This window comes from Triplophysa dalaica, chromosome 4, assembly GCF_015846415.1.
Source record: "Triplophysa dalaica isolate WHDGS20190420 chromosome 4, ASM1584641v1, whole genome shotgun sequence".
NCBI lineage: Eukaryota > Metazoa > Chordata > Actinopteri > Cypriniformes > Nemacheilidae > Triplophysa > Triplophysa dalaica.
Genome location: NC_079545.1, coordinates 22,232,068 through 22,353,963, shown reverse-complemented (window position 1 = coordinate 22,353,963; position 121,896 = coordinate 22,232,068). Strand labels below are relative to the sequence as shown.

Below are 121,896 nucleotides of genomic sequence, written 5' to 3'. Positions count from 1 at the left end.
CAAAAGGGAGCCACAATCAGAGGATATGCTTTCTTTTCATTTAGCTTGTTTAATCAAGTCCAGTTAGGAGAGAGACTGAAACCGAGAAATGAAAACAGCAATGTTATGACTTTCATCTACCTCACAAACACACACAGGGTGACGGGTTAGATACATTTGGTAGCATTCCTACAGAAGAGTCTGGTTGTCTCTCCTCTTATCTTTTGGATAACAAACTCTTTTATTATTTTATCAAACTATGCCTTATCAATCTAAGTATGTATCAACTATGTATCTACTTAGACCTCTGTCATAGGAACATAACTTAGAAAATTAGCCAGGGTTTTATTTTTGTCAGCAAAAAGTAACATTTGTAGCGTATTTAGCATTTTTATTATGGTATCATGGTTTAACTACGGTAGTGAAAGTTATTGTGGTAAGTATGGTAGGCCTACTATAGTTAAACCATGGTTTTATTCAGTCGGGATTTTGAAAAAGTATGAAATATGATGCGTGATTCCAAAGAATTATCAAATGTAAAGAGTAAAGAAAGACTACACCTACACAAGCTCCTTGAGCACTTCGGCCAAACATCCAGATGCTTGGACCCGGTTGTCATTGGGATACCCACACTGGTGACATTCCTGCTCGTTTTGCTCATATATTTAGATGTTTGACTGAGCAGCACTATGTGGCAAAGTTCATAAGCTCTAAACAGACCAGGATCAAATGATATAACGCTGTCACCTAGTGGCCATCCAAAAAATAACACCACTAGTATTATATGGATAATTCTGAAAGGACATACTTTTACTTTTGACTTAACTCTTAAACGTGTTCTTGAAAAGCAAGAGATTATGGTTTGTATTAAATTAGCAAAGAAATGTAATTTTACCTATCATGAATATTAATTACGTCATCCAACTTTCGTTTAAGTGCCTTTCAATGATTTGCTGAAAGGTAGACTGCAAAGGTGAGAGGGTCGGGCAGGTGATTAAATAACCAATCACTCCATGAGGAGGGATCGGTTCATTAACATAAAAAAAAGGTTGGACGGTAAAAAACCTCCAGCCATCATCAAGAATTAAATTATTATTATAGAATATTGTTTTGAAATTATTGATTCGAAAGCAGCTTTATAATAATAATGATGTTTGAATAACACAATTGGAGCAGGAACAAAAATATGTGATGATAAAATTGCTTGTAAGTTAGAAATCAAGAATGTACAATGTGGAGGGATATATTTGGGGAATGTACATAGTTATTCATGCCCATGAATAATAATCATGGCAGACTTGTAAACTTGCAATATATTTTTAATAATTTTTATTTTTGATGATGGCCATCTGGCTATGAATTCAGAATGCTGATTAGGTGATTTGCAGTGGTGGAAAGAGTACTGTAAATTTGTGTTTAAGTACAAGTACTGTTACATTGCTGAAATTGTACACATTTACAAGTAAAATATCTGTTAAAAAAGTAATTGAGTAAAAGTAAAAATAAAATTACTCTTCTCAAAAACAATTTAGAGAACTAGTTATTCGTTACTTTTTAGGCAGTGTTTTTAAATGAATTAGGAATAATTATTAATAATCAAATTTGAAGATTTGATGCCCGATGACTCCTGAGATAGGCGCAGGCTCGCCGTGACCCGAGGTAGTTCGGATAAGCGGTAGAAAATGGAATGGAATGGAAAATTTGAAGATTTATATAGAAAAAAGCTACTTTTAACAAAATACATCTTTACTTTACTGATAAAGCATAAAAAACTGGATACAACTCAGACAAAATAACCATTCAATGGGTTGTTCTGTCTTTCTATCTATCATGAGCTCAGTTTTCCAGCTAAAACCATTAATGCAGTTCCAACACTGTTGAATAATCTGTACTAGGCCTCACAATGCAGAAATAAATAAATAAGAGCACCAAATACTGCGTGCAAAAAAATACAAAACATTTGTAACATTAATTGCATTGCATTATTATTAACAGTCATATCTGCAAGAGGAGCAGGCTGATCAATTACTCAACCTCAAGCCATCCAATATGTGTGTAACATAATTTCTTAGGCAGAACAATAGTGATTTTTACCTGGAGTTGTGGACTATAGTTTTTCATGGTTCATGTCTTTAAAAGTTCTAACAATACAAATAGAGGCAACATAAAAGTAATCCCTGCGGCTTCTTCCGATGAATTAACAACGTCTTTTTTAAAGCGGCCCTGCAATGGAGTCATGCATTCTGACTTCTTTACAATGTTAAACGTGCTGTCTTCTCATGCTTAACATGGTCAACTTTTCAAAGAACTGAGTTGGGCGTATTTCGTAGTATTTCTGTGCTCTATGCTTTCCCTCTGCGATCGTACAGGTTTCGGAAAGTTTTTATCGAACAAAAAGAACTGTTTTGTAGCAAATTGTTCTTAGTCCCTTATTGGACAATTCTCCCAGGAAAAGCACGTGGCAGCATGGAGAGCAGCAGAAGGAGCATGCACAGACGTCACTTTCACATTGCAAGAGACAGAGAGAGACCATATGTTCTCGAAGTTCAGGTGTTGGTTTGTTTACTGCACTTGGGTGATGAATGTTATATAAACTCTGGATATAACACTGGATTTTGAGATCATTTGAAACTGATATATGGAGCCGTCCCGGTGCTAAGAGATGCCGGAAATGAACCGCATGCGGTGAGTGAAACTGATGTCTGTGTTTTGTTGACAATGTGCTTTAGTTCAGCAATTAAACCTCCTCTACCGAGTCCAAACAATCACTTCTTATAAATTTTCGCTGTGCTGAGAGAGACTTTTAAAAGGCAACTCGCCGAGAATGTGTTAATCCCATTTCTTTTATCTTGATCGAGACGATCGGGTCCTGCGCTGTAACATTTTAAACAATGAGTGCAGAGTGCTGTGTATAAATTGCTAGACACTTACAACGTTCCAATTATCGTTGTGAATGTACTCTGCCTAGTGGCCATTTTCCAGTATTGAAGTTTGCGCAGTGTTGAGATTTAGATCACATTCATCGTACAGTAGTAGCCTAGTTTCGGTTCACAACATGAACAATCTTTGCGTGTTTATTTATTATCTGTAAGCTTTTATATTATGTGTTAACATAATATTGATTATTGGAAGTTAAACTGTTATCGATATAATGATAATGAAAGAAAGTCCTATCCCATCACATGTACCCATATGCAGATCGCAGTGCACGCGTTTATATGTAGGCTATGCCAAACGAATTAATGTGCAGTTAGTCATTTCATTTCTTTTTTATTGTATGCGAGTTTTACAAAAAAAAAGAGAAAGCTTCACAGAAATAAACATTCTGGAAAGGATAAACTGCTTCGTGTGTTTGTTTGCTAGCAATCTAACTTCTTGAGGGTAGCGCAGTTGCGAGGACTGTACAGTCCGAGTTATTTTAGTGGCGGAGTACTACAAACAGTCAGTGAAGCGGTTCAACAGTCAGTTCCCGTTACGATCCTGGTGAAATATCTCACGGCTATCAGCCAATCAGATTCGAGAACCAGAGAGAACTGATGTGTAATGTAAAATACATGTATTCCAATATCTTCAATTGTTGCGTATACTGAGCTGCAGCAGACACATTTGCAAACAACTTTACTTCCAATTGTGCGAGCTGCCTCTTTAATATCGCGTGGCTATGAACATTTTGCTGCTGATTGGGCTGACATGTTTGACACCAAACAAGAGGAAACACATCTCAAACCCCGTTGCAATGCGCACCGTTTCAAACCGTTTCCAGGAAACATGTCGTTGAACATGCCCCTGGTAATGCACAGTTTGCGAAACCGCTTCGCATGCGTTCCAATCGCATATGTTCCCTACTCGCTTACTGTATTAGGGCAGAGCACTTGATGTTGAGACTTTGGAGAGAGAGGGACAATTTCATCTCATGATATAGCCGTTTGGATGAAACTTGGCGAATGGAGTGGTACAGGAACACAATATTTCTCCATATCTCGGACGAGCCTTCATATTGTGTCCCTTTCTCGGAGTGACCAATGTTTCATACGCGCCCTGACTGCTGCACACATTCGTCCTCTTCCATGATTAGGCTAAATTTTCGGCAGATGTCTTGAAATCTGTGTGACCCAAGTTTTCCATGCACGATTTGAGTGGACGGGACTGATTATTCTCCTTAGCCAATCACATGAAAATTAAACGTATAAATACGACAATGTAAAAGTACACTGTTTTAAAACTACTTAAAAAGTACAATTCCAGAAAAAAGTACTCAATTACAGTAATTTTGAGTATTTGTAATTCGTTACTTTCCACCACTGGTATTTGTCAAAATCTTCTTAAAGAGGCACTACATAGGATTGGCCTCTTTGTCGCCATCTCAGTTTGTAATTGCTAATGCGGGGGTATTTTCTTTACATAAGTTGTGATTCTGCACTGCTCAACTACACGGATAAATGTTGTTTTGAGTCTTGGCCTGTGACAGTGCACCGGTGAGAATCTTCACTGTACCACAGTAGCGCATAATAAACATGAAGTGAATTAATATTTTTTCGAGTGTTGGGTAACTTCCATAGCTGCCGTTTAGGCCGGGAGTCTCCAGTTTTGTAATCTTTCATGGAAAAACGGGCAATGCGAACCGGACAGAAGATCCCCGAACACGGGTCTTAAATGCTGACAAGTACGATCATAAATCATTGTACATTATACAATTATCTATACTATATGTAAAGCCTTGCCATCATACCCGCGATGTAAGTCCATAACTTTGAGAAAAATCATAGGCTTCACTTATCCGTGCTAATTCGCGCCACATGAAATACAGATGTGGGGAGGTAATTTCTAAATCACACGAGGTCCCCAGATCATTCTAATCCCGTGCGAATGATGCTTAAATTTCATCTATCATAATGAATATAAAGAGTGAAAGAACAACCGTTGAAACAGTTACGAAACTAACGTTAAGTTTTTTGTGTTATATATTGAAATATTGAAATGTCTTGTCATGCCTGCATCCGTTTTAAATCCTTTCAGATCACAGAGAATTCAAGCCACCTTTGAAATGCCTTAACAACATTAATTCTTTTTTTGCTCCAATCACATTCACTTTTTCTTGGTAAACTGTCATCAGTTAGTACATTCATGTTTTTCACAGCTGATGAATCCCCACAGGTCAACGCTGCTTGCCGTTTAAAAAAGTAGAAGTAATAAACAATGCATAATAATACTAAAACTTATATAAAATCCTACCCAACAGTTATAATTATGCTACAAATCGCCTGTCACTCGCAGACATGACGAACGTGACGAAATGATATGGTGGTTTTTCTATTATAGTATTGAGTTTTCTTACATAAAATTATACATTTAGTTAGTTATAGGTTTCATGTATTCTTATGAAACAATATTGGGCCTCATGTAAAGTTTGAGCTCTTGAACAACAAACAGCTTATCTTAACTGCACACACACCACAAATAAGTTTTAATAAGGAAGTTTGGTTTGTCGCATAGAGTCAAGGACGCTGGTATCTCTAAACAGTGAGCTCATTTTAACAAAGCTAATGTTATGAGTCTGAACACTTGAACATCTGCACACACACCAAATATCTTTTAACACCAAGACGAACTCCCCACACACTTTTGTAGAGAAGTTTAATTAAATTGCATACAACCAAGGACACTGGGTAGCTCATTATCGCTAAACAATGAGCTCATTTTTCATAAAAACAAGTGTAAATCATGTATCGTCCGATACCCCCGGAAAAGTGTCAAAATAAAGGAGCACTTGTTTTTGAGAGGCTCACGCTACGATTAAATCCTTATATGGTAGGCTGGAACTATGAGCGCAGAGGGATGGGCTAATGAAAAAGTGATGTCATATGAAACCTGATTGGAAGAAGACGATGTCATGCACACATGATTGGTTTAAACTGTGATAAAAACTTGAAAACAATGTATAAATGATGGAGTCAGATATGTATTCGTTGGATCCCTTCAGATGAACTCTGAATATCCCACTTTGCTTGCCCGGGCAAATAAAGTTTAAACTCTTCGCACCTCCCTTGTCTCTGAGATTTCTTTCTGCGGTTGAAGGCCGACTCGCCACAACAATGACCCTTAGATGAAAGACACCAAATAAGGATCTCCGGGTTAGACGACCCAACAGGGCAAATTACAAACCGTTATTGCAAGCTTTCCGTAGTGAATCCTGCAAGGGTAGTGACTCAGTTTTAAACACCGTTCTTTCATGTACTTGCTCAATAATTGGTTTTAGGTCATTTTTACTCAAAATAACTGACTGAGTGCCACTTTAAGTTTGCAGGTTTGTTAACATACACGCAATGATTAAAGATCAAATAGATCAATGAGTAATTAATAAACAGATAAATAAATAAGTTAAATACTTTTTTACTTTTATGCATTTTGTTGACTTTACACCCGCTGAGCATGAACACATCCTCATTAAGAAGAATAGTAAGAACATTCCCACAACCTTGCCTGAAATAAACATTAATTTATTTCCCAAGCAGAGTAGAGACCTACAAGGGTTTTTTGTTTTTTAATATGTAACAGACTTGTTTCAACATCTAAAGAATTTTTGCACTGCGATGAAGCGTGACTAGATGGCATGAAAGTCTTCTGCTGTGTGCACCTGGCTTGTTCAGGTTTTAACAAAAAACTTTAGGTGCCAAGAAGATAATGTTTACCATGCAGGGCTCGACATAAAGGACTGCCCGTGGCCCGGGGCCAGTTGAGAGAACCGTCACTTGTCCGATCGGGCCAGTGCTGTTTAGTCATGGGAAATTATAATTTGTTTATAATAAAGTATAATAAAGTTTATAAGACTTAAATATTTCCAGGAAGACGCAAAAGAGTACTGACAATGCACAAAATACTGAACTGAGTTCTCTTTCATGTCTTCTTGCTCTTAATCAGACATATCGACACAAAATTCTGCCAAAATGCCAATATTATGCCTTGTGTCCTCCAGAGGTCTCATCCTCTAAGGATGCGGTACACTGAGTATCTTGCCTTTTCCAACGTAAGTAAGCATCCCTATGCCCTACTCCCTTCGGAGGGCTGAGCCCTTGAAGTGAACTGTTGGAGGGAGGTCTATATGGCAGTTCTGTCTCTCATGTATGCGTTTGAAACTCCCTTCACAAAGGGAATGACTTGCCAAATGTTACCTTTACAACACTGCACGTGCTTTCTGAATCCAGCGCTCGTTTGTTGAAAATAAACAACATATAAGATCCGTGCATCTCTTAAAGGGGCAGCAGTATAATAAATATCTCAGTAGTATTCATCAAACAACAAAGAACGAAGACAAAAAACACTCACTGCTCTTCACTGATTCACTGATTAAATTTGAACTTTAGTGAGGTTTAATCAATATTATATTTAATACAATGAAGACTATAAAGTATTTATATTATTAAATATTTGTAGCCTACCTGATAACTACTCTTATTAGACCAACCTAAAACACCTTAAAGGCACTGATTACTTGTATGTTTGCTTTATTACATTTATCTGTGCTATTGCACATACTTTGATCTTATTTTATTACTTACTGATTAGTTGTCTACAACAATATTTGAAATGTTGAGGTATAGGCTAATAGTTGTATGGTGTCATACCCTTATTTATTAAGATTACATAGGTAGAAAACAAATAACTAGATATTACTGAGTACCGTGTGGCCAGTGAAAGAAAAGATTGGCAGGGGCAGTAGAAAAAAATCCATATTGACCCCTGCCATGTACAATTCAACATACATGCTTTGCAATTTATTAGTTTACCACTAATGTTTTTTCAATGTGCTTACAATCATGCCTACAAGAAAGAGAAATAGAAATATGTAAAACTTGAAAACTCTGAAACATTTAATGAAGCCAGAGACACCTATCTAATAGTCTTTTTGGGAAGGCCATTAAGAGGTCTTTTGGAGTAGTCACTACCTGTTTTTGCTGCCTGTGCTATTTTTCTGAATATGAAATGTCTGCAGGAGTCCTCACGAGTGTAGTTAAACTGGCAAAATACCTTGTTGGGACACAACAGCTTCATAAAGAGACTGCTAAGTCCCAGTTTACAACTCAACACCCGTCCAAGTTGATCAGCACAAATGGTGGGTGAGACAGATTGCCTATTAGTCAAATTAACCTGTTTATAGTGAAAACTTGTATTTCATCAAGGGGATTATCTCTGATCTCTAGATCTGCTACTACTAATGTCAAGCATCTAAATATTTGTCTTGTGAATGTGATGTACAGTCTGATCCAAAAATCTGACACCACGACCAAAAAAACTTCTATTATGATTTTTTTCAGTACAAATTAAAGTATTGTAATAATTTGAGTAAAACATAAAAAATCTAATAGAACAAAATTCACTTGTACATTTTATGTCCTTTTTTAAGTGTGACTTTTTACATTACCACTTAATTTTCTTATTTTATTAGTGACCTAGAAATATTGTGGAATCTTGAACATCTCATATTTTTATGCAAATCTTTTTTTTTCTATTTCTGGTGACTATAATGTTTGTGCTTTTCCAAAAATAGTTTGTGAATAAACGGTTGTGGTGTAAACTGCGGTGATAATGTTTTAAAGTAGTTAAGTAAGTGCTCATATTCCTGACACACATAATACATTATGCTTTATATCAGGCACATTAAATGATTTCTTACTACCTTTTTAATTTGGCCCAGATCACAATTGGATCATTAACCTTTATCACTACCTAAATTAAGTGCTGTTCATTGAATCTCCCAAAACATATGTTAATACCAGGTGCTTTTTAAACAATGCTCTCTCAGACTTTTGAACATATAAGACACAGACATACACATTCTTCAAAAAGCTGCTCTCATTAAAACTGCACTAGTTAGAAATGATTTAACAATTATAACATTTTTATTATAACAAATTATAACAAGTTAACTACCCATAGTCTACCCAAAACAATTTACTGTCGCTATACTGTACCCTGTAAAACTTTGCTGTAGTTTTGCAACCGGTTTGCCAGTAATTTACTGTAGATTTAATTTTCAATTTAGTTTTAAACATAAACTTACCTATTTCTTATATTTTCTTTCATGAAACAAGACTTGATATCTTAGGTCACTTTTCTTGTTGTGCTAATACAAGTCTCTTCTTCCTCATTTTGGATCTCAAAAGTCAAAGAGTTTTAATTTTGGTCAAACCAAAGTTTAACTCAAATTGAAAATAGTAGTAATAGGAAAGTAACTAAATCTACAGAGAGTCGCTGGCAAACCTGCTGCGAAACTTCAGGAACGTTTTACAGTGTAGGTTATTTTAACATTAAACACAGTTAAAAGTCGCGACAGAGTGAAAGCCAGTAGACATTTTAGCTCTTTGAATAAAACAAATGTATATGATCAGAAAGAGTCACTTACAGGTCAGCTCAGTAATAAGCTGTGTTCCTGTAACTCTGTTGATGCTACTTCACCATTAATAACGTAAAGTTTGAGGGTTTGATTTCAGGGAACACACAAACTGATAAAGACGTGACTGAATGCACTACAGTTGCTTTGGATAAAAGCGTCTAATGTACACTACAGATTCCCTGTACAAGAGTGAAATTATTGTGCATTTCATTGTGATGCACACTAGAGGGCGCACACATCATTTGAGAAATAAACCAGAGGAGGAAATGCCAACGTGCAAACTGGATAAAAGGAAATTGAATGAATTGGACACAGTTTTTGTTGTTTTTAATAAATGTAAATTAACTTCCAAGAATACAACTGCAGATCCTGAAAGTTATGCTACAATTCACTTCTTTTGTATGGACACAAACCAATGCAAATGAAGGAGGACCAGTTACCAACATTCTTCAAAATATCTTCTTTTTTGTTCTGTGGAAGAAATAAGTCAAACAGGTCAGAATTGAGAAGAGGGCGAGTAAATGATGACAGAATTTTTTGGGGGGGGTTACGATTCCCTGTATTAAGTTATTAACTTACATAGTTTTTCCTCTTTCAAAAAATGATGCTTCACAATCAGTCACTAAATAAACAAGAAGCAACGCTGTGAACACTGCTTTTTTAATCTGGGATGAAACTCAGACTGGATACAAGATCTAGGTACAATTTCGGTTAATAAAGACAGGATATGGGTTGGGATTGATGACAGCATACATGTTTTGATTATAAGGGTGAAAAAATCACTACATTTTCATGCTTGGATTTTTTATTTAAATTCGATTATCATTTAGCCCAGCATTTCATGTAACATTTGAAGAATTACAAACAACTTTCATTGTTTTTAAAAAGAGTTTGAAGTTCATAAGAATTTCTTAATAATCAGTGACTAAACTTTGAGAGAAAAGCTTCGTCTAGCTATCTAGGCTATGTGTCTCTCATACAAATCTGACTGTTCTCACTCTCTTTCCTTGAGAGGATTTTACCATGAGAATCTGATCTCTACCCGACCACAGTAAAGTAAGCCCCTGCCCACCAAAAGACTCCATCACACACACAAGAGCATGGATTACTGCAGTCAGAAGCTTGCTGTCTGAGGGAACATTCACATTGGCATGAGGATAAAGCAAATAGAAGATAAGGCATAACAGTCAGGTGAAAGCAGTAAATGAATTAAGCACCAAAATGTATAAAATGCATTAAAGAGATTATTTTATATTGCACTCATAGGCCCCAGATCTGTGACTGAGAACTGTGATATGCACATAAACATCTCTCCAAAGCCAGCAAACCCTGAGGAATCTTTTCTCACTTTGTCAACACTCAATCAGTCCCACACCATGCTTACACCTGCTACAACACCCCCGTCACCAACACACACATCACTGCCAATGAGAACCTCAAGGACTTCCTGTAAACTTTTAAAGACCCTTGACATTCAGGAAATTCGGCCTTTCCACTCCCATAACACTGGCGCCCTCACGCATATTGTTGACTCATATCACACATTGTGAAAACTCCACATCTGCATTGAATAGACTCTGTGGAACTCTAAGAACCTTTTTTTATAGTAACTGATTTTTTATAAAAAATTAAGACAGTCAGAAACGCTTGGACTGGAGGAGCTGTGGAAGATCGGCTATGAGTGTGTATTGATTCACACAAAAATGAAAATTCGGACATAATTTGCACAAAAGATAATTGCGCAATTCCAGCGTTATTCAATTCAATTCAAGTTTATTTATATTGCGCTTTTCACAATGTGCATTGTTCTAAAGCAGCTTTACAGGGGCAAACAGAAAAACAGAAAAGGTAAAACACAGCACAGTACATGGTGTTTATAGAACAAGCAAGATCATTCTAAAAAATAATATTTAATTAATAAATAAATAAATGCAGTCTCCCGGTGAGCAACCCAACACTGCCCTGCTGTGGCGGTGAACCCAAACTCCAATGATTGATTAATGGAGTAATAAAACCTCGGGAGAAACCAGTCTCAGGCGGGAGGGCCAGATCCCCTCTGACGTGTCATAGCTGCACTCAGTGACCCCGACCAAAAGCCACCTAGCAAATATCCACGAGGAAGAGGGAGAGCCCACCATCTGCAACTCAGGAAGTCCCACTCACCGAAAACCGTGCAGGTTGAACCAGGTCCCACTCCACGATCGACACCAGAAAACAGAGGAACAACGTGGGAAAATAGTAATGGCATGTTGTAGCTTTATTCTTCTGTTGTCCGACATTGACCACAAAACAAGGCCAACGGGACCCACACAGCCCCAGCAGATGAATCCCCACAACCAACGAGCCCCCTCACTCCCCACAAACACCCACCCAACAACCTGCAATCAGGGCCACTGAATGCAGCTATAACATCAAACTGCTGACATGTGATGTAAGTTTAGCATTAAATACCAAGTTTAACTTCAGCATTAATGTGACAAGTAGTCTGTCTTTGCTCTTGGTTGGGGATGTAGTGGTCTGAGCTGGGATGGTCCGATGCTCGTATTTCTCTTGGGTGGTGGTGGAATTGCCTTAGATGGAGCTGGGATGGTCAGTCAGTCTGCAGGTGTAGCTGGCGTAATCTTTAGGTGGGGATATATCGATCATCTGGACCTGGTGGAATTTCTGGGCATCCCGAGGCGAAGGAAGAAGGAGAATAATTAGTGTAGCTGCTGTTCATTAACTATGCATTAAGTGAAAGCTTGGCTGAAAAGATGTGTCTTTAATCTAGATTTAAATTGGGAGAGTGTGTCTGACCCTTGAATAGTATCAGGAAGGCTATTCCAGAGTTTAGGTGCTGCGTATGAGAAAGCTCAACCCCCTTTAGTGGATTTAGCTATCCTAGGTGTCATCAAAAGTCCTGAGTTTTGAGATCGTAGAGAGCATGATGGGTTGTAATGTGATAAAAGCTCAGTTAAGTAAGTAGGGGCTAAACCATTTAAAGCTTTGTAAGTAATAAAATAATTTTAAAATCAATACGATACTTAATGGGTAGCCAGTGAAGCGATGATAAAACTGGGGTAATGGGATCGTATTTTCTTGACCTGGTAAGAACTCTGGCAGCTGCATTCTGAACTAACTGTAGTTTGTTTATTGATGATACAGGACAACCACTAAGTAGAGCATTACAATAGTCAAGCCGTGAGGTCACAAATGCATGAATAAGCTTGTCTGTGTCAGCAACACATCAAATATTTTCGTAATTTGGCAACATTTCTAAGGTGGAAGAAGGCTGTTTTTGTGATATTTGAGATGAGATTTAAATCCACTTATAAGGGAATATGTAGCATTATGGATGTGACAACCCTGAAAATAGCACTTACCTGACTATGAAAAATCATGCAGTAAAAATAAAACTAATGCTTTACAAATTTGAAGAGAGATCTCACATTAGTATTTGAACCACCAAATGTTAAAATCTGTGCTGTTGCCATAGTAAAAACTGCTGGTAAAAACTTTCTTTTTTCAAGGTAAGGTTGACATTTTCACCGGAATTGCCAAATTGGTAACTGAACAATGGCAGTACCCATTCACTTCTATTGTATGGCAACAAAACCAATGTAAGTCAATGGGTACCAAGATTGTTCATGTACCAACATTCTTTAAAATATTTTCTTTTGTGTCCTACAGTAGAAAGAAAGTCATACATATTTGAAATGACAAGAGGGTGAGTAAATGCTGAAAGAATTTTATTTTTTTGTGAACTATTACTTTAAGTGGATGAGAATCTTTCACCACCAACATTCAGGAGAGTGAAATACTGAGAAAGTAAATCAAATCATACAGACTATTTCCTACTGTTACCAGTAATTTAGGAACATTTGAGAAACATCTCTGAGGATAACCTGGAGTCTTACAGTGATTTTCCTCACAGTTACTCCAAATGAACAATTTATCATCCTTTGTGGGATGCATGGCAAGTCTGGATCCACCTGGGATTCATCTGTGTGCACCTCTGATTTGAAAAGTATGCTTGATAATGAGCGTAGTAAAAATACATTTGCATGTATGAGCATAGACATTTAAGCTAATATATCTACGGTAATGTATTATTATGATAAACGGAAAGACAGCACACAATAAAGAGTTGAAAACCCAGAACTTTCTCATCCAGTCAAAAGGCTGCAGCTGAGTCCTCCATTGGTCAATTATCAATGGTCTGGTATGATGCCTGGCCAGCATGAGAAGCGATTAACTGCACCTGTGCAAGAACAATACCACACTCGGGTCTGTGCAGGTGTGAAATAATGCTCACAGACATTTATCACAGACCTCTCAATATGACAGAGAAACACTGGCCCAAACGTGCAAACACAGATCCGTCTTCATGACATCATTCTCCAGAGGTTCCATTATATCTGTCTCCCTCCACATGGCAACAGGTGGGTGACAAACTAAATATCAGGAATGCAAAATAGTCATCCACGCACACACAAACACACACTAAAAGAAATAATTGGTAAGGCTGCAACAGAGCAAATTTTGAGAATATGTTAAGTAAAATAAAAATACAAGTCTCTCTCGCTCTCTCTCTGATACACACATAAACACACACGCCTGTAAATACACACACACAGGAACCTAGATGTTACACCATGCCATCACACAGTTTTACTTTTTTACAACCAGATGGCAAAATCTCCTTTTCAAAGATTCTATTTTAACAGCCTGGTATCTCTTTTAACTTAAAACACTGCATTAATTAAAAAAATATATATATTTAAAAAATATTTGACAAAATTGAAATAAATTGTATTGTTTACAATGGGGAGAAAAATGGATAATAATTATAAGCTAAATTTTAATTATCTCAAAATAAGAAATAAGAAATACTTTGAACAAAAAAAATCCATAAAGTTTCCTGCAAAAAGTAACAGGAGGCAATTGTGACCACAAAGGAGCCAAGTATGACCCCTAAATGAAGAGGCCCAGTAAACTGAATGAAATAATAATTACAAAATATTTGTATTAAGTGTTTTGATTATTCACTATCCATTCCTTATTTTGTTAGATATCTTATTAGGTAACAAAAAGGCTTTCCATGTGTTCCCTTAATAACAACATTTTAATATTTGATTGTAAATCATAATGCAAAACTTGGTACTTATCAAACCAAAAATATCTAAAAGTTGAAAAAATGTACGAAAAGTTGAAAACAAATTTGTCTGAGATGTACATTAAAATCCACAAATCCTAAATCAACAACTAGGGAATTTCACAAACTATACTATAGGGCTATACTGGAACCCAGTGGTTACTCCATTAAACATGCCACTACACGTTTTTGCTTTTTTATTCAACCAGAATCTCTTTAAAAAAAGGGATTTTAATAGTCTGGTCTCTGTTATAACCTAAAATAATGCTTCAATTGAATTTCTTTTTAAATAATATATCAAATTTTTTTATTGGTTTCAGTTGGTAAAAATAGGTATTCGTTATTGCATAAATATTAATAAGTACCATTAAATTCTCCAAAAATGCTAAATAGAAAGAAACATTTTTAAAAAAAATGAATTGCATACATTATAATTTTAATATAATGAAAATATTTTTTTAAGGTTTCAGTCACATTTGACTGCAAAGGAGCCAAGTGTGACCCCTAAATGAAGGTTAATACGATTAATTCATTTAAAATAAATAAAAATTAAACTACAAAATAAATCCAACTGTTATATTATAACCAATCACAGACCCGAAGTTACTTTGGGCCAGGGGCAAGCGTCCGATGAAACAGTCTACAGACATCTTTGCACGTATGACATCACACAAAAGTAATTCTGGAAGCAGAGTGTTTATTCAATTGTTTTTACTTAAGATTCAAACATTTTAACAAGAAAAGTAATAAAAAATACACAAAATAACCCATGGCCCCTTCACGCACCCTATTGCACAAATACTGCCACATACATACATCAAAACTCATTTGCTCTCTCATACACACAGATTTATTTGAATTGGTTGTCAATGAGGGTTCCCTTCATCTTGGCCTTCTTAGCTTCAAGTTCAGCCTGTGGAGAGAGACCAAGAACATTTTGAAAAACAAACACCCACTTAACAATTTTCACATTCATACTGATCTTACGTTATCCCATCATCAAACTATCACCATAGCTTTGGAAACAACAATATTGACATTTTCTATATTTTAAAGACAATGTACACACTGCACTGTAATCCACGGTTGTTCATAATTCACTTTTTTTACTGATAAACAAAACACATTAACAGTCTTTCTGTTTTGCAGTGCACCCAAGTCTTGAATGAGCTTAGGAGTTTTTTTAAGTGTATATAAAGACTAAATAAGCCAAACTTTACACAAACTCAGCATGTCCTCCTGCAGTCTTAAACGTGCCTACATATCCATAATTTTCTCCATTCTGCTCAGCTGCAGTAACGGTAGCTTGTCTAGAAGTTCCGACAGCCCAATAGTTATTAAGGTTTTCTTAGTTGTAGTGTTCTGTAAACTGTATAGATGTCTGACCTTTGGCACCATTTGAACCAGAAATTAGCATCCGGGTGATCTGATCAAAAATGGTCAATCCTTCATACATAGCCTGATCTGAGACACATTGGGCCTTTTTCAATCTACATTGTGGTCGTGGACACAAGGTTGTCAAAGGTCATGCATGTCTGCATCATCAAATACTGTACACTTCAAAATTCACATTACTGGTAAGTATTAAACACAATCAGTTACAGTATGTCTTAGGTGATACAGACATGTAGATCATGTGTAATGTGAAGATATTGGGGTCTGCATAACAGACCTGCTACGGTCTATTGTGTCAATAATGTTAATAAATTAGCATTGACAAAAAAAGTTAGAAGACACCAACTCTGAATTTAGAACAAATATGTCCAAACATAGGTGACTCAATAATTCGAGGTATGGAGACAGCAGTATGGCTTGGGTAGCCACTGGATATCAGCTCACCTAACACAGATGTTGGTAACGGCTCAGATTGACCTGGCTTGTTCCCATATATATGCGTGGAACGATACAATGTTTGTTCAGTAGGTGTATGTACTCTGGTGTTTACTTATCTCCACAGTTCTCTATACTTTGATAGTAAATGTATATATCAACTGTTAATAAGATTTTAAAAGTGTGTGTGTGTGTGTGTGTGAAGGATCTCTGTCATCTTTAATTCCGAGTGTACTCGTGGTTACATTCTTAAAGTTTCAATCTGCAAAGCATGAATACACACATGGCATACTCTCATCTCACTGTGTGTGTATGCGTTCATACCAGTTCTTGTAGTCTTCTCTTGCTCATTCCCTTCCTCTCCAGCTGCTTTTCAATCACTTTGGCATTCTGGGCATAAGAGTCCGCCACCTCCCGCTGTAGGACAAACCAATCACAATCAATGACAGCTCTTTAACAAAGAGACATGATGCAAGTGATGAGCAGAAACTTACGGCTTCAATCTCCTCCTCTTCTTCATCGATGGTCGAGACAGTAACAGAGCTGAACTTGCCCATGTCTTTGGTGCGCTTCGTCATCATAACCTACAACACACATTTTATTTATACTTCAAACGTCTCATTACTTTATTAGGTGCATTCAACTTATCTTTTTAGCCTTATGAATGAGCACTCCTTAACATGCACAAGCTCCTGTCATTTCCAGATTCCCCAAACATCTTACCCTGACTTTCTTGGGCGCCTCTTGTTTCTGACTGTATACATTTGTGTTGCCAAAGCTCTGGCCAAACTTCACCAGTGCTCCATCCACAATGAACGTTACTGGATTACTTTTCATAAGATGCTGATAAAACAACAGCAAACCACACCTACATAAAACACACAAAAAAATTGTTAAAAATTCTCTATAACAGGAACTTCCTTCAGTGCTGATAAAGGAGAACATTGAGATCAGCTGACTCAAGACAGGAATCAAACTGACTAAGGATACTGAGATCACACGTACAGTGAGGGAAATAATCATTTGATCCCTGCTGATTTTGTAAGTTTGCCTAGTTACAAAGAAATGAAGGGTCTATCATTTTTATGGTAGGTTTATTTAGACTGATGGCGGCAAAAATAAAAATAAATGAGGGGAAAAAATGTATATAAAGGTTATAAATAGATATGCATTTTAGTCAGTGAAATATGTATTTGATTCCCTAGCAAAACATAACTTTGTATTCGGTGGAGAAACCCTTGTTGGCAAGCACAGAAGTAAAACATTTCTGATAGCTGGTCACCAGGTTTGCACATGTGTCAGGATACATTTTAGTTCACTCCTCTGTAAATCTTTAAGGTCACTTGGCTGTCGCTCACCACATTGGAGTTTAGCCTCCTTCACAGATGTTCTATAGGACTAGGGTCTAGAGACCTTGGCTAAATGTTTTGGGTCTTCGTCATGTTTTAGGAACATCAACCCATATTCAGCGATCTAGTTAAGGGGAGGAGGCTCTTGCCCAATATTTTACAGAACACTGGCCCGTCCCTTTACCCCTCAATGCGGTGAAGTCATCCTATACCCGTAGTAGAGAAAAAGCCCTAAAGCATAATGTTTCCAACACTGTGCTTCTCTGCAGGGATGGTTTGTCTTGGGGTCATAGTCAACATTTCTCTCCCTCCAAAAACACGAGTCAAGTTTGGTCTCACTTTCCCCAAACCTTTTTTGAATCATCTTGATGTTAATTGTCAAACTTCAGACGAGCCATGCGGGCCTTCTTGGGCAGGAGGACCTTCCGGGTGCTTCAGGATTTCAATCTATTGTGGCATTGCGTCTTACCAATGGTTTGCTTGCTAAGTGTGGTCCCAACTGTGTTGAAATCATTAACAAGCTTCTTCCGTGTAGTTCTGGGATGATCTTTAACCTTTCTCATGATCATCTTAGTACTCCATTTGGGAAATCTAGCAGGGAGCTCCAGACCAGGGCAATTGATAGTTATTTAGGATTTCTTCTATTTCCGAAAAAATCACAACAACAGTTGTCTCCTTCTCACCAAGCTTCTGTCTGTAGCCTATTCAAGGTTTGTGCAGGTCTACAATCTTGTCCATGATGTCATTTGAAACCTATTTGATCTCGACCATGCTGGTGGAGAGGTTGAAATGGAAGATACAGATTCTGTAGGCAGGCATCTTTTATATACATAAAAAGCTGATTTAGGATTACTTTCTTAAAGTGACAGGACTAATCTCTGGTCCATATAGGTATATAACCAATCTGTGGAGCCAGAATTCTTGCTAGATGGTAGGGGATCAAATACTTATTTCACTGACTGAAATGCAAATCAATTTATGACCTTTATATAATTTTTCCCTGATTTTTTTGGTTGATATTCGGTTTCTATCAGTTAAAATAAACCTACCATAGAAATGATAAACCCTTCATTTCTTTGTTAGCAAAGAAAAATCAGTAGGGGATCAAATAATTATTTCCCTCTCTGTTAACAGCTTCTGCAAGCAGGACACCTCCTTCACCACAATCTTTCACTAAGCTTCGACATCAACCACCTGGCCACAGCAATACCTACTTGTCATTGTGACAAGGGGAAGCTCAGCCCTGCAGCCCAACAGGATGAAGGACTGGCTGTTCTTGTTACATGCTTACAAGTGCATGCTCATCTATCAAGAGATATTAGGCCAAACGGCCATTGATTACTTATGCCAACAACAAGCGGTGCACATTGTGCGTATCTCACTTACTTTCCACATTTTTTGCGAATCTGCCTTTCAATGCCCTCCGACCTGCAGGCAGAAACATTAAGTGGTTGGTGAATTTGAAACAATCGTGTAATGTAAAACTTAAACCTATATTTAGACGCACCTTTTTAAGTACACAGTCTCATCTTCGTCCACCTTGCAGAACTTGTGGGCATGTTTAGCTGCATCAATCACTCTGGCTTTGTCCCGTGGTCTCATGGGTAATTTCTCAAGTTGACAGTCTATAAAGGGACACAGGGTTTTAATGATCTCTCTTTTATTCTAACAAGTACAGAAGTCATGCTGAGTAGTACTGTCAATCGATTAAAAAATATATTAAATTAATTAATCGTGATTAATCGCACATAACATCAATGTTTTAAATATACTTTTACATCCTAATATTTCACTTTATTAAAATTTTTCCTTTATTTTACCTTTTTTTTTGGCCTATAAACATTGAAATACAGTTTAACTGCGAGCTAGGAAATATATAGAACATGTACAGAAGTTGAATTAAGTTCTCAAATACTTAAGTCTTTAATGCTAAATGAAATACAGAATTAAAGCAAAAAACACATTGATTTCCTCTTTTCTTTTGTTCTTCAATTACCATTAATGATAGGAGTCTATCTATACTGAGCGCGCCAAAGCAACTGTTTCAAATCGCCCTTAATTAGTTTAAAGGCCTCTACATGAATAAGAGCGTAATACAAAATAAACGGATGCTGCGTTAATTGCGTTAAATATTTTAACGTGTTTATCTGAAAAAAATGTATCGCATGCGTTAACGTTGACAGCCGTACTTAAAAGGGAATATGAACTTGTTTTCAGTATTTGAGGTCTGATAATATACGGAGCATCTTTTCTGCCATTTTCACCTGTTTCTCTCGGCAAATAAATGCAAATAGAATCAAAATTTAGAAATAAATTTAGTTAAAAAGTAGTTAAAAATGTTCATGTTACCTAAACACATACCTATTATTTGCAAATTCAGAAAAACTGAAATGGTGCTTTGAAAAGGTCAAAACAAAATTCTGCAGCTGTATATATTGATCAGTAATTGATAAATATAGTTGACCAAAACATTGGTCGTTATTGAGGAATAAACCTCCCACGGACCCAATACAAGAGGGTAAAATTTGGAATTTATTACTTTATGTTGAGATGTAAATTTGGCCTAAACTTAAACTTTGAAATGATTAATCTATATGACACTTACTTTCAATTATGATTGATAAAAATAGCATACAGAGCACTTCTAATCAAACTCATTTAGTTCTCACAGTGGGAAACCACATGCATAACACCATAAGAATAAAAGGCAGAACAGCAGCTGTTAATTACATGTTCTGATTATATTTCAAGTCAATTATTTTTCACAATCTTGCTGAAGCGAATAAATGAGTGAGAATTTCAAGAAGCTTACAACTGTGCTGGAACAAAAAGAGTCTCAAGGCAACCCAAGCCACTAATTAATGACACGTCATGATTCTACACCAATCTAACCGTAATTGGGATTTCAGGAAATCATACTGTGAGATTTTTAAACGAGCAAATCACATTTTGTTTTCAGGAGTACATGATGATATAACACTGCTAATTTGAACTCTGTGGACCGAGATCTTTTAAGAACTAGGTGTAAATTAGTAGGGTTGTTCACGTGCAGTAATGTCAAGGACTCAAGTGGTCCAGAACTTTGAGCACTAGGCAACACCACGTCAAATTATGTATATTACACCAGTCTTGCCCTTCACTTACTGCATCATGTTATTATGTCAAGAACAGACATTTTCTGAAATCCTTCTCGACTGTTGTCTATCCATGTGACATTTAGACGGATCCCTGAACACTTTCAAAAGACTATGGAGAACTCACAGACATGGCACATGTAGGCTTATATCACGTCTCCAGAGGACAACACATTTTCGAGCATCAGGGGTCTAAACTGACACCGGATAAGTGATGCTGATCGGGTCACAATGTGGTGTGAAAGATCGGTCCCACTCCTCTAAAAGGGTTTCCCTGTTCACACGCTCCGTTACGTAAAAAGTGAGAACGCGGTGAGGTCAGAGGACTAATGCAATGATTTACAAACTTAGCATGAATAATAACTTACAAACAATAGTTTATAGCGTCGTTAGCAGTTTATAATATATGGTCAATTCTTTGTTTTCCTAAAAGCGTTTGGACTATGAAACAGAGCGGAAAATGCAACAACGGGGTTCGTTTTGGACGTCGTTCGAGACTTGTGATGTCACTACTTACCTAAAACCAGAACCATCTGTCCACACAGACAGTAGTACACGTGCAGGGGTTTCTCCCCGTCATCATACTCCTCCCGGTCACGGGTGTCCGAGCACACCACACTCCGAGACACGACTTTCGGCATATTTGATATCCGTTTACTTTTCTAAAAAGGCGGAATGTGATATCTCTGTCGACGCTTGTTTACGCTTTTTACTGTCCTGCTGCTGTCGCTTTGTGATGACGTAGTTCGACGTGACTTAACGGCAGTCTTCGCATATTTTGTCCCCTAGATGGCGTGTGGATGTTAAACGTACTCGAACCGTATGAGGAACATCGGAGAATCGCCTTTCAAAGTGTGGAAAGTCTCCACATATGAGTCATGGTATGAAAACTAATATTTTAAAGTGAGATATCACACTTTTTTAACTCGTTTAGACTCCACTTAATGAACACCATGGTTTTTACAGAAGCCTTACAGAAATAACATGTGATTATTTTGTTCTACTGAGTTAAGACACTTTTTATAATCATTTACAAGTAGGCTTTTTGGTTTGTTTAGCAAACCTATAATTTTATATAAAGCACCCCTAACGTGAGCCAATTTTCCTTGAATACACAAACACACAACTCTTACACAAACACAGCAAAATGGTATTGAGAAGACTCTGTCTCACTGTGTACAATTGAAGATAACAACAGGACGCCTTTAATAATAGACAGAGCACATGGGTTTCCTTACGCAAGCACACATGTGTGTTAGAAATCCTGCTGTGTTGATTTAGCAGTTAGTATGCTGTGATGTCTAAATTTGTGTGATTGATATAGATCTCTCTCTCTCTCTCTCTCTCTCTCTCTCTCTCTCTCTCTCTCTCTCTCTCTCTCTCTTTGCTCGGATCAGGGACAAGCAGCCTTAGAGATACATACTTGCCTCTCAGAACACCTCGCATCATGCTTTCCCCTTTCTCTTCTCTCTCTCCTCTCTCTCTCTCTCTCTCTCTCTCTCTCCTCTCTCTCTCTCTCTCTCTCTCTTCTCTCTCTCTCTCTCTCTCTCTCTCTCTCTCTCCTCTCTCTTTCTCTCTCTCTTTCTCTCTCTCTCTCTCTCTCTCTCTCTTTTGCTCGGATCAGGGACAAGCAGCCTTAGAGATACATACTTGCCTCTCAGAACACCACGCATCATGCTTTCTCCCTCCTTTCTCCTTCTCTCTCTCTCTCTCTCTCTCTCTCTCCTCTCTCTCTCTCTCTCTCTCTCTTTTGCTCGGATCAGGGACAAGCAGCCTTAGAGATACATACTTGCCTCTCAGAACACCTCGCATCATGCTTTCCCCTTTCTCTTCTCTCTCTCTCTCTCTCTCTCTCTCTCTCTCTCTCTCTCTCTCTCTCCTCTCTCTCTCTCCCTCCTCTCTCTCTCTCTCCTCTCTCTCTCTCTTCTCTCTCTCTCTCTCTCTCTCTCTCTTTTGCTCGGATCAGGGACAAGCAGCCTTAGAGATACATACTTGCCTCTCAGAACACCACGCATCATGCTTTCTCCTTTCTCCTTTCTCTCTCTCTCTCTCTCTCTCTCTCTCTCTCTCTCTCTTTCTCTCTTTCTCTCTTTCTCTCTCTCTCTCTCTCTTTTGCTCGGATCAGGGACAAGCAGCCTTAGAGATACATACTTGCCTCTCAGAACACCTCGCATCATGCTTTCTCCTCTCTCTCTCTCTCTCTCTCTCTCTCTCTCTCTCTCTCTCTCTCTCTCTCTCTCTTTCTCTCTTCTCTCTCTCTCTCTCTCTCTCTCTTTTGCTCGGATCAGGGACAAGCAGCCTTAGAGATACATACTTGCCTCTCAGAACACCACGCATCATGCTTTCTCCTCTCCTCCTCTCTTCTCTCTCCTTTTCCCTTGCTTTTCTTTCAGGTAAGGCACTTTTTACCCCCACTTTATCTTTTCTTTGCTTCTCAGAAGATAGTAGTTATTTTCCTTTTCCACTCTCAGGTGTTCATTTACTCGGCTTGCCAACTGTAGTTCTCTTTCATTCTGTCTCTTGTGTGCGTATGTGGTGCAGCTTTACGAACGTGTTAATGAATACCTGTGTAGATGAATGGAAGAATGAATGCATCTATTCAGTGACTACACGGGTATAGTCACTGTTTTTATTGGTTGCACTTTTGACTGAAGCTTTATCAGTTTTGTGAATCATTTGTGCGTGTAATTGAATGAATAAATTTCGTAAACTGGCTGTATACAGCTGCATGTGCATGTTTGAAACAGTTTCAATAATGTTTCAAACGGCATTACGCTGCAGTTATAGAGGCGAGATGTCAGAAGATTGCGGTTTATCTGGCACTTTTTTTTTCAGAAGTGAGTAGGGGATAGTCTGCAGTTATTGGCCACACAGTTTTTGCTACTGTGAAAGTGTGTTTTGTGTGCATTTTTTTCTACGAAGCTTTAATGCTGTTAATGCTGTTATGAGTTACCTGTGATGCTTAGTAGGGGAATCCTCTTTTTAGATCTGTACAGTTAGTGGATCTAAAAGTATCTCCTGAGACTTGGTGCAAAATGTGTGTGTGTAAGAGAGAATGAGGAGGTGTGTGTCTTAAATTATTGAGGAGACGTCAGAAGATTGATGGACAGATATACACATGCTGATACTCGCTCACATACACACGGTACACAATTCCCCAAGGTTTAGAAATACAACATGTTCACCCGTTCAAAGATTCACCTAAAGCAATTTTTTTATTTAAGGCTTTATTAAATGCTCCGAATGTACACTTGTATTGTCAAAGAATTTACAGGAGAAATGAAAACTAAACAATAACAGTAATAGTGCAAATGTATAAAAAAGCCAAAGGAGCCTGTACAATGTATACTTGACAGGTAAAGTGCAAAGAATAGTTATAATTAATGAAAACTAGGGATGCTCGGGACCGATACTAAGCTCATGTACTCGTACTCGTCAAAATGTACCGATACCGAAGATCGATACAGACAAAACTGAAAGAAATTTGTTGTGAAATTTGCTTTGAAAGTTTGTGACAAGCACATAATGATTAATTTTTTCATAATGTGTTTAAGGTAGAGTTATTGCCATTATGAAACTGTTCTATTTTAAATAGGGTCACTCATGTTGTGAAAAGGTACAGGCATCGGTATCGGCAAGTACCAGGAAAAAAAATGTTGGTACTTGTACTCGGCCTATAAAAAATGGTGTCCATTCATCCCTAATAAAAACATCATAAACAAAATAAAAAACAACACAAAGAATATAAGATATATTTTTATACTAATAAAATACAGAAGGATCCTTACCCTCTTTCTCTCACCCTCTTTCGGTCTCTATATGTAGCCGTTAACAATGTGACTTCTGGCATCTTTAATAATAAATAATTTATTATAGTTATAGTGTGTCCAGAATGTTTCATCCATCCCTGTAATGCTTGATAGTATATTGCATCCATCAAACGTGCCCTAACTATAATACTCTCGCTATACATTATTAGGATGAGATTCACCTGTATGTATTCAGCATTATGTTTTTGCAACACATAACAAGTCTGCCAAACTCTGTATTCTTAAGTATGCACGTTATGCATAGTTTTAGAACCACATAATAAGCAGTGGTGTTGTTTTTGAGAATGAGTTTTATGCAGGGGTGTGATGTTCAGTTTTCTTCACAGCAAATGTATAAATGATGGTAATGAATGCTGAAATGTCTACACAATCTACAGTTGGTAATATCTTGTCAACTCCTGTTATCATCTGGACGTCCTTTCCATTAAAGGATTAAGTTAGAAACCTTGTTTGGATAGGTCATAAGCAATTTCATAAAAATGTCTCCGAAAGAGCACAATCATAATTTATGTTTGTTTAATTAGTTAGGCTCCTCAAACTCGCGAGAACATTATTTAATAGATTGGACATCACGGAAGCATCTGACTCAAATGACTGACTTATATAATCACTGAATTATATTGATTATCCTTAAGGATTTCAGAATGCGTGGGACAGGTGTCTATCTGTCTCACTCTCTCTATCTGTCTTTAAAGTTATGATAAATATCATCTGTGCATGTGTGAGACGATATGCACAGAGACGTGTTTGTATTCGTGTGACAGAGAGATTCTTGAGCATCCTAGTGTCAAGGATGAGGTTCTGGAGAGATGAGGTAATCTGGTTGCGAGGGGTTCAGAGGAGACAGACTTGACAGAGGAGACACGTATGTGACTGACCTGCCCAATAATGACCTCCGAGTGTACCAGCAAGACATTATTCAGGTGTGCATCTTATGTGTGAATGGAGAAGATTGGTATAGTGAGAGAACTTTTATTGACCTGTAGGTTTAATAAGGAGCATGTGGAGGTGTGGTACATGATGCCGGCTCAGGGTGTTGTGTATAGACCAACTTGCTTTATTGGAGTGGTTTGTATTCATCCTGTGGGCAGAGTGAGAAGCTGATGGCTAGATGATCATGGAGATGATGAAAAGCAGAATGAAAAATGCTGAACGGAAAGTGATAAATGGCTTGTGTGAATGAGGCAGAAAATGAAGCGATAAGGCCATTGATTTTTAATCTGTGAGGTCATGACATATGATAGTAACAGTGGAATAAAGGAGTGAACAAGCACACACCATATACCCACTTGCAGTACTTTAAATCTTGGTATATAATCGTATGTGGCATATAATAAAATCAATAATAGTATTTATTTTCCCTACTATGGCAGTAAATGGGGGACGAGATCTGCTCAGTTACTGACATTCTTCAAAATATCTTCCTTTGTGTTTAGCGGAACAAATACATTTATACAGGTTTGGAACAATCTGAGGAAGAGTAAATCATCACAGAATTTTCAATTTTGGGTGAACTATCACTTTAAATGCCATCCATGAGAAGAAATAATCCCTGACAAATAAACTGTAATAGAACATCGCTTTGAAACAAAAATAACAATTTCATTGATTAAATTCTTATTAAATAGAAATAAATTAATAACAGAAATAATTACGAATATTTCTCTCATGTCCTAAAACAAAGGGAATTATGTAATTTTTCTCAAGAACTGGCACAGAATGTTAGTAAATAAAGTCTGGATGCCAAAATTTACGTAAAAGGAAAATCTATCTGTCTGAGTATACAATAGGCTTTGGATCAGCCGAATCGAGCATTTTTGCTGGGAGCTTTGCAAAAAAAAGTGTAATTTATTTTTGGCACATTCAGGCTCAAGTTACATTTTATTTTCACCCTGTCAGCCCTGGTAGAAGTGCAATAGTGTCACTGAAATAAATAATTTTGTTATAAGCACCATAGGTGATTAAACATCTGCAGTTTAAATATAAAGATGTGAACTTCACTATAGATAAACGGATAAGGTCAAACATTTGAACACCTTAACTCTAATCAAAGACATTTTGGTTTCATGATCAGGTCACACCTGCATCACAATATGATGTCATCAGTTTGCAACAAGACATGTTATGATGTCACGAGGCTGAGAGGTCACGCGAGTGGTGGCAGGGTTACTACCAACAAAAGTCTTCCATCAGTCTCGTGACCTACCGGCATCGTGAACTCTGACCTCCAGAAGTGCACCATAACAATGACGAAGCAACAGCTGCAAAGAGTATGCACATGCATCAGCTCAAAATCCAGTTTAGGCAGCTGGCATTGCACACGAAATTTATTGGAGTTTTTGCTGGTTTAGTGGCTGAAACAGAACTTCACAAATTGCATTTATTCATGATTGTGTTTGTGCCGCTCTGCATATGAATGCAGGTTGTCATCAATTAAGAAGTCTGAGCACACTTTGGCATTACCTTGCTTCTGTATATGCATGTGTATGTGTTTGTTCTATGTAGATTCTTCAGGGTCCGATAATTGTCCATTGGGTCAATTTCCATGTGGGAATCTATCGATTTGTTTGCCACAACCACAGCACTGCAACGGGCAGCAGGACTGTCCTAATGGAGCAGATGAAGAGAACTGTGGTGAGAATGTGTACTGTATAGCCATGGAAATAAAATTTTCATTTAATCAGTGTTTTTAGATTGTTTTGGCCATTCCAGTCCAGTCTCTGTTGAATTTCAACAAAATCAAACCTGTATGTAAAATGTAAACGACTTTGATAAAAATCAAGGTTATCACATAAAAAATAATATCTGAACTTTTCCTAAATAAATGTACAAATATTACTGTATTGCTTAAACATGGATATGAACTTGTTTTATTTGCAGTATTTGAGGTCTGAAAATGTTGTTTCTGTTATTTTGACCTGTTTCTCCAGTTTTCATTTTTTGAAAATAAATATTGAGAAATAGAGAGAAATATTGTTAGTTGTTCATTTTACCTAGACAATTTTGAAATGGTCTCCTAATTTTCGCCGCAGCTGTACAGAAACATGACTAGGTCAAAGTAATGCACAAATTATTTTTTAATAGAATGTTATATCCCTATGAACAAGCATGTGCATATAGACACTTTAGACACTGTAAATATGTATATTTCACGTTTGGAAATCTAGTACAATACAAATGTACAAAATTATTTCAAAAAGTGGTATGTGGGGACATTTGAGTTGTTTCACCGAATCAAGTTTTACATTACATTTTTGAACAGGTTTGTGGGAGGATTATGTTTAGGTATATATCAATAACCTGGTACAAAAAACAATACTCGAGAACCTTTCACTAATTTGTGTTTTTGTGTTCCAGTGGATAACAGTGGTTGGCCACACCTGTTTGATGCCTTCATGAAAAAAAGAGTCCAGGAGTCAAAAGAGTGCAGTGAGTATTCACATCTACAGTATCTCTCCTTTATTCCCTTCTCATTTTTCTGTCTCTCTCTTCAATTCTGTGTTTTCAATGGCAATGGCAATGGCAATGGCAATTTATTTATATAGCACTATTTACTACAACCAGAGTTGACCAATGTGCTTTACAATACAATAACTAAAAACAACAGTAACACACAAGAGTACATTTTGACATACACCAAAATAATCATAAACACGCTGTGCTTCAACCAGGATAAAACGCCTTATCGAACAGATAGGTTTTTAGTTTAGACTTAAAAATAGCCACAGATGATGCCATTCTAATAGGCAAGGGCAAATCATTCCAGAGTCGTGGCGCAGCTGTAGCAAAAGCGCGATCACCCCTGCACTTCCGCCTCGTCTTGGGAATAAACAAAAGTATCTGGTTAGAGGACCGAAGAGATCTGTTTACATTATGCTCAATCAATAAGTCAGAGATATATGGAGGAGCCATACCATTTAGTGACTTGTAGACAATAAGTAAAATTTTAAAATCTATTCTGAACCGCACAGGCAGCCAATGTAAAGACTGTAGAACCGGAGTAATATGATCCCGTTTATGACTCCTGGTCAAAAGTCTAGCTGCCGCATTTTGAACCAGTTGTAGACGGGATAGAGCTGTTTGACTAATCCCAGTATAAAGTGAGTTACAGTAATCTAGTTTAGAAGTAATAAAAGCATGAATCACTGGCTCAATGGCTCTAGGCATAGGCATTATATATATATATAGGTAGTCACCTAAGGCAGCAGCTTTCTCTGGGGCTGCGGAGACTCCAAATAGTCTCCTTTTGCTAAAATGGCCACCGCTTTATTGCGCCGGCTTTCGCCAATGAATTGCAGCCTATATTGCTTTTACCAAACAGCCCCCTGTGCTTTACTTTGTTGTTCTCTTTCACTTGACTGTTATCTGCTATCACCGCAGAAATAAGATAAGCACACTGTGTCTTTTATTAAAGTATGTTTACTTTGTGTTATTGTTTGTTGTCTAAACATGTGCACCAGCTCCCAAGATATCAAGTTTTTTGAGTGTTAAAAGGATGGATAGGTGTGGGATTTTACCAAACTGCTTTAAATCTATTGAGAGTATGAAAACAACTAGGAAAGGTTTTTGGAATTTTTCCATTTCCTTAGATATTTCTAATTATATTTCATGTTATAATGTAGAAATCTGGTCCTTCTTGAAGTGGAACTTCAAGGACTGAAAGAAACAGATGTTTATTTTCCTCTTTCATCTTGCCAGAAAGAAGGACGCGGGTGGCCAATGTGTTTAGTTTGGTGAATATATTAGACATGGTTCATTGTCTCACTTCTGAAGATCAATTTGTTTTTAAAAACAACAAACAGTTTTAAACTCTGCAACAAATCAATTTGTCAGAGTGCTGATTTTATTAATAACACATCTAAACAAATTGCAAAACTGACCAAACAACTATAACATTTGCTGGATGAAAGGATGAGAGGAAAGGAAAAAGAGAACTGAAACAAAAAATCTCACACAAATATTAGTTTATGATTTTGTTAAATTAAAAAAGCAGCTGAGGGCAAGAAATTAAATATATTTTGTACAGCCAGGCATTATGCTTTTGCAAAATGAAGTGTTATATTGGACAGCCGTTGTAGTCTTAAATGTTTTCATATTTCACATATGATTTGAAATAATGTTAAGGACAGCCCTTATTTTACATATAAATAGAAAACTGCTATAGACGTTATTAAATGAATCAGCTAGTCAGACACTGATAGCGAGTGTGTGAAGGAGACAGATCCCTGATTTTCTTTGCACTGCATTGCCATGTGCTTTCTTCATAAAGATCAGGGTCACATTAGACATCTGAGCTGTATGTTGATGAACAGAGAAATGTTCAGACCTGTGTTGTATTCATCTAAAAAAGAGGGGATTTTTATTTCCTGTGTTCTATAGAAACATGCGGCCGATTTGCACACGCAAATAAACAAGGATGAATTCACTAAACAGATGTGCCAGTGTTATTTCAGTTAAAAACAGAAACTACCCAACTGGAATCTAGTTTAACTGGCCTTTTGCCCTGATTAATGCAATTGTGATTATTTTGTAATTGGAAATTTTGAGTGCGTCTATTTGGGAGCTGTATATAACATATGCTTTTTTTCTTGTGGAAAAACTTTGAGAACCTTTTAAGGAAAATTAATTTATTGCTATTCCTTTTTGATGGAATGAGTCGGTTTAGTCAGCCGCATCCCTTACTCACAATAATAAAAAACAGCTAAAAATCTTTTCTGTGAATTCTTGACAGGAACATGAATGCTCTTACATTTTTTCCCCTCACCATGTTGTCGCCTTGGAATTATAAGGTTCTATCTGACATTTTTGTCAAAACTGTGACATATTCTGTGACCACCTATTTACATCATGTGTTTCTCTTTACCTTATAAACATTTTGGGACTGTTGATTTGGGAGTCGAAAGGAATTCAAAAAAACGTTGAATGTCAAAACCACATAATTCCAAAGTGACATTGAATTGTCCAATGTTGTTAAAATGTTGTAACATGTAATAGCACCCCTTGATTGCCTTTCTTCTTTCATCACTCTTATAATTCACTTTGGATCAAATGTCTGCTCCATTCCTAAATGTAAATGTCTGATTAAAATGGGCATGAATTAAAATCACAATTTAAACCCAAGCTTTTGTTATATAAGAGGGAATCGTATTCACGCGAATAACATGTAAGTGTTAGAACTGAAAACGCCCTTGTAACTGAAATTACATATTGTACTGAAATATTGTGCCATCCCTGGTTGTGGAAGAATACAGTCGCTGCACAACCTTCCTTCGGATTCCGATATTACGAAGGCAGGGTTAAAGTTTATTTTTAAAGACGTTCCAGCTTATGTGCTTTGTTAGAGAACACTTGATGTGCCGTGAGCACTATTCGCACTAGGTTAGTATTACCTGGGGACCTCTAGTCATTTGTATGTATTGCAGAGGTTGTCTGTGATCTTAAGCCAGAGCGAATCGGGATCTCTGTGAATGGCGGGCTCATATATGTTTTGAATTGTTTTGAAATGTTTTGGTATTATTTCCGGTGCTGGGTGATATCCATAAGTTACCAGGAGTCTCCCGTTTATATTTATCATGGAAACTAACATTTGAGACCCGTGATCGCGGTGATCTTTTGTCCGGTTCCGGATCACTGGTCTCAAATGCAGACAGGTACGGTCATATATCATTAAACGCAATACATGTGTAGGCTTTTCAAACTATATGCAAAGCCTTGTCACATCCGGGAAATAAGTCAGTAATTTGAATAAAATCATCCCGTGCGAATGCGTCACATGAAATATTAATGTGGGGAGGTAATTAATAAATTACAGGAGGTCTCCAGATAATATTAATGCCGTGTGAAAACTGTGAATGGTGCAAATGTCTAACCAAACATTACGTCTCTAACAAATTTCACAGAAGGCTCCTACTACGCAAACTGCTGTCCAATCAAAGCAGTGGGCCCATTGAAACAGAGCATTTGCAGAGCTAGTCTCAAAACCTGGGTAGAAAATAGCCTTTGAAATATTTATTTTATTGATCTTATCGAACGTCATAAGTAGACCTCATACAACAGTATAAAACAATAAACAAGTCCAGTTCATCACACCTTTAATATTTCTATGTATTTCCTGATTCATTCATTCATTAATTCATTCACATGCCTTTTAGGCTCATTATATTTAAAAAATTTGTTCTGCACAGATTTGCTATGAATGTTAATGCAGTATCTGATTTTTCATCATTTTTTTGAGAATTAGGCAAAAAATATATATATAAAAAGGAGAATTTAGTGAATTCACCCCTGTCTGTCTACTTCTCATGCAAGAGGTGTAAACTGCACAGCAGGATATGGAAAAGGACCAGCCATAAGGATAAAAAATGTTGTTTTGGTACAGGCAAGGGGATTTGAAAACAATGTGCAAGTTTTGCTTGAGGGCTGCTGTCTTTGAATCTGATTAATCTGTTTTTGAATCTCGTGATCCCACGAGCTCCCTCTTTAGGGTTTGGCGAACAGCCTAAATGAAGTCGCGAGAAAGAGCATGCATACTGATCTGACTATTGTTTTTACTATTTCTCTTCCTAAACCTCAATCTTGTTTTCACTTGACTAACTTAACAGTTCTCATACTACATCTTTAGGCTGTTTCTCGCAAGCACTGAACCCTGTCTGGGCCTGACTTGTCATAAGCAAGAAATTCTGCTGGCAAGAGAGTTTGTGCAATGTTAAAAGTGAAAGTTCATCCTAAAATTTAAATGCTGTCATCATTTACTCATGTAATTTCATACTAGGGCTGGGTGATATATTTCGCGATTCATACTAATTATACATGTCTAAATCAATTCTGAAATTAATTTAATGTATTATGCACAGGTCTTCCGTGAACTACGGCTGTTTGATCAGTAGGAAGTACTGCTCGATCTAAAATCACTACGAGATTATATCGTATATAACGTGTATTTGAAAAAGCAATATTCCCATATTCGGACTTTCTTTCGGATTTGGCCGCAATTTAACCCTAAATCATTGAGAACTGAGAGCATATGAATCGTACAATATATCGCCCAGCCCTATTTTTTATACCATGATAAATTAATTGTTGCGATGAACATAACGAAAAATCTGGGAAGACTGTCAGTAATTTTCAGTTCTGAGAAATCATTTACTACCATAGTGGGAAGAATTAAATGTTAGTCAAAGGTGCCCGAGAACTCTTTGTTTTCCTAAATTCTTCAAAATATCTCATTATATGTTCAACAGAACAAAAAAAAAAAATATTTATTTTCCTACAATGGTAGTGGATGATTTCCCAGACCTGAAAATTGCTAACATTCTTCCAAATGTCGTTCTCTGTGTTCATTGGAACAATGATATTTATACAGGTTTGAAACAACCTGAGGGTGAGTAAATGATGACAGATTTTTCATTTTTGGATGAATTATCCCTTTAATAGACTGACCTAAATAACAGGATCTGCGATTGAGAGAATCGGAATGGGAGGTGTTGACATTAGCAGGGTAGATATTGGGTTTGAGTACTTCATGCATGTGTGTTTGATTCGCAAGAAAAATAGGAAATAGTTTTGAGGGTAAATAAAAGCTATGACGTCTTTCGAGACAAATGCACTTATTATGAAAGCTTGTTTTCTCTCCTCGAGCTTAACCTTGGAATCAAGAATAAAGCAGTACTTGTGACGAAAGCACAAGCACATCATTTCATTTACTAGTACCTGCACTGGAATAAACACATTTAAAAAAACTCATTTTTGAGTCATCTGGCAGAAGTCTAACTACAACTACAGGGTTTCCCCTTTGTTAAACATGTTTTCCCAGAGCCTTTAATGGATAGTGATAGCTTCTACTGCTTTCTAGGGGAGGTCCTGCGTGAGCTGAGAAGGAGCGCCTAGGGATATGATACTGCTCACAACACAGTTGTAAAACTAGTCTGGACTTTAAAGAATTTTCTATGTGGATTAAATACCATATCAGGGGTCCAGTTCTCTGGAGTTGTCTGATTTGTCGCAAATTTTTGCAGTCACCATTCCATGCCGATCCAGGTCAGCTGGTAAAGATAAGGTTTCATTTTCCACTGAGGGCTGATAATGGAGCTCTTTGAATGGAATGCAATCGTGGAATGGAATGAGATGTAAATATGGAGGTCGATCAGATATTTCTTGTGGTGAGGTATCGAATTGCAACCAACGGCTCACTCCACCCCTCTCTCCTCCCCTCACTACAGAGCCTGACACAGGACAAATACACTCGGTAGAGCAGTTTGTCCGTTTAGAGCTACTGTAGAAACAGTATGGCGAATTCCATGTAGCTAGACCCACAGTGAATGTAGATAGAAATAGCTAATAATAACATAACGCTTCATTATGTTAATATAGGCATCAGATCTGCTAATCATTCTGCTAAAAACGGTAGAAAACATCAGAGAAATTCTAATTTTCACACTACAAGAGGGAAGGACTTGATGCATACCAGCAATTAACAGTTCACAGTATTTAATATTCACAGGTGAGATCAAACAGGTAACATCCACAGGTGAGTATAAATAGGTAACATTCACAGGTAGATTTCCACATAGTGAGAACAAACAGGTAACATCCACGGGTAATCATAAATGGGTAACATCCACGGGTAAGTATAAACAGGTAACATCTATGGGTAAGCTTTAACAGGTAACATCCACAGGTCACTATTAAGAGGTCAGTATTAACAGGTAACATCCACAGGTCAGTATGAAGAGGTCAGTATTAACACGTAACATCAACAGGTCAGTATTAGGAGGTCAGTATTAACAGGTAACATCCACAGGTCATTATTAAGAGGTCAGTATTAACACGTAACATCCACAGGTCATTATTAAGAGGTCAGTATTAACACGTAACATCCACAGGTCAGTATTAAGAGGTAAGTATTAACACGTAACATCCACAGGTCAGTATTAAGAGGTAAGTATTAACACGTAACATCCACAGGTCAGTATTAAGAGGTAAGTATTAACAGGTCAGTATTAACCAGTAACATCCATGGAATATAATCCAACAATGTTCTGAAATAGCGAACTGTTCTAGAAAACTAGAACTGACAATGAACATCAAACAGTGGGAGGTATAAATAGAGTCCTGGGGCGATGAACAGCAGGTGAGAGAGTTATCACGAAGGTGTCCGGTGTGAGGGATCATGGGGAGTGTAGTCCGTGGGTTTAAAAGTCAAGGGAATGAGAACGGGATTATCTGGGGAAGAGTGCTGATGAGGGGGGCGTGGCCTGAAGCGGCGCAGCGTTCGTAACACTAATAGTTTCCATTAAAATACCATTGTGAACCAGACGCAAAAAAATCCTTGTTCATGGGCATTATTCCAAAAGGATTTAACGGTGTTCTATTGGTTCCCATCTGCCAGATAACATCCCACCAATACAACACAACAAGTAGACACAATTTTTCCATTAAAACCGATACAGTTCCCCTTGTAACCATTAAATCCAAACAATTTTATTTTGCGCTTTGGGCCGAGTTCTTTGTTATTCAGCAGGTTAGTCCTGGCTGGTCGAGGTGTTTGTAACCTAAGGGTATTTTTTTCATTTTAAGTTCAAGATTTTTCTAGGTTGATTTACATTGTTGTTGGAGAATCAGAGGGAGTTTGTACATGTTGCCACGTGTCTCAGTGGTAAATCGATATCAGCCACAGCAACTAAACTCCATGCTGAGTAAATGGGCCTGCTGTCTCTCTGACCCCATCTAGCAGATAATGATGTCTGGCTGTCACTGGGGCAGACACTCGTGGCCTTCTAGTGTCCAGTGAGCAACTTGTAACACTGAATAACTACGAAGCCTTCAACTGCTTAGATCTGATTTTCACCGATTGATCATTCATTGTGATTCTGATGACGCCTAAATTACTTATAAAATAGAATATGGAGGAAGAACAGTCTATGTGTTTATTAGATGCAAATATTTTTCTTACTCGTGGTTAAACACACAAACATAAACTCTCTGCATTAAGCCCCATAGAAAAATTGCACATTTGCAAAATCATGAACTACAACCTTGTTGAAAAACAGCATATGCTGGATAGGTATGTTTTTGAAGTATGGTTTCTAATATGAGCTGGTTTAAACTGGTCATGTGCTGGTCCTTAGCTGGTTTAAGGTGGTCCTGAGCTAGGTGCCAGCTGCTCGGGACCAATTTAGGACCAGCACATGACCAGCATAAACCAGCTCAAACCAGCTACCTTGATTCAAAACATACCTAACCAGCATATGCTGTTTATTCAACATATTATTGTTGTGTGTTTTGTGCTCCTACTTTTATTCATGGTATCTGAGAGGAATGTTTTAGGCTTTTCATCTGTTACCCCATAACAAGAGAGCATTTTTTCAGGAAAAAGCTGGTGTGACACCCCAGAATTGGCAACTGAAAGTGCACACTATGTTCTTCCTGCTCGAAAATCCAGATTAAAAAATGAAATACTTGCTCTATGTGAATGAAATTTCAGAGTGATGTCTCAGTGGGAATTAAGCTTTATATATAGTCTCAAATTTAAAACCTTTTAACATCAGCCTGGATTGAAAGACAAGGGGGAACTGCCATCAGCCTGTCAAAGAAGCCATCAGGAACCATAAAAAGAGTTCTAGGTCCACCTTGAATTCAGTCCTAAACATATTTCACAAATTTTGCTTTGTTCTGCTAATAACCACATTGTAATGATTGACATCACGGTTTGTGTCCTATGTTGAGGTATTCAAATAGACTAAGTGATTTCCATTTTTGCCTTACTTAAATAAACTACCAAAAAATCACTCAAGATTGTTCCTCCCTGCTGATTTTTATAAGGCATGAAATCAAAATATTTTCTTCTAAAGAAAACTTGCTTTTAACCAGAACAAAACATTAAAGTGGTCATGACTATTATGGGATGAAGAGGGCAACATGAACTTGAGCAACTTGACTTTTTAAACATTAATGTGAATGTGAAAAGATTTGAGGCGATAAAAGGACACGGCAAATCGATGCGTAAAATGGACAACGTATTCTTTAGGGTTATATCAATGTCTCTTTTTCTCTCTCTTTTGTTGTACGCTCACGGCTTTCTTTCTCTGTTGTGTTCTCTAGCTAGCTTCAAATCAACAAAATGGGAATTTATTCAACTAGCAAACAAAAACTTTCAAATGGCCAGTTGCGACGCCCTGTGCTTTTAAAGCAGATTAAACAAAGCATGATGTGCAACATAGATACAACTGGGTAAAAATTAAAATGGATTGACTACCAAAGGATTTTTTATGTCATGTTAGTAGAGCCTATTTTGGGGGACATAAGATAATTTGTTATAATCACATAATTTCCCAAATTTACTTATTTAAAACACACACTGTCAAACTTACACACAAGTATAAGGCTATATTGCCATTCTTATCTAAGCCTATATGATATCGCCTAGCCGCCCACTTTCATTAAAAAAAACGCATAGTACACGCACCTTTTTTTTTAAAGAAGCAATTTCCTGCAGAAATGTTAATGACCTGTTTGTGTGCATGTTTTCAGTGTTAGACGTCTATCCAGAGGTGTGTCATTGTGAGGGTCGGAAGGTGAACTGCAATGGCAAAAATCTCCTTCACGTTCCTGCTGTGTCCTCTAATGTTACAGCACTGTAAGTGTAAAACCACAGAGAACCGTAAAACAACCAGAACAAGAAGTTCATCATTGTATTTGTTGTACAAATGGTATACTAACCATTTATTTTCCACAGTGAGCTCAACAGTAACAGGATCGAATCTCTTTCTCGTGACCTGTTCCTCCGTTACAAGCACTTGGAAAGACTGTGAGTAATTCTTATTCTGTCCTGTATGATAATAAGTATGGGCACAGCTATGCAATTAATTTGTACTTTTCTCTAAAATACCTAGCTGTGTGTGTGTGTGCATGCATGGACATAATTTAACCTTTTCTTCTGACCCCACAATTTCTTCCAGCATTTCTATCTGCTAACAAAAAATCATAATGTGCCTCCCCGTCATCCTCTAACTGTTCTTTATTTACTGTTAAGTGCAGTGGTGGTTTTAAAGACCGGCTTTCAGGATGACATTTTACCTGTCTTTCAGAGTTTAACAATAACTAGACAAGTGTCTCAATACTTCATGTCTATCAATTAAAATTACAGACACTGCTTTGAAAACGTCTTATCAGTTTCATCAGATGGTAATTTAACACTTTCATGCATGAATTATGAAATTGAATTGGGTAAATTAAATAAATAATAAAAGAATGTATGTCAAGCTTTAAATGTTTCTGTTCCCAGAGCAACTCTGAAGAACAGTTTTGTTCTTTTGACCATTCTTTCCTGTTCTTCAATTGTAAATGAAAGCCCGAGAGACTTTAAATTTGACGTCTTGTGATATTTTAAAGATGTTTATGTACTTTAAATACAATATAGCCTACTTATGTGATGTATATTTATGTGATGAGCTTCTAAAAATAACAGCGACATGGACTCATACATCTAGATTACTGTTTTTATACATTGTGTACTTAGAATTTATGTAATGGACATTGTACCGTCAAATGTTTCGTTTGCAACATTAACTGAGTGATTTTCATATTCTATTAGTTATTACATACACCGGTCAATTTAACTGTAATTTATAATATTTGACTGCAGAATGCTGCATTTGATCAATCAAAATATATAATATAATGTAACATACTGTACTCATCCAGAACTACACATTGACTCAAACTCTCTCTTTCTCTCTGCAGACATTTGGAGAGTAATAGTATAGAAATGATCTCCAAGAGGGCGTTTTCCGGATTGTTCTCTTTGCGTAAACTGTGAGTCAAACTATAATGTGTGAGTTCATTAACTGTGTATATTATGTGCAGATTCATATAAATCATTCATTGTTTACAACTTGCTACTAATCTTTTCTGAGCTGTGCTTCAAATGAGCATGTGGGACTGTCCCTGTGTGAAATTATGAGCATCCCATGTGATTCATCACATCAGTCATCATCTTCATTTATCCATAGAATTATGATGGCACAACGGGGCTGGGATCACGATTCATTCTTATGATGATTGAAGAATGAATTTGAATGCTTGTGTCATGTTTGCATGTATGCTCCGTCGGGAACCTGTTAGTGTGTATGGAACATGACACAGTTACATAGTTACATGACACAGTGACACTGTTAGTGTGTGTGTTTAATATGTCTGCTTCAGTACATACACAACTGTTGAACTTGAGCTGATCTACATTGTGCTTAAACTTATGAGAGCGAGCAAGTAAGATATGCAATCATACAACTTTAAACCATATCTTCATTGATGTGACCTTCTCATTTTCTCTATTCATGTATCTGTATTCTTTATCTGTCCCATTTCTGCAGTTTTTTGACTCAGAATAGGATTTTATCTCTGAAAGCAGGGATATTTAGTGATCTCTGCAGTTTGGAGTGGCTGTAAGTAGAAAACACACTTTTACACACACACGAGAACTGATAATAAATGCTATTCAATCAGGAATAATCCGCCCCCTCTCACTTCTTTCACTTTATTTCTTAAGCTACTTTCTGCCTTGCTGTTTATTTGCTTTTGTTCTCAGACATAATTGACAGACTGTGTTTGTTCTCTGTATGAGTGAAATCTAGAGTGATTGAAATGAAGCCTGTCTCTTTAAGAGCTCAGATTGTTCTTTTTACTAAAACTGAAAAATGTTTTCCTCAAATGTCCTTCAGCAACTGAACAGCCAGTTGTTTCACATGATGCTTAGATGGCTATGAAGGTCAAACGTTTGAATATTGAGTAATTTGTCTTTCTTTATTTGATGTCTGTTTGTCTCTCTTGGTGCATGTTTAGGATTTTGGATGAGAACAGAATATCATCTTTGCGGCAGAAGTCTTTTGAAGGCCTGAAGTCTTTATTTTTCTTGTAAGAACTTGTTTTTTCACCTTGACATTGCTAACAGATCAACAGTTTATTAAATTAATATTAAAGGAAAAGCTCACCAATTTTTTTTTTAATTCAATCATCATTTACTCACCCTCAAGTTGTTGCAAATCTACATTATATATATTTCTTTGTTCTGATGAACACAGTGAAAAAAATATTTGGAAGAATGCTTGCAACCAAACAGTTCTTGGCCACCACTCACCATAGTAGGAAAATTGCTTTATAAATGAACACAAAAGAAGATATTTTGAAGAATGTAGCAAAGCGAACAGTTCTGGGGACAGTTCTTTTGACTAGCATTGTCATTTTCCTACTATGTTAGTCAATGGTGGCCAAGAACTGTTTGGTTACAGTCATTCTTCCAAATATCTTTCTCTGTGTTCATCAGAACAAAGACATTTATACAGAGTTTGGAAGGTGAGTAAATGATGACAGAATTTTTAATTTTGGGTAAACTGTCCCTTTAAGAGTATAGTATGTGTTAAAATCTTAATTTCTTTTGTACAGCTCAACACATTCATAAAATCCTATGTGTATATTTGTACTTTGCAGATCTTTATTGAATAACTCTGTTGAACAGTTTCCTAAAACGTCTATCTGTCTTGAGATGTCCCGCCTCAATTGGTTGTGAGTTATAAACAGAATTACATCACATAGACATTTTTCAAAAGGAAAGTTTGTAAAGTATATATTTTTTAAACATTATACTGTTCAATAGTATATGCTGTGCAAGGTAGCCTATACTGTAAATAAATAAGGCTTGCCACTTGGTTCATTTCACATCAAACTTATTTTATTCAAACATAAGAATAATTTTGTACTTTCTGTTTCATACATTTTTAAAAGGGATTTTTCCAGTCTTCATGTCATCTTAATTGACTCATCTTGTGTTAATTGGTGCTATACAGCACACAGCTTGAAAATAAAGATCTGTCATTCCAGTTCTGAAAATGATTTTTCATAGAACAACTCTTCATCATAAAAGAGAAATTGGATTCCTCGACAAGTGTCCAGATATTTTTTTTTTCTTTAAACTAGAAATGAAAACACAATTTCATGTTTATGACTGAGAATAATGAATCTAATTTTTTTATAAATATGAATTCATTTACATCCCCCACTCCATCACTGAGAGCAGTTTCAAGTGAATGAGTGTGTTGGTTTCTGCAGGGAAATGGAGGGAAATAGAATATCATCTCTCTGGGCTTCCAGTTTCAAAAACTGTTCTTCACTTACTGTTTTGTGAGTATCAACAAAGCAAGCACACCCACACTCACGAATACAACGTTATATGCAGTTATTGTTATAGTTTATATAGTAGACAGTTATATAGATTTTTATTGAGTGATGAGGAGAGAGAGGTGGGGCAAGTTTCCCTAAATCTCAGCTGGAAACACTTACAAATATATGCAGTCTTAGGTTAAACTGAATAATTTAGGACCTTGTCAGATTAAAGACATAAGGAAGGAATACATTAAAATAACTACATCATTTATTAGATGTTGATATGCATCACGGATATCTTCTGCTGCTGTGAGGAAGATCTTTGATGTGTTAGTGACATTTGAAGGACATATTGTCCTAAGGATCAAGCCTTATGGATAAGACATGTCAATGAAAGGTTAATCAATGGCTCAGTACACTCAATGTAAAAGTTTAATAATCTATTTACATGTTGTTCTAAACTGACTTTCCCTTATAAAAAAGTAAATGCTGCATGTATGACATCAAGTTAATTTCATATTCATTATACTTAAAATACAGTGCAAGAATATTAAAGTGTACTAGTAGTATACATGTAAGTGTACTATTTCAATACTGTTTTGGACTAAAATGGCCCACTTCTTTGTTTTTAAGCATAGCCTATTTTTAATCATACTTTAAGTATAACTAGTAAACTGTGAGTATACAACTAGTTTACGACTACATTTAGTTTATAGGTTTAGTTCACTAGTTCAATTGTAGCACATTAGTTAGTTCATGAGAGGACACTTTGAAGTATACTCTCAGTAAACTATTAGCATACTAATAGTTTCAGGAAACTACTACCATATTTATATATATATATTGTAGTTTTAGTGAATTTATATCTTCTTTTTGCACTAAAAAAATATATGATTTAGGTATTATTTTTTCTGAAATGTACCTTACAGTGTAGGCAAAATATACTATTCTATATCTTATTATTATATCATTTTGCTATTATATATTATATCAATTCAGAAATTAAGGGACCACTACAAAATTATTTTTATCCTTTCTGAATTTATTATTTATAGCTTTGTGTTTAAGTAAAATACAATTTTTTCTTGAATTCTGTGAAATAGTGACAAGATTAGTCTCAAATTCCCAAGTTATTCTGACAACACTTTATGCACATTATTGTATTGACATGATTCAGAAAGGTCTCTGAATCTTATTGACTGGTTTGTTTGTATTTAATGCACTTCGATATTTGAGTTAAACCACTTTAAATCTAACATTAAAATACCTGTTTCTCATATGGCCTCAAACCACATTTCTTCACTTATGTAAATATTTTATCCGTCAAATTTGTCTAGTGCTTTTCAATTCTTATACGTGACTGTAAGTGTGTGCCTGTGTACAACGGCATTATTGGAAAGGTTTGAGGTAGTTCTCTGTAGCATGAAGCAGAAAGGTGGTGGTTAAGTGTGATCCTAAGACTCTCTCAAGACCCATAGACATAGAGAAGCTGATTTACATATAGATGTATATGAGTTCATTCCGTGGCTGTGAAGACTTTGGTGATTTGGGTTATACATTTGAGATGCTCATATCTGTGTATGTGTGTGTGTGTGTGTGTGTGTGTGTGTGTGTGTGCCTGCGTGTGTGCATGGATGTGTTTAGGGCACTGAGGAGGAACCACATTAGCTCCATTGAGGAGGGAACATTTGCAGACATGCATAAATTGATAGACTTGTGAGTAGGTGTATGACACACACAGTTTCTTTCCTTCTTTCTTTCTTTCTTTCTTTCTTTCTTTCTTTCGTTCTTTCTTGGGGAGCCCTGGGGAGCATACACACTGATAAAAATGTATGTATTGAATGCTCTGTAAGTCCCATTGGATAAGAATTTGTAAACTTAAATGTTTTGACAGCCTCTGGTCATACTGCAGAACTCATTTTCTTTATCAGGAATGTCTTGATTTCCTGCCAAAATATCTGAACATTCTGAATAGATAAGTACATTTACCTACATTTGCAAAATTGTCAGTAATATTAAGACTTGTTTTGAGAGAATGTAATTGCATTTTTTTATTGTTTTTGTACCCTATTGGCAAATTTCAGCATTTAAATTTTGTTATGTTTATGCATGAGACATAGTCTCTGAAAACAAGTCTTACTCTCTTGTTTTGTGCCCTGGAAGATAGTTGCACAAGCGACAACAATCATTTGATTTATCATAATAATCATTTTAGGTGAACTATTTCTTTAAGCAAAGCTCTGCTGCAGATTGACCCCTTCGAGGTGGAGAGAGAAAGCAAAGAGAGACACCTGCTGAGTAAATACTCTCAGCATAATAAGCATAAATCTGGGAACAGAGCTGGTGAAACAGCTTTTATTTCACCTTTTTTTTCAGTTTTCACTTCCATTCATGATTAAGGTGATAAATGAGCTGCTGAATGTAATTTATTTTACAGAGATGTGTCTGTGAACCAGATTCAAGATCTGCATCCATCTCTCTTCCAGAACCTCCAGAACCTTAAGCAGCTGTAAGACGCTCTTCACTTGATTATTATTACTCTATTGTGCAAAGCTCAAAGTCTAACACAATTTTTCTACTGGTGTCAGGGATTGGACAAGGAGAGAACCCAAGCGCAGGCAGCTTGACAAGAAAACAATTATTTATTTAAATAAAACAAAACAAAAACCCACGAGGGGGTAAAACAACAAGGACAGAGGGAATAATATATAGACAAAACAGGAACGAAGACTAACTAAACTGGACTAACTAATACAACACTTGACATGAATTACACTGACTAGACTAGACAATACCTTACAAGACATGATGCAGGAACAGGACGCGAAGTACTACAGACAAAACAAACTCGCACAGGGCAGAAAACACAAGGGCATAATAAAGGGAACCAAATTAAGAGGGTAACAGGTGCAGGGCACAAAATCATTAACCATCGATAATGAGGAAACAAGAGGGCGGGGACAAAGACGAGACCCGAGAGAGCATGCGTTACGCCATAGCAAGCAATACCACGTATCTCTCACACTAAACATGTGGGTCTGTCATGATTCTGCCACAAGACTTGGAAACTATGAGTAGGAAAGGCAGAATCATGACAACTGGTCTGTCAGTGTTATTCACTTGCCTTGTGTTTATTTTTCTAGTGATTTATTGGTTACTTAAAAGCCTGATGAGATCACACTGAAGTATTCTAAACCATCAATGTTTATGTGTTTTTATTGTTTTAGAAATATCTCCAACAATCCTCTGGGACACATATACAGCAATCAGTTTGACAGTTTGGTGAATTTACAGTCTTTGTGAGTAAACAGGTGTCACATTTTTTCATTTGTACATAAGATCAGTTACACGTCTCGAGAGCACTTTAATCCACGATGTTATACTGAAATGAGAATCAAGTTCATGACTGCCAGTCTTTTAATCAGACAGTTATTGTGAGGTGAGTTTAGAGGGGGTCTTATATGACCATTCAATAGAAAGTTAATTACAGCTACAAATATATAATGTGCTGATGAGTCTTGATGGTCAAAGTGTGGTGTTTGGCTATAAAAGTGAATTACGATATTCATATTAGTCTGTTTTGTATATTTGTCTGTCCCTAATGTTTTCTATACGGTGTCTCCAATGTGGTGCAGCTCAGAGTGTTCTAACCTAACACAAATCGAAAAACTGGTGATTTTCTGTCCAGACATCAATTGAAAATGCTGAAAAAACAGTCATTAAGAAAAATCTGAGCACTTTTCTCAGAGCAGAAAAGGACAAACACACACCTCTTATTTTTATGATATCAACAATGCTTCTACAGATAAGATGCCAAAGATGGCACTTTGTTACTGGTTCACATGTCCTCTGTAGATCTTCATAGCATCATTTACACAAGTAGGACACAATGTTACTGGATCAACATCCTATATTGTTCCTGAAAAACCATTCCTGTCAGCCACTATCTAGAGAAAACCTTTATTGCATAGAGGTTCCACTGATCTGTTATCAAATATGTCTCAAATATTTCTTCTGAAATTCCTTTAGAGGAAAAGAAAGAGAATCAAATAAAACAATTGTTGACATCGAGTATCGTTGACATTCATGTAGTGAGCTGAGAAAATGTTTGGGGTACTTTGAAAAATCAGACTTTTGATTACAAACTGTAATATTTTAGGAAATGTAAGGATATAGTTTGTGAAATTGTGTTTTTTTATAGTTTGTGATATCACTTTTGAAACTTCTGAGATCTCCGCAAAAAGATTTTAGACAGCAGGAGATTAAAGAGATACCTCACCCAAAAATGAAAATCTGTCATCATTTACTCACCTTCCAAACCTGTATAAATTTCTTTGTTTTGCTGAACACACAGGAAGATATTTAGAAGAATGTCAGATCTCGACCTCCATTGACTACCACAGTATCTCTTTTCCCTACTGTGGGAGTCAATAGGGGGTGCGATCTGAAATTTGTCCAAATTTATTCTTGTTTGTTCAGCAAAACAAAGAAATGTATACAGGTTTGGAACAATTTTAGGGTGAGTATCCTAAATGATGACAGAATTTTCATTTTTGGGTGAAGTATCCCTTTAAGAAGATTAAGCCTGATGCCCTTCATAAACAACAGAGGAGATATATAAAATAAAATATTTTATGGGTTTTCCTTCCCGCTTCCGACTTGTGTGTGTGGACTTTGCATGTTCTCCCCGTGCCTCGGGGGTTTCCTCCGGGTACTCCGGTTTCCTCCCCTGGTCCAAAGACATGCATGGTAGGTTGATTGGCATCTCTGGAAAAATTGTCCGTAGGGTGTGAGTGCGTGAGTGAATGAGTGAGTGTGTGTGCCCTGCGATGGGTTGGCACTCCATCCAGGGTGTATCCTGCCTTGATGCCCGATGACTCCTGAGATAGGCGCAGGCTCCCCGTGACCCGAGGTAGTTCGGATAAGCGGTAGAAAATGGAATGGAATGGGTTTTCTTAGCCTTAAATCTAACCTTAAGCCCTAATTTAAAGGAATAGTAAATCCTCTAAAATCCTGTCATTGTTCACACGCCCCCTTGTAATTTCAAACCTGTATGACTTTATTTCTTCTTCAGAACACAAAAGAAGATGTTTTGTAAAAAATGTGTAATCGAAAACTGTTGGTCCCCATCGACTTGCGTTGGTTTTGTGTCCATACAATAGAAGTCAATGAGGACCAACGTTTTTTGGTTACCAACATTTTTCAAAATATCTTCTCTTGTGTTTTGCAAAAGAAATGTAATTAAAAGCTGGATAAACAGGCCTACAGTTGTCTTCTTATTCTGGAATAAAGTGCGCATGTTCTCTGGATTAAAAACAGCTGAAGGATAAAAACCATTCCCCATCTATTTGTTTTGTGTACAGGAGTATGGAAGAAGTGGAGATTCCTGACATCAGCATCAGGATGTTCCGGCCCCTTAATAACCTCACTCACATGTGAGCAAGCTAAAACATTCATCCCAACACTGCATGTCATTTGGGTTGGGAATCAAAGATCCATTCCAATTCTGGAATAGGAATGGAAATGTTAGGAATCATATATTTGATATAGATTCAATGGGGTTTATGCATACAAAGCGATGACGTCCTTCTGCTAAAATCACTGCCAGCTCTGATACATCCGGTACAGCGCAAAATAGGGAACAATGGCTTCAGGATGCACATAGGATTAGGATCAACAATGTGCGTCTAATTATTCAAACACTTCGACATACGTCGACAACCAAAAAGGGGAAGCACTACTGGCTATCCGTTTCTAGGTATATCTACAAATATGAAAAGAAGCAAAGTGAACTTTTGCACTTACTAGAGGCAGGATCACAGAGGCACTGAACTATGCTCACCCATAGTGATGTCAGTTTGCGGATATTTGAACCTTTTCTTACGAAACATATCATTATCACTTGGTGAAAAATCCCCTTAGTGCTATAAGAGTGGAAGTGACCTAGCTGGCAGGGATTTTAGCTGAAGCACGTCATTGTCCCGTGCGCATAACCTATTCTTCTTATCAATTCCTGTATGCACTTTGTGGATTGTGGATATCTTAAAGAAATAGTTCATCTTTAAAATGGAAATTCTGTTATCATTTACTTACCCTGTTTTCATTTCAAACCTGTATGACTTTCTGCAAAACACAAAAGAAGATATTTTTTGAAAAATGTTGGTAACCAAAAACCATTGGTGCCCATTGGCTTCTATTGTTTGGACACAAAACCAATTTCAAAGTCATTGGGGATCAAAGGTTCTCTGCTAGCAATATCTTTTGTGTTCTTTTGTGTCACTTGTGTTAACTCTAGGCTGAATGATAAACTCAATTTAAAAAGCCATACCTGGATGTAAAAAACTTGCCTTGAACGTCTAGCACCAAGATTATAAGATGTCTCTCTGCTCATGAATCATTTGATCTTTTTCCCATCATATTTAAGATCTCCAGATCAGGTGTGTCCCCTGTAGAGAAACGAATTTGCAATAAAAAAGCAATAGAGATGAAGCCTTCAGAGAATTTTTTTATGGAATTCCATCAATTCTGATTGAGGAATGAGTCCCTCTACCCTGCACACACTTTGACTTTGTGCAGACGAGTGGTGCTGTATTGAAGTCTTCATGAAGTTTAACCTCACAGTGAACTTTAAAGACATCCGTTGCATTAAACAATCTCTTTATATTTGAGACAGTCAGCTCTGGCAGCACTTCTACTCCTTTCTGAGCTGTTGATCAATCCGAAGTAAATTTGAATGTGTACACTCTACTCAAAGACTAGTTTTTTATGTATCAACACTTGAGAGTGCACAAGAAAGTGGGTTTAAGCTCATTACACATACTTAACTATGTAACTTTTTTTTTAAATAAATAATATTAGTTTTAAACACAACATATGCTGGTCTGTTCGACAGGATTATGTACGCCCCAAATAGCAAAAATAATTGTCTGACATATTGAATCAATGTTTAATTGGTTATTTACAATGTTTATTAAACATTAAATACATTTTGTAGTTTTTATCTCGTACGTCCTAAATAGCAAAAATAATTGTATTAATGTTGAATCAATGTTTAATTGGTTATTTACAATGTTTATTAAACATTAAATATTTTTTTTAGTTTTTATCTTGTACGTCCTAAATAGCAAAAATAATTGTCTTAATATTGAATCAATGTTTAATTGGTTATTTACAATGTTTATTAAACATTAAATCAATTTAGTTCGTTTTTTATCTTTGGCTGTTCTACATATAACACACGTTTGTTCTTCTGCTGTCTGTTTGTGTTATGTACGTGTTGGATACTGTCAGCTATTTCAAGCGCTTTGAATTCTGCGGATATTCTCCCAACGTGCGAAGCTGCAAGCCGAACACAGATGGAATCTCCTCCTTTGAGAATCTCCTTGCCAACATCATTCTGCGCGTATTTGTCTGGGTCGTTGCCTTCATCATTTGCTTCGGAAACATCTTTGTCATCTGTCTGCGCTCCTGTATCGCCTCTGAGAATCAACATCACACCATGGCCATCAAATCTCTTTGCTGTAAGTCTGTTATATATCAAACAGTAGTGTCACAGAACCAGTAACAGTTCAGAACCGTTCCTTTTATAAACCCAGTGGACTACATCATTCTTGTGATAGGACATCACAATTAAAAAAATGTAAAAAATTAACCCCTGCCAACCATAGACAGTATAAAACAAGGACAGAATGTCCGTGACGTCACCCAAAGGTTTTTGATGAGCATTTTAAAGCTAATGTTGGTGGAGCTGGTCGTTGTCATTTTGCCAGCGTGTCACCCCCTGATAATTGAAAATGGCCAAAGAGGCGGGATGTGGGTGGAGCTGGGGTTGCTGAAGCCACGCCCGCCTAGCTCGAAGTTAGCATTTTAGCATGTTTATGGAATTGACTCCCTTTTGGAGCCTGCCTCTTGCAACTAGACGATGAATTGCAGTTTGAGTCACATTTTGGTTTCATGAAAGAGACCAAAAGGTTGCCACTCACTGCCAACCCACCAAATGCAGTTAAAAACCAATCATGGCGGGTAACACTATCAAATCACTAGCCAATTTCCCTTGTTATGTGTTCACTTAGGTTAGTTTGTGTTGAGATTTAGCTCAAATGCTTGTGAGTCATCATGAAATATTAAATACAGCCTAATTTCGCAGCTGTGCTTATACTTGAACATACCTGTCACTACGCAACAAATAAAAGAGCGCTGGTTCATTTTCATTTTTTTTTTACATTAGTTTTAATGTCAGGTGTCCGCTGTTAATGCATTTTTTATGAAAAGGATAAGGTTGAAATAGGAAGTCATGTTTTAATAATATGAAACACACTTGTAATAAGGTTCAATAAAAGGAAGGAGGCGGGAACCGGCGAACATTTAAATAGTTTAATCAAAATAAACAAACAACAATATGGAAGTAAAATGCCACAAGAACATAAATATAAACTTAACGCACAGCTGCTTCCAACTATCACACACGCCACAGGCCCCGCCCCACGGCTCTCGTCCCGCCTTCCTCACCACAACAATTTAACAAGAAATATATAAAAGGAAGTGTACAAAATATATAAATATATGCTTTCTGAATTACGGGTAACATTTAGCATCCATTTTAGCTGGTAAGTTAACCAGTTAACCCTGGATAAAACTTAAGTTGAAAACGATTTGCACTTTAATCTATGCATATGATGTACTGTATTCACCAAAAACATAATGTTCAAGTAAATAGAATTTAGCATTCACAACTAATTTGCATGATGACATATTTCTGAGTGAAACAGGATATTCATAACAGTGACCATATGGGATCTGATCCAGAGGCAGGCAAATTATTTCACTCAGATTTATATCAATAAAAAGAAACACAAATAAATGTTCTTTAAAAAAATCTCCACTGATGAGTCCTTCATAATGATTCAATAAGACAAGAATGATTTTATATTGACATAATATATAATTATCCACTGAAGTGGATCAAAGCTCATAAATAATGACTTTTTTTGTTTTCTAAATTGTGCAAGTGTGAGTGAAAATGTATAATTTTGTCATTCATTGACATCATACAAACATGATTAAAGGGTCATAGTTTCTTCTAATTGCAGCATCTACACAAACACACACACACGTGCCATTACGCTTCTAATTATACACATCAACACACAACACTGAAGCTCAATCAATTATACATCTATGCAGTATCACAAGCTTTTATTAAACATCAAAACACACACACACTTTCCCACCCGCCGCGCAGATAAATAATTACAACCAACAGCGACACAAATAGAGCTGGTTGACTCATACGTGACCTCGCTGACGCCAACTGCAAACAGCAACACAACTAATACCTGGACAGAAGCTTTCATTGTACAGCAGACGAATTTTCAACCAAATCGGAGTGCAGAGCTATTCAGTTGGGGATCGAGGGGTAAAGGCTAATCCACATCTCAGAGACCAAAAGATAGCAGCCACAGAGCTGGAAAAAATTGATGGATGAACAGATGGCTAGATACGTGCAAGTTAATAGGACACTTTGCTCTCTTAAATTATCAATACGTACTACCCCCTCAGAAGAGGGATGTGCGGAGGGAGGAAAGACTGTGTTTCTCTATAGCGTTGGAAAATGCCATTTGTTGACATTGGCTTGAATGTTCTGCAGCAGCGTTAGTGATGGGGTTTCATTCTCTCACATGTTTGACTAGAAGATCACTGAGGCTCTTCCCGAATTTCGCAGTGCTCTGAACAACTCACCGGGGAGGTGAAGATTCTAATGAATGAAAAACATGAATGAGGGAGGGGAAGAGATATGGAAATAGCAGTAAGTGAATGAAATATTTTGCAGCTGTTAATAATAAGATGAACCGACTGGCCAGACGATTTCTGTAGCACACACACAAGGCAATCGAGAGAGAGAGAGACCTGACCTCACACACTAGTAAAGATAAATGTAGCACAAAAGAAACTTGACAGGTTGAACGATTGACTGAAAAGATGGATGGATAGATGATAATGGCGTTAATCTCCAACTGTTGCTCTCTGATAGGTGCAGACTGTCTGATGGGCGTGTACCTTCTTTTCATCGGTGCCTTCGACATTAAGTACTGCGGCGAATATAACCGCCACGCTCAGATATGGATGGAAAGCCTGTCCTGCCAGCTGATTGGCTCTCTGGCCATGCTGTCCACGGAGGTATCCGTCATGATGTTGACCTACATGACTCTGGAAAAGTATCTGTGCATCGTATTCCCGTTCCAGCACTACCGCGCTGGCCGAAAACAGACCCTCTGCTCGCTGACGTTCATCTGGCTGCTGGGATTCATCATCGCTGTTATTCCCTTCTGGGATAAACAGACATTTGGGAATTTTTATGGTCGAAATGGAGTTTGTTTCCCTCTTCACTCAGACCAGACAGAGAAACCTGGTGCCAGATGCTACTCTACAGCCATCTTCCTCGGTGAGAGCAGAGGCCACCGAAGTGTGTGTTTTGGGTTTGTCTGTGCCAGTCTCTTGAGGTTTGAATTGGCTTTTCTGAGATTATTGAACAATTTCCCCAGAGATTCAACAAAGCTGTGTTGAAACTTTCTCTCCTTGGAACATAAACGTTTTTGAAGGAGAGAAAGTAAACTCAGTCACAGAATAATGCTGCCAACTTGTGCCAAGGCTGCATGAACCACCAGTCAGTCAATTGAACACGTAAGATTGGGAACAAAATCTATTACAAGCAAGAGTAAACAAAACAGCAAACATTTATAGATGAATAGACTTCAGTTTGTGTCAATCAATGCTGGATGGTCTGCTTCATTTCTGACTTTTGATCATTGGTGTGTATAATAGAAAGAAAACTCGGTAACACTTTACATTAAGATAGCCTTTATGAAGCTTTTATAAATGTGTTGATCATTAATAAGTCATTTACAAATGCATTATAAAGCGGTTATAACTGCATGAACAAAAAGGGGGATTCTAACGAAATACCTGCCAAATAGCGAGCAGGTATAAGTAAAACAACACCCTATAGTGTCCACTCTGACAGCCTATATTGCAAACAACATCAAGATTATAATAAATCTGCTTTGAGTCAAATAAATAATGCATAAATTCATGTATTAAGCATTAATAATTTGCGAGTTATTTGGCAGGTATTTCGTTAGAATCCTTCTTTTTATTCAAGCATTTATAGCTGCTTCATAATGCATTTGTAAATGACTTATAAATCATAAATGAACACATTTGTAAATGCTTTATAATGTGTTACCGAAAACTCCCAGACTGGGTCACTCTATACCACTGAACCATTCCAAAATAAAGAGAACATTTATACAATCTAAACTAATGAAACAACCCTGTTTAAAGAAAGTTTTTATTGGTCAAGAGTTTTTTTTTTACTAAGATTTGTGAACTGTCATAACTGTTGTTTCATATCGGTATAAACTTAGTCTGATGTTTCTCATTAAATTAATAAGAAGAAATAAATAGAGAAAAAATACATGTAGAGTATGCAGGTGTAAAATGAATGTAGATTGTAAATGTAAAACAATCTGGAATTTGTTAAATTTGATGAGAAATGTTAAACATGTCTAGCTCTTTTTCTCAGTAATAATACACAGGAGACTTAAGAAAAAGTTCACATTTCCTCTCTATTTCATCCCATTAATGTTTAGGAGAAATAATGGACATTTAAAACACCTCAACTGTGATTTTGCTTTCTAAGCCCGTGAAGAGAAAATGTCCCCCTAACATTAGTTTTTGGTTCCCTTTTAGTTGTTTTTTGGGAACCAAAAACTAACATTCTGGGAACATTCTTGGTAACAAAAAACTGTTAGCTGGTTATGGGCGGATCACTCCTAGTTCTTCCCACAGTTTATGAGTTCATTTTGAGGCAAAAACCTTTCAATCTAAAGTTCAAGTTCAAATGCCCAACAAGCATTCTGTGCTGCCTTGTTATCGATGATGCTTTGTTTGTCCATCAGGTCTGAATCTTCTGGCCTTCGTGATGATCGTATTCTCCTATTCCAGTATGTTTTACTCTGTACAGAAGACGGCAAAGACAGCTAGCCAGACAGTATTTGATCGTGAGGTCTCCATCGCAAAGAGATTTTTCTTCATTGTCTTCACTGACGCCATGTGCTGGATCCCAATCTTCCTCTTGAAGATTCTCTCGCTGCTGAGAGTACAGATTGCAGGTACGAGTGTCAATATATTTCACAACCTATCAGAGAAGACATTGACGCGTTATGTTATTATGAGCGTGTATCTTAACTCGTAATTGCCATGGCTTTGAACATTAGCTAAGGATCTTAATGAGCCAGATCATTCATGTAGTTCCAAGGTGAGAAAAAGATCACCAGAGGTGATTTATCCGGGACTCCAGTCCAGTGTATGTTCTCCTGTGTGTTCTTGTGGAGCTCTTATATCATTCAGAATGCAACCCAAGGATCTATGTGTTCATTGGGTAAACCTTGATTTTTAAGATTATGGAGCTTTAAAATAAGATGCGATCTTTGCTTCAGGAGATGATTTTTGACAATTCCCAAAGCAAGATTTTATCAGTTTTGAAAACTTTTCATAATACAGTCACGTGTAACTAGAGTGTTTTTCTCAAAGTTTGATATCAACTACTGTTTGAGAGTAAACTCTACGTTACATTTTTATCAGCGTTGTTTAGTAAATGCAATTTCTAGTAATGCAACTTAATTCTGTTAATTCATCACTGTGTGCTACAGTATTTCAGTCCAGGCCGCCTGTTTTTTTAAAGCAATATCTGGCAAAACTGGTTGTGGTACATATGATTGGGCTTAAAGATTTTTTTTACAATGCTGTATTTTGTATTTTCTTAGTTTTTTCTTTATTTTGACAAGTGAAATTGGAACTGGTGTGTTCCAAAAAGCGAATAACAAATTTTATACTCTTTTATTCACTTTAGATAAAAGCATCTGCTCAATAATTGCATGTAGTCATTAGTTTGATTCTGAAAGCCTTTCCAAAGCCTTGAAAGTTTCCTTTAACCATAATGAAATCCTGTCTGGTGGTTTGGTTGAAAAAACATTTTCCGAATCAACTTTGAATCTAAATCCAGATATAATTGTGTTCTTCTTGAAAGTTGTTGACCGCTGAGCCATAAGGGACATTTTGATTGATAGACATATGAAGAGCTGAAACCATAGGGAGGATTAGATATACAACCACCGCAGCACACAAGAGCTCTTATCAATCAGATAAGTGACAACGATTCTTCTTTTGGACAATGTGGTTTAATCTGCACTTGCTCTCTTTCTCCCCTCCAGGTACAATCATTCTGTGGGTGGTGATTTTTATCCTACCTATAAACAGTGCCCTGAACCCCATTCTGTACACTATCACAACCAGCGCATTTCAGCAGAGACTTAAACAGTGTCTGAAATATCGTTGCCAGCAGACAAACTGATTCGGACTATCACACATACACAATGCATATGCACAATACATTGAGAGTAATCTTCCATGCCAAATATAAAGTCAATGACCGCAGAAGCAGAAGATAATCAGGTCTGCTGTACGCCAGCCTACATGCACAGTCATAGGAACCAGCAGACCAACAACATGCCCTTATGCAATTAATCTGTATTAATCCAAGCCTGACATGAAAACTAAGAAACTTGCCATATGCACCTGAAGCAGTGTGACTGTATGCTGTGAAAGCTTAACTCTGCGGCTGTCAGAGGAGATAATGGACAGATGAAGGTTTGGGGTGGACCCATAGGCAGAGGACTGGAACCCTTGGAAACAATGGGGAAGGACCTTATTGTTGAATACAAATACTTAACTATATAAGTTTTTGAAAAGAGTTTGTGCAGTGAATGAATTTATTGAAACTCTCTGAATCATAATTCATGAAAGAAAATTATAAGAAATACAGATCATAATGTTTATAGTAGCGTCCAGTAAAAAAAGTTCCAAACTGCTGTTAATAAAATGACATGTTATCTGTTTCTGCTGATTGTAACACTCACTGCCTTCATTGGGTTGCCGTCATTTGTGAGCTGTCTATAATATGTAAAATAAATGTAAAATCTAAAACATTTGAAATTAATAAAATAATTGTTTCATTATATTTTATTGTAGTTGTTTGATATGTTTAACAAAATTGAATGCACCCTTGACCCCTTTCTTTCTTATTTTTGCTTTCAAACATCTCTAGCTTTACATTACATTTATTCTTTTATCCAAAGCAACTTACAAGAAGGAGAGCATATAAACATTTAATAAACATGCTAAACAGTACCGTTAGTTAACAAGGCCATGCAACTAGGAGGATCAAATCTGGAGTAAGCAAGGGAGATCATGAGCAAGATTATAATTTTTTGACCCAAGACACAGTTATTGGTTAGTCAAATAATGTTGAACAGGGATGTTTTCAGCTGTCTTTTGAAAGTTTTGTAGGATGCTGAGATTTGGGAGGAGGCTTGCAGTTCATTACACCACAAAGGAACCGATGGATTAAAGGTTTTTACAAGCGTTGATTAAAGGTTTTTATGAACGAAGATGACGGGAGGGGATGTAGACCTGGAGCAGACCTGGAGCAGTGAGTTAAGGTAAAGGGGAGAATTTGCCGTTATCGTTCTCAAGGCCACTGTCAGCGATTTAAACTTGATGAGGGCGGCAACTGGCAGCCAGTGAAGAGAAATAAAGAGGGTTGTTACATGGGTTCTTTAAGGCTGATTGAAAACTACATTTACATTTATCCATTTGGCAGACGTTTTTATCCAAGCGACTTACATTGTTTTATCCTATACATTTTATATAGGTATTTGCAATCCCCTGGGATCGAACCCACAACCTTGCGTTGTCAACGCAATGCTCTTACCACTGACCAACAGGAAAACTAGACATGCATTGGTTGGAAGACCGGCCAGTTGACAATTGCAGTATTACAGTCTTCACATGACCAGAGCTTGGACAAGCAGCTGAGAGGATGCTGCATCAGACTTGATAGGTGTTATAATTGAGCATCCGAGCAGAATGGTAAGGTGGTGTTCAGGCGTTCTGTCTTAGAGAGGTTGAGTCGTAGGTGATGCTCTTTCATCCAAGCAGAGATGTCCAGAAGGCAGGCGGAGACACGGGCAGAGATGGTGAACTAAATCCTCTTCGAAGATAAAACGTATCCAAAACTACTCTCTAGGTGCTCAAGATTAATATGAGATTGGCATAAACCCTGTGTGTTAGGGCCACTTTAAAGTAAATACATGTGTGATCAAAACTTAATTTCAAACTTCAATACAATCTTCTTTGTTCTATGGCAGGACTATTTGATAGCCTGTTGGTGGGAGACAGTGTTATGAATGCCAGAGGTTTCTGCTATCCTGACCACAGAACCACTTCAACAAGGCCCTCAGTCAAACCAGAGTCAGGATTGAGATGACCTTCAGATTTTTAAATGTACACATCAACTAAGTTCACATACTAGTATTTGTTTACTAAGCCTTCTTTATTTAGAATCTGGAGGTATAAACTACAGTTTCTGGGGAAGGTTGTGAAATGTCCTACAATATCAGAGACATCAGTAACGTAAAATATGAATCCTCATATTAACACTTGTCATATTGAATAGAAGCCTACAGTACATTGATCTCTTTAACTCTGTCAGAGCGCACAGATAGTTTCTCTTCATCATGTGCTTTATCCTCATTAACGAAGCTAAACTAAATGATAACTTATATAAGGCAGGATATTTTCATCCACTATGGACACACACATACATCAAATATAACATTACTAATTCTGATTACAAATATTTACCTTACTATAGTATACTACAGTAAATGTGTGTACTATAGTCGTTTACCTTGCGCATTAACTCAATCAGCAGTGTTTCTGAAACACTTCTCTCTTGTGTAGACAGCTGAAACAATATTACTCCGTGGCTGAAATAAAAAATTTTGTTAATAATATTTGCGCATAATTATTTAATAAGAAACATACAGAACTCCCTCTTTCCATATTGAAGGGGATGCCGACATCACTCGTTCATGTTTGCAACAGTTCGCCTCACACCTTCAGGGTTGGGGGTTTGATTCCCGCTTCCGACTTGTGTGTGGAGTTTGCATGTTCTCCCCATGGGTTTCCTCCGGGTACTCCGGTTTCCTCCCCTGGTCCAAAGACATGCATGGTAGGTTGATTGGCATCTCTGGAAAAATTGTCCGTAGGGTGTGAGTGCGTGAGTGAATGAGTGAGTGTGTGTGCCCTGCGATGGGTAGGCACTCCATCCAGGGTGTATCCTGCCTTGATGCCCGATGACTCCTGATATAGGCGCAGGCTCCCCGTGACCCGAGGTAGTTCGGATAAGCGGTAGAAAATGGAATGGAATATGTATAAAAGCATTAAGTTCACCAAGCTTTGTATATGTTTGTAATGCCATGCATTGTGTGAGTTAAGAATTAATTATTTATTTATATTTAATTATTAATAGTTTCATGTCATGGCAACTTGCAGTGAGGCAAAAAAAAAAAAAAATAGCAGTAGGGGCTGGCAAACCTCCCAAGCTAAATTTTCCAGACAAAAAAATCAAAAACAAGGATACAGTTTTTATTTTATTTTCTAGAAACAGAACTTAAAAAAAACTATGGCAAATCCAGTTATTATATTATATCATCTTGAAAAGCAATCATCTCATTGTTTCTAGAAAACTGATGCAACTTAATTGATTGCATGGATATCAGATTGGAAGCATCAATTTTCAGCTGCCGCTTGTCCATTCTGAGTGCAATATTCATAAACAAACCGCCCGTAGGCATGCCTACTGAGATTACGCTTGGTTTTGATTTACAAGCATTATTTTCAACAGGTCCTCGAATCCACAGAGGCTCATTAAAAAATGAACATGAAAAACATTCTCAGACTGATCATATTGTTTTAGGATCTCTCAATGACAGATAATACTACATTTCTGTATCTGTCATTGATTCAAGAATGCTGTGCTTTAAAAAAATACAATATAAAATTTTCCGTGCCGCGCATCAGACAATCCAGTTATCTAATCGATACAACAGATGAGACACAATCAACGTCAACACGGAGCAGCGATGGAGAGAGAGTCGGAAAGTGAGAAAGAGAGTGAAAGAGGTCGAGAATATGGCAGTAAATTAACCTTACCGGTGATTACGGAATAGCTTTTATGCAACCTGCCATGTCAAGCCTTATGGGCAATTTTTCAAAGCAAACCAAATCTGTGTGTCTGTGTGTGTGTTACAATATCATGTGCAGCAGGTGATAACAGAGAACAAGAGAACTAGAAAATGAATTGCTCTTCTAAAGAATGCCGTCCTCTGTGCAACATCTGAGCCATGTTTGAAAAACCAGGAAATGACTTTCGTTTCAAGGGAAGAGTTCAAGAGGACATTATTGTGCATTATTTTTCATTCAGCAGATGCCTTATCAAAAAGCGACGTGGGCTACAGGGAATCCCCCATCTGGAGCGACCTTGATTTGAGTGGTTTGCTCAAAGGAGCCTTCTGGGCAATGAACATACATCTTAAATTACCGTTCAGGAACTTTACCCAGAATGTTGGAATACATTGCATGGGTAACAGACCGACAGGAGCAGAAAGAAACTGGGACGGGGTATAACCAGGGCTCAGCCCCAATGCTCCTGGTAAGAAAAGCTTGAAAGACATTTGAGGTCTTAGACCCAATAAAAACATTCCCTCTCATGAAAGACTAAAAGGTGGAAATTGTATTGCCTGAAAGCCATTTGCACATCAAAAATCGGCCAAATTTAGACACTTTAATAACTAATGAGGCACAGCAGAGGAGCACATTATCTCTTCAGAGAGATGACAGATCAGTCGGTCACAAGCAGTAATCGGTATCAATTGAGCACATTTGCACTGAATACTGTGGAAGAGCATCTTGTGTAAATAAGACCCTTGCTCTAAAATACATTTATACCACAACACAAACACATTTATTTTTGTTTGAAAACTGAATCGGTGGCCTTAGGTGTCATCCCACACTTGTGCCAGCAGGACAGCAGTGTGTTTTAAGCGGATTAGACTGAGCGCTCACTGCAAGAGACCTGTTAGTTGAATTAGGTAAAACTAGAAACAAACTTTTTATCTGAAAAGCCACTTTATTGTCATTGCACTGAAGGCTAGGTTGGCACAATACACATGAGAGTATGATTGAAAATGCAACAAATAAAAAAACACAATGGTAAATAAAATGAATTCGATAGTTTCGGAAGAAGCGGTCTCAAATGCCTGAGTTTAACACTGGGATTTCAATAAAATAAACATTAAGGGTAAATACACAAGAATTCTGTACATCAGATAGAGTCAAAGCACATACTGTTTAACCACACTGTGGCATTTGGAGTCACTGCACATTAAACTTTTCCTCTTTACAAAATGAGGCAGAATGCTTAAAAACAATCAGTATACTGTACATGTAGTAATACTTTTAAATAAATAAAATACTGAAATTACATAATGCCCTGGTGAGACTGCACTAATTTAATAATAATAATCATATTGTAAGACGAACACACGCATACAAGTTTACTTGCTCAAAGGCACTTAGGCAGTTAGAACTTGACCGCAAACCGTTTCGTAACAGTTTAGTAACAATATGAAGGAAAATTATATTACAAAATGTTATCCTTTGGGGTTAAGAAAATTTACAAAGTGACTGGAAGAAGCTAATTTCCATGGATTCCATGCTGATGTTAAAATACAAAAACTTCATAAATGAAGTTTGCCACAAATAAATAAGGTGATAGAAACGATAGATGATTGGAGGTTGTGACTATAGAATATCATACATTGATTTAAACTGGCCATCAGAAAATCAAATGATCATCACATTTTTCACATCAGGGGTTTGAAAATTATTCTAACCTAGTCATTTGTCAATTTAAGCCATTTGACAGTTCCTGTACCAGTCAAGAAAAAAAACTGTTAGCATTTACCCTGAGAACAAATGGGGCATAATAGATGTCTATTAAGACACACTGCTTTACCACAAATATTCCATTAAACACAAACAAACAAAAACACACACAATTGTGAGTTTGAGCTTTTTTCACATTGATCGTTAATAGCGTTTATGGGTTACTTTAATACTTGTACTCCAGTATTCTCTTCTTCCTCATTCTTTCTCAGATTCACAAATCCTACTCTCTACTCACATTCTCCACCGTTTCTCACACTTACACTTTCATCTTGTTCTCACACCTGAGCTCTCATAATTCTCTCTTTCTCGCTCAAACCCTTTTTAAAAATAAGTCAAACTGGATAAAATCCTGGTAGGTCCTGATTCAGAGTTTGGTCTCAGGCCCGCGTGCTGACAAAACAGGGAACGAACTCCTTATCCGGGCAGCCTCCATTGCACACAGGTGTCCGAATACTTTATTATACCAGTCAGGTGAGCGCCCCCTGTGGGAAAGAAATTTATAAAGGTAAAGAATCCAGATTAATGATAGAAGTCTATAAATGCAAGTGTATTTTAGAGACTTAAACTGAAAATATGCTTCAGCAATGCAACAGATCACAGAACCTGTCCGTCATACCTTAAATCAGCCCTGCAGTAGTGTGTAAGCCGGGACCGTCCCATTCCACATGGCTCAATAAGAATCCGTGAGGTCAGAAGAACAGCCCGTAACCCCGCCTCCAGCTGTACGTCATCATGTTCAACAGAGGAGGACACAAGAACACAAACCCCCTTCGGAAGATCACTACACCAACGCCTGAAACACAGTACAAACAAAGTTTGATTAAAATACATACATTTAATGAATAACACATTTCAAGAACACAAAGTGTACACACTACTACAGTGTGAAGACAAATCAAACTTTGAAGCCATTCACAAGGAGACGCGATTAGCTGTATACGTAAAGATTTTGTATCATATCTGTGTTTCGTCCACACGGATCCAGCATTTTGGGAACCTGAAACTGCTTTTTTTTTTAACCAGGTCCCAGAGTGGATAAATCTGAAAATTACATGTATACACCCTATCATACTGATTTGGCACATGTACTACAGCATTTTGAGTCAGTTTAGCTGTTACGTGTGTACGCTGATATTTCTAGAGACGACGCCGTGAAAAGGACAAAAAAGATCAGATAGGGAAAGCTCTGGGATCGTGTGGATGTGGCCTGTGTACCTGAGAACTATGAAATTCCTGCGAGGATGAGGGGCCATGCTGTCCGTGATGTAATGAAAGACCTCAGTGTTGTTTTCCAAAGTCTCAATGACTCGACTATGCAGAAGGTCTTCATCCCATAGGTGGCGCTCTCGCAGAATACGTTGCAGAACCACAGCAGGCGGAGCCTCAATCTCCACAGAAACGCGCCACAGGCGCATCGGGTGCCCATCTCCTACCTGCAAACAATCAGTTATTGCATAAGGCAAAGGTAAGACCAAAATACAAAACCAATGTTATGAGAATACACGAACTCGCAAGTACTGAAAGTTCTATAGGAACCTGATGAGTTTATCACCAAAAGCGCTCTATTAAGGGTTCATGTGTGAAGATCTCAAGAGGACCAAAGTGAAACCCATTAATGCCACTCTCAGATCAAACCTAAGAGATACAAAGCTGAGGTCAGCCATCACAGCGACCAAAGACCAGCTCAATGTGGGTGTGCTAATGGCCTATGGTCGATTGTATCAACAGTTCCCATGGTATCTGGGCTCCTGTTGTTTTCAGGTGAATCTAAAGGGAAATACAGCGGACTGCCGCATGTTTTAAAACTCATTCTGTAGAGTAGAAGTGACAAGACAAAAGTAGAGAACATCTCTCTGCTGTGGACATGCAGCTTTAACCTCACTGATTGATATGGGATTTACTAGCGCTTAGGAACGTTCGAGGAAAGTGTAAAAGTAATTCACTGTGAGGTATCAATCCATCTAGTTTGAGTCAACCTCTTAACAAATCAAATGTTTTAAAGTGAAACACAAAATGAAATGTGTAAATTATACAAATAAGAGTTTTTATTTTGAAAATGTAACAAAGTTACATTCATTTTGATAAGATTTGTCAAGATTTACAGAGCAGGATTCTGTCATTACAGCTGAAAATACTATTAAAAGCGGGGTCAGGAACAGATTCAAACCCGGATATAAACTGCAGTTTTCTGAGTAACTTAGAAAACAGTAGACACACTTATGAATTCCATATCCATGTGTTTGATATCTTTGATTAATGATCCTCATTTCTAATGCAGATTCTTCAGGCCCAGTGGAAAAACACAAAGGTGTTATCTGATATTTGAAATGATTTTTTGGAGCCAGTTTATAGTTTCTGTGTTTTAGGTAAATTATGCAAAACTCACAAACAAAACCAGAGGAACCATATTTTGGCATTACAGTTAAGTAGATTAAATTGTAGATTCTTTGGGGTAAACATGAAAGAACAAAATAATATTTAGTCTCATTTCCACGCAATAAAACAACATCTACATAGACCCATTTTAGGGCTTTTAGAAATTCTTATAAAACACAAACTTACCAGCAGTAAAATAAGATAAAAAGAGAAGTTAAAGGGATACTCCACCCAATTCTGTCTGACTTGCTCAGTAAATCCATGACTTCTTAAGGTTAATTGAAGGCATTTTAATACTCTTCAAAAACCTGCAGACACCCTGAAGAGGGATTCTTTTATTGTGCATATTCTAGCATTGTGTTTGTCTTACTGTCAATATTTATGTTTTAATTCATCTCAGAACAATGAGTATTAAAGCTATCAAATTCCCATTTTAGCTTCTCTCTCCAATAACAAATAATTCACGTTTGTGAAGTAGTGCCCGGTTATATAAAACTAGCAAATATCTACACTCCTACATCTTCTGTAACCTGCATTATTTTTTCTCAAAGTATGTGTGTACATTATCTCTAACCTTTTTATAAGCCAGTTCAGTGTTATCAGGTCCATGGGCGTGATGCCAGCCCTTACTCCGCTCAGATGCCTCTCTGAGAAGACACTGAATGTTGTCTTCCAGATACGCCCTGTAATCCACAGGCTCTCCCAGGGCGTTGACACCAAGCCCATGCAGAGGCAGCGGTTGGGCGTCAGCCGCCACATAAGAGTTCCTGGACTGCAGCATCATTTCATGAGGGATCTTCATAAAAACAATTACAGTCAAAAAGTCGAAATGTCCACAGTATAACTGGAATTGGTACACATAAAAACGACAAATAAGCAGACATCAAAAAGAAATTGCATGTTTACCTGGAAAAGCTTCTTGCATTCTGTGATCATGTGACTAAGGCACTGCGTGGCAGCCATGTTCTCACTCAGTTCCTTGTGGTCTGGCTTTGCTCCACTTTTTTTGCTTATGAGCCTGTTTCCAAAACCAAAAATGAACAACAAACTAAATAATTAGACAACATAACATGATAACCAAAGATATGCTCTGATGCTATGTGCTTTTTTTATTGGAATAGTCTGTCTTCAAAATAAAAGTTATGTCATCATTAACTCAATCTGTTGTCATTTTGCGATTTTATTTCTTCTGAAAAACACAAAGAAAGATATTTTGAAAACTGTTGGTAAAACCGTTGATCCCCGTTGACCTCTACTGTATGGACACAAAGCCAATGCAAGTCAATGGGGACCAATGGTTTTCTCTTCCCAACATTTTTCTAAATAATAATCTTCTGCAGAAGAAAGAAATTCATATACGTTTGAAATGACGAGAGGGAATGTAGTAAATGACAGAATTTTCATTGTGAAGGTGAACTATTCCTTTGAATCCAAACCCGATGTTTCTCTTGGCTATACTCTTAACCTCATATGGGGACAGAGATCATGTCAATCCTCAAAATATAACGGTTTATTTTGTTGAAAGCTTTAAACACCTACAGAGTTCACACATTTCCAAGGTGGCACAAAAAACAACAACACATTAGTGCAAGATAATCGTACACACACACACACCTTGGTGAAGTCCCATCTTTCTTCGAAGTGTTCAAATGCAGTACAGAGGGGGCAAGGCACACAGCTAGGTTGTCTGCAGTCATCTGGTTGTCCTGTGCGGATGCGATGTCACTGAGGAAATAGAGCAGCGTCTGTAGAACCTCTCTGTTCTCATCAGGCAGCAAGATCACAGCTGCCTGCACGGCCTGTAAACGCTGTTCAGCTGGAACGACTACACACACGAACACGGAGGACTGAGATGTAGAGATGACTGATGCAAGGTTTGAAGTTTTTTCAAGACTGTGTGTGTGTGTTTTACTTACACTGGTATATGTGCAGAAAGGTGTCTGTAAGTTTGGAGGTGAGCACCGGTTCAGGCAGATCCCTGAAGTACTGTTTAATCAGGTCAGCCACATCGTAGGCGGATTGGCCCTGGTAGGTCACATGATCGGGGGAATTCTCATTGAGCTGCCTGAGGGCCTGGATACGGGATTTTACTCCAGATTTCCGGAATATTCCCACCTGAGGAAGAGAGGCAGAGGTGAGACACAGAAGTGTGTGTTTGTGTTTATTTGTGTGTGTTTGTTTATATATAGACCTTCTCCAGACACTGGCTGCGTAGGTATCTCATTGCCTGCTGTATGCTCTGTGGGAGGGGCTGACCGCTTCTCTGGACATTAACGATGGGTGGAACTCCAAATACGTGTTTATCTTTGTAATCTGGAACTTTGGAACGCTTCATAAACTTGGGAACCACCCTGACCGACCAGAGAGAAAAACACAAGAAATACAAGTTTATTTTGTCCAACTGAATCAATTATATAATTACAGTTGATCAAAGAGAGCAGATTGACATGAATCAAAATAAATTTAAACTTATTGATATTAATCAAAAACATTTTCTCAGTAACTTAGTCAAAATTACTAAATGCAGCTTAAACATGTCAGAGGAGACCTGGCCCTCCCAGCTGAGTCTGGTTTCACCCAATGTTTTTTCTCCATTGATTAATCATTGGAGTTTTGATTCCTCACGACTGTGCCGTGTCGACTTGCTCACCAGGAGACTGAAGGTATTAGCTTAGCTTCTGTCAATTTCATGAACAATGACTTTCTGTCTTTTGCAGAACACAGAAGATATTTTGAAGAATGTTGGAAACCAAACTAAATTTCCCCCATTGACTTGTGGATACAAAACCACTGAGAAATTTCTCAAACTATCTTTTGTGTACCACTGAAGAAAGAGTCATATGGTTTGTATATGGACAAGTAATGCTGAATATGACAGCTCATGACATTAGACAGTTTTTTGTAGTAATATTAACAAGTAATGCCAATCGAATTTCCTTGGAAATTTGTACAACAATTTTGCTTGTCTGGGACCGGTCTAGACCGACTGTCACACGGCGACACAATGGTTGATCCTGCTTTGACTTTTATTGGGTTTGTGTCAAATAATAGTCAAAATTGTTAGCCATGCTGTGTCTAAATTGTAATTGAATTTCTTATTGACGGAATCGTAATGAATATCAGCTTAGATGTAACTACATGTGACATAACTTTATAACTGTGTCTGTATTGAGAAAACATCATCAAAACATTGGGCAATTCCAGCATTATGGACGTGACATTTTGCTTTATGGACGTTACATAAAAATGCTCAGAGAATGAATTTGTTACGATTATGTTAAACCATCTTTATATATTTTACCGAACCCTTGTTGATAAGAGTCAAAACATATATATTTAAAAAAAGGGAAATAAATGTGACAAAAAAAGGACGCATTTTTTGGGAGACGATAAACTTTGTAGGATTTCTGTAAAATCCTGAAGCAATAATTCCAAAGGAATGGAGAAGGGAAGCCTCTTTATAGAACAAAAAAAAGTTACTTTATATACATTTTCATGTGTCCATTTATGTAGCGTTATGGATGTGACAATCCTGATAATACCACTTACCTGACTATGAAAAATCATGCAGTAAAAATAAAACTAATGCTTTCCAAATTTGAAGAGAGATCTCACATTGGTATTTGAACCACCAAATGTTAAAATCTGTGCTGTTACCATAGCAAAATCCGATGCTAAAACGTATTTTTTTTTGTGGTAAGGTTGACATTTTCACAGAATTGCCTATTTTTGTGCAAATATGTACGTGGAACTCCAAAATACGACTTACAATGTCACTGAAAGACAAGCAAATGACCACAGCAATTTACCACTGACACAGGCCTTTTTACTGCAGCGCGTGTGTGTGTCAGTAAGAGAAGTGATAATGCATCCTCAGCAACCGGTTCAGGATAAAATGAATCATCCATTAGATCTGAGGGTAATTTCTAATAGATCAAAAAGCTTCTCATCTGAAGCCCTTTTCAGCTGCTGGAGTTCAAAATAGACAAATGCTAAAATTATAAAGCAATTTAGTCACCACCACAATGCCACATAAAATGACGGGAGAATAGAAAACTGTGTGTGTGTGTATTCGCCTGCATGTGTGTTCATAAATACGGCTGTAATTTTAGCCCTGTAGGCAGAGGTAGATATGAAATGTAATTTTCATAAGCAATAAAGAGACAACAGGGGAGCCGATACAAAGAATCAGAAAGATGTAGTCATTAACTGCGTCTGTTAGTATGGTTTTTCCAAACTGATCGTGCCATTAAAAAACACTTTTGGCTCAAATGAGATTTTCCACATCTGACCTTACAGAGCATTAATATCTTGACGGACCTAATGAGTCCCACAACATGCCCACTGTATTAGCCCTGGCACTCATAGCTTGCCACACACGTTTAATGCACTACATTGCATAGGAATGCAGACATTCCCTTCTAATGAACAGTCCGGGCTATTTCAGACTTCACTAACAGCTGCTTAAAATCATCCATAAAATCAGGCAATATCCTGGGGAACTAGAATGGTGTGTCCTGTGCACAGAAATGTGATTTATGGTGTGAAGTCTGGCCTGCACAAAGCCCAGACCTGAAGCCCATTAAACACCTTCAGGATGAATTGGAACTGTGAGTCAGGCCCCATCACCCAACATTAGCACCTCACAGATGCTCTCGTGACCGAATGGAACCTAATCCCCACATCTCTTTTAGTGAAAAGAAGCGTGATATAACAGCAAAGGGAGGTTCAACTCCCTATTAATGACTGTGATCTTAAAATTACCTGGGAGCATCCACAGCCGTTCGGCTTCTTTTGGCATTGTGTAAGAACGCACAATTTTGGATGCTCTGTGAGAATGTGTGATGGTGTAAACTGTACAGCATGTACAAATGAGAGCGCCTAATTACCAGTTCCAGCCGTGTTTGCTGGTGTCCGTGTGTTTCTCCAGAATGGCCGTCAGTCGTAACAGACTGAACTTCTGCAGGAGGTTGAGCTGAGCAGCCGACTGTCTGTTGATCTCTAAAGATGCAGAGGTCACGCTCGGACGATGGGAGTTCTGGAAACTGTGCCAACGCAACTTTCTGGTCGTGGAGAGGGGAGACAGAAAAATCAACGACTGAACAGATGGGTAGAACCAGTAAGCAAGTCAAGAGTTATGTTTACACCACATTTTCAGTCACATATGTTAAAAGAGGTTTGTGGAGGTTTTAGCGGCATCTAGTGGTAAGGTTGCGAATTGCAACAAATGGCTCACTCCACCCCTTTCCCTCCCTTTAGATCCTCCTTAGTATTAGACATAGCAAGGGGTTGTTCCGATGACAGTCAGATATTTATGGCGATGGCTGATTCCTAAGACGATAGTTGGCTGTTTGCCAATAAATGTTGCAAATTAATATTACAAACTCGCATTGCGCATTTCTTCATGTAAGAGAGCTTGCAATGGAAATGGCTTTAGCTTTTACCCACACCAGAGAGAGTTTGTAATGTATGGGGTATGGAGTTTTCTGAACGCAAGAAAGCTTGTAATGCACACGGCTCTGGCTATTCCATGCGTCAGAGAGTTTAAATTGTGCAGGGTTTGAGTCTTCAGCGCATGAGAGAGCTTGTAATGCACACGGCTCATGCTTTTCCTCGCATCAGAAAGAGATTATAAGGTGCAGGGTTTGAGTTTTCAGCGAATGAGAGAGCTTGAAATGTGCTCAGCTCTGGCTTTTCCACGCATCAGAGCAAGATTATAATGTTCAGGGTTTGGGTTTTCAGCGCATGAGAGAGATTTTAATGCGTGCGGCTCTGGCTTTTCCTTGCAGGAATTACTATTCACGTGAGGGTTTAAAACCAGCGCACGAGTCGTTCCCGTAAGTTACAACTGCGCATGCGGGCATCAATAGGCAGGTTTCCATCCAAAGTTGTGAATATAGCTAATGCGGAAAATTGGAATATCAAATAAAACATTTGCGAATAAGCACCGTTTCAATCCAAACAATAGTCATTTGGATTATGTAAAAACTTTTTGCGAATTAAGGGTTTTAAATTAAAAAAAATTGCATTTCCATCTCTTGTTTCTGATGCAAATCTTCAAAACGGAATAAAACCAGAGTGACAGAAACCCGCTTGATGACACATTCGCATTAATGACTTGCAGCAATAGTTTACTTTCTCTGGTTTAAAAAGGTTGTGGTGAGAAGTAACAATGCAATGAACTCACCCTCAGAAAGAATGCTTATTGCAATCACACATTGGTATTTTTAGTCACGTTAGCTTCTGTTTCCTGTCAACAAATCCAGCTTGTCATAAAAAACTTTGAAAATTGCCCCGCCACTTGATACTTTCAAACTCTCACACATGCCTACTGTCTCACTCTCACATTGCCTCACCTGCTGGGCCTAGTGAGCGATGCTCCCACCCCGGAGTCCCTCCTCTCTCTCATTCCTCCCTCTCCCTCATTCATAGAGTTTCCTCCGCTATCGTAATCGCTTGCTGTTGTTCCAACATCTGACATGGAACGTTCGTCAAAGTTGAGTGAGTTGATCAAACTGCCGGCTAATGTTGTGTCCGCCGTTGACTCGGTTTCTGCATTAGATTGGTCCTGTTGCTGAATGCTGAGGGAGCGAGACCATTCGTCAATGTTGTGCTGAAGCCCGTGCACGTGCTGTAAAATTTCATCTAGATGCTGGAAAGTTTCATCTTTCCCGGGGTCGAATGTGTCACACGGCCTGTCCGGTGCTTCTGGAACGTTGTCATATATGCTTCCGATCGAGCTCACTGAGTTTCTTCTCTTCCCAAAACCAGGTGAGAAAAGATCTTGTGACCCGCTGTGACTAATGCTTCCGTCCAACGAGAAGTCTCCATCTTCTCCCATCCAGTCACTATGTCTAGGACTTTGAGAAACGGTGACTGGACAAATACTCTCGATTGACAAAGATTTGGGGAACGTTCCAGGTTTGTGGTCAAAGGGGAGATGGACCACGCGATCTTTCTTCTGACGGTTGTGATTGGTTAACTTGGGCATCTCCCATGCTAACTGGTAGTCCTCCAGATAAAGGCATGTTCTGTGAGGCTTGTGCAGAGGAGCTTGCTGGCTAACGTTACTGCGGCATATTGTATGTGACTTCCTAGCAACATCTTTGGTATTTCGACACTTGTTTGCGGTTTGTCCAGGCAAACTTGTATCAGATGTACAATGTAAACCTGAGGGTGGCTGATGTTGAGAGACCGTTATAACACTAGCAGGGGCCGTCGCTTTCTCTCGATCCCTCTTCTTTACTGATTCTCTCCTCCGTAAGAATGTTCTAGAAGAACGCTTTGCCTTCTCTCTCACTGAGGGCAGTGAAGATGAGGACCCAGCTTCATCGTTTTCATCTTGGCTGGTTGAGACGGAAACGGGCGATGAGCTCACGCCTACAACGTCTGGAGAGGTCGTTTCCCGTGTTCTGTCCAAGCTCAAGCTGCTAGTGCTGAGGTCAGAGGTCAGCGAGGTGACGTCTAGGAGACTATTTTCACTCAGCACACTGTCACTACTTCCTGAGGGTCGTAAGGTTGAGGTCCTGTTGCCAGGTACGACAGGATTGGGCGAGAGGGTGCGGAGACGGGACCATGTTTTACTCTCGCGCTGAAACGCCCAACGGGAACTAAGAGCACATGCGTCGTCCTCTTCAGAATCCTCACTTTGCTGAGGGTAACACACAGACAGACAAAAACAGATAAATGTAAGAATTGTTAAAGAGAGAATATAACATGAGACCTTCAGTTCAATCTTATTCTCAGTCTTCCATTTAAAAGCCACCATCCAGTGCAAGTGAGTAGTAATGATGACGGGCAAGAGAACAGCAGCTGGCAGCACACCAGATCATCACATTTGAAATTAGAAGTGGACAGCGTGTTTGTTTACCTGTTTACATTGAAAATGAACCTCCAAGCTCATCGCGGCACATTTGTTCAGGGTCATTAGCCTCCTAAACACAAACACACAGAGGGAATGACATATTGAGCATTTTGTGATTGAAATTGACATGTAATTAACACGAAAGTAAATAATATGCATTTTATTGGATAATGGAAAAGTGTGGCGTAGTGGTTTCCTCAGCTTAGTAGTGAGAGTGTGGCGCTAACAACAGCAAGGTCATGGCTTCGATCCTAGGGATTGCACAGTAATGCAATGCAATGTTAGTCACTTCGGATAAAAGCATTTGACAAATGCGTAAATGTAAATGGTCAATGGTCTGGTGACTGAAAGGATGTAGGCTTGAGCCCTGGAAGCGGGCATCCATTAATTCACTCAAGAATCGGCAATGGCTGTATTAACACTGTTATTAACATTAAATACACTAAAACATGTGTTCATGGGACCAAAAGAGCCCAAATATAAACGTATACAAAACCTTAAAATATAAACAAAAGAAACAAGGTGCAATCCATAATTTTGCCTCTATACCACTATGTTGATGTTAAATTGTACGTTACTTAATGCACTTAGATTTATGTGTGTTAAAATGACATTAAACAGACATTTCCCCAAAAGATATCCAACAGCTTAAATTATGCATCGTTATAATGGTCGTTTACACTGTTTAAAAACCCCCAAAATGCACAATAACGGAAATGACACATTAACTTGCTACTATAAACAAAAGCTTGCAATGCTTGCCCCGCCTCTGGGACCTTCTGATTGGTCCAGTGTTCTGAAACTGACATTGATGAGTGCCGCTGCGAGTAAAAGTTGAAATATTTTTTAACTTGACACAGTGTTTTATTAATGGTTCACTTATGCGAGATGCTCCAAAAGACACCAGATGCAAGCACAATGGTAAACGTTTACCAAAAATGTTTACCATTCACCCAAAGCAGATGTTAATACCGGGTGTTAACAGGGTCAATGTGTCCCTGAGCAAGACACTGAACCCCAGGATTCTCCAAAGCAGAATGTCTATGTAATTACTGGACAGTGTGTCACTCTGAATGAAACCCACTTCTGTGTGAGCAGCAAAGGTCCAGTGTGTAACTGTTTGGCGGATCTATTGACAGAAATGCAATATAATATACATAACTATGTTTTCATAGGTCTATAAAGAACTAACACAATGAAGCCTTATGTTTTTATAACTTTAGAATGAGCTATTTCTATCTACATACACCGCAGGTCAATATACTTTCCAATGTTCTGTAAGCAGTCGCATTGTTTTGAACGGGAGGGGTGGAGTGAGCGGTTGGTTGCAATTCGCAACCTTCCCGCTAGATTTTAGTGAATGGACCTTTAAATACATGTTGTATGTTCTTGTTATAACTGTAGGACAAAACCACCAGAAGTCAATTCCCAGCAAAAACACAATACAAATAGTAATAGTGACTGTTAACATGCGGCTGTCAAGGCTTAAAGCACAATTATTCTTTTTTTTATTCTGTTGAAAAGGAGCATTGAGTGTTTGTGGGTGTCTGATGTTGATCGAGCTCTGATGATACCCCAGCTGAATTGCATTAATGCCACGCTCAACAGAGTGATGGATCAATGAATCCCGTGTTTGGTCTGATCGTGACTCCGCCACTCTCACCATCTGCACCTGATCAGCTCTTACATGACAGCACTTTTGTTAAAGGTAGACAGACATTCATCACCATGTCATTTTCTGTTTATTGGCCTGTTTACGGTTGATGGGAGTAGCCGAGCTCAGAGAGATGGAGAAAGAGAGAACATTCAGCTGTACTTTGATTTCACTGAGTGTGTATTATTCCAACGTATATATGCAAGGACGATGAACAATTTAGTTTTCAGTGATTGTCTCAGCAAGACGCAATGAAGAATATTCCAAACTGCCCGTTTGCTCATCTAAGTGCGAAAATGGACACACAGAAATGAAGCGACCGCACATACAAAGCCTCTATCTATCTGGTCTGTTTTGACTGAGTCTGTTTATTTGTTGCGCCCCAATGGCCACAGTATTGCTGTTGAACACATATAGGCAAACACATTGTTTGGCCCCGGTGGCCACAGGATTTTGCTATTTCGTAATGATGTTTTTTGGCATGACAGACCAAAAATAAACCGTTCCAATGCAGCAGCACTTTTCAAATTAGCCAATTATTATGCATAATAATTCACAATTCTATATGCATGTGACCTGCGGATTAACTGCAAAGTTTCACCATCATAAAGTGAAAGTTTAATAGCCTGCTCAACACATTTATTTTTTATTAATTCTATTAACTCTGACACCACGTTTATACATATATGTATATATATATATATAATTTTATACATATTGTCTATTTGTAAAACACATGCATACATATGATGTATCCCAGAAATTTGTTTTAGAAACTAGGTTCTGCTTGAAAAACACAAACTTTTATTCTGGATGCGATTAATCGTGATTAATCATGATTAACCGTTTGACAGCTCTATCGCTAGGTCCCTGCTCCCATGAAGGGGACACAACGTGAAACATGATTTTCACATACATAAGCAAATAAAGTCACTTCCCACAGTAACAAGGATATTTAATAATGCTTTCAAAGCCAAAGCCCAGGAAACACGCATTGAGTACAGGGCTATTGACTCTCACACCAAATTCCAATAAACAGCTGACCGACAGCATGAAATTTCATCTCAGCAATTTTGCTCAGATACCCTGGTAGTCCATTTCATCTTTGAGCTATTTGGCAACGCGGCTGCAGACTGACATATCCGCTCAGGTGGCGAGACAGACGCTGCATGAGTCCACTTCACAGAGAGACAGTCAGGAATCTTTAAGAGCACGAGGAACCTGCTGAGACAGAGAGATGAACAGATGTGCTCATCAGCTCACTAACGTAAGAGGGCCGTTGGGGGTGTGATGGGGCAAAGTGGATTCCAAAACCACTGCAGAGATTTTGGAGGAGAAGATTGACTTTTCTATTAATGCTGTAAAAGTCAATAGGTCGCCACAGGATTTTGCAGAGATGTTTTGTGATTTCTGATGCCAAAAATGCTTAATTTTGCAGTGGCTTTATTAAAATTTTTGATAAAAATTGCTGGAGGGTTTAATGGAAAAGTAACAAATACTACTTGAATTGTCAAATAGGGTTCACCTTTAAAACTATCACCTGTGAAAAAAATAATTATGCATGTCCTATGATTAAAAGGAAATACTGAAGGTCTGGAAACATTGTCCGCTTTAAGTTAAAGGCCCCCCCAAGAGGCCATTTTGACAGGTCAAGCAACGTTTCATTTCATGGTCCTTCATGTTTCTGGTTGTGGAAATGTCTCTGTGATAATGTTTATGAGTTTATGCAATGAACCAAGCTTGCTTTTAAGAAATCAGTGTTAAGTTGATTGTGATGTATGTTCATTGACACAGAAATAAACATATACAATAAAATATTCATATAAATTAAATATATAATGAAGTTATATTATTAACCACCATCCAGAACTATAACCAAACACTGACCAGAAGTTAACTTTGGGTCAGGCACACGCGTCTGATGAAACCGTCTATCGACCATTTCGCAAAATGTAAACAAAACTAGTGTAGATGCCCTTTCTGTATCGTTTTTTTAAAGGAGTCATTCGCCGGAAATATGTGTTTTTCTTTGTCTTTTGTGTGTTATAATTGCCCATGCATCTATTAGACACGTGAAATTTAAAAAATGTAAGTGTCGGAACAAAATATGTATTTTATCTAAAAGCGAATGCTCACCCAGACCTGCCTGAAAAGCCTTGTGTAACCACACCCCCACAACTTGACGTCAGTTTGTGGAGTGATTTGACTGAAACCGCCCAAATCTACACACAAGTAAGGTGGGCGGTCTTGTAAATCTCATTTTACCGTCACCGCCGCAGCCTGATGTTCCGAATATTTGAAAATGGCGTTACATTTCCGTGCAGTATTCGACCAATCACTAGGCGCTAGTGACCTGGCCAATCATAGCACACCTCGCTTTTCAGTGCGATGAGCTTTGTAAAATATCAGCACGTTTCAGAGAGGCGGAGCAAAGAGGAGATTCAAACATGCACGGTATGTGGAAAATACAGCGTTTTTTAACCTTAAATCGTGTATACACATTGTATTACATCTAAAGCAAACAATAATATTTGTTTTAGCCGAGTCAAGTGACCCCTTTAACTTCCCAAAAGTTTAAAGGCAATACAACCAACAGAACATTTAGCACTAAATCAGAATGTTCAACAAACATCTTTAAGATGTATTGTATATGTGAAAACAGGAAGTGCTTCTGGACCAGTGTTGTTTACATTTAGCAAAATGGTCAATTGGTGGAAGTAAGCGACTGTAGAAAAAGTTTTGAATGCTTTAATCGTGAATTTTGGAGAACAATAGTTTATATGTACCCTTAAAGCTAGCACATTCATTCTAAAAACAAAAAACTTAAATTTGGATATCATGGGGACTTTATTGATAAGACAATTAGATAACAGCAGCATTTCCATTTTCAGTGTATTTCGACAGATTTTCAAAAATATTTGAATATTTATAAAAACTATTAACAATTAGTTGTTGACAGCCGTACTATTTCATCAGTTTAGTTTTGAATTTAGGTGGTAGCTACCAGTAGCACCGTATCATACTGAAGCCAAAATTTTGCACTCAATACAAACCCATAATATGCAGGTTTCTTTTCTTTAAATGTACTTTTTTATCGACTTGTTTACATACATATGCTGTAGTATTTCAGTATTTCCGCTTCAGCTATGCGTGTGCGTTTTTCTTAATGGAGCTGTCCTTGTGTGTTTTCGCTCTCAGTTTTCTTTAAACTGTGCATCACTCGCTGCTTTAGACCAGATGGTATATTCTCTCCATCTCTCTTCGTCTATCTCCCAAGGACCAGCGGCACCAGTTGCACCCTGGGAAATGTAATTTCCTCTTTTCAGTTTATTCACTATCTTTGTAGAAAAGGCCATTCGCTTCATGATTTCTGCAGGTGTGACCGGTCACATAATCACTTATTCCACATGGTTGAATGAAAAGAAAACTAGAATAAAGTTCAGGATAAATAGGAAATTCATAGAACAATAAAGCACAGCGAGGCCTTGACACACCGTCTCCATGGTGATCATAGATGATCATTTAAAAAATGCAATAAATGAGATGCCATCCCATGACACATGACTCACAATGTTGAATGTACGCCGAAAAACATAAATGTCATGTTATGAGGGTCTTACGTTTTATTCACCTGGTACCCACTGCATTCATCATGAAAATATGAGTAAGAACTCACACTAGAAGACACTGTTCTAAAGAAGAATGTTACATTCAATTTCTATTGACATGAATAAGTAATAAATTTCTCACCTGCATAATGCCTTGAGAGAGTCATGATCCAGAAACTCATGGTCTCTCCTCACGGCGGAGATCTCAATGGGAAACAGAGAGGCTGAGCACAGACAGAAGTATAACTGAATTAATTAATAACTGAACACGTACATAATGAGGCTAATTAAAGCCTACTGAGATCAAATGTAACATTAAGGACAGTGGTTAGTAAAGAATACAAGTAATAGAGGAAGAAAGATTAGTCATACGCAACATTACACTGATGAAATAAAAAAAATCCCAATATGGTTTAGCCCTTTGACAAAATGAAACTTTTCAAAGCAAAAACATACATATCAATATTTTGATGAGGCAAATATTTCCGTCATAATTATACTTATTATAAAAATACAGTTATTATTTAATTAAAATGCCCACACTGTTATCACTAAATGAGCACAATGATTATATTTGTTGTTTATCTACATGCACAATTGTAGCAGACTATTGATCTAATACACTGTTTTTCTTTATTGTATTTAACTAAATACAGTATAGTTTCATAAAGCATGTCACATAGGCTCAAAATAATCACTTAATATCAATTTCATTGTTACTGTTAGTTGCAGAAAAAAAACTCAACTTTAGCCAGATTAGTTAAACAATAAACAAACCAGGAAATAGACACTGTCAGCACTGCTATAAATATTGCAAATAATCACGAGACCGTAATGACACAAAGGAACACAAAAGATATCACACCACGGAAAATACACATCACCCAATGAATTGGTCACTAATAGAATTTGTAACCCTAAATCAGGTCTGTACTGTTCTAGTGTATTTCATATTAACTTTATGGTGCACATTCACCAACCACCATCTTAATATAACAGCAACAACAATAAGTTTACACTCTCTAGAAAATAGACCGTGGTCTATAAAAACAAGACATGACTCAATGAAACTTTAGCAAATGTTTTATGTTATTAATACTAATTAGAAAAATTGTTTCACTGTAAAAAAAAAAAAAAATTAAACAGAAACAGGCAACAGTTGATGGTTGAAATGTCCTTTGTTGGATTTAAAGGGACAGTGCACCCAAAAATGATAACTCTGTCATCATTTACACACCCTCAAGAGGTTTCAAATCTGTATAAATGTATTTTTCCTGATGAACACAGAAAGATATTTGGAAGAATGCTTGTAACCAAACAGTCTTGGCCACCATTGACTACCATAGTAGGAAAAATTACAATGGTAGTCAAAAGTGACCCAGAATGGTCTGCTTTTCAACATTCTTCAAATTATCTTTTTAACAGAACAACAAAAAATTTAAAAGCAATTTTTCCAACTATGCTGCTGGAAACATTCTTCCAAATATCTTTCTCGGAGTACATCAGAAAAAATAAATGTATACAAATACCGAACAACTTGAGGGTGAGTAAATGAAGACAGAATTTTCATTTTTAGGTGACTGTTCCTTTATCACAAATTTTTTAGCCACTTACGTCACTGAATGTTTGCTGTGTCAATAACAGAATGTTTAATTCTGTGCTTAAGAGTAATTATGAGCCGTTCTCTGGGCTACCCAGACATCAGTAATAGACAAAGAATAAGTATCACTATTCATATACACTCACCTAAAGGATTATTAGGAACACCATACTAATACTGTGTTTGACCCCCTTTCGCCTTCAGAACTGCCTTTATTCTACGTGGCATTGATTCAACAAGGTGCTGAAAGCATTCTTTAGAAATGTTGCCCCATATTGATTAGATAGCATCTTGCAGTTGATGGAGATTTGTGGGATGCACGAAGCTCCCGTTCCACCACATCCCAAAGATGCTCTACTGGGTTGAGATCTTAGTACAGTGTACTCATGTTCATGAAACCAATTTGAAATGATTTGAGCTTTGTGACATGGTGCATTATCCTGCTGGAAGTAGCCATCAGAGGATGGGTACATGGTGGTCATAAAGGGATGGACATGGTCAGAAACAATGCTCAGGTAGGCAGTGGCATTTAAACGATGCCCAATTGGCACTAAGGGAACTAAAGTGTTCCAAGAAAACATCCCTCACACCATTACACCACCACCATAATTGCATTAATGAGAAATTGAACAGGTGTTCCTAATAATTCTTTAGGTGAGTGTACATTCTGACAGTGAAATAATTATTAAATTGCGGTAAAATTTCCTGACGTTTCGTTGATTTACGTAATGTCTCGTTTTTTTATGGACCACAGAGTGGAAATGCACACACTGTAATGGCAGTCACATCTTAAATTAAGCAGTTGACGGTCTATTAAAAAGATGACAAACAGCACTAAACTCTGGGTGGCCCTATTTTAGACTGAACAAAGATGAAAAACAGTTCAGCATGTGTATACCTGTTTATTGTTTGTATGGCTATGTGTGTGCGCGTGCACTTTAACACTGCTGAGGTGTCCCATTTCCAGGTTTTGTTTTGACCTCCTTCCTTTCTGAGAAAACGCAGATCCAACAAATGACTCCCAAAGAGCATTTATTTCCAACAGCTCAAATCATAGCAAGAACAAAGTAAAACTATACTAACCCGATGACACACAAAGACAACTTTAAACCAAGCCAGCCATCTCTAATATAATACGGCACATTCAGTGTCAGTCTGAACCAAGCTGACATTTCATTAGTTCAGCAGGAGAAGTTTCAATTGTACATCACAACTCTTCTTTCAATCTCCTCCTCTCAAAAAGTTATTAAGTACTGTAAGTGTCCTTTTCAGTGTGGTTCAATGAACACCCATCATTCTTTTTTCCTCACACGGTCAAATACTTTGTAAATCAGTCTTCTTGTCTGCTTAAAGGAGATGCTCAATGGATGTAAGAAGCGAATGTAATGCTATGATGAAGCGGAAGGACCGACAGACCAAACTAGTGAAGAACTCAATCTTAAAACTTAAATTTGTTTTCCGCCTGCAGAATAAAATAATTTCCCGGCTAAGGCACAAAACAGCAAAGATAACGAAATGTGTTGCGTGTATTGTGTACATTTGAGGCTAAAGCAGGAAACGTGTTTAAACTTTAAGCCCTGTTCTATTGTATAAAGCTCTCTAACAATACTAATAGGATTTAACATCACGTTAAATCCTATTTATTTGCGAGTCACTATTGATCAAAGCATCTGCAAAATGCATAAATGTAAATGTAAAGCCAAACATGTATCAATGCAGCTTTCATGAAGAATAATCCCTAAAAGCCTTCAGGTCTCACGGGTTGTTTGAGATATGTGCGCACTCAGGGAGTCAGAGCACAAATAATAAAGGGAGTTCTCTTTCAAGCTTTGTTACTTAATTTTGAGTTTTTATGTCCGTTTCAAAGTTCCCATATTAACAAGAATCCTTGTAGTTGGGAAACAAAATGCATGCGTGTTACAGTACAGTGCCCAAGCTCTTAAAGGGGCAGCAACATAATAAAGATCTCGGTTTACATTGTTAATTAAACAACAAAGGACGGGCCCATAACACCCACACTGATATTAAAAAGATAGTTCACCCAAAAATGAAAATTATGACATTATTTACTCACCCTCATGTGATTTCATATCTCAAGTCAAGTCAAAGTTTATTTATAAAGCACTTTTTAAAGAACATCACATGTTTAACAAAGTGCTGTTCATGCATTCGAGAGTATGATCAATAATAAAACCGGTCAACAGAAAAACAATAAATCAATAGCCTACATGGATGCAGCTCTCACATAGTGTCAAATCCCAAACTGTAAAAATAGGTTTTAAGACTAGATTTTAAAAAAAGTGTCTGAGCCTGTCTAATGTAGAGGGGCAAGCTATTCCAGAGCTTTGGGGCCGCCATTGCAAATGCCCGGTAACCCCAACTCTCAGCCAAAAGCAAATGGTCAGCAGACCTAAGAGCTCTTAGTGGAGTATACGGCTTAACCAAATCAGACAAATATTTAGGGGCTAAACCATCGAGAGATTTAAAGACAAAAACTAAAATTAATCTTAAAATGCACCTGTAGCCAGTGAAGAGAGGCAAGCACAGGGGAAATATGTTCCCGCTTTCGTGTGCCAGTCAACCAGACGTGCAGCCGCATTCTGGACCATCTGCAATCTGGAAATGGAAGCCTGACTAACGCCTATATATAGGCTTTACAGTAGTCCATGAGTCTAAATAAAAATATGTAAAATTCTTTCCAAGTCTTTAGGAGACAGGAAAGATTTCACCTTAGTAAGTTGTCCCATTTGGAAAAAAATAGATTTAACTACTGAGTTAGTCCAGTTTAAAATCACAATCCATGATAACACATATATTTTTAACATAGGGCTTCACAAGTGGTTTAAATTCTCCAAGGTCTGAGACTAAAGTCTCGCAGTTATCACCCGGCGTAAACAGCATAACTGGAGGAATGTTTGTAATTTTCAGTTCTGGGACATATTTGACTGCCGTACAAAGAAAAATGAAATGATAATCAAAGGTGCCCCAGAACTGTTTGTTTTCCTAAATTCTTCAAGATATCAAAAAAAATACAAAAATGTTTTCTACTATGGTAATTGATAATGTCCCAGAACTGAAAATTGCTAACATTCCTCCAAATATATTTCTTTGTGTTCAACAGAACAAATAAATGTATACAGTTTTGAAACAAATGAATAAATGAAGACAACATTTTTATTTTTGGGTGAACTGTCCCTTTAAAGGAATTGAGTGTGTGAGTTGTTCACAATAAATAAAGGAATAAAGTAGCTTTAAGAAAAATGTGCTTTAAAGATGATAAAGTGTTGAAAGAGAGCTTACATATACATTACAAATAATTTAATAATAAACAATGATTTGTATTCATTTCTAATTGATCTATTAAATTTCAAATTGATTTATTAATGTATTAAACACAAGTTTAATACAAGTTTTAGTGTTGACTCTGGTGCTACCAAATGAATGGCTGGTCCCACCAACTGGATAACTTGATAGCACCATTGCCACCTCTCTCAAATGTTAGTCTGCAGCCCTGCATATAGCTGGATGGCATAGACGAACACGACATTGCAATGGAATAAACTGTCAACAGATTACATGTATATGGAAATAAATTGGCATGACTGACTCACGTGCAGCGCACCATGAGCCATTTTTAATACAACTTACTTGCCACTGAGAGGCTACAAAGAGTAAAACCATTCGCACCAGGAACCCTGCGGTTTAACAACACAGCACCAACTACAGAGTTTTTAATAGAGCGTCATGGGAGGATGCTGAGATAAAAGTGGGAAACCTCTATAGCAGTTATGGCAAAGCCGTACATGAATAGACAAAAGAAATCACAGAATCCCTCAATAATGACCTCTCACGATTCACAGCCGTTATTTAGTGATCAGTCACTGCATCAAAGTCTTTTTTTAACGTTAAATCCTTTCCATGGTTCCTTTAAAGATATTTTTATGCAAATGCCACAGGGATGAATGAGTTCAAGTCTTCTTTGATATATAACAGTATAAGAATATCTCCAATACGGAGCCCTACGCGACACCGCGGCATCTTTAATTCAGCACATCCCTGTTTCTGTCACAGCCGACGCAGGTCAAGAACCAATGAAAGGAGGGCACTGCGTTTAGTCTGTGACATGCTGCAGAAAAATACACAACTCTGTCAGAGGAAGTCGAGCAGATGGCAGGTGTTTGTCAGGTTGCTTCAATGAGACAAATGAATAGATGCGCTATTGCATCCTGCTTTGCAATTTTCATAAGCGGGCAGGGTTTAAAAAACAAAACATGGACAGCTGTAATGTTCTTTTCTTTCTTAAATCCGATCAGCATTGTAATGTTTTTTTAAAGGTCTTGTGCTTAAATTTACGCATTTGACTGTCATTTTTATCCAAACTGTTTTATCCAAATGTTTATGCATTTCTTATAAGAAAAACCCTTGTTAATATTACTGTTTAATTCCATGCATATGAAACTACAGCCTTCCATGTATATCAAAAGTGAACCATTATTTAATGATGGATAAAAAAATCGTAAAAGAAAATAAAAACCGTAGATTTATATTCACGGGCCTGGGGTGCCTAAAGAAAACAGCTTTATCTGCATTCAGGTGCAGGTTTAGTCCCGCCTGTGAAATTTGAGCAGGCTAATATTAGAATTTAGAATTTGTTATCGTCTGGGTCACAGGTACGCATGCTTTATGAAAAACAACTTCAGTGACAGAATCCCATTTTCATAAAACTAAACTTTGAGACCACCCATCATTAAAAATGGTTTCCTGGAAGGCAGCTTTAAAAGCTGTTAGAATACAGTTTGAGATTTTTGGTTAAAAGATTAAAAGAATTTGTTCACCCTAAAAAGAAAAATAATCTCGTGTCATTCCAAACTTGGATGCAGACCCGTTTTTACCATACGATGAACATGAATGAGGACAGGTACTGTTAAGCTCCAAAATGACATTAATATTGTGTTTGTGGCTACACAATATTAGGTTATCAAGTGCAACACGTCCAGCAGTTGGTCGTGAGACATCCAAGACCAAATGGTGTTTGATGCCACTTATGTCAAATATTCAGCAACAGTTAAAGAACTCATTATCAGTATCAGGATAAAAATATGTTGGACTGTTCATCACACAGCAACTGCATGACTTCAGAATTCACTAAATATAGCACACAAGTCATACTACTATTTAAATGATACTTTTGTGCCACATCTTTGCCATTCTCAAGCTCACAATCATTATATGGAGCATCGCAAAATTCAAAGATTTGCATTTTGTGTTTCAAGTAAAAAAATAAGTTTGAATAACTCCTGACAAATGGTTTCCTTATTAAGCTAGTCTTAAAATAGTCTAAAGACTTCATTCAAGTTTAGACGTCCATTTTAAATGGTTCCAATCCCTGCAGCCTGTAAACCAAGTCTGCATGACATTCCCAGATTTGTTTTTCTTCAGCATATGTGAAATTGTTGAAAATCAACTTCTGGAGGGCAAAGAGCCCATCAGGACTAAAACAAGCTCCTTTAGCACCTGTGCTGTAGAAAACTCTGTGGTTCAGCATGGCTTTACACTCACAACCCAAAAGGGATTTGAACCAAAAGCCATCTGGTCTCAAGCCCATTTCCCCCATCACTAAGCCTGAAACATAACAATAACATTTAAGCTTTCTGCAGTGAAGTGCTTCCATCCATTCAGTCCTGAACAGGAACAGAGAGAGAGGGAGGGTGAGCGAGAGAGAGAGAGAGAGAGAGAGAGAGAGAGGGAGATGTAACATCCCTGCTCTTTTCTAAAATGAGATGGGGAACACCAGAAGACCAAAAAAAAAACAAATTCACACACAATGTTCAGGGGTGAAAGAAGGAGAGGGTGTGGAAATACAGAAGAAAGATGTTTGCAGTAGAGTTTGATACCTTCATAGAATTGAGCATACTGAGGAAAACCTGCTGCTCGGAGCCAATCACAAGCCTCTTTTGCCTCCAGCTCTGAGAAAGAGAGAGAGGGGTTTGAATTAATGAAATTAATATGATAATACATTATACACTCTTTCTGTTCTGTTGATTTAAGAAAATAAAGGGCACAGTTTGATTACACAATGAGCGTTACGCTTTATTTAAGCTCTTTATTCCTCAAAGAAATTAATTATGTAGTTAATGATTACAAAGATATTTATCAGTTGATTAAAAAACATTCAGAATATATCAATTAAACTCGCTTTCATTATTCACATCACCATGAATAAGACCTGCCTATAGTTTTTTTTGATAAGATGCAATCTGTGGCCACATAATAAGCTCTGTTTGTGGTCACTGCTTGGCGACATGACAAGTGGAATATTTAACATAGTTTATACAGTTAATACAGAATTACTAGACTTGAAAAGCAATTCAACTCTTTGTGAGATTATAGGCATATTTTGAAGAAACAATGAACTACAACTGTTAGAATCAGGACTGGTAATGGGGAACAAGGGGGGGTGGAGTCCAGGGAGTCATTTTCAAGTGAGGTCTGAGTTCCACCACAAAAGGAAGAGGATTTCCAGGTTTTATATATGAATTTGCTTCTAAACCCTAAATACATTTCATTAATACACATAGTGGCATTATATGCAAACACGCATGCTTCAAAAATCTAAAATACATCCTCAACTGTAGTCCCCCATGTGAATTTCGGCCACCACAAGTTACACTATTACAAGTTTTAAAGTAAGTAATATACTGGTCGCAAATTTCCCCGTTCTAAAACATTGTGCCAGATATAGACCAGAGTGTCCCAAAAAACATTTTTGACGCCAAATACTTGGGCGGCCATAAATATACCTAGACGGGCCGCCCAAGTATTTGGCGTCAAAAATGTTTTTTATCCATCCGTGACAATGACTGTATCTGTGATCGAATAAATAGTGGATAAACTGCGCTTATGGTCTTCTCTCCTTCCTGACTTGTGTGGTGCGAGTCAGAACATGTGAGCGAAGTGTTAAAGAGTACGTAGCATTAGATCATAAAAAATACATTTCATCCAGTCTGTTATGTTGCCGTGTTTGAAAGTAAGCTGTCTGCCAAGTAAGTCCGAAGGTGAATAAATAAAGTTATTTGCTTGTAAAAATGGGAGTCGACTCTGAATCACACAAACGTGACGTTGTCTAGTTCACCTGTGTATCTACGTCACTACACATAGTCCCCGCCTACGTTTTGCTGAGACTGCCGTGAAAACGTATTTCTATACCAAAGGAGTATAACCCCATGGTTGTACTGTGCGCGCATCATTTCACCGAAGATTGGTTTATTAATCATGCCGCTTTCACGGCAGGGTATGTGAAGCGACTATCCTTCGGGGACAATACCAACTCTATTTGGACCTTTTAGCTCCACCGAATCCAAACGTAAGTGTGAATTTAGATTTTTGTCTTAACTTCAAGAAATATTTTCGTACCTTATATCTGTGTTTAGCTAATGCATATAACGCTAACATTAGCATGTACCGTTATTTCTGGGGTGTTAATAGCAAGATAATCATTTGTTTATCTTGCTATTAACTTTGCATTTTGACATATTTGCCGCACGTCCACCTATATAGATATATTTGGGTGAAACTACAATAATTTTTCATAACGTCGACTTTCTGAAATGCTCCATGTACCATGACAACGCACAGTTAAGACGAAATAATAGTATAACTAATGTATTAACAGTATTTTAAGAAAAAATAATATTTTATTTCATTGATGAGCAAAAGCACAACATGTATGTTGTCACACTGGGAGTTTTTATGACAAGAGTTGTCACTTGCCACTGACAAACATCCTGCTCCAGTCGTGGTGTAGTTTGTTGTGGATCAGCGTCTTCTGAAGCTTCCTCGTCAGACTCGGGCTCAAATTGGTGTGGTAAAATCGCCGCCATCTCTAGCTACACATATAATATGATATCCAACCACATTTAAACTGTAATCCTGGAATGATGGTAAGCGTTCCATTTGCGACAACGATGAATGCGTTTGACCAATCACAACAGACTACACCATCTGACCAATCTCATGATACAGGTTAGCGGGTAGGAGGGACCAAGACGGATGAATCGTGGAACGAATCATTTGAGAGTCAGTCAAGAAGTAAGGTACGAATAACTGCCGATTATTAAGACATCATAGTGTTTTTACACATTGTATGTACATAAACTTGTTGTTGGACACTCCATAAACCAAAGTAGGACCTTAAAAACCATATGCTACCTACTCTTTAGTAGGCTATTTCTTGCGGAGCGGAGAGCACCTTTCTCAAAATTCTGCTCGCTCAATATAAACTCAGTCGCTCCCTGAGCCCTCTTGGTGATTTACTTTTTCTGCTGGATTATTGTCCTATGTACAATGCATGAGCCTGAAGCCTGAATAATAGCGCAACGGCCTGCGTCAACTACCAACTCCCCATCAATTTGCGGAGGTGCGCGGGTTACAAGAGGTTTGATACAGGCTCATTTCAGTTAAAAAAACATTATAACATTTTTATTTACTTACCCATTGTAACTGTTGCTTTTATAACCCCTTAAATGGCATTTTTAATTCAAAGTGAGATAAAAGTATAAACTATAGTGAGAAAAATGTACTTGTAAGATCCAATTAGGCTATAAACATAAACAATGCATGTATAAAACTAAGAAATAGTGAGTAGGCTTTTACAATTTTTGCTTTATCTTTGTTCCTTGACATTTTCTAGAGCCCCCTTGCAATCTTAGTTCGAAACCCTCTGTTCTAAGGTTAAGACAAAGACCAATTTAGTATTATTCTATCAAGCAATAAGCCCCGCGGAGCAGTGGGTTACAGTGCATATTATAACAGCTAAGGACGTTGTGGGACGACGCTAAGCGGATTACCTGCCATAAACCCCCTTAGCTCTTATCAAATGGACTGTAACCCACTGCTTCACGGGGCTTTAGTGCATTTATAAAACGGTTACATATGCGTAGCCAGGTTTCATAAAATAAAGTAAATAAAAGTGATATATAGGCTATGTAATGCGGTCAGCCGTTATAAATAATGGTAGTTTAGAACTCTGCTCAACCGATCAGATTCAAGGACCAGAACTGATCATTTTAGAAATAGTAGAAAGAAGAATACGTTTAGAAGAGCACATTTGGAAGAATGTCAGTAACCAAACAGATATCATCCCCCATCTACTCCCATAGTAGGGATAAAAATATGTCAATGGGGGATGAGATCTGTTGGTTATTGACATTCTTCCAAATATCTTCCTTTATGTTTATCAGAACAAAGAAAATGTATACAGGTTTGGATTTGGAACCATCTGAGGGTGAATAAATGATGACAGAATTTTCATCTTTGGGTGAACCATCCCTTTAAGGGCAACAACATGGCTACGATGCCCTAAATTGCTGTCTCACCTGTCACCTGGGCAACACTGCACAAGACATTGCCTTCACAATGTCATGTATGGGATTACCATGGAAACTGCTGACGTTACCAAGAAATGCTTTACAGAACTTTACGGTTTGCCAGACTGGAAATAACAAAAACAGAGAGGACGAGCATAAAAGTTCAACCTGACCAGAGCTGAGAGCTAAATGACATGGTCCAAAGCAGGGCCTAAAAGGTTTTACTCAAAGCATGAATATTTATAGTTGTTCCCTAAATTTGCTTTGAATAAGGAGATCTCAGGTATCATTATGTTACAAATTACTGTGTAACTGCAATAATAAGTTGTTTTAATTAACAAACATGGCTGTTTAGTTGACCCCTGGTGGGAAACAGTAGGGGACCTAGGGTAAAATAAGTTTAAGAACCCTGAAATATAGAAACTGAATCAAAAAGAGCTACTGTGAGGTAAATGGGTGTCTACGAGGGTAATCTCTAAACCTCAGTATTGCTTTCAAATGTCTCGGTCCCAAATCTCATATTAAACAACTGTAAATAATTGTTAACTGGTGCTTAGACATTGGTAGAAGACTGACTCAACAGTAAGATCCTCGAGAAAAAAAAAAAAAAAGTGATCGGCCTCAAGAAAAAGGATCCTGACATCATATCTCATCAGCATTCATTGAGACACATTTCACCAAATCTGAGGAGTGGTGAAACAGATTTCATTATCTAACAGGCAATCTCATTATAAATGTTACTTAAAGCTGTCAGACGATGCCTTCTGTGTTGGAATTCAAATACATGAGAAAGATTTCTGAAGCGAGAGATTCACATCACTTTCATTCACATCATTATTATTCCAGATCTCTACCATTACATCTTTAAGGGCACAAGAGAGATTCAACACTTCAGGTTTAATAGGAGACATCGAAAGCTCTTTTGTTTTGTTCATGTCAGACTGACAGAACAAATTGTTGTTTAGTGCCTACTACTAAGCAATAGTAAACACTTTAAATATTCTTTTTATGTCAACAATTAACAGGCAAGTGTTCAGTTACAGACTTTAATCAATCAATTTGAGTAAGTGTAATGAGTAATAATCCCCGTGTAGGGAATGAATACAGGAGCTTTTTAATTCATTATAGTGACTTCAATTGGATGGCATATAATCGAGTTGAAGCCATTAGAAAGAAATCTCTAAGGACTTTCTAAACCCTAATGGAGGATCTGAATATTTATTGGATGAGATGACAACTGACCTGTGAACTAGTCCTTTGAATGGCAAAAGCCTTTGTGCTGTATGATGTGAATAACAAAATAAAAGTTTCATAAGCAGGTCACATTAGCATAAAAATTCAGAGCATGATCCTCTATCATTCGTGAAAATTAGCCAATCAGATCCAGAAGTAGGCTGAGCACTCAATGACGTCGCTGTGAATCACAGCACACACTTATGACAAATTTGAAAAAAGTGTTGTGTTGCCTTAAATTACTTTGGTTGTAATAGTACTTAAGTATTAATACTTAATGTAGATTTAAATTAGGCCCTACTGATCATTTTTACGGCGCAATTAAATGTGTAAATGTTTTTTTTATACAATCTATATACAGCGTTTTTACAAATGATTTATACAACCATTAAGCTGAGGAGAAAATGGTCTGTGGCGGAGGAGACCGATGCATGTTTCTGAATGGGATCTAATGCTGCTAGTCTTGCTTTTCAGGCTAGATAAATCATGAACACCCAGTTTTATGTTTGATTCATTTATTGATTTTCTCTTTCAGATCTGTCAGAGGCTAGAACCAGCGTTCTTCCACACCCAAGTGAACATCGCACAAATAAAAAAAACATTTAATCGTGCGTTTTGTCTGTTTAGAATTTATATTTGTCAAACAAAGAAGCTTTTCTCTTGCAAATCTGTTAACTAAACCGTTGCTTATAGACATATTGGTTAGGTGTTTTGTAGATTCTTTTAAATGTTTTACTTTTAATTGTGCATTTTAACTGTCGCAAATTGTTTTATAAGTAGCCAAAAATTTCATTATTGTTTTGTACAGCAAAGCATCCATCAACCTTGTAATTTGAAGCATTTAAATTATCATATAATTAGGCTATAAAATACTTTATTAATGTAATGAAATAAGAAATCGCATTGGAATCTATTTTACATTGTTATTCTAAACGAAAAAAAAAAAAACGTTGGCTAATCTATCTTTCTATTTGTCATTATTCCTTATCTGTGATCAAAAGGGTAAAGCATACACAGACTTTCTCCCTATCTCAAACCTTAAATACACAAGCAGAGACCTATCGTGAGATGTGATCGTAGCAACTGCTCACGTCCCTTTTGATAAAAAGTTTTGCATGGAAACGACCGTACCCCCAGTTTTCGGTCGTACGCTCGTTTCATAAATGAGGCCCAGTATCATTGTATTCAAAGCCCCATTGAAATCTAAACGAAAGTTTTCTTCCTTTTTTTAAAAATGAGTGAGCCTTAAGGACATCACTCTGTGCTGACAAAACTCACATTTAGGAGATATAACTGTTCTGGCACGAGCGCTCATACAAATCTTGAAATTCCTTGACATCACGCTACACTTCAGCCTCTCCTCAAAGTTCTTGTCTAATCAAATCCGCTTTAGAATCCAAAGAGTACCGCCCCCCTTCACTAGCAGAACTGCTGGAGTGGCACCTTATATCAGCCACTTGTTCGCACATTTATTATGTCCTACATTGTGAATGACGTATAACGCACTAGATAGGAGATGGGGGTGATACAGACAGTGTAAACATTTAACGTTAAAGGAACATTCCACTTTTTTTGGAAATATGTAACCTGGACAACAAAACCAGTCTTATGGGTAAATGTTTCGAAATTTAGATATTAACATAATCCGAACGCTGAATAAATAGGCTTTCTATTGATGTATGGGTTGTTAGAATAGGACATAGGACCGTTAAAAACAAAGGAATCTGAGAATGCAAAAAAAATCTAAATATTGAGAAAATTGCATTCGAAGATGTTAATCAGGGGCAATGTGGCAGGCCATCCACTCACAAAAAAATAAAATTTTATACATTTAAGGTATGAAATTTACTAACTATCTTCATGGAACATGATCTTTACTTAATATCCTAATGATTTTTGACATAAAAGAAAAAAACTACAATTTTGACCCATACAATGTAAATTTGTCTTTTAAAAAAAATGTCCCCGTGCTACTTAAGACTGGTTTTGTGATCCAGGGTCACATATGGTCATTTTCCAACCCCCCAAATAGAGTTAAACCATTTTGGAATGTATACTGCCGATCTCCGGGTCTGGCGAGAGCACTTTTAGCATAGCTTAGCATACATCATTGAATCCAATTAGACCATTAGCATCGTGTTCAAAAATGAGCAAAGATTTTTGATGTTTTTCTATTTAAAACTTGACTCTTCTGTAGTTATATCCTGCACTAATACAGGCAGAAAATGAAAAGTTGAGATTTTCTAGGCTGATTTGATTCCGGCGTAATAATGAAGGAAGTTCGCAGCCATAACGTGTTCGCAGCAGGCGCAGTGTTATCAAGCAGCGCGCAGCACATGTGGAAATAGGATAACTTCAGTCAACATATACAAGTTACCTATGTTGGGACTAATTGCGTGATAACACTGCGCCTGCTGTGGCCATGTTACGGCAACAAACTTCCTCGATTATTACCCCAGAATAGGAGTATAGTTTCTAATCAACTCAGTCATTTTCCGCCTGTTTTAGTACACGATATAACTACAGAAGAGTCATGTTTTAAATAGGAAAGATATTGAAACTCTTGCTCAATTTTGAACACGATGCTACTGGTCTTATTGGATTTAATGATCTATGCTAAGCTATGCTAAGTGTGTACTAAGCAAATTCCACGAGGCGGGAAGGAACCAAAACGTTTTCACGCCACCAAGCTCATCAGACATTTCAAGGTTAGTCACGTAAAGGAATGCGTGTAGTTTTCAATGTTGGCTAGCGCTAAGGGAGAGCGGGAAAGTTCAGCAGCTCAAGCGCCAGTCTGCTGCAGTGATCACTTTAACCGAAAATTCTCTGTGATTTGTTTTTATCAGTGATGGAAAATCTGAAGGCAATCCGTAATTTTGATGGATTACAATAAAGGTGATTTGTAATTCCCCGGTTTATCATTACGTGTCATCAGAACGTGAACGTTAATGGACTAAACGTGATTGTGAGCGACAGGAGGTAGGCTATCGCAAAGGTAGGCTATCGTGTTTCCTATTCATTAGCAGCTCTCTAATGCCTGCCTGGTCAGTTTAGCAAAACACGCGTATGGTCAGCAGAGCCTCGAGGTGCATATGCATCCGTGATCCATCACTCCCCGGGTTCCGTGTACGCATACACACATGTCTTTTTGGATAAATAATAGCTTTCAGTGAGTGGAAAAATGTCTCTCTCTGCGTATTCTCTGTTCAGTGAGAGATTGAAGCAGCACATATATGACAAAACCAGAGTTTACTTGCGAGTACAAAACTGCTTTTACAGTGACCTACCATTGTTACTGATTTGACATTGGAACATAAACATTTGTCTAATTAGCCATAAATGGATTATAGTGGCATTTCAAACTAATTTGTTTCTTTAATTAGTATCACACATGTATCCAAACTTGTAATAATAGACAAGCATGGTACAGGTAAAGGCTACAAGACTTTGTTTTTTTACCCAATGACAACCGTTGCAAATATTATTAAGAAGTTTAAGGTCCATGGAATTGTAGCCAACCTCCCTGGGCACGCCAGCAAGAGGAAAACAACCTCAAATTGAACAGAAGGATAGTGCAAATGGTAGCAATGGAACCACGGATAACTGCCAAAAAGATACAAGCTGAACTCCAATGTGAAGGTACGTAATTTTTTGATCGCACCATTCGTCGCTTTTTGAGCAAAACGACCCAGGAGGAAAAAAACATAAAAAAGTTGCCACAATCATATTGATAAGCAACAATCCTTCTGGGAGCATGTCCTTTGAACAGATGAGTCAAAACTGGTGATTTTTGGGATGTCACATCACCTCTATGTTCACAGACGAAAAACCAAGCTCTCAAAGAAGTGAACACCATACCTACAGTGAATCGTGGAGGAGTCTTGATTATGTTTTGGGGCTTCTTTGCAGCATCTTGCACAGGGTGCCTTGAATCTGTGCAGGGCAAAATGAAATCTCAAGACTATCAAGGCATTCTGGAGCGATACGTTCTGCCCAGTGTCAGAACGCTTGGTCTCAGTTGCAAGTCATGGGTCTTCCAACAGGATCCAAAACACACAGCCAAAATCCCCCAAGAATGGATAAGAACAAAACATTGGACTATTCTGAAGAGGCCTGAATCCTTTCAAAGATTAAACTTGCAGTCTGGAGCAGGCACCCATCAAACCCGAGACAGCTGGAGCAGTTTGCTCAGGAAGAGTGGGCCAAACTACCTGTTAACATGTGCAGAAGTCTCATTGAGAGCTACAGAAAACGTTTGCTTGCAGTGATTGTCTCTAAAGGTTGTGCAACAAATATTAGGTTAGGGGTCCCATCATTTTTGTCCATGACATTTTCTTTTTTTTTATTATTTACAATATTATGTTGAATAAAAAATGTAAAGCAAAGTCTGATTTATGTTAAATACGGAATATGGTTGATGCCAATTACTTCATCGTTTTTGGTTGAGGGGTATCAACAAAAAAATTTGAGCACGTCTGTATATATTTTAGCACTTTCTAAGACCTTCACAAATCTGTGTTGGTATGTTTTGGTAATCACAGCATAACAGTAAAGGTCCAAAACAATGTGCTTATATCTAGGAAATTATCATTTGAAAAATCTATTACATAAAGCCAACTTAAAAAACTGAAATGTAAGAAAAAGCACATTCTCTGAATACGCTAAATATCAACAGATTTATTTGTCATTTCTGATCCCATCTGAACTTAAAAATCAATCTTTAAACCATAAATCTGTAGATCAGGCTCATATTCAAGCACATATGAACATAAATGGTCACGTACGCACACTTTTCATTCCTATGATCGGATCAGCTTCCTCCGTTTCCTGTCTCTGTGCTCGGCCCCTTCAACATTCCAGAACTCCCGGACTCCCAGCAGTGCTGCGGGATTTCCCGCCCAGACGCCCACATTTCTACTGCCTATAGCACACACTTCAAGTCACCGCACACATAGCCTGACAATCCACTTAAATGCGGATTACCATCAACAACTGGGTTACAAATCATGATTATGAATTCAACATCAATAATGTTAGTTTTTTCTCATGTACATCATAAGTGCTGCTGCTACTGTTATAAGCCAATGTAAAATATAGGAATCCTTACATTAGGCTATAAAACATGAACAGTTTCCTGTAGCCGTTTCTCATCAAATGGAAGGTGGAAACCCCCTAACTTGAAGTGATCCTATTTTCCTCTCTTTCTCCACGAACCTCCCCCTCTTTTCCTTTCCCAACCTCTCCTTCTCGGGTCAATAAACAGGAAGTTAAAAGAGTTCTGGTATTAAAATGAAATTGGGAGGTGATGTTGCAGGGGTGAAGCATCCTAACAACATGATGACTGAATATTATGTATGTACTAGCTATTTTTTTCTGTGATTAATCGCACATTAAATCGACCTTTTCGAATATACTTGTACATTCTAATATTCACTTTTAATCTCCAAATGAATGTAGAAACAACTGATTTCTTTAACAACATTTATCATTTTATGAATGAAAGCCAACATTCTGATATTAGTTCTTCAACTTATGTCTCCATTAAACTGATTATTTTTTCTTTATTTAACATTGATTACAGCCGTTCAAAATTGAGGTAGAGTATAATTGAGAGCTACCTTGTCTAACAGGTAGGAAATATAGAGAAATTGAATTAAGTTCTAAAACACTTCGCAGTCTTTAGAGCTAAATTAAATAAAGTATTAAAGCTACAAAACACTTTGCTTTCCTCTTTTCTTTTGTTCTTTGATTAACATTAATAAGATCCTTTTTCTTTCTGTTTCGATAAAAGTAAGATGTATCGTACAGCTCCGGGTATCCACATACAGCAACGATGATGTAGATGATGTAGAAATGTAGATGTAGAAAATGTAGAAATGTAGAAACAACTGATTTCTTTAACAACATTTATCATTTTATGAATAAGAGCCAACATTCATAATAGTTCTTCAACTTATGTCTCCATTAAACTGATTATTTTTTCTTTATTTAACATTGATTATAGCCGTTCAAAATTGAGGTAGAGTATAATTGAGAGCTACCTTGTCTAACAGGTAGGAAATATAGAGAAATTGAATTAAGTTCTAAAACACTTCGCAGTCTTTAGAGCTAAATTAAATAAAGTATTAAAGCTACAAAACACTTTGCTTTCCTCTTTTCTTTTGTTCTTTGATTAACATTAATAAGATCCTTTTTATTTCTGTTTCGATAAAAGTAAGATGTATCGTACAGCTCCGGGTATCCACATACAGCAACGATGATGTAGATGATGTAGAAATGTAGATGTAGAAAATGTAGAAATGTAGAAACAACTGATTTCTTTAACAACATTTATAATTTTATGAATAAGAGCCAACATTCATAATAGTTCTTCAAGTTATGTCTCCATTAAACTGATTATTTTTTCTTTATTTAACATTGATTATAGCCGTTCAAAATTGAGGTAGAGTATAATTGAGAGCTACCTTGTCTAACAGGTAGGAAATATAGAGAAATTGAATTAAGTTCTAAAACACTTCGCAGTCTTTAGAGCTAAATTAAATAAAGTATTAAAGCTACAAAACACTTTGCTTTCCTCTTTTCTTTTGTTCTTTGATTAACATTAATGACAGGAGTCACAGCAGCAGGTTTAACTTTGTGTTCAGACCAAATGCGACGCGCTATTCGCGCGGAGTTGGACGCTTGAACATTTCGAGTTTACTTGCTCCATTCGAGCGTCAAACTGGGAGGGGCTTCTGCCAGTTAGCTCCAGTCTCGTATATACATTGCTCAAATTGTGTAGAGATCGTTTTCGACAACTTACCAGATTGTCCGACCTCCTCTCTCACTTTCTTCAAAGCAAGATCCTTTTTATTTCTGTTTCGATAAAAGTAAGATGTATCGTACAGCTCCAGATATCCAGATACAGCAACGATGATTTTGTCCTTTAATGTTGTTTGGGATTCCTGCCTCCGCTCGCAACATCATAATCACCTCACTACTAGAGCAAGCTCCTGATTGATTTTTCAAATCACACGAACGCTCGTTTGTTTCTGGTCTGATGCATTCGCACGCGTATGAATGGAAGTCAATAGAATGAAAAGTCAAGTGTGACCTGGTCCAAGAAAATGTCAACATCTAATATCCTACTGCCAAGCAGAGGACATGGAAAATTCACAATAAACATGATTTTACCATGAAATGCATTAAATTAATTTGCTTTTAAAATCCATACAGATTTTTGCCAGAATTGCCCCCAAAAAAAGTCTTATTTTTTGGCAGCATGAACATGAATCACCTTAATCGCTCTCATGTGTCAATACTGTACGTAAATACTTCTCACTATTGGTATACAATGCACACAGATCTACTTGCAAACTTTTTGCTTGACACATTACGTCATACTGTATTTTACTGCTATACCACCCAGTTTGAGATTAAATCTTCTCTAATTCTTTCTGCCCAGAGAAGTTCACCTAAGGGATGACAGGAGATCAGTATTTATTTATGGGCACAGAAATGGTGGGCAAGCTTCCTCACGAGAACTGGCCTCAAACCTGTCGGAGTGTTGATTTTCAAAGCTGTTATCGCTTTCTACCTCAACTTTAAACTCAAGGATTCTTAAAGGTTTCTATTGTAACCGTGCAATCTTACCACTGATGCCTACTAGAAATGCACACTTGACTTCTAGTCATTTATTAAAAGTCGATCTCATTCAGCCCCTACCGAAATGTATGTGATTCTAGATTCATGATTCATGTCCATCACACACTTGAACCTGAATCCAGATCTACAGCTTCACTGGGGTCTTAATAAACCATTAATAAATAATGTGTTGTCTCATTGCTGTGAGCATGATGGAGATGTTGGAAAATTGCTGATGATTTTGTCCTCTACTGAAAGACACAAGTACATTAAATAATACGGTATTCATGAGCATTGATGTTTTATATAGACTTATGCTAAGTTTGACCTTATAAAATACAGTCGAAGGTCCAGTGTGTAATTAAATGTTTTGGAGGATCTATTGACAAAAATTTAATATAATACTCATAACTAGTCTTAAGAGGTGTATAAAGACCTTGCATAACAAAAATGAATATTCTGTCATCATTAGCCCCTGACAGGAATCTCAAGGAGCGCAAGCAGAAAATTTAGGGGCGCACCTTAAATCAGCCTGCAATGCACTGACGTTTTCTGACATTTCCCATTAAAAAAGCTCCATTACTGACAAATATTTTGATAATAAATAGACTTAAATTACAATGTGCAGTTTTATTTTCATTTCAGAGGGATATGACCTTACCCAATACCAGAGTCATACGGAATCTGCAGACTCTTTTGATAATTCTGTGCTAAAATTTAGAAAAATCTGCAGCATTCTGTGGAACAGTTTTAAATGCGTCTACATTTATACGTAAATGTGTTAAAATAGTTTTAAAATCCTACCTGTCTATGCATTTAACTGCAGGTGACACAGGTTGTTTGGTTCTGCTCGTCATTTAAAAATAAGGGAAGAGCCTACAGAGAAGCTTCAAATCCTAAGTAAATAGACTGTTTAAACTCTACACCAGATGAAATTAGCACTGAATTCATTTGAAATTACAGAAAATGTGGATGTCATTTTGTATGAAAAAGTATATATTTTATTGTTTATTGTGTTAAAGCAAAACAAAAGGGCTCGTCTTAATATCCAAAAATCACTGTAAGAATGTATTAAGGACACTTTTCATCGTGTTCAGAATACAATGTAAAGCTAACATAAGTGTAGTGGAGTAGGCGGGGCGAGACCGTGGTTCGAGTCCGGTGAGTTATTGTGAATTAGCGCCAGCTGTGCGCACACCGGGCTCGAATCACGTAGGAGATTGGGAGCATATAAAACGAACGAGCGACCGGACCGTCGTTGAGAGAGGACCGGGCCCGAAAAATATGTTAAGTTTGTATTTGTATTTATACTTGTGTTTATGTTATTTCGCCGGCGGTCGTCCGTGAGGGGCCGCTGGCTGTTTTTATTTCTGTTATTAAATGTTTAAATGTTTGCCGGTTCCCGACTCCTTCCTTCCCTTTTATGGAGATGTATTATATATTATAAGTTTATTCACAAAGTATTCACCTGTCATTCATTCTTGTTGTGAACAGATTGGAAATTATCCAGCGCTGTCTCAAGTAATCAGTAGATAAATGGAATATTCTGAAGAACTCATCAGTGGTCAAATTGTTCATCCTCAGATAAAAAAATCTATCACAGCAAAGAGTGAATCATAGAAATGCGCTCCCGTTGTGTCTGTAAACTTGATGAGGTGAGCTGAGCTGTGACGACGCGACCATACCAAGAAACATCGGTCACCCAGCCTTGCACAGCGTGCAGCTCCCCTTCTCACACATGCCTACATGTGGGCTCGTACACTTTTCAAATGAGATGCACAGCTAGAAAAAAATCCAAATTGGCATGCAAGCACATGCGCGTTTACTTCTTAAAAACGCTTGTGCCGTTTCAATAACCGGTTGCAAAATGTGACCAATTACACCGTGTCTATACCGGACGCAACGCATCATGACAACCTGCTTGTTCTTAATGGGTTTGTCGCATCCGCGCCGCATCCAGTGTGGACAATATTTGAAATTATAATGGGTTCTAATGCGTTCTATGTCTTTTGTCGTGTCGCATCTCTCCTGTCGCGTCTGGTGTAGAAACAGTGTCAGTCTGGAGCCCTTCTTGAGCATACTCAATTGCGGATAAGTGTGGATAGAAGAGTTCAAAACATGCGCAGTACGTCACTGAGTGGACTGCGCTGTTGTATGCGTCCCTTCCGTGCGGTGCACTGGGGTGTGCGTTGGACTGCGGACCCTCCTGATGATAAAAATTACATCATGCGGCTGGGGCGGCGAGAATATACTTTTTCCTCACGCTCAAGTTGCTTGTATAAATGTTTGAAAAATGTTTGTTAACTAACAGTCCTGGGGCACCATTTACAACTATAGGAGTAAACAAAACTACTGTGGTGGTCAATAGTGCCCCAGAACTGTTTGGTTTCCCACACGCTTCAAAATATATTCTCCTGTGTTCAACAGAAAGAAATTTATACAGATTTGAAACATTTACAGACTTGTGAGTAAATGATGACAGAATTTCCTTTTTGGGAAATACTATACCTTAAAGGCAGCACAGGATTTTTGGCCAGTCTCACAATTATATTCTGATCTACAATTATAACATCTCTACAACCAAAAGACATGTTTGCCACATGAGCTATATTAAGCTCTTCCCGGCACAGTGATAGAGAGCATTCATTCAGTGTGTATAAACATTCTTCTCACAGCTGTTTTTATAACCCCCTTAGAGGTTTTAAATCATTCATAAGGTTGATGTAATTCTCTGAATGTTGACCACACAGCCGAATAATGGTTCCCCTCAGAAATAAGCTAATTTAACAAACTATAGTATGTGGAAACTAGTACATACGCCCCCACAAATTTGTCAAACTTTGAAAGAACCTTCTGTGTTAGAAAAGTGTCAAGGGACCTTCCTATATGAACATCACCTATACATACACAATTTGGATAAAATGTGTGTGCTATTTGCTAAGCACCCACTGGGATTTTCATAAAACAAGGGTGATATGAAAGTCTGCAGGTAAACATTCAACCATGGGCATGTAGTCTCTTACTAGTATTGACATCTTACAGACTCATGTGGTTTAATGAACGTAATCACAATCGACTGGATGTCACAATAATGACTACAACTACATCAATGATCTTGAAATACATCTGTCAATAGTTTTAGGATAGTATTTGTGAAGAATATCTTGCAATATATTTTAAGGTTTCAGTCGATAAATGTTTTAATTGATTAAGTTGGTCAAAATTTTTCTCGTTTCACTGTTATTGTTCTGAAATTAGTTTCGCGACCATGTGAACAGCCGCTGTAACTTGCTGGAACTAAGTAATGTTTCTATTGCGAGTACAACAGAGAAACCAACAGAGCCTCACAATTCACTTTCAATTTCACTGTCCCTAAAGAGTCTTTCTGTTTGTTTTTAAAAGTGACTACTTTAAAAACACTGACTTTAATTAAATAAAACAATGCATTCAAAGAACCACAGAGAACACTGCGCATGACATAAAAACCATCATACAACGCGTCAAAAATCCAAATCTAAACATGCCATATGTATGGGTTTATTTATACACCTCAATACAAATGCAAATTCTATGGATAGTTTCAACACAATGTTTCAGTACGCAAAAATTATAACAGTAGGTGATGTGACACCTGTCAACTTTTCGAGCCAAAATCTCACTTCTTTCTTGCGAGTCATCAATACTCTCCTTTTATAAATCAATTAAGGGAAACTCCGGCCAAAAATAATGACACCGAATGCAATATCATGTGGCTCGTGTGTTTGGTTGCGTTGCAATCTATAGAGGAGTCAGAAAGCTTCCAAAACTATGCCTTAATTAAAAGAGGTCCTAGGGATGTTACACTACTTGAGGGTGAGTAATTACTGGCAGAATTTTCATTTTTGGCCAGAGTTCCCCTTTAAAGAAGTGCATGTGACATTTCTCACCCATTCCCTTTCATGTTCTGCATTTAAAATTAATTCATTTTGAAAGCAAATCAACATGATGCTCACCAGCATGAAAATAGCAATATAAAGCAAATCCAAGAATAAGGACGCTTGATCCTGTGAATGTGTGTAATGTGTACTTTATGTTAAAGTGTTGTAGGACATGTGTCAGCTTTAGCAACAATATGATTTATATTCAGTTAACATACTGTTCTGCCTTCCCGAGTCGTGCTGCGGCTTTCTGGCATTATTATGCATTTCGGTCTTGGTTATGTTCAGAAAGACATTCAGTTATTCAGTCGCAATGGACAATAGTCCTTCTTTAGTGTGCCCAAGAATTTACTAAAAAAAGATCTTGGCTTCAGCTGTTATCCTCAATGTGCTTTCAGCATCTCTGTAATTGTAAATGAATCCCGATTTCTTGCGTAGAAAGATAAGATGCTTCTTTGCTTTTGTTAAAGGGGTGGTGCAACGGTGTCATGCATTCTGACTTCTTTACAATGTTAAACAGGCTTTCTTCGCATGCTTAACATGGTCAACCTGTCAAAAAACGAGTTGGGCGTATTACGTAGTATTTTTTGTGCTCGATAGACTCCCCCAACGATCGTACGGGTTTCGGAAAGTTGTTTCGAACATATACAACTGTATTGTAAAAAGCTTTTTTAGTCTCTTATTGGACAATTCTCCCAGAAAAGCACAAGGCATGCCCACGTGGCAGCAAGGAGAGCAGGAGAAGGAGCATGCACTGACGTTATACTCTTCGAAGAAACAAAGTATGCAATACTACTCTATAGGTATTCGAGATAAATAAGACATAGCAGAAACTGCATGTGTTTGCTATAGAAGATCTTCCATCAAAACAACCTGCATTGTATCTGGTTGCCATATCAACGACTCGCACACAGTACCAAATATGAGTTTTCAATAATAAAGCTTTCTGTTAAATCACATAAATGAAGGTGCTGCCCTAGCAGAGCCATTCGTGTGAATTATCCATTGAGCTGAGTTTAAGAATATTATTATAAAAGAAACTGTAAAACATCACTATTCAAACACCCACAATCACATTATGAAAGTTATCATTCAATGATTCCTACCTACTTTACACTAAATTATTAATAAAGCATAGTATGTACAAGCACGTCATGCATTTTGAGGGGGCATTAGCTGTAATGCAGCGTTAGCAAAAATCTCTAGATAACCAAGGGAACATTCACATTTATACAGTCATTTGAAAACCTTCCGATGGGTACACAACCTGGATTAGTACAAAATAACTTCAATAACTAACATTTGAAACGTCTGATCCGTGATTACTAAGACACCCACCCACTCGCACCATCTCAGCCCCAAACCTCAGTGAGCGGGTGAAAGTGATTTGGAGTAAGCCTGGGTAATCCCTGCTGCATGAACAAAACAAACCAGAATTAGACAGGGAGGCATTTAAATCAGTTAAAACCGCAGCGGGGGAAAGAAACATTAAATGCCGCCATGAGCATGCAACCAACAGAATGTCGGATGAGCCGAGGGAACCCATTAAAGCTCATTTTGAATGCCCGTAATGTTAACAAGTGCATGAGTGCTCCACTTTGGGCACTGCAAGTGTGCTGTCCTGTTGGAGGGGGTGACCTTTGGTAAATTAAATTTAGTTTGAACCTGCTGTTTGCTTGGGGGGAGTCTAAGCTCATACTCTGCATGTGTGTGGTGTTCTTGTTCGAAGGTGATATGTTGCCTGAACTTCTTACTCCATGAGCAGATGGTTCAAGTCAAGATGGCCAAAATTATGTGTGTGTAATACAGTAGAGCAATGATTCTCAAACTGGGAGTTGTGGCCTCCTCAGTGGCTCTCAGATGGATCCTGGGGCCCCACAGATTTGTTAGCATTTTATGAAATATAGAAATAAATAAAGTTTTGTGCAATAAAAAAATAAGCCCACCGACCAAAATAATTTATGTTTCAGCATTGTATAACTGAATATGTTTTCGGTTTCAGTTAAATTTTAAGTTTAAGATTACTTTTTCTTTATTTTGGGGCCATGAAGCAATGCACCCTACACAAAACGGGCCTTACAACAAACACGTTTGAGAACCACTGCAGTAGAGCGATAGTGGCGCTCGCTAATTAGCATTTTTGTGACATCATCACATGCGTTTGGTCTAGTGTTGGCATTTGAAACCCGCTTCGCTTCTACTCTCTGATCCATCACATTATATTTTATTTTAACGGAGCTGAATGCTATTTTCACATATTAGCACGACCCAATAACACCTCATGTTTAATCCAACCAGGTGTTACTTTTAATGCTGCTAAAATCCTGATTTATAAAGGCAACATCGTCTGACAAAATACATTTACATTGAAGAGCGGAGATATGAGGTGATTTTTGCTATATTACTTGTTTGTCTCATGTAGCGCAGCCTTAAAAGCTGTTGCTCTTCTCATCAATGTGTTATTATGTTACAAGCGCTTTATTATTTTAAAAACGAGTGATAGTTTTATTGTTGATGGCGTAAAGCATTGACAATTCGGCGCAAATTCAGAAATGTTAGAATACACCGTTGCTGTTACACAGATTTACAACTACCAAACCATAGTACAGAACATACCAGGCAAGCACACCAAGAGCTTACCAAGAACTCTGCTAACCTTTCGTTAAGTCATATAAACTCAATCAGTCGTCTTCTCTGTCAATAACATCTGTGACTATTGAAGTTTAGGCAGAAAGGCAAGTACACAGAGGAACGCGTTTTGAAAACACAGCCACATTTTTTTTTTTCACTGTCATGTGAGAGAGATGCGCTGTCGAGACGCTGCACAAAACTCTACAATGAATTAAAGCTGCAGTATGTAACCTTGGTATTTGACCACAAGAGGGCGCATTTCCAACAATAACAAAGGCGAAGCTTGATGACGCTATGAAGCAGGTGACGATGGGAGATGTCGTTTTAAATGCGTTTTCGCCATAGCGATGTATCTAAATTGGATAAACGAATCATGATCACGGATGAGGTAATTTATTTGTTTTTGTATTACCTATCTATCAATACACTCGCGAGAGCAGAGTCTCTGTCAAGTCCAAGATTGTCGCGCAGCTCTCTCCATCTCGAAAACGCCTGGCCGATATTCATCCTGGTTTTATTCCTCCGTTTGTCACACAGTCTGCGTGTATCCAAATATGGACGCTTCCGTTTTACTGGCACTTCAATACTCGCCAAAGAGTAATCGTGATCCATAACAACCACTTCCGCATTTGACCATGTGATATTCTGGTCTACACCGGAACAAAGTATAGAGCGGACATTGCGTCACTGAGAGGCGACATTTCTTTTCCGGGACGGCCAGTTATTTAAAATCGGAATTTCTCTGAAATAAAAAATCTTTAGAGACTTTTGAAATATTGTAAGTACACAACTGGAGGAAATATATCACACTGTGCAAGTTATTTTCTGAAATTTTATTACAAAATTATTACATACTGGAGCTTTAAGCTGTTATTAATAGTAAAATAAAAACGTAAATAGTAATACGAATCATGAAAAATCCATTTATGGCGGCCAGTGTTGGATTGCGTGGCCGCGACAAATAAATAAGAAGAATTAACACCTTAACTCTAAAAAAAAAAATGCTGCTATATAGCACTAAAAGTGGTTCTGAAGCACCAAAATATGGTTCTATATAGCACTAAAAGTAGTTGTGAAGTACCAAAATATGGTTCAATATAGCACTAAAAGTGGTTGTGAAGTACCAAAATATGGTTCTAGATAGCACTAAAAGTGGTTCTGAAGTTCCTAAATACGAATCTATATAGCACCAAAAGTGGTTCTGAAGCACCAAAATATGGTTCTATATAGCACTAAAAGTGGTTCTGAAGTACCAAAATATGGTTCTATATAGCACTAAAAGTGGTTCTGAAGCACCAAAATATGGATCTATATAGCACTAAAAGTGGTTCTGAAGCACCAAAATATGGTTCTATATAGCACTAAAAGTGGTTGTGAAGTACCAAAATATGGTTCTATATAGCACTAAAAGTGGTTGTGAAGTACCAAAATATGGTTCAATATAGCACTAAAAGTGGTTGTGAAGTACCAAAATATGGTTCTAGATAGCACTAAAAGTGGTTCTGAAGTTCCTAAATACGAATCTATATAGCACCAAAAGTGGTTCTGAAGCACCAAAATATGGTTCTATATAGCACTAAAAGTGGTTCTGAAGTACCAAAATGTGGTTCTATATAGCACTAAAAGTGGTTCTGAAGCACCAAAATATGGATCTATATAGCACTAAAAGTGGTTCTGAAGCACCAAAATATGGTTCTATATAGCACTAAAAGTGGTTCTGAAGTACCAAAATATGGTTCTATATAGCACTAAAAGTGGTTCTGAAGCACCAAAATATGGTTCTATATAGCACTAAAAGTGGTTCTGAAGCACCAAAATATGGTTCTATATAGCACTAAAAGTGGTTCTGAAGCACCAAAATATGGATCTATATAGCACTAAAAGTGGTTCTGAAGTACCAAAATATGTTTCTATATAGCACTAAAAGTGGTTCTGAAGTACCAAAATATGGTTCTATATAGCACAAAAGTGGTTCTGAAGTTCCTAAATACAGTTCTATATAGCACCAAAAGTGGTTCCACTATGATTACGAGCCAGAATCACTTTTAGTGCTAAATTGCACGATTTTTATAGAGCGTAGTAGTTTCGCTGAATAAAGGGCATTAGCCATTATAGACCGCCACCTTTATGTTCACTTAGTCCACTGCCAAACCCACTAGTTGGCAGAGGATTTGGCTCTTGAAGTCTTAGTCCAAATTTTATACAAATTTGGTCGGTAATTTCCTAAAGTAGGCGGCTCATGGCCCCCTAAGAATAAGAATGGTTGCTACGCCTCCGCGTTTGAGCATATTTCTGGTAATTCTATAACGTCTTTGTACTTCTGATGAAACTTAAAGGTCATAGTACATTTCTACAATCACTGCGTGTTCCCGCACATTTCTAAGAAGTCTGTGTGTGCGTTTTGAAGAGTCTCTATGTTTCTAACGATTCTGTATTTTTGAGACTCTGTGCATTTCTAAGGTCTCTGTGTTCTTCAGAAGACTCGCTGTATTTTTGAGAAAAGTTTATGAAGAGTCCTTCTGTTCTCAACACTGAGTATAAGTGCGTTCCACAAGAATGAAAGTGTTTTTTGAACAAGCTGATGAATGAGATGAAGATTAATTTCTGGATGCTAACAGTACATATCTGGTTCTTTTCAATAGATAAATGCCAAGAATCTCGCTAGGTTTCTAACTGAACATCACATTGTGGCAGGCCAGACAAGCGAATTATTTACAGATATGCTGTTAACGCTTTCCCCATGTGTCTCGTATCAATTTGGGGTGTGTCTGGATGTGAAATAGGAGAAACACTTTAGATAGAGGCATCTGTTGTATGAATAAATAGCAACTGTTGAGTGTGCACTGTACATGTGTGGAAGGAAATGTTTTCTATGCTTTAGATGTGTGTGTTTGGCTGAATACGGCTCATTGTTCTTAGCGATTCTTTGGTTTCTCCCAACAATCCCACAGTCCGCCTCAATTTACCCCAAATACAATTCTACTTTACTTCTTATACCAATCCTGCTTTACCCGCTTACGCATATTGTTGTCTTCTCCCCCAACAAACAAACAAATGTATGATTAACATTCTTCATTGACTGCCATCAGTTTTAGGGTTTAAAGGTTAAATTCTCACTAAACTCTGTGCTATATAAGCACTGTTTCTGTACCAGTTTATTCTGTGGCTAGCTTTTAAATACAACAGCTCTAATCCATAAACTCACACAAACACACACAATTTGTTGTATATGTGGGATTGGCAATGAAATCAACAAAACCCAGAGGACCTGACAGAGGACAACACAAACATCCTCCTTCCTCAAGTTTCTGAGTGATAGACCAAACCACATTGTGAACATCCTCAATCATCAGTCACACCTTTCTTTTCTCAAAACTTTAGCCGGTTGGGGACACCTTCATATGGAAACCAGAGCCACACGGACAGATGAAAAAAGCGAGGTTAAAACTCACCGTGACCCTTTCGGTGCTTTGGAGATGACCTCTCCATCCTAATCGCTCAAACTCCAGAGGTCCGACATTATTAAATGTTTACATTCAGGAAACACACCAACTCGCCTGAAAAAGCCCATTAATACACCCAAAGCCAACGCAGGTTCATCTTTTTCCAAAAGAATCAACCTGAAAAGTGTTTTTTATCCAAACAGGGCCATTCTGAACTGTCATCCTTACTCAAATCACCTCAGTATATCGGAGTACGATCTGATGTACTGCGGTGGCGTTATACTGAGGGGGAGGGTGTGGGGGGATTGGCCCTTCCTGCCACTCCCCCACCCACTTACACCATCTGGTTCCAGAGACCAAATGTTCTTCCCTGCAAAACTCCTCCTTCACGCACCACACTTCAGAGTCTGAGCGCTTTAGTGTGCCCTGACATGCCAAACGCGCTCAAAGGCATTTTGAACAAAGTCCTGTCATTAGTCTTATAAGAGTTGTGTGTGATTCGGCCCCAGGGCCAGGTGCATCATAAACTTATTAAACTTGGGGAAGGGAACAAACCAACAAGCCCAAAACCCACCTGCACACCTGCAGCAGCATTTAAAAAAAGGTGCGTATGTGTCGTTTTGGTTTACAATTATTAAAGGGGTTTCTTTTTTGTTTTTTTATTGTGCAAACTGCAGTTCGGTTGTTTTGATTAAGTAATAATAACTCGAAAAATACAACCAACTACCACAATAAAACATGATAACAATAAAAAACACAATATTCTGTTTTTGCTTATTAACTCTTTAATTCCAGATTTTGCCGTGATGCTGAAAAGTAATAAGGCATTTCAAATTGTTTTTTTTGAGAATGTGAAGTCCTGCCATTATTTACTGAACTGAAACATAGGGGAAAATTTCAGTCAGTTCATACAAAGTTTTATTTAATTACAAGTGTTTCATTATATTTACCAAAACAGTGTAAATTTAAAGAACACAATTTTCACTGTATTAACTCAATAAATAATTGTTGAATATTATTGGGGGAAAGTGAGAAATTGAGTATGTTTCTTTTGAAGACATAAGTGAAATAAAAGACTAGTAGTGGATTCTGCTAGTTGAGACTTATATTGAAATATATTTAATGGATCAAATTTCAGACAATCCAGTAATTTCCTGTTCCACTAAATTTGATGTAATTCCTTTGGTCCTATGAGAGCGAACCAAGAGGAAAGGAGTGGTGAAGAAGGACAGACGGTTCAGGAAACAAGGGATCAGACAGGAAATCACAAAGGAAAATGTCACTGCACGAAAAGGGCGTGGCTTTGTCATAAACGGATCACTTCCTTTTCGATGAGTTTCTTTAATGTCTATCAGACACGAGACATGCAACAAATAAACGCGTACTTGCACCAGCCGAGCCACATCTCAGACAGCCGAAAAAGACAAGGAAAATGAAACAGACAATAGGAGAGAGACAGACGATTTAATCTAAAATAGGAAATGAATGACAGTGAGTGACTCAGCTTTGACCTCACATTCCCAAAGACTGATGGACACCAAAATACTGAGAAGCCAATCACAGTACGCTTAAGGCAACATCAACCCGCTTACTGTGACAAACATCCATGACTATCTCTCTCTCATGTACACACACACACCATAACTTTTAAAATATATGCACATCTATAAATACACAACATACACTGAGCATGATCACCTCACACACATACCTCTACACACAGCATTAACACTTCAAACACATAAACACAGCATGAGTACCTACAGTAACACACACACAAACCAGCAAATGGATGAAAAATCACATGAAAATCAAAAGCTGCGTCAAACACTTCAGAAAACCATCTGCTGTATTGCAGATGCATATTTGTGTGCATTTTTAAGCAGCTTGTGTTTAACCCATTCAATGTGACCCCAACAATTGATGAAGTAATTGTAAAAAAGATATACATTTTAACCATGTTATGAATTGTTTTTTGTTCAATTCTTATCTTTACATTAATGCTGTGTTTTGGGAGAAATTAAGCTCTTTTGTGCCTATTTACGACCAAATTCCTCAACTATACCAATAGTTTGAATGTGAAATATGACATAAAAAAATCACAAATGATTATCCAAATTAAGTTGTTTATGGACATTGATCTAGGTCTTAGATGTAGAGTTCTGCCATCTGCTGGTTAGAGATAAACCTAAAATGATTTTAGTAATAAAATAAATTATTTTGACCAGCAGAGGGCCATCCATTGTTTTTGATGTGGCCCACTGCTTGTCTCACAACTTTTGTGATACATTTTGAGAATTTATGTATACTTAAACGCTATAAAATAGATGCATTTTTTAAGTTTTTGATGCATTTTGAAATGTCATCTTTGTAACTTTTGCGGCTGAAGATCTCCCTGGCCCCTGTGGAGGTGTGTGTGTGTGTGTGCATGTTTGTGTATGTATGTGTTTGTATGTGAGAGTGCAAGTACATTTTGAATTGTCAGCTTTGTAATGGTAAAGTGTGTGTGTGTGTGTGTGTGTGTGTGTGTGTGTGTGTGTGTGCTTGTTTACATGGTTTACAAGGACACAGATGTGTGTGATGACGTGTATAACAACAAAAACAAACTTCCTATGTCCTCGTAAACTAAATAGCTTAAAAAATATACTAAATGATGATATTTTAAAAAGGAAGAAAATGCCTCAAACATAACATATACAAGCCTGTATGTGTGTGTGTAAAGATATAATATATCGCATTTGTGCTCTAGAACAAGGTCTTCATTTCTGTATGAAAAGTTTCACATTTATTGATGAAATTTTTTTCCACACTTCCCGTTTATTTGAAGTGGGGTCATATTGACCCCAAATATCAGATTAGTAAACTATTTTTACATACCTTCAGAACAATCGAATCAAGCAAAGTTTTTTTTATTTTAATATAGAAAGGAAATGTAGAAAAGTCATAAAACCTTATTCCACTGAGATGAAGGGAACTACTTTTCCCTATTCCCATTCATCAAGGGAAACTTGAGTGTAGTAATATTGATCCCAAGTAGAGGTTGAGGCCCGTTCACACAAAGGATGATGACTATAGCGATGAAGATTAAAGATAAATTTATAACAATTTTAACTTTAAGAGAATAACACAATCCAGACATAAAACAATAGAGAGGAATCAAATCTTTGGGATCACAGTTGCATATTAACAGCACATTAAAATAGCAATTTAAAGTGGCAATTCTCCGTGATGGCAATTTTAAAACATTAAGTTAGTGTGTTAGAGCATAAATAATACCTGCAAAATGATAAAACTCAAAGTTCCATGCCAAGCGAGATATTGTCTTTAACAGAATTCGCTTTTCAAGGACTACAGAGAACAGGTGGAATAGGACCACAGTCATATACTTCCCGGGTAAATGATGTCACTATTCTGAGTTTTTAAAAAACCTCCACCCAAAGGAATACGCCAAAAAGGGGGCAAGGCCTTCCTTAGAAAAGAGGAAGAGCCACTGGAGTAGTGTTTGGTTATCAAAGATTGTAAACATTTGACTGCGCTACGTATTTAATTACTTTCACTTTCATCACAGTCCTACAGCTGGTAATAAGGATTTCTCTACACAAATACCAAGACAACCAACGGTCAAATAACAGCTTCAATGACTTAATAACTTCTATGAAATGTCCTTTGAAGTCCTGCTTGCAAATGTCTCCTAGTCAATCTGCTTGTTTTATTATACAACTTAGGTCCAATATAAAAAGAAAAAACGAACACTTTTGTTATTCGTGTTAATTTATATACCCGGTCTGACCCAATCGGTCCGGTATCATTTCGCTTTTTAGTTGGTATAAATGTGCATGCTCATATTTTACAAGGAAATGTCAGTCTGAAATCCTTAAACACTGTAAACTTATACAATGCCACCAGTTCATTTGGTCTAGAGTTCTAAGAACTTAAATAGTTCTCTAAACACACAGTAAACCCCATAGCACACACACAACTTCAGGAGATGTTTCTGTAGTAATGATAGCATCTTGACTATTTTCTGCTGTGACGTTTCGAAGAAATGTACTACATGTATACACACCACATTAACACCAACATTTATGCATTTGGCAGACGCATTTATCCAAAGCGACTTACATTGTATTGTACTATACATTTATTTCTGACTATATGTGCAATCCACAGGGACCGAACCCATGACCTTGGCGTTGCTAGCGCCATGCTCTAATCACTGAGCCAAAGGAAAGCTACACTTTGAATAATGAAACAGAAAGTAGGAGCATGTGTTGCACTGTCAGTCAGCTTCCTCTTGTAGAATCTTGCGAATCGTGTGAAGTTCATTGTTTATTTGACTTGTACTTTCAGACCCTTTGGTATCTCTGGTACCTTCGATATCTTTCTGTTGTGTTGTGCTATTCTCACAAATGTTCTTGCAGCGGAGAACAGAAAGGTTTCATTTAAGATGATGATGATCAGATGACAAGTGTGTAGCCACAAAAAACTTAATAAAAACAGTTAATCTACAGAATAGTGCAGATGATGAAAGAGATGTATTTGTTTAAGGTGATTATTTATTTACCCTCTTGTCATTTCAAACCCATGTAACTTTTATCTGCAGAAAACAAAAGATGTTTTAAAGAATGTTTGTAATGGAACCACAGTGGAACCCAAGACTTGCATTGGTTGTTGACAACATTCTTCAAAATATCTTCTCTTGTCTTCTGCAGAAGAAAATAAATTCATACATGTTTGAAATTACAAGACAGTGAGTAAATGATGACAGAATTTTAGCCAGAACACTGAAACCATGTGAATGAAGAGACCTAGCCAGGTCAAGATCAAACTAAGATCTCATCCACACAATCTCACACGTCAATGCGTCACTTTCAGAAGTAAACACTGACAGCAATTTGAACCAGCAGTTGTCCTTGTTCTGTCAAATCCATCAATCTAAAGCTGCATGTGTAAAACTTGCATCCAGTTGCAGCAACAAGACTACAACTAAAACAAAGTGACGATAAAACATTGATATTTCTATGTTTTATAATAACTCAAAATCAGAGCCTAATAAGATTATCGACATCCAATATTTCTACACTGAGCTACAAAGGTCTCATCATGCTCATACAACGTTAAGAAACTGAGAGAAAGGAACTAACTAATCAAGCTTAGTTGAGTAATTTTATCTCACTTACTAACAACCAATACAAATACCTATCAGCAAAGCCTGTATGTTGCCTCCTTTTTCCTTTATCTTTGTAGTGGAGCAAAAGGAAACTCTCTTCTCACAAATGTTTCAATAAAACTTTTGATTTAATACAAATTCTGAAGTCGTACATACAATACGATTATGAACCATTAGGTGTTTACCATAGAAATGGATTTTATATTGTGATACTGGCTCCCATTGGCCAGACAACATACCAACAGAACTCAACGAAACCAGTAGAGACCATTATAGTTTTCACATAAAGGTGTGATGAACTGGGCTTGTTTATGGTTTAAGACGGTTGTATGAGGTCTACTTATGACGTTTGCGTGATTTTTACAATATTTCATGTGACACATTCGCACGGGATGATTTTACTCAAGTTAACGGATTTATTTCCTGGATGTAATTGTAAGGCTTGGCGTACAGTCTGTATAGCCTATAGTTGTATTGCGTTAAATGTAGAGATCGACCGTTACATCGTTTTCCCGATAATTTTATCAATTTCTCATCATCGTATCTGTTTTCTAATATCGGATTCAAAGATAAGCACCGTCATCTTGTGCCAGGACCGTCACTGCAGCAGAGCCTTTGAGGGGATACGCTACAGAAACGACAGCGTGCACAGGTAATCATTACTCGCTTTATTAATACACTAATATTTAACGTTAGAGCAATTAATGCACAAATGAGAGGTTACATTTAATGCCTGATATGTAATTTATGCAGCTTCCCTAATAGAGACAAACTCACTGAGTCACATTGCCTAGGCTATAAATTCCTCCCCCAATAAAGACGAAACTTTTCATGATTCAATGAAACAGCCATGAATTCATTCATGTTCATGTTCATAAAAAAAGAGCTGAAAAGAATTACTATTGCTGTCTATGCTCATCTTTAATATTGATGCTCACTCACCGGGATGATGCTCAGGAAGTTTTAGCATAGCCTCCCCATGTAGCTAACTTTTAAACAAGATTAACTTGTTTAAAACACCCTTAGTTATACTTTCATCAACTATATTACCATTATTTCACTAATAAACATTTAAATAAATACAGCCCTGTGGAATTAATTATTTATTATCTTCACAATCGATCTCAGTTTGAATGTGATGTTAGTAATTGCATATATAAACAGTGCTTTGTCCGTATATAATAAGACTGACAAAAATATTAGAAACTTCTCTCTTTTCTGACCTGTTTGATGCGAGTGACGCGTGTCCGCTCTACCATGTTTGCATGTGCTCTCTTTCTCTCTGTGTGTGTGCGCGAAGCCTCGGTCCCTACCAATGAGTTGGTGCAGTGTTTGTGTTTCAGACCCCTCTATTTTATTTTTAATTGGTTAGAATTATTTATTTTTGAACAAAGACAATTTAGTAACAGTGCACTTTATTTTCACTCTTTCAGACCCCTCTATTTATTGGTGTATCGATGCAGATGTGTTGCTTTGTATGCAAGGAGGGAGTGATTGTTCTAAATAAAATAGTTTGTACAGTTGTGTTGTAATCAGTGTGTCAAAAGCAGAAGTATAACAGTAAATGAAAATCTGTTCTGCATATCGGGTATTGGGCACATAAACATGCTAATAATCAGTATCTTTATCGGTTTTAAAAAAACAATATTCGGTCGATCACTAGTTTAATGATATATGACCATAGCTGTCAGCATTTGAGAACAATGACCGCGAACCAGACAAAAGATCACCGCGATCGCAGGTATAAAATGTTGAGAGAGTTTCCATGATAAATAAACAAACAGGAGAATCCTGGTAATTTATGGATATCACCCGAAATAATACCAAAACACTTCAAAACAGCCTCCATTATTCGCAAACGGTGGATAAAACCTATGATAAATTATATATGAGCCCGCCAAATCACAAAGATCCTGATTCGCACAGGCTTAAGATCACAGACAACCTCTGCAATTAATACAAATGACTAGAGGTTCCCAGGTAATACTAACCTCTTGTGAACAGTGCTCACGGCATATCAAGCGATCTCTAACAAAGCAATAGTGACGCATAGTAGAAAATATTTTACTCACATAGGATTGCTGCGCCATTCCTATCGGATCTAATATTGACGGCACAGCACTGCCTTATTAATTTTAGTCTCTCCACAAATCCAGTGTCGATCTCTCACTTGTTCACAAAGGAATCCTCAGGGAAATGAAACGAACAAACGCTTCATGTTTTTCCCATATGAGCTGGAACGTCTTTAGAAAATAAACTTTAACCACCACACATTCCTAATATCGGAATCCAAAGGAAGGTAATGCAGCGACTGTATTCTTCCACAACCAGGGATGGCACAATATTTATCGGCATGTTTGTTTATTGCTTGCCTGCTCGCTCAATCTGGTTCGGTGCCACTTGTGTTACTTCAGAATTGTCATGCGCAAACCCGGGGGGTGGGAATAGAGAAGTCGTCGCTGATATTCTTTCTCTGGAGGCGGTGTTCAACCTATCAATGTCGTCATAGATAGGTGCATTCCAGAACCTGCCGTTCACTGGGCCTGGCTTCAATAACAGATGTTATCTCAGTAACAAGGGCGTTTTCAGTTCTGACATGTACATGATGTTCGCGTGAAAATGATTCCCTCTTATATAACAAAAGCTCAGGTTAAAATTGTGATTTTAATTCATGCCTCCTTTAAAACCAATACAACAGCCATAAGACCAATAAATCCTATGACGTAATTTCTGTGATGGTTTCTGTTGTTTTTAGCAGGGATGCTCGTTTGTATTTGTACATGATCAAATATTAAAAGATTTAGTACTAGTACTTTTATTTCTAGTGCTCAAATGTGTAAAAATGCAGTACAGCATACTGCTATCATCAGGCTTTTGAGCCTGTATCTGACTTATAAAATATTACCAAAATATGTGCTGATATTCTGCACTTATTCTACTGTACGTATAATCAACACATGACAACAATCTTCCATCAAAAATTCTATTATCTTCAGAGCACTTCAAATATTTAATGCGAGACAGAAACATTGAGATAGATCGACCAGACTCAGACCCATCCCGAATAGACATACCAGAACAACTCTATTCAAATAAACACGTCGTTTTCTTGAAACTCTCTCTGGTGAACGATTTGGTGACCTGATTTTAACACATGATGTTCATCATATGTTTACCTAATAAATCACACAAAAGAGGAAACAGTAATTCTGAAACCGTATACTGTTCCTCAGTTTATTGTAGATGTTTCCAAAGCACAACTCTCTCTACCCTGGGGCAAATAATTAAATACAAAACAAGTCTACAGGCACAAAAAAAGTACACTTTCATAAAAGTTAATTATAGCAACTGGTAAACTTTTTAAGATCATCACAGTTTCTGTGGAAACGCAATACTGACACTGTCATGTTTACAATGAGAACAGCAGAAAGTTGCCTCATTTATCAAACATTTTAGGTTGTCTTGTAAGACCCAGTTCAGGACACATGTCAGTTATGTTACTTAATTTTGGCCTCTCTCTCCATTAAAGGCATGATTATTAGTATTTCTAAATTGGTATATACTTGAGACAGCTCCTGTATCCTAAAACTCAATAAATGATACCAAACTGCTAGGCAGGTCAGTGAATAGACTGAAGGAAACCCGTGTCTCACTGTGATATAGTAGTTTCCACGATAATTTGTTGGCCTCTCACATATGAATAGATCTCTTATTTCAACTGAATGTAAAACGTGGCAGCGCATGTACCTCGTGTGCTAAGTGTAACTTTACTGACCCCGGAACATTTTGACATGGCAACCAATGTATCCCCAAAATATACTATAGGTCTTCCTTCCATCGGCGTTTTAGTGCATAAAGTTAAAATGTATTATTCTTTATATAGTGATACTCGTGACGATTTATCACTATCAACAGTCATCAGAAATATAAAGCTTCATAAACCGCATGAGTGAGGTTTCGTAGGTATTAAAGCCAGCACTATGGTACGTTTAACATAACTATAGTATTGTAGGCATAATGTTGTTGCGTGTAAGAAAAGGGTCCGTCCTTTTTCTAACAACACATCCACTTAAACATACATTTCAATGTATTGATTTAGAGGTGTATTTTATAATTTAATAAACAAAATAATTCATGAAGAACGCATAACTGGAAGACTTTTGAGTCCTGTTCGTAATGTTATAACGTTAGTTGCTTTTTGCTGCCTGCAGATAAGTTACCCTCAGAAAAACAAATCCCGCGAAAACAAAAGTTTATCCGCATGACTTACCCGCTTCTATCTGACGTCGTTTCGCTTTCCTCCGCAGTAAAGTTAAAGCTCTGTGTGTAGATTCTCTGAATTGTGAGGTTAAACATCTCGCCTGTTGGCCATTACAACTTTTATCCATTCCCAAACTCGTCTGACTTCTGAGCTCGACTTTTAACCCCAGATTTTTCCTCTCTGATGAGATAGAAGTTGTTGCTCGAAGGCAAACCAGCCGTTGTTCGCGGTTCTTTATGAGTCAATGGCACTACAGTTTCATTTATTTTCTAAAAGTTCTAATTAAAAGACTTTCCGTAGACGCCGTCCTTCAACCATTCAAACCGCAATGCATCACGGGATGTGAAGTTTTCATGGATGTGCGTCTTTTGACTGTTGTAGTTTCCGTTCTGACGCCTAGCGGATTTTTTTCTATGAGCTATTTTAACGGTCTGCTTGTCAGGTTATATATGGCTGAGATGTTATAAACTAGACTGTGTAGTTAAAAGTGTTTTTTTAAAATATTTTTAATGCATAAAACGAGTCAAATGTTCTTTGGACCCTACATGCATTTCTATAAAGGCACTGCATTACTCACTTTTATATACATTTCTTTATATAACACTGTCAGAGTATTGTTTCGTTTGTAAAGTGATTTTAATGTTTTGAGTCTAAATTAAACAAAATAAACTAGAAACTAGTGTTTAATTTAGTTTAGTTTTTTTTAAACCCGATTAAACCCTGTTTTTATTTTTTATAAGGGGACACATGTAAACAAACAGTGACAGATATCCAGAGGTTTTGTAATACATTTACAGTAATGAATGACATGTTAATTGCAGAAGCCACAGGACAACATTGTAGACCTTTCTATTCAATGTTTGACCCTACTTTGCATCCCTTATCATGAAGTGTGAATCCAATCACTGAACTAACCAATCTCCTGATGTTACCGTGGACTGATACCTCTCTGACTTTGATCTGCACGAAGGTGTAAATACGCAGAGTAAATATCTCACACTTGTGGTCAATGCTTTGCCAGACTATGTGAGCAAATAAAGATTTGTGATGACTGGGAGGCACATTTCTAAAGGTTGTTCACATGATGAAGAGCAGTGAAATGATGAAGCAATCATCCATCTGAATGACCTTTAACAGGACAGACACTATAAACATCTGAGATTAACAAAAACTGTGTGCAAGAGTGGGATTCACAAGCACATATCAAGTTTCCTGAGTTTCTTCATATGGGGAACCCTTTAGTTGTTTGCACACTATAAAAAACTACACACATTCAAACAAATTCAGAATTAGTATCCAATAAACCATCTCCATGAGGTATCAGAAGTAATATAACACTGAGCCTAAAAATAAACAACCCCAAAGGAGCTGAGTAGGCTAATATATTTATAAATCTGATCTTTTTTACACGAGAACAGGTATATCTTGGAGTTCCGGTTTGGGTGAACTGTAGGTAATTATTCATGTGTTAGTTTGGTAATAACTTTTGTATATGTGTTTTTGTGAGCACTTCCAGAGTCTGGCCTCTAAACATGGCACACATGCAAAACCTCAAAGTCTCTGGTGAATAATTACACATCAGATTTCATGCCGTCTGAGGTGTGTTATAAATAGTATGATCCACTTTTTGTGTCATGTGATCCCAAACTGGAGACAACCATCACTTTCTCCAAATGCAACTGGGTGACACACATGCAGAGGGAAGGTCAAGGAGTCCGAGAAGAGGTCATACCAGAGATCTGAGTAGACAGATCTACTTCTAGTTCATTCTAATTTCATTTATTCAATTAGGTTGCATACACACAGAACAAAATAATACACTCCTAAAAATCTATTTAAGCAATTTCTTCCAAACTAAAGGTGACTGTGGAAGAACAAAAATCTGAATTTATGGAACCACTCCTTCCTGGCTTTTTTGAAGGTGATTTTGCTTATTTGCATCCACTTTATCCCAGTCAATTTCTTGGTGCTCTAGAGATGCTGTCCTAGAAATGTGGTAAGTAGTAAAGCCATTAACCTGTAAAAGAATTGCATATCCTTACCTGTGGTCCGCACACGACAGCAGTTTGTCAGCTTCTGAAACATCAGAAAAATGCTTCAGTCATATTTGATGCAATATGATGACAATATATTTATGACTAATTTTCTTTAGAAACTGTGTGACGATCCCAATAACAAGAATCTCAGATCAAAGAAGGACTATAATGACAAAGTTTCTTTACTTGCATGTTTTGAATTGAAAAAACCAAAAGTACAGTTTCAAGGCTTTTTCTTAACAAAGAGCATCTGTTAAATAGTCTGAATGTATTTGTCCTCATTTACTCGCCCTAATCATTCCAATCTCAAATGGTTTATTTCTTAGTAGATGTGTGTGTTTTCTGAGCATATGTGTTTAATGGAATGAAAGCTTAGCACTTTAAAAAGTAAAATCACCCTAAAAGTATAATTTAAATGTATTGCGTTTGTGTGAGAAAAAAACCTAAATGTAAGAGGGTTTGCTTATACTTTCACCCCCGGCTGGTGTTCTCAAGTCTCACTTGTGTCAGGACGTCCACCTGGTTTGACACGTCTAAAGGTCTAAAGCTATTTCTGAATCAAACAAATTTATAAGAATTTGAGGAAGAATGATCATTTGAGGAAGAATGATCATTTGAGGAGTGGTTTCTCAATGCATGATGGCTTGAATTTCAGCAGTTCTTTCACACATTGTTATCGTATACACTAGCAGTCAAAAGTTTGCGATCACTCACTCACTCACTCTTTCTTTCTTTATATTTTTTCCACATTTTAGAATATAAACCATGGAATAATACAGTAGTAACTGTGGAAATTATGTTGTGACTAAAATTATTCAAAATAAACGAACTCTACGTTCTATTTTAACACCTTCAAAGTCACCCTTACACTAGAATTAGCAAAATCATTTTATAAGCCAGCTTCTTGATGTCTCAACCTTATACATCTATGGTCTCGACCTGGGATGCTTTGTATTGAAGAGTATTGAAGGAATTTTTATCTATCCATCGTCCAAGTAATCCATTTTTATAAAAAAAAGCAAACAATTATATGTTGGCACAATTATATTTTTGTCCACATAAGTTATTTTTAACATTGAAACACACACCTTCAGATTAAAAGATTTTTAAGAGCATGAGAACAGTTTTGTCAAGTGATGCCAAACTTGTGACACGTAGTGTAGCTTCAGACTTTCAGATTAAAATCTCAATATGTACTTCTCAAAGAAGAGCTGAAATGAGATGTGAGTGAGTAAATGGTAACCTCTTGATGAAAGCTTTTAATTTTCTGTTAAACCAATCAAAATCAGAGTGAAATTTAATTAAATTTAAATTCATTCTTGAAAGGCTGAACATGTGGGGTGTGTCTGATGCTGAATCAAAATATGATTCCACCCATTCTCCAGTAACAGACATTCCACTGTATTCTAAGTCTGCAACGGAAAAAGACTAAATATATCAGGATCTCTCACTAGGAACGTTGTGATGTCATGGGAGCCTCAGCGTCTATTGGCTGAGCCGTGAAGAACTTTGGTGAAAGGGTGCTTTTAAAAACACGTTACTGTGGTAACAAACTTTTGGCTGACGCTCTCCCCACTATAAGTAGCCATTCAGCGAGTCCAGTTAGTACTCAAATGCTCATTTCCTACACCCACTTCACCACCCAAACAAACATTGTATGCCTTCTACTATCCACACAGGCAGTACAAAGTATTTATTTATTGAAAGACATTACTTCTATAGATTGACTGGACATTTTCTAAATATGGTCAATTACAGAGTTATTTCTCCTAAAAAAATTCTGTGGTGGTACATGTCGCTTTGATACGACTCTTGATACTAAGTTACAGATTACAAAAGTGCACAAAGTTTAGGAGGTGTCATCTCTCAAATGAGAATAAGCCTGATGTCAGTCTTATGCAGATAATGCTTTACAACTATGTTATTTATGCTGTGTAACTGACATCTCTCTCTGTCTCGTTCTCTGTCTTACCTTAGCCTGGCTGAGGAGTGCTGTTAGACAGTTGAAGAAAGCCATGCTCGCAGGTATCAGGCTGAGGGTCAGGTTCAAAAGGTTGAGTCATGAAGGTTGCCGTGTGAGTCTTGCAGAGAAACGTCTGAGAGCGTAACGGTCCAGAGTGTCAGTGACTTTGAGAAGCAGAAAGGGAGGGGCCGCAAAGGCCATATTTCAACTGGCCAAGAGGACAGAGATTCTCTGCATACCACTGCAGCTAATGCTAAAATGCTAACACACAACAGGCGTTGAAGCAAAGAAAATGATGTTGTGGACGGATCAAGAAGAGGAAAGTCAATCTTTTTCAATGAGATTTGAGAGATGGAATACAACATGTTGGGGTTTCCTTTAGGCAATGGTAAATGAATATTCATAATTTCAAAGCATTTTAAAAAACACTCAAAAATATTCATTTATATAAAATAAATAGCTAAGAGCCCACATTAAAAGATTTAAACTCAATTCAAAAATATTGAGATAAACCCAAATAAAACAATATGAATCTAAAAAGTTTATATTTTACAGGTTTTGAAACTGTTAGTGCACTACATTCATTATATTATATTTAATAAATGATATTTTGTGCCTGTTACATTGTCAATCGTTTATAAAAATGCAAATTTCTTCAAATATTTACAAACCACAAACACACTCAGTATATTGTTTAATAAAGTGTGGCTACAGTTGGTGTCCGAACAGGGATTCGAATTGAAACAGCTCCATCATTTGCTGAAAGAATTGCCTATATTTTATGCTTTAAGACTGAATAAAGACTGAGAGTTGGCTGAGATGTGAACACTGTGAACCCCAATCAAAACGTTGAAACAGTGTCATTATAAAGCCCTTAGAGGGAATTCAAACCTGCTCCTGATTGTTACTGTCATATCAGACTCCTGTAGGAACACCATGCCTCCCTGGAAAGATGCTAGCACATCTATTTCTCTCAAATACTCATCAGAAGTTCTCCAGAGAACTCGCACCCACTCCGGTTATGTATCAAAGACAGAAGACAAAAGCTAACTCTGTTTTAACCTTCCCACTCCTGCGTGCCGAGGATCACACAGACATGTACATAAATGCACTCATTGTTTTGTAGAATCGACACACAGGCCTACACACACATATATTTATGCTTAGGAATCTATCCCTCAGTCCCATAAGAACCTTCTTCGTCAGCAGACTTTTCCTACAGCTCAATGAATTTACAGATATGCTCACGTGACAAGAGCTGTGTTATCGCTCTATTGAGATACCACATTAGAGAAAGTTCGGAGTGTCGTCCCGTACTTTCTTTCCATTTAAAAAACGATGGAGGAATTAATTTCCAATTTTTCACATATATCACGTGTAACCCTCCCAAAGCAACATGGGGTTAAGTGTCTTCCTCAAAAGCATAATGGTGTTGGCTCGTGGCTTGCTGCGTATGAGGAATGAATGCTTCCTATTAGCAGTCCCAAGCTTAAACCAGTGCGCACCACCCCATAAATTTTCCATCAGTGTGCACAGTAGATTAGACTATTATTTTCAGAACTATTGGCAGTGATAAGGATGATTAATGTCCTCATGTCTCATTCAGCTGTTCACGTTCTGACCAAAGCTCTGTGGAGCAAAACAAACCGTTATTTTACAAAATCTCTTATGCTGACAACAGCCACATTTTCATCCAAATACTTGATTTTCATTTGATTGAATTTGTGATTGTCATCCCGACATATCAAAATAACAAGGATCCGTTTATTATCACATTATCATTATCATAACTTCATTATCTTTACAACATATACAACGAAACAGAGAGAGCATGCTGAGAATAACATGCCAATAAACATTTACTGTCTTTTTATTGATTTTTGCCAACTCAATGAAATCACAATTCAAATTCTCAGCCACTAAAATCTATAATTATAACTTTGAAAATAAGTTCCTTTATGAGTTTTTAAATTACTGCATGTAATTCAACGCCTCAGCATGAGCCTTTTTAATAAAAGAATAATAAAACAGTCTTTTTCAATATTAAACCCATTTTTTAAACATTCCCGTGAGGTTGTAGAGAGGCATGATCAGTTACACTCTAACAAATTATGACACTCATTTAAAAATACCTTGTAGAATTAAAGCTCTCTTAAAAAACATTTAAAAGAAACAACAAATAGAATTACATAGAATGCTTTTAAAACATTATGAACGTAAACAACAAACAGTATCAGGTATGAAATACTATTCACTCACACAACAAACCATCACATCCATGCAGCCCCTATAACCACTTTACCAGGAAAAAGGAAAAGTTATAGATTGAAGCCACAAACCATCTCAATTTGCACTGCAGAGATTTAACCCTGTAATTTCATGTCCTCTCTTCAGACATTTTTTTTTGATTGCAACCAGATGTTGTTACAAAGGTATCTTGAAGAGGTGCTTTTTGCAGGACCTATTTGATGTATGTGCTTCAGATCTCTGATGTGGTCATTCCAAGTTTAAAGCAGATTTCTGTTTACTCGTCTCTCCAAAATGTCATTTAAGCTCAGTGACTAGCCGTGACCAGAGTAGAAAAGCATTCCAGGCATTGATATCTACATCAAAACACGAATGAAGACATCAAATGTTCTTTTCACAGGCTGGTCACAATTGCCCCTATAGACACTGTACTGTGCTTCTCCGATGCTCTCCTATGTTATCTTTTAAGATGAAAGATTTTAAAGTAAGAAATTCCAATGCTTCGTCAGATTGGCTTTTCTATACGTTCAGAACTTCCTCAAATGGATATTCAACGACTGGCATATTTCTTCACCTTGCATTTGTACCTCCTGATTTGAGTGGCCTTGCATTATGTAAAAACCCTTCAAATCACAGAAGAACTTACAGGCCATGTCATTAATGTTAATGATTTTCATTAATATCTCTCTTATTACAAGAAAATACTAATTTTAGGATCCATTTCCGGGCCATGTTATGTATGCTATTGATGCCATTTAAGCTTTGAACTGACATGAATATGGCAAACCAAGAATTTAGAATTTGTTTGAAACTGATAGTAAAAAATGCCTCGAAATGGACACGTTTAATTCCAGTCCTTTTTAAAGTGCCAGTTTGTGAAATGTTGTGACATCTTTAGGTGAGGTTGCAACTTGCAACCAACGGCTCACTTCGCCCCTCTCCCTTTCAAAATGGACAAAGGACAAAGTTGTTGTCAAACTTTCACTTCTTTGCCGAAGGAGATTACGTATTTACGGATGCACTCTGTAAACAGTTTTTCCGTAGGACTACTATAGATACATGGTGAATTATACACAAGGGGACCAGCGGAGTATGTAGATGGAAGTATCTCATTCTAAGATAATAAAAACAAAACATCATTATGTAAGGTCTGTATACATCTCTGAAGATATAGTAATGTATATTATATAA

The 121,896-nt window shown here is 37.4% G+C and overlaps 3 protein-coding genes across 8 annotated transcripts; 1 reads left to right on the top strand and 2 right to left on the bottom strand.

The window, feature by feature from the left end:
* The first annotated feature begins 2,644 nt into the window (after positions 1-2,644).
* rxfp2l (relaxin family peptide receptor 2, like) lies at positions 2,645-54,791 on the top strand. Of its 4 annotated transcripts, none has more exons than XM_056746844.1 (19): positions 2,645-2,664; positions 27,153-27,281; positions 28,005-28,076; positions 37,176-37,281; positions 37,381-37,452; positions 38,388-38,459; positions 39,017-39,088; positions 39,486-39,557; positions 40,131-40,205; positions 40,749-40,820; positions 42,447-42,518; positions 43,240-43,311; positions 43,391-43,480; positions 44,030-44,101; positions 46,166-46,237; positions 48,093-48,322; positions 50,833-51,243; positions 52,760-52,972; positions 54,074-54,791. In XM_056746844.1, exons 3-19 carry the CDS (start codon positions 28,043-28,045, stop codon positions 54,211-54,213), a joined length of 1,947 nt encoding a protein of 648 aa, XP_056602822.1. In that variant the 5' UTR covers positions 2,645-2,664; positions 27,153-27,281; positions 28,005-28,042; the 3' UTR covers positions 54,214-54,791. The 4 variants fall into 4 exon arrangements, with proteins under 4 accessions (XP_056602822.1, XP_056602819.1, XP_056602821.1 ...); XM_056746841.1 differs by lacking the exon at positions 2,645-2,664 and adding an exon at positions 21,576-21,698; XM_056746843.1 differs by lacking the exons at positions 2,645-2,664; positions 27,153-27,281 and adding an exon at positions 21,631-21,698.
* steep1 (STING1 ER exit protein 1) lies at positions 15,182-21,561 on the bottom strand. Its single transcript, XM_056746845.1, has 7 exons — positions 21,335-21,561; positions 19,191-19,308; positions 19,070-19,111; positions 17,058-17,202; positions 16,829-16,918; positions 16,659-16,751; positions 15,182-15,417 (listed from the first exon to the last, which is right to left on the bottom strand). The coding sequence occupies exons 1-7, from the start codon at positions 21,456-21,458 to the stop codon at positions 15,355-15,357; spliced, it is 675 nt and encodes a 224-aa protein (XP_056602823.1). The 5' UTR covers positions 21,459-21,561; the 3' UTR covers positions 15,182-15,354.
* Positions 54,792-58,879: 4,088 nt separating the features above from the next.
* stard8 (StAR-related lipid transfer (START) domain containing 8) lies at positions 58,880-118,581 on the bottom strand. 3 transcript variants are annotated; one of them, XM_056746080.1, is made up of 15 exons: positions 118,468-118,581; positions 116,502-116,535; positions 82,711-82,782; positions 75,359-75,440; positions 69,961-70,024; positions 68,447-69,741; positions 66,980-67,153; positions 64,282-64,441; positions 64,007-64,205; positions 63,705-63,915; positions 62,997-63,108; positions 62,665-62,886; positions 60,930-61,147; positions 60,331-60,507; positions 58,880-60,196 (listed from the first exon to the last, which is right to left on the bottom strand). In XM_056746080.1, the coding sequence occupies exons 1-15, from the start codon at positions 118,510-118,512 to the stop codon at positions 60,079-60,081; spliced, it is 3,183 nt and encodes a 1,060-aa protein (XP_056602058.1). In that variant the 5' UTR covers positions 118,513-118,581; the 3' UTR covers positions 58,880-60,078. The 3 variants fall into 3 exon arrangements, with proteins under 3 accessions (XP_056602058.1, XP_056602056.1, XP_056602059.1); XM_056746078.1 differs by lacking the exons at positions 116,502-116,535; positions 118,468-118,581 and adding an exon at positions 114,469-114,789; XM_056746081.1 differs by lacking the exons at positions 116,502-116,535; positions 118,468-118,581 and adding an exon at positions 105,038-105,304.
* Positions 118,582-121,896: the final 3,315 nt, after the last annotated feature.

Excerpts from the sequence above, each read along its gene's own strand:
- steep1 (XM_056746845.1), bottom strand. The coding sequence starts at position 21,458 with ATGCCGAAAGTCGTGTCTCGGAGTGTGGTGTGCTCGGACACCCGTGAC. Across the intron at positions 19,112-19,190 it reads GAGACTGTGTACTTAAAAAG|GTCGGAGGGCATTGAAAGGC; the intron begins GTGCGTCTAAAT and ends TTCTGCCTGCAG. Across the intron at positions 16,752-16,828 it reads AAGAGGAGGAGATTGAAGCC|CGGGAGGTGGCGGACTCTTA; the intron begins GTAAGTTTCTGC and ends TTTGTCCTACAG.
- rxfp2l (XM_056746841.1), top strand. Across the intron at positions 38,460-39,016 it reads TTGTTCTCTTTGCGTAAACT|TTTTTTGACTCAGAATAGGA; the intron begins GTGAGTCAAACT and ends CCATTTCTGCAG. Across the intron at positions 52,973-54,073 it reads GCTGAGAGTACAGATTGCAG|GTACAATCATTCTGTGGGTG; the intron begins GTACGAGTGTCA and ends TCTCCCCTCCAG.
- stard8 (XM_056746078.1), bottom strand. The coding sequence starts at position 114,586 with ATGGATAAAAGTTGTAATGGCCAACAGGCGAGATGTTTAACCTCACAA. Across the intron at positions 64,442-66,979 it reads AGCAAACACGGCTGGAACTG|GGTGGTTCCCAAGTTTATGA; the intron begins GTAATTAGGCGC and ends CTGGTCGGTCAG. Across the intron at positions 62,887-62,996 it reads AATGCAAGAAGCTTTTCCAG|ATCCCTCATGAAATGATGCT; the intron begins GTAAACATGCAA and ends GTTTTTATGAAG.